Below are 144179 nucleotides of genomic sequence, written 5' to 3'. Positions count from 1 at the left end.
GAACATTTTATTTGGAGCTGGGAATTTCTTCACAAATTAAGCCTGTCTGGCATTTGTTTGCTTGTTCTTTTTGTCCCACTGCTTTCCTCTAGATCATGCACTGGACTGCAGTCAGACTCACTTGGTGCATGTATGCAAGATAACCAGCAAAGCCTCAGTGAAATGGGATTCCAACCCCAAGTAGAAAAGAAGAGAGATGAGGTTTCAACTGTTTCAGGCAGCAACATGGTAAAAAGCACCCCAGGGGAGTCTGAAAGGAGTGGCGCTGTCCTTTAAAACAAAGCAGCAGCACCAAGTATGGCCAGTTCAGGAAGAGCAACTGAGCTGAGTGACTGAAGAAGCTGCAAGCTTTTAGGGGGTGGGGTGAGGGTAGCAGAACTCCAGGGCAGCAAGAACAGACCCAATTGGTAAGGAGAGCTTGCCTAAGCCGACCTTGGTATTAAGTTTGCACATAGACCTTCCCTTTTCAAAGCCTAGAAAGAAGACAGAAGTCTCAGTAGTCAGCATCCAGCATGCATTAGCTCAGGGTTAGGAGACCTGTAGCCCTCCAAATTTGATGGGGCACAGGTGGCTGTGACTCATGGGAACTGGAGTCAGTACCACATCAGTACCATGTCTAGTGTATTGGTAGGGTTGCTGAATACAGGATCAGACTGTGACACAAAGAAAAAGGAGGGAAGGGGATAGCAATGTGAACTGTAATACCTATTTGTTCAAGTAGAATCTTCCTGACCCAGATTTAAGCTTCCCATAGATGCTTCACAGTCTCTGTTCTGACTCCTAGAGGTATGTGCTGTAGAGAACAGGCCACTTGCTTCAGCCTTCTGGGTATGTGTTAATCCACATGATCAATGTCCTATTAACTTCTGCTGATGAATGGTATTCTTGGTAATGAAGAGCTGGTGGAAAGCATGCTAGAAGTTTGTGCATGTATGGATGGGAGCCTTCCATTCTCCTGATTGTGGTAGGCAGGAAAAAACATTAGGCATGTGTGCCAGGTTTTCTTCTCATGCAAACTCTGCCCGTTCTCCTGATAGATCTGTGCACTGTACCTTTCAGTAACTGGATGCAATGAATTGATGGACCCCCTCCCCAAAGGCAGAATGCCCTAAATGGCAGCTAGGATCCTTCCGATTCTGTTTCATTTTCTGCATAAAGCACCTGAAGTCATGCCTGCATGACTGTTAAATTAGGCAGCAAAGTTAAGGGCTTTGGAACTGCACTGGTAACAATCTTTTGTTAGTAATTACTGTTTTGGATTGGAAGTATGAATCTTAGCTGCTTTTCCCCTGCATTTTTCCTTTCTAACTAGGTGGCTAAGAAAACAGAAACTGTCTAACCATTTCAGGAAAAAACTTTCTAAGCACTTTGGCAGTTTATACCATGTCAACTTAAATAGATTATGTTCTGGCTTTGCACCTGGAGGATTGAACTACCTGCCTCCAGTGTTCCAGCTGCAGACCAGGTTTTTCCAGATGGAGCAAAATCTCTGAATGCTCGTTAAGAAAAATAACTCAAGATTGTATTGCTAATTAAGGTTTCAACATCCTGTTTTTTAAATAGATGCACACCTGTGTAAGTCCCAGCCCTGTATGAAAAGTACTACTTAAGTTGTTGTGCAATACTTGTACTTGTTGGAACACTAGCTTATATATATTTCTATGCCACCCCTTGCTTTAACCACGGGGCGGCATAGAAATATAATAAATATATATATATATATATATATATATATATATATATATATATATAATTAAAAGTTTTAAACTAACACTAATAAAAACATCAAATATCACATACATCGGATTCACTGGGTCAACCCCCTACTACATATATATATGTGTGTGTGTGTGTGTGTGTGTATATAGAGAGAGAGAGAGAGAAAGAGAGAGAGAGAGAGAGAGAGAGAGAGAGAGAGAGAGAGAGACATTTTTTAAACATTCTAAAATCAAATTCAAATTATGCCAAATCCCATTTCTCCAGCCGATTATAGAAAGAGTCCCAGGTTCGATAGAAGCCAGTATCCTCTTTCTCCTTCAATGATAAAGTCAATCTATCCATTTCTGCGCAGTCCAAGATCTTTCTTACAAGATCGGTGGGTAGCTCCTCATTTTTCCAATATTGAGCAAATGCAATCCTCACCGCTGTGATTAAGTGCAACATCAAGTACATTTCCTGTCTGTTGACGTCTTCCAGTATAATGCCTAACAAGAAAACTTCAGGTTTAAAAGCACAGGGTTTCTGTAATATTTCCTTCATCCATCTTTAATTGGCAATGACCAATGATTGCAGCTTAATTGGCAATGACCAATGATTTATATGTTGCAAAGTCCCACCATCCCTAAATGACTTCTAAACCTTCCTTCCTCTTTAATAGAACTGGCAAAAGTCATAATTGGAATCTGCCCCTCGTCCCCACCACCATGGAATTGATCAGTCAGCTTGTGAAATATGCCATCTTTTCTTATGTACATAGCTTGGATGATTTAGAAGGCTGCTGACAACTTAGAGTTGCTGGCTTAGCAGCATAAATGCTTGCTTTGTGTATTCATGGCGAAGAGCCTAATCAGAGGGGCTTGAATGCCTCTTAGCCTGCACTGCCCTTTTGCAAGCATTTTTGGATGGGGAAAATAAGGAATGGTTTTGTGCTTGGATGGTGGATTCCCATGTGTGGGCACAGATTTCTGCCTCTCTGCGCATCTCCTTTGCATTTGAACAATGCAGGATCTTATTCGTGCTGTATAGTGAATATTGGAATTTGACTAGGAGGGCTCGAAAATACTTGGGAGATAATATAGTTGCTGTAAGCAATTTTGTGCAAAACACAAAGTGTGGGAGAAAGATAAAGGACCACCCACCACATCTCTGATGTCCCCCTAGGCTTAAATATTCTAACATGGTCTGCACATTTAATTGCACAGGGTAGTGTGTATGGGTGTGATTCTTGCAGAAGGACTCTTCATCAGAGGTTGGAGCAAAATCACAAAACATGGGTGGGTTTCATCCTTTTTCTCTGAACTGATCTGTGGACTTCCACCCTGAAGGTAGCTGCCATACAAATCTTTTGCTGTCTGTATGCAAGCAGGGTTTGATATAAGGTGCACTTCCCAACAATGAAAAGTATGGCCCAGATCTTATTAGTGCAGAATTTCATGTCTTGCATTGGAACTCTACAAAATTTTAAATCCTGTTCATTGCCTGCCAACCCAAATTCATTTAAATTGGGCAAGTTCCATTGACCTCAGAGGGTCTGCTGAGATTGCAGCATCAAAGGGCCTCCTTTTTTCTTAACCTTTTAAATTTCCTTACAGTTTTGCACAAGGATCCAAGACAAGTGTACCTTTGCCTACTGGAAATTGGACGCATTGTATCAAGGTGTGTATTCATTGCAGCATTCTCTCTAAAAGTTTTAAATGCATACTGAGCATTTAGAAGGCTCCTTGAGATTTTCTTCAGAGATTCAGGCTGCAAGCCTATGGGCCCTGGGAAGGCATGCCATGTTGAGGACTTCCCTCTGCATGGGCAAACCTCCGTCTCTACAGGTGGAGGTCCATTACTTGAAGCTCTCTCCCAGTGTTGCTGCTGCATAGCAGCCCCATGCTAGTGGGGCCTGGCATGGGGTGGGATGGGAGAAGCAGAGGCCAAGGATTCATAGGATTCTAAGCTGCCCCATTCCCTCAGTGTGCCCCTGAGACAGCACAGAAACAATGTCAGACTTGGAAATGGACAGTTATTCTCCCTACATTGTTGTCAACGGTGAAAATGTGAAAAAATTTCCCAGCATCTGCCTGTGGCCATTTATAAGCCAGCAGAGATAGGAATCCATGGCACCAACACCATGGGTGCTTCTCTCTGTCTGCCACAGGATTCCTCTGACAGGCCCCTTGTGCCTTCTCAACACTCAAGGAGGGAAAAACCACCAGAATTTCATGTAGAATGGTCAAGCCAACAAGCCAAGACTGTAAGGGACAATGTTGCCTTACTGAATTGGGTACCATCAACTAAAATGGCAGAATTAGTCTTGCCATTAGACTTGTTTAGACCATGGAAGGGCAGCAGAGCTTCTGTTTTTGAAAAACTGGCACCTGACACAGGAGACATCACAAATGTCTTTGACATCTGACATCCCATAGAAACATAGGGGATGCCAGATCTTGTACATATCTAGATTCCTCTTCTCTCCTCAGTTACAAAAGTTTTTTATTTTATGTATTTATTTAAATTTCTACACCACCCATCAGCTCAAAGTCTTCCTGGGCGGTGTACAGAATCAATAATTCATATCAAGCACACATAATAAAATCACAAATCACAACAATAGCATTTATAAATGAAGTAATACAATGCAACAATAATACAATAATCCACCTTCTACTGCCACAGCTAAATCTGTAAAAGCTACAGTACAAGATTAAGATAAAAATCTAACTATTAAAATATTGGGAAAATAGAAAGCTTTTGACCTGGCACGCTGAGGGACTGTTGCATAACTTCCACTTGTGCCCTAGGTCATGAGTGCATAAGAGTAGGATTCCTCCCAAAAGCTAAAATGGTTGTGCAGGTTACAGGACTGACCATCAGTGAGCACCCCCTGCACATTTTCAGACTTTGTCTGCAAAGCTGAGGTTCTTAGGTGGTCAGTTGTTGTTCTAGATATGCCCCAGCCTGCTATATATACATAGAGTAGCTATACTCACACTGTTTTGCCTTCCTTATTTCAGAATTTTATTTAACCCAAATATAATGTCTTCTTCCCTTCACCCCTTTTACTTTTCTAGATATGGGGTTGAACCACCTGTGTTAGTAAAACTGGAAAAGGAAATTGAATTAGAAGAGACCTTGTTGATGTCTTCCGATGCTGTAGCCCCTGTCATCACCTCCAAACCGTGCTGTCAACATGGGGAATTACATGAAGCAGTAAGTAGGGGCTATATTTTCCTTATGAAGATTCAATATGATTAGGAACATCAGAAGAGCTGTGCTGGAAGCCCACCTAGTCCAGCATTCTGTTCACAGAGTGGCCAGCCAGATGCCCATAAGTAGGACATGAGTATAATCTCCTCCTGCTGCTCTTGTTTCCCAGCAAGTGTTGTTCTGATACTGAAATCAGCATGTCGCATGACTAGTAGCCACTGATAGCCTTTTCTTCCATGAATGTCTTTAATCCTCTTTTCAAAACATCCAGATTGGTGGCCATCATGATAGTCTTGTCACAGAGAATCCCATGACTTAAAAATGTGATCATTATCTGCGTACTAACTAGACGTCTGCTGGTTTACCCATGTTTTCTATATTCTCTTGAGCATGTTCGTCATCTGTGTGATCTCACTGATGCCAGTCAGGTGTTCCAGATTTGCTTTAGTTCAGTTTGTGCTAAGACACAGACACATGTTAAATGTTACCACAGTTCTCCCTGTGGAAATAATTATGACTGATGCTCAGCATGACAGTTTCTGCCTGTGTTGTACTGACATGTGATGGCTGTAACAGTCTTTGGCACACTAGGTGTCTTGGCCTAATTTTGAATTCCAGACTCCCTCTCAGAATGCATAGGTGCCTGGCTATAAAAACTGTTGCTATGTTTTATCCACTTCAATTTCTGCCATAATAGCCAGAGGTATTAGCATAGTTTGGGCAAGCTTTGCAGACTTCGCAAATCACGAGTAAATGAGTAATGGAGACCAGTGCTCCTTCTATACCTTTCCTTTCCCCCCATTGCACTCTAGCTTCAGTGCAAAGATTTTGAGTTGTGTTAAGCCAGAGTTTCCCTCTGCATCTGAACTGGGTTAATGTTTGGTAATAAACCAAAAAAATAGACCAGTATCTGTGGAATCGGACTTGACAATTCCAATTGTAAGCCACAACTCAAGCCCAGGGAAATTAGATCACAGTGCAGAATTAAGAAATGCAGGCTGTTACAAATATAACCATATTGGAAACCACTGAAACACTCTCTGTTTCCTCTGCAAATGTAACAGCTCATTATCTTGAGAGTTTTGAGAAAAAGGGAAGAGATCTTCATACCAAAATTGGTATTTCTTTGGCTTTCTGTGATGCAATTTGGGAAGTTCACATTCAGACTTATTTTTAGGAAATGAAATGATGAAATTAACATAAACTCTTTATACAACATAGGTTAAGCACATTGCTGAAGATCCTCCTTGCAGCTGCTCACATAGGTTTTCAATTGAGTACTTATCTGAAGGACGGTATCGATTGGGTGATAAAATACTCTTCATACGAGTAAGTGCAATTTTGCAAAATGTTCTTTTATTCTATCACTTAGAATAAATTAGGCTTGGCTAATAGCTACAGATCTTGATGCTAGTTATATATTTCCATCATCCTGGTGATGTCATCTTCCAGGTTCATTCCTTGATTGGAAAGCTGTCCTTGTATCTTTGATGTCAGAGAATCTTAGTAATAATTCTCTTGATCAGCAGCTGTAGTAGTTGGCAGCTTGCATTTCTGTCCCTTTCTTGGTCTACATTTATAAGTATTTTTTTTAGAATAGCCAGTGTCTTCAGGGATAGCGGAAAATATTTTGGTAGCTTCTGAGGAGAGTTTAAAAATGGCAACTATCAAAAGGTCTCAAGAGCTTTGAATTGATGGAAGAGCCTTCGAATACTTCCTGTGGTTTATTGTTTAAGTCTGTTTAGTTAAAAACTGATAACTACTATTTTTCTCCCCTTTTCTACTAGATGTTACATGGCAAGCATGTGATGGTACGTGTTGGTGGAGGCTGGGATACCCTCCAAGGTTTCCTGCTAAAGTATGATCCTTGCCGAGTGCTGCAGTTTGCAACATTAGAACAAAAGATTTTGGCATTTCAAAAAGGTACATCCAATGAGACAGTTCCCAGTTCATCTGTTAAAGCACCACCGCCTCCACTCATGAACCCCATGTCTGCTGTTGATACATATCCAAAACAAAATTCAAAGCCATCTACTCCTGCTTTGGCTCCAAAGACTTCTCATGCAGCTAAAACAAAGCAGGCAGTGGCTAAGTTTCCACAATCACCTGCACTTTCTTCTGTAAAAGCAAGAACACACACACCACCTAGAAGCCAATTTGCTTCAGGACATCCCAAATCAAAAGACCCTTCAGTAAGTAACAGCCACTCAACTGCTAAATCTGTAGTAGCTGCTTCAAAAAAAATATCTCCTCAGAAAACAACACCTACTTCAAAATGTGTACAACCTGTAAATAAAGTTTCTTCATCAGTCCGTGTTAGAACTGCTGTAACATCTTCAGAATCTCTTCAGAAACGTATCTTGTCACCAGTCAAAGTTGAACGTTCCCGTAATTCTCCACTCATGCCACATCCTTCCATTTTTACTTCAACAAGTGACCTTTCTGAGCTACCTGGAACAAGTAAAAGAGTGGCTTTGGAAAATGAAAAATGTCATGCTAACAGCAGAGCTGTCAATGCCACAGCCAAATCTAAGCCTCTTTCAAAAACTTCAGTAAAATCTACAAGGCCAACCAACAGAAATTTACATGGTTCTAAACAAACAAACTCCCAACAGTCTTCTATAATACCAACAAAAACAGTTCCGAAAACTACAACCCAAACTTTACCAAAACTTTCCCATTCATGTAGAGGCATGCCAGAAACCAGCCAGGCCAAAAATAGCAAAACTGCTAGTACAAAGCAGCTGGGTTCTACATCTTCTCATACAACAGGTAAATCATCCCAGCTGGCATCTACCTTAGGATCAAGAAGTAAAAATGCTTCTTCATCTGTTAATAAGCATTCTCCTGCCAAGAGCACACTTGTCCAAAGTAGCAAGGTACGAATTCAGGTACATCCTGAGCGTACTCCACTGTCTGTTGTTCGTCTTCCCCAAACATCAACTGCAGCTGAACCCCCTCAAAAAGCAATGCAAGCTGCTACAAAAAGTCAATCACTGGTTAAGGCATCCCGGAAGAATGATAAAATCCTCAATCCAACTGTTAAGAATCCTCTTTTAAAAGGAAAGGTTGCAACTGTAACTGCTAAGGGGACATCTGGTGGGCTAAAGGATGCCACACTGAAGAGTAAACAGGATGACAATTATTTTGTTATGACTGGAAATAAGAAACACAAAAAGTAAAATCACCAGAAATGCTAAATATCACCTGCTGTTTGCAGTAGCTGCTTCCTTTGAAAGAACACTAAACATTAAATAGCAACATGGAGAGTGAAATGCTAACCTGCAAAGGTTTTTGTCGTTTTGTTATTTTTAAAGAATGTATATCGGTCTTCCTTAATGATCAGCATTAGGCACTTTAACCTGCATTATGTGTGGGGTCTCGGGTCAATTTCCCATATTCATGTTTGATGTGACAAAAGGCTGTTCTTTCCTCAGTTTCACGTGTCACTTAATATTCTTGTGTGCCAGATGGGATTTACCACATCAAGGGAACACTTGAGAACAGCAGATTGCTCTATTAGTAGGTCCTGTGTCTTACCCCTTGGGAGCTGCAGCCATCAGAAATGTTCTCGCTTCTCATGATGAGTTTAGTCTTCATACAAAATGTGCATGTGCTAATTCAGCACTGAAGCATTTTGTGTGAAGAGGGCTTTTGTCAAAAATGAATGTAGGAATCGGGCCTTACTAGTGTATCTGAATAATATTTTCAATAAGAATAAAATGCAAGTGTTTTCTTTATTGCCAGGTCAGAAAGAACGTCCAGTCAGGATGAGTAATTTATATGGGGGAATGATCAGACTGCCTAATTTTCAGAACTCCTAAGATTGTTAGCATTTAATCTTTTAGTACAAATCTTGGCCTCAGACATCATCACTTTAAGTGCCTTAGCCCATGATATGTTCCATAAATTGTATCATAAGGTGTTGTAAGTATCAGTCCAGTCCTGTGTTTTGGTTTACTTATATAATATGTGAACACTAATCTTGGTGGAGCTTAAGTAAACAATACTATGGGTGTGCTTGCACAGGGACAATTTAACAAATGGTGGTGCTGTTTTGGCCTTTCTGAAATAAGCTGAAGTCATGCAGTCCCAGTGCTCAGAGAACTGCATGCTTGAAAAGCACTAGCTATGCCTCTCCATGGGGGAAGAACATCCGGTAAAATTTTAGGAAATATGCTTGTGTCTGTGGAGTGGGAGCACAGCCTTCGCATAATATGAATCCATTTCTATGCACAACTAAAATGCCTTTCAAATAAGCTGCCTGTGTAATTTTTATATTTGTATTTCACACTGCTAGATGTATAATACATTCCTTATTGCATTAATATTTTTAGTAATAGTTACAACACAAATTCTCATGCATAAGGTTGCAGGGAAAGGAGTTGGATCTAAATTTCTTTGCATACAAAGCTCAAGCAAGAGAGTGATTAAATGAATGGGTGCATACTACTGTTTGTATACACAGTATTTAAAAGCAATATTTTATTTAAAAACAATTGTAATTCCTGCATAATAAATTTTTATGTAAGGGTCAGAAGTATTGGCTATGGAATTCCATTATTTTGCAAAATATCAGCATGCTAGTCCATTTAGTATCAAATTATGGCAATACTGAACATACATTGCAAACACAGAGGAATTTTATCCTCATTATGTGAATGAAAGTGTAGTTTGTGTTTCTGGCAGACAATGGGTAATCAATTGTTGACTGAAGCTAAAATAACCAGCTATGTGCACATCCTGAATTTTTTCTAGTTGCTCTGTATAAAGATATTTACAGCTGACAATAGAGGTTGTGTGTGAATGTGTTTTCCAGTGCCTATTTCACAGTGATCAGTGCAGAATGGATAAACCATCCACCATCAAGACGTATGTTCTAATGCACAGTTGGGTCTGTGATTCAGCCTGTGATACTTGCTTATGTACACAGATTTGCTCAGCTTGGTTAGATGAACTTGTTTTAGAAGGTCACAGCTCAGCCTTCCCAACCCTCCATCATCCCCTGGTCAGCAGAGTGAATGACATAAATGTTGATTTCTGCATTTCTGGTCTCATATATTATTTTTAAATCAAACTATTGCTGCAGCCTGTGAAAAATGGAAGACAGGGTAACATAAAAGATTTTTAAAGCATCTTAGTCATCCCCCCCACAATAATCTTTTGGTCTCTGTCTATCTGCCTGTCTGTCTGCAAACTGCTCTGGTTGTGCCACAAGCATTTGGAAGTTAATAGCCACAGAGCAAAGCCTCAGATTCGGACCTGGTTTGCACAATCAAAGCAGCTCACCACCAGTAGTTTAAACTACAATGAATCATGATGCATATTGGTGTATGCCTGTGACAATCCTCCAGCAACGTGCTGCAGCTCCTTCTGGTGGTCTGCTAGAGAAGTCAGTCTCACAAAGACTTGCCAGATTTATCAGGGACCATGTGATGCATGCAAGGCTCTCATGCCAGGAGCCATGGAAGTTTCCGTAAAGGGCTTTCCATTTCTGCTGAGCTTTTCTGCAACAACAGCAGTGATGCCTACATTGTGTTCCTGACTCCGACCCTGTCTCTCTTCCTGTAGCCACTTCACCTGTGCCTTGACACTTCCCTGTTCCTAAATATGCTTTCACTCCTGGTCCTGCAATGCCTTTGCAAGTGGCTGTCCTTCACTTGCTCCTGACTCTGCTTTTGCCTCTTGTTCTCCCACATCTTAGTAATTTTACCCTTGCCTGAGTAAGTCTAGGTTATATATTTATTTACTTTATGTCTTCCAATAGCCAAAGTTGTCTGAGCAGTTCTCCAAAGTTAATAAATAGAATAAAATAAAACCTAAAATAAAACAATATAAACATAAGAAAATTGCAATAAGGAAATAAAGCTACCTTTAAAGAACCTGTCCACACTGCTTGGCCTGCAAGAAAAGAAGCTAGCAATGCCCCGCCCCACCCTTTAAGCCATTTAGAGCTGGTAATTCCTTCAGCAAAGGGACCCACCTTAACATGGTGCAAAAAGGATACTACAGTTGGTTCTAGGCAGGCCTTAGCAGGGAGAGCATTCCACAGTCTGGGTGCTACCACAGAGCTGGCCATGTCCTCCTCGTTGCCACCAGCAAAGCCTCCCTCCCTCGAAAGCAGCATTCAGAAGGAGGCCTCATGCTGAGCGTAGTACCTGGGGTGCACTGTGGTCAAATGAGGTGTAAAGTCAGGTACTGTGGTGCCAAACTGTAGGGTTTCATTGGTAAAAATATAGCACCTGGAATTAGGTTCAGAAGCATGTAGGCAGTCAATGCAAGCAGACCAGAAATGGGCTTATATGTTCAGACCTTCTGGTTCTGGTTTTTAGTTTGGCTGCAGCATTTTGTAACTATCTTCAAGGGCAGCCCCACATAAAGTGCATTGCAGTAATCAGTTGTAGATATTACCAGAGTGTAGATTACTGAAGCCGTCCAGATACGGGTGTAGCTGGTTATCATGCCATGCCACTCAAGCTCCCTGGGTCTCAAGTGACAACAATAGCTCAAGGAGCACCCCTGAGCTTGAAATCTGCTTCTTCAAGGGGAGTGCAAACCCATCCAGGAAAGACTGAGCATCCTCCATCTGGTCAGAGGAGCCATCCATCAGCAGCATCTCAGTCTTGTCTGGATTGTGCCTCTGTTTGCTAGCCCTTATTCAGTGCAGTGTCTTACTAGTCACCACTGTACCAGGCAACCTCTCCTGTTGAAAGTGACAATGGGAAATAGGACTGTGTGTCATCAGCATACTGGTAACACACTCCAAAACATGGGACTAGCCCACTCAGTGGTTTCATGCAGAAATTAAATAGCATGGGGAACAAGGCTGGCCCCTGAGGAAGTGCATGCTGGAGAGTGCAAGGGCTGAGCAATATTCCCCAAGTGCACCTTCTGGCCCTCCAACTAGGCCTTCCACTCCCAACTCAGTCAGTTGCCCCAGAAGGATACCACAATCCATGGTACTGAAAGTGGCAGAGAGATCCAGGAGCATCAACACTATCCTGCCTCCCTCCCAGCAGAGGTCATCATACAAGGTGAAAGCCATTTCTGTGCCGAAACATGGGCTGCCCCACCTGAAATGGATCCAGATAATCAGTCTCATTCAAGAGTCCCTGCACAGTGCATACAAAAAGCTTGATTTCAAAGCACTAATAAGTTACAAAAATGTGTTTTACCTTACAAAAATGCAGATACTGTGGGCCACTGGGGTGCAGCTGGAAAGCATGATTACCCCTAAGTGTCATTCTGATGAATTGTGTATCTAATAGTAGCTTTGTTCTGCTGAGTCCAGCTTTCTGTAAGAACCTTTGAAACAGGGCCATAATAAATAATGTGTATACAGAACTAAGCCTTTGCAGTACCTTGAAAGTATTTATTACTGCAGTCAAAACTGAGTAATGAGCACAGCAAATTTTTAGAAATTATGATAAGCAATTTTGGCTATTGGTCTCCTGATATCAATTGTGGATGCATTCATACAAGCAATGGGAATGTTGTGCTTTTCTTTGGCGGGATTTAGGCTTCAGCCTCGGTGCTTAAGGTACAGCTTGGTTGGAAGCAATGGCACCTGGTATTGGGCATAACTCTTTGAAGCATCACAGCTTTACCTCTAGTGGCAACACACCAATTATTTTCAAAATGCACAAGAGGATCAAAAGATCTTGGCAGAGACTGGCCCAATCTGACTTTATATGCAGGGTAATGTGGAGGCCACCAGCTGGGCAGGGTGGCTGCATGGTTTATGAAGCAGTCCAGAGCTGCCAGTTTTATAGGACCAGGTGGGATCTCTTGACACCCTTGTCTCTTGCTAAGCTGGCAATTGCAATAGCACCCTGGAGCTATTTGCATGTCCCTGCAGCACAGAAGAGAGCAAGCCGTCAGCCTCTTCTGCCCACGAGCTGCCACAGAAAAGAAGGTCCTGCTAGGCTGGCTCAGGGCATTTTATTGCCTGAGGGGAAGTAGTTGTTGGCTTCCCCTTCCCATTCCATGTATACAGTTTGACTGAACTGGTAGCTGAATCTGTTTTCAGCATCAGCAGTCAGATAGTATCCTTTACCTCCACTGAAACCAGAGGCTAGCTTGGGGCCACTTTTACTGAAGACTTTGCTGCCTGAGGCAACTGCCTCACTCTGTGTAGCATTGTAGGACTGGGCCTACTGTCCTAGGCCTGCAGGCATAATGTGGCCCATGAAGGTTTCACTTTTGACCTTCTGAGCCTCATTAGGTTCCCCCAGTGGCTTCCAAGCCCTGCCACCTGAAGGAATCCCACTGGAGGAATCCATGCTATTTCTAATCTGAGACTGGACTGGGATATTGATGAGAAGACTACCAGGATGGAGGATGGCTAAGTGGGTGGAGGCAGGCTAATGAGCTCACAGCTGTTGTCTGGCCTTCAGAGTGGCATTTTGGCTCCCACCATCTTTTGGCACTTGGGCAATGCAGCAACCATGATCACACGTTTTGACAGGAAACCATTCCAGGTCAGCTTTCTGTGCCTGACTGTAGCTAACGGGGAATTTTATTTCTTATATTTGTATCTCACCATTTTCCCTTTCAAGAAACGCAGGCAGCTCACACTATTCTCTTCCTCCTCTCAGTCTAATCCTCACACCATCAACGCTAGGCTGAGCATCTGTGACTGGCCCAAAGTTACCCAGTGAGCTGCATGTCTGAGTGGGGCTAGAAGCCAGATCCCCAAGTCCCAGTCCTGCATTCTTAAGCACTTCACCACACAGCAAAAATTTTAGTGCGTATAGATAATTATATTCTACCTATGTTGTATACTCTGGAGTCTCTAAAAACCCTGTGTTTAGTATTTCCCTACTCTGGTTTTAGATGAGTTTCATATTACTCAAACTTACTTTTCTCCCAGTATGATTTATTTAGGCACACTGGATGTGACCAGACACATATTTCTACTAGTCTGTGCTTGAGGTCCTTTTCAACATCATTATTTATATTGCTTAGGATTAGATATTCTTTCATGTGAACTCCAGATCCAGACCAATTCCTTTGAATTGTTCTTAAGCTAAAAGAGCGGTACAAGTCCTTACAGAAAGGGAAGTTGGTTAAGAATAATTAGATAAAAACAATACATTTTAAAATGGGACCTAATTAACACTGAAATAAGACAGGCACTTGCAACCTTCTATCACCAGCTCTTCCGAAGAACCTCCAAGGAGAGTTCTTAATTAGGAGAAAATCAACTTCTCCCTTCAGCCTCTATACAGATTCCAGTACAGGACTGACAGATTCTATGGCACTCTTCATAGAGACGCTGATGTTTGCTCATTGGCGTCTTATTAATTTTACACTTACAAGTGCAGAAGGCAGCACATTGAACAGAAGTGCTGCCCTGCATTTGGAAGCTGGCAATGTATGCAGTTACAGTTTTGAACAAATAAATTATATTTTTATTCCACCATTCCTACAAGGAGCTGTAGGCAATGATTTCCTCCCACTTTTTTAAAATCCTTGCAACAGCCCTATGAGTTAAGACAGGCTGAGAGAGAGAGACTGGACAAAAGTAACTCTGAGAGTCTCATGGCCGTGCAGGAATTTGAGCCTGGATCTCCTTGCTCTAAATGGAGATTAACCACTCTGCTGTACTGCTGTCTGTGCCACTGCTCTAATTCAGCACAAGCAGCTCTTCTGCAGATTTTATCTAATGGGGTGCAATTGGTTCAAATTTGGGATGGGACATCATCCAGCAATCTGCCTGCACAGCCACAAGCATATTGCAGACTGTGGCAGTGTTCAGTAGGACAGAGGCAGTATTCCTGATTTTCTTTATGAAAATTAGATTGTTGGACCATCTCTTTGCTTAAATGCACTCAAAATGTTTTGAAGGATAATGTGTTTAGATGCATAAAACTGCACAGTATGTTGTAGGCAAATGTTCCAGAAGTCTTTTGTTATATTCCTATTTTATTACCAAGTGTTTATTCATCCAAAGGAGCTAAGATGCCTTCCAGAACTTAGGTAATTCATAATATAATGCAACTGCAGGTGTATGGATTAAGAATGTACACTATAAACTACAGAAAAATAAGATATATAATGTGAAAATTAATCTCACTGCCTTGCTGGGGGGAAAATCTCTCAGAGTCTAATTAATGTTTTCTATTCAGGTCACTTAACAGCTGCTTCTTAGTCAATTTAAAAAATAAAACCTTTTCATCCATTTTTAAATGCAAGCAAATTATGTAAGAGGTGAATGTATAGTAAATCCTAACAAAATCTTATTTTGAAATTTATGCAGTAGATTTGAGTTTAGATATGCAATGGAAGAGAAGTTTAAAGGAAAACAAAATAGAATCATATTTAATTTAAATTGTTGAATGTTTGAATCACACCAATCTTTTCAGCACTTGAATGGCTGATTCACAGATATGTGTATATTACTTGACATCTCACAAGTTGGCTATAAAAATTTCCTCTATATTCAAACTGAGCCTGCCTTCAGTTAAAGAGATACTCAAAACAAGCTGGTGCCAAAGGCAAAATACCTCAAACATCAGCATATTTTAGCTTAAAGCTCCCACTGCTAATAATTAAATGTTAAGAGCAGCATTTCGGCCTTTTAGAACAGCGGGGAGAAGAGAAAGGCTGGTGGCACCAGTGTCAGTGATGCCCTTCTAGGACCCTATCCATGGTGCTGAAACACCTCACTTTTAAGTTCAGCAACAAGAATAGGTCCTTTGAAGATTTGGCTGGCTTCTGGAGTGGATACACTGCCCCATTGGAGCCACGTGCCACAGCTGGAAGGCAGCATGAGTGTCTGGGGAATCTTGGAGGGCTGGATTTGGCCATGGCACTGAAGTTCTGTATCACTGCTCTGTAGAAAAGTGCTTTGGGAGCAAGGCATTTACAGCACGAGGACTGTTTCCAATGCACCAAGAGGGGCTTGTAGGAAATCTCATTTTTAAAAAATACAAGACAGAAATCTACCCCCTCTTCCATGCCTGTGCAGTCAACATAGAAAGAACCTGCCAGCCGCCTGACCTTGGAGGAGAAGGAAAGGGGGTGTTTTGGTGAGCAGGGAGAGGCAAAGACCAAAGAGGCCAGAGAGGATGTCTGAGAAATCTGGAGCCTCCTCTGGTCCCTCTCCTCTCCTCACCCTCAAACTGCCCTGGCTGAACAGTCTCAGAAGCCCATTTAGCAAAAATTGTCAAAGGTAGAGCAGGGGAAGACAAAGATTTCCTCCACTGCTCCTGTCACTCTGTCTGCTTCTGTCCAATGGCACACAGGAATCCTGGAAGCCTCAAGATGGGAGGCTTCCAGTCACCAAGGGTGTGATCATTAGGGTCGCATGCACAACCTGAGCTTGCCTAGGTGTGCACAGTCTTGCGTTTGTTTAAAGTGCTGGATTCTAAGGGACACAGTTGCACTGAGGAAATTGAGCAAAGTTGCTTGCAGGTTAGGACTATTCTCAGATTTCTTCTCCTGGGTGTATATTAGCCCATTTTTCACATGGTTGCAGACCTGAATACCCTGTGCAGAACTCTCTTAAAAACAAAAGGAAAGAACCCCTTCTTCAGGGTAGCAACAGCAGTCACATGCATCACGTGGAAGGAAAGGAGGCCACATATTAACTTGCTTGCTGAAATGAAATAACTCCAGGTGTTCTGAGAGAAAGCAAGAACCTTCCAGCTGAGGCTCTCTGCTTAGTATGTGGCCACTGTGCACCTTGCCAGTTTCAGAAGGGGTCTGGAGCTCACCAAGGCAACTTTGGCCAGAGAGACATCCAGGGGAGTCGAAGTCCTGCAACATGGGAGCTATCCAAAAGGAAGGAAGGGGAGACAATCTGCAGAAAATGCAGAAAGACCTGGCTAGCTCTGCAAACAACCCCAACAGAACAGCTTCCCTGGATGATAATGGTAAACTATTATTAATCTGCTCTGCTCACTTTGGCTGCTTTGACTTGGAGAAGCAAACTGAACCCCTATTATTTTACTACTGATAAAACAGTCCGGTGGGGATATGCAATTGCTGGGTCTTATTCTGGCAGGGGAGTAAGTGCTAGATAAGCTGTTTTCCATACTTCAGTAGGAAGAAAAATCATTGCCTCTCTCCCTGCTTGGTGCCTTTGAAACCTCTGAACAGCTCGGCTGGACTCACTTCAGTTGACTTAGCAGGGAAGGCTGAAGGCTCACCAGGGTGAGATCCTTGTGTGTGGATTTCAAACAGAACCAGTGAAATGCTAGAGGCAACGGTGGTCAGTCCATAATGAGAGCATGCATGTTAGGCTGCCATCCTAGCAATATTTATGTGAGACTGAGGCCCATTAGATGCAATGTTATTCACTGCTGAAAACACGTGCTTAGGAGTGTTTTGCATTAGTTGGCTTGCAGGTTTACCTTGTTCTCCTCAACTCTCTGCTAATGAGGTTACAAGTTAATCTTTAAATATGAAACAGGTTTAATATGCACTGAGTTTTATTTGCTTTGGTGTTTGCAGGATATTTGTTCTGTTGTTGTGTAAAGCAGGCATAAATTTCTAATAAAAGATGGTTCTGCACAGCCTTATGCAAGTTTAGAGAATTAGCATGGCTGACTGGGAGCTGGAGGCTTTTCTCCTGTCTAAATTTGCATAGTATTTTACTTTTATAAATGTATATATTTAAAAATATACATTCATAACCACAAAGACTGCTGATGTGCTTCTAACTGAATAGCCTGTACAACAATCTTAAATCATTGTTCTGCAAACTGAAAATTATAGCAAAAATGCAAAAAATCAGTTTTAAAAGCCAGTCAATTTTGTAAAATGGGGAATGCTTCATAACTAATTTAAAATGAAGCAGTTATTTCAGACAACAGCTTTTCTAATGCCATTCGATAATTGATAGGTTGTCAGTCAGCATCCTGAAGCACACAAAACGCATTTCAGCCTACACTCTGCAATCCTTTTTGCTTATCAGAGTTAGATGATGTCTTGCCCTTTTTACCAACACAGAAGCGTGCGCTGTGTTCAAGAATGTTGTATGAACATATTTCTGGGCTGTAAGATAAGCTAAGGCTGCTGCCACTACCCTGTATATTGCTAAAACAATTATATATGATAATAGTTACTGATTACAGTCAAGACTGGTTATGATTTTTAAGTTTAAAATAATATTTTTAATCTAGGAATTCTCTGAACAAAAGAAACCATTTGTAGGTATCACTGCCATGCATTGGTGATCTTTCCTTCCACTGCTAATTGCAACCCAGTGCTTCGGAAATTTGATTGGTATTGCAGCAGGACACCAAATGTTATGGTCCCTCTCCCACTTGCCCCCCAGCAGGATCCCCAAATAATCATGTGCTAGCCAATTGTGTGAATGGGGTTGCATAGCTTGACCTTTCCCCCACATCTAAATTATGCATTCCTCTTGTACTTTGGGGGCAGAAAATAAGCCAGTGTTTTCTGAAATAATTACTTGGAGTCTGTGTTGAAGAGGGCAAGACCTCAAAGGTGATGACAGGTTGGAGGTGGCATGGAGCAAATGCAGAAAGCATGCCTGAACCCTTTCCTAGCAATATTAGATCATCTAGAATATTTAGATTCAGCTGAGGCTGGAAAGTACATGCCTGGAGTGATCCTGATCATATTTACAGAAAGAATTTACGGGTATGAAAATACTTCTACCAAGAGGAAGGATGAATGTAGAGCCAGTACATTTGTGGAGCGTTCAGGGCAGGTGTGTGTCCTTCTTCCTTGAAGATACCCCTGTTTCAGCCTTACCCAGCTCAGTTTGATTTCTGTCAGTCTTAACTAGCACAGTCAAGCATCAGAATTGCTGAAAGTTCTCTAAAACATCTGGGCTGCTGTGGGTTGGGGCAGGATGCTCTATTGGAAGGGATGCCCAGACCAAGCCAGATTTAAAAATAGAACTATAAGAAGGGCCTTGAAATTGCCCATCCACAATTAGCACCCAGACAACAGACTGAACAGGCATGCTGGTCATCCAGTCACAGTCTTCCCTGCTATAATCAGATGTATCACATTTCTGACTTTGCATCTGTCTGCATAAATTAGCACATGCCAATTTTATGCATATGTGTTTAACATTTTGGTGATGCATTTTCTCTTTTCTGACAATATGTAAGAAGTAACTGGATGAAGGAAGAACGTGGCAAAAATGCCAGGAGCTGTGGGGCCAAAATACACATATAGTTCAATGCAAGCAAGCATTTAAAATGTGCTTCCCCTATTAAATAAGGCTGAGGTCAGTGAGAGCAAGAGCAGGGCCACGGCAAGGGGGAGGAATCTGGCTCTTTCTCCATGTGCTGCAGCCCACCCCAAAATTGATCCCCATAGTTAATATTAGCCCTGGAAGAGAAACTTCAATTGGCAGCTATTAAAATAGGTATGGGAGATGGGGGCATGGAAAAAACTATGTTTTAGAACAGTTTCTGAATAAAGGTTTCCAATAATGGTCACCTTTATTTACACTTTTTATTTTTATTCTTCTTTTGTATGCTTGATATTTAGATTATGAAACTTCTCATGGCAGTCTTTCTACTGAAACGAGCTACCACAGTTGCATCAGCCAAATTACACTTGGTAAGAAAATGTATGCACCTATTTGTCACACTTATACAATGTGACCCTATAGCCCTTCAGCAGAGGTAGATCTCAGTTCCTGAATCCAGAGATACGTAAAACTCCAGAACTCAAGGAGGAGATCCAGTCGTGACTGTTCCCTGCCACTCTCACTACTGCTGGACAAACCTCCATGGGGAAAATGAGGAGGAAAGTGAGCATAGTAATGAATAGGGGGTGGGGAGTGGATAGGGGAGGGGAGAGGCTAGCTGGATTCACAGCCCTCTTGGCCTCAGCCCAGCTCTTGTCAGTGCAACACAGCTAAATGGGCTTAAAGTTCTGTCTAGCAAAAATTGCTTCACAGGAGGATAGAGTGGCCGAAAAGCCTCTCTTGTTCCTTCCATCCTGCTGGCAGAAGAAATCAGCTGTTCCCGTCAAGCATGCAGCATTCCCCACAGGATTACACATTCAGTTTATACCTAAATATTGTACCTAATGCTATTCTTTGTTGTTTATTTGCAATTAAACATTTTTTAAAATGTTAGTCTTCATATATAATGTTTTTCTTAGCCTAACTTGACCAAATTATTATGCTATGAAATTATTGTATGTTTTCAGTTCTTCTCCTATTATAGTATTGTGAGTGTGGTTTTTTTTTAAAAACTGATATATATTAGTGCCTATGCATTAATATAAAAATACTATGTAAAGACATGCCTTCTATTTTGATAGTCAGTGCCTTATTATACTGTTATTAGTAAGTTTTGCTTGCTAAGAGTCATCAAACTAAATGATTAGCTTAATTTGCCTCAGAAAGTTAGATCCCTTTTAGTGGATACAATTCTAGTGCTTGGTGGTAGAAGTAATCTGGTTTCAGTAATCCGTGTTCTGGTAATCTCTAAATTAGACGACTGCAATGTACTCTAGATGGCTGCCCTTGAGGATAATCCAGAAGCTGCAGCTGGTGCAAGATGTGGCAACCAGGCTAATAACTGGAACTCACAGGTCCAAACATATAAAACCAGTTCTAGGCCACAAGTACTGGCTGCCTGCATGCTTCCCATCCAAATTCTAGGTGCTGACTTTAACCTATAAAGCCTCATGTGGCTTAGGACTGCAATACATGTTGGAGCACCTCTCCCAGCCACAATCTATTTGGATACTATGCTCAACCTCTGGGGCTTTCCTCCACGTGCCAAGTCCAAGGGAAGTGCAGAGGATGGCAACAAGGCAGATGACTTCTTGGTGGTGCCCCCTGCCCCTGATCTATGAAATAACTTCCCCATTGCAGCCTGGCTGGGGCTGAATCTGCCATCCTTTCAGTGCTAGAAGACGATCTTCTCTCTGAGTCCTTTAAAGACTTACTTGGCTACCCAGGGACTTGAAGGGTATTACTAGGTGTTTCACAGAGTCATTCTTTGTTGTTCTTTGCTATTGACTGTTTTTAGCAGTTTTAAACCTTTTTTTATCATAATCTTATTGAATTTTTATTTTCTGTTTTTATAGACTGTTATAAACTGCCTAGAGAGCTTCAGCTGTGGGGTGGTATAGAAATGAAAGACTGATTGCTGCTAGTCAGAGCAAAACAGATGTCATTTTAATAGGACAGATATCACAATTTTGAAATGGTTGTTTTGTTTCACCATCCAGAGAACATTTATTTTGTTCAGGCTTTCCCTGCCTGCTTCCTCATAATGCTCAGAATCCTGTTTATCATTCACCATGCTGATCCAAATGATCTTGAGGGCACCAGGTTGGGAAGGCTGGTTCAGTGCAATTGATTGCAACAATTCCCGCTTTTCATCTGTTTTGAATGCTACAGGATATAAGTGCCGGCTGCAGTATTTTTCCTCTTTGGGAGAGATTGCAACCTCCAGTAATAGTCTGCAAGCAGTAATGACTATCCTAAATGAAATATGCTTAGCTTAGCACACTGAGTAGGTAATGGGTATATGTTAACAGAAGTTTCCTGCGGTGTGCCTTTCCATTCAGATCAAGTTGTTTGATGCTTAAACCCTGCTGAGTAGATAGCGTCTTCATGTCAGAAACAGGGCACCTCTAAATAACACATGCTTGGATAAGCTTCACTGGGTTGCAGTTGCCTTCATGTGCTTCTTTCCAGATGCCATTGCTGGCAAGAGAATGCACATTTAGTTGAACTTCTGGTTTGATCTTCTTATATCCTTTGGTTGATTAGAAATATACACAGTGTTTGCTTTCAGGTTGCGATACTTCTGGTCAGTTCGTGATTGGACTTTCAAACTTGAAGAATCCCTACTCTCGATTCAGTCACCATCTCCCTTTCTGCTTTGATGAAGAGGCTGGCACATGTCGATATTTTGTGCCACAGATTGAGTTAACTGCTCCATTATCCTGTCCAGCTTCACTGTCTATCACCCCAATGCCTTCTTGCAGCAGCATTCAGGATACTTTCCATCAAGACTCCACAGGTAAAAATTTTGGGGGGCACACCCATAATTTTGTAAATAACTTGGGATTCCAAATGGTTTGGAATATGTAGTGGACCAGAGCCACTTCATAAATTATGTACCACAGCTGTAAATTTCTGTTTAAGCTTGCATTGGCCAGGTACCCTGAGTCTTCCCAGCTCCAGCAAATGGTAAAAACCAGGTGTATTAATCCATCTTATCAATAGTGGACTCCTGAGCTGTAGGGCTGGGTCTGTGTCTGTCCAGGTGTAGCCAGGAGGTTTAGCTTCCTATTGACCTGACCCTGCCCATTTCTTAGCTCTTTCTCACAGCACCCAGCTCTAAAACCAGGCTAGAAGCCATCATGAAATAGGTCAGGAAAAGGAGCCCTGGAACTGGGCTTGAGCATCTATTGTTTAAAATGAAAGTGGCTGATAAATGAGCAACTGCCTAGATTCTTGGGATAATTTCTTCAAGAGGAGACTCACCTGACAACTGCCTCATTCAAGAATGCTCCAAAATCGCCTTCTCCTGGACCCAGCCAATTGCATCCTTTTGGCTAGATGTTATTGTGGTGCAAAGAGAGCAAGGTTTGAGCACACAGGTGATAAGCTGCATATATCCAATGCACATGTCCATCCTCAGCAACAGTAAACAAAACTTACTCATGCACCTGTGATTGCAGTGTTTCTAAGGTGAAGTAGTGCAAAACACTTTTATCCAGAAAGACTACTTAGGCCAGTGCTGGCAAACCTATGGCATGTGTGCCACAGCAGACACACAGAGTCCTATCTGTCAGCACGTGAGCCAAGTCGCTCCAGCATCGCCCCAGCAGCCGAGCATCGGATAACAGTGCACATAGGGGCCATGCACATGCTTGGAAAGGAGTAGTGGTGCTAGGCGATGAAGTCACAAGTCACGACTCATTAGCTGCGACTCGTCCGAGCTTTTGCATGGCTGGTCAGTGTGCTGCCAAGGAGAGAGAGAGAGAGATTTGCTTGGACTGGCTGTGAGGTGTTTTTTTTAAACTAAAACCTCCATTTTAGGATTTTATTGTAGTGTTGGCACTTTGTGATAAATAAGTGGGTTTTGGGTTGCAGTTTGGGCTCTTGGTCTCTAAAAGGGTCACCATCACTAACCTAGGCTATTAAGTCCCCAACTGAATTATCTGAGGTCCAAGATGGAGAAGGTGTCTTGCTACTTAGAAAAGCTCCACTAGGTGGCACTGTGCAGTCATGCTTGCAGCAGAGAAGTAAGTCTTTACCAACATTGCCATGACTAAATTGGTCTTCAGGTGAGTATATTGAAACTGTTCAGTCAGAAACATTCCAGGTGTTTGGTTTTTTTTAATAGTGAGCCATTTAGTATATATAGTGTGATTCAAGCAACCCCCCCACCATCGTATTTCTTCACAGGAAACAGTGATTGTGCATTGATATCTATCTTTGAGGCCCCTTTATTCAAGAATGGCTACATTAAGATCTTTGACATAATACCTGGTTTGCATAACATGACATCCTACCATGTGTCATGAGCTCACCCCCTTCTTGCCCTTAGGCTCCAAAACACCAAACCGGCTCTTTGCAAAGCAGACCTTTATTGGCAAAATAACTCTTAAAGTCCTCTAGGAAGCTCAAAGATAAGTCTCTGCCCATATCAGTAATTATAGTTAAACCCAAACTAGGGTCTTCTCCCGCAAACCCTTCCCTTTCAGTGATTCTGTGGGCTCCACCTTCGGGGTGGCTTCCCTGGGAACAGAGCCAGCTGGTGAGACCTATACAAGCCCTTTGATTGGGAGAGATGAGATGCCCAATGCCTTGCCACAGGGTGAGGGACTGGGCAAAGCAGCAGCTCTCCCTCCTTCCCTTCTTCAACTCCTCCTGTCTCTTCCAAAACATTCCTCCTGTCCTGTTGGCCTGGGAACTTGTGACTACCTTCAGTGTGCTTCAAAGGCTTGTGCTTCTCCCTGGGTTTCCAAACTCCCATCTCTGTTTCCTCTAGAACTTTTTCTTCTTCAGAATCCCAGTCCTGACGGAACTGGGATGCTCACCAAGAGTTCCAGTCAGCCTCACTCACTACACCATGGGTAACCAGCCATGGTAAATTTTCATGTCACCAGAATCCAGTGTGGTTTCTGCAGAGTGGCTTATTTCTCACAAACAAGCCACTCTGAGAAACCATAACTTGTTCAAGGGTATGTTCAACACTTGATGAGATGTGTGTCATCAAAAACTAGCAGGGAAATTTTATTGCGGGTTGTTGGGAATCTCAAGGATTTCCAGTCTTTCTCAGTTTTCCAGAGGAAAGTCATTTTCCCAGGTGGATCTAAATTTCTGCTTCTGTTCAGGCAAGTTGAAGCCTATCAAAACAATGGGAATATCCCTTTTGGAAGGTCATAAGTGCTCTTCCTTGCATCTGCCTGACCCTCCAGGCCAGGAGAAATGGCAGTCCATGCATTGCAAGACCAAGCCAGGAATAACAGATTGAATAAATAATGAGATAGGAAGTAAATTTAATACTTCAAGATATGAGATCTCAAAATAGAAATATCAAAAGGGTAAAACAATGATGATTAGGACATCTGTGTTGCTTTAGAAAAATACAAGCATACCAATCCAACCATCTGGTTTTGGTGTGAACATTCTGAAGAGCATATGGAGCTTTCCTGTTAATAATAGCTTCCTTTTCTGGTATTTCTTTATTTCATTTCTACTGTGCCTTTAAGATGTATCCACCTGTTCCTTTGACTTTTCCACATTTTGTGGACAGACTGTCCTCAGGCAGTATCACCACTGCAAAAGACCCAGCCGTAGGATAATCTAGCATTCCAGCTCCACTACTGAGAAAGACAGTGTCTTTCTAGAGCATTTTTTTAAAAAAGGTTTTTCTTAGTAATAAAGCCCTCCTCTTTCACCCATTTTTCTAATGGATAAGTAATACAGAAGTCAATCTATTGTTAGTGCAGACAGTATGTATGTAACATAAAGGAAATATGGATGTTTCTGAAATTGTCTCTTTGTTCAAATGATTTGCTTACAATATTTGCAACTGATGATGTTCTTGACAAGAAAAATGCATCAGTTTCTGGGAGTTGTAGACCTTTTCTTTGCCTAACCTTATATATGACTGCACCATTGATGGATTCTAAATGTTTCTTGTTCAGAGAAAAGAAAAGATCTATCATCACCTGTGATGGAACCAAGTGGAGAAACATAATCCACAGGGGGGAATACTATGGAAAAGATTAAAAAAACCATAGGCAGGAGGTCTTTTCCTTGATTCTTTAAGGGCTAGAATATAATCAGGTTAGAACAGGGGTCAAAGTGAAATACCGTACGAGTCTGAGAATCACTGGCTTATATTGATGTAAAAAGCCAAGAGTGAAGAGCAGAGAGTGGGATGAATGGTTCAAAACAATGGTTCAAACCTTTGCAGTTCAAAACATTGTCAACACCATTGCATGAAGTGACTGAAATATCTTCAGCATTAGTTTAACTGAAATCAGAGCACGAGGGCATATCACCTAACAAAGTTGGCATTTCTCAACTGTGGAGGCCCTCATTTGTCACTCAGAGGCTGACAAATTTTCTACTGAGTAAAGATACTGACATTCACTTTTAATTAATATTTGATGCAACCCATAATGAACACACTGAGTTTTCAAAGAAACAGGATCCATTTTATAAAGCCTTTTACTGGAAATGCTGACTGTCTTTGCTCAGTCAGGGCTTTTGCATTTGCTTCAGCTGTTGTGTTGAAACAGAAACAGCTTTCCTTTGCAATCGCTTAGTCTTGGCTCAGTTAGTATTTTGGCATGTGTTCTCTCTACTTATAAACAGTCAGCCTTGGCTACTCACAGAGATTCATTGATGTGAATACTACTATTATTGGATTTTTTTACCTTACTTTAATACTGTTTAATGCTGGTTTAGCAGGTAAGAAGCTCATGGAAGGTGCCTGTACCTGATTGGTGGGATTTCCCCCTAGTTTTCTGTGTCATCCCATTCAGGAGGGTCTCTCACAGGAAAAGCTTGGGGGTCTGCAAGTAAAAGAGGGCTGGAAAAGTCCTCTTACACCAGGTCCCGTCCTTGGGACCTTCCCAAGACCTTCCCAAGCATTGCATTGTGAATAACAGTACAAAATGAAGACATAACTATTTCATTTGAATGTATCTTCTCCAACCCATTCCACACAATCTATCTCTGCAAGTAGCAGGCAGAACTGGTAAACTTCACTCCATCTCCTATCTCTGGTGAACACTATGATATTCCCAGGGTGGCTCAGAGGCATCCTGAAGAAGAGTCCAGTAGGCTTCTGTTCGCCAGACTTGAAGGAGAAGCGTTCTACCTGCCTCCACCACCCACACCTTTAAAGCTTGAAGTCTTGCACAGATCATTTTGTCCCTCAGCCAGCCAGGGGCCTTCCTCTGAGTGCCAACTCCAAGGGAAATGTGGATGATGGGAACAGGGAGGAGGGCTTGCTGAATGGTGGCTCCTCATCTATGGAACAACTTCCCCAGTGTGGCCCACACCAGATTTGTCATCTTTTCAGCATCAAATTAAGACAGCTCTCTTTACCAATCCTTCAAATATTTACTTGTCCACTTAAGTAAGGGCTTGAAGGGGTGTTTTGCAGAGTCTTTCCCCTCCTATTTCTGTTAGGCAAAACAGGATAGTTTTATTGTATTTTTATCATCTTTTTTTATCAACTATTGTGAACTGCCCAAAGAGCGGTGGAGTGGTATAGAAATGAAATAAATAATAACAATTTAAAAAGAGGCCACGAGATCCAATCCAACAGTATGCAGTTTGGCCTTAAGGCTTAGATAAAATAGATATTTAAGAGAAAGTGGTCCCATCCCTGAGTGCCAAACCTAAGCTTGAGTTCAGACTCAAATTATGCATGGGAAACAGCTTATCAAAACAAGTACAGCATTTTAGGGCTGGCTGACTCATAATATTAACCTGACAGCAGGTCTTCCCAATGGTTAGCTTCTTGCTTTCTGCATTACTATCATTTTTTTTTTCTTTTTTCATGTTATACATTTAAAAACAATGAAAAATGAGGTCTGATGGATCCTTACCAAAGCAGATTAGTTTAAGACTTTCAGGATTGTTTCAGGTCACACTAGTTCTAAAATCTATGATCAACGCTGATACGGAGAGTAACAAAACAAAATGTGACAGATATTTCTTGGGACAGAAAAAAATCTTGTTTTGTTTCTGCAAGTACAAATTTCCAAACTGTTTATATGTATGGACGGTTTGTGGGAATTTGCAGCTGACACATTATGTGGAAAGTGGTTGACAGCCACATTTATGGCTAGTTTGTAACAGATATATGAAAATTTTCTTGTCATTGTAACAATAGCTGAGTGGATTTTTGACACTTACTGTCTCTTTGATGGTATAATGCAGACCTTCAATTGTCATGCCTAGTAAACTGTTTTTCTAGAAAGGTTGGGGGTTAGCTTTTCTTTCAACAAGAATCTATGCGCTCTTGTTCATTCTGAACAGTTCACTATGTGCATGATTCCAACCAGAAAGCCTTGACTGGCATGTGGACCAGAGAAGACTCATCAATAAACAGATTAAAGGTGCGATCCTATGCACGTTTAGGCATTAAAAAAAATAAAAAATAAAAATCTCACAGCTCTCATCATGTCCCAACAGGCATAGTTGACTGGGGCATGTTGTGAGTCATAGGATTTTTTCTGATTTAAAAGTGTTATTTTTAAAATGGCATTCTAAAGGAGGCCCTACCGGCTAAGGACAGTGTAAGAAGTATATGCATTAGCACCTTCAAAACAATGGGCTTTAGTATATGTATGATGCACAGTCGTGGATCACTGGGGTATCATATTCCATAGTCCTAAAGGAAATTTACTTTTAGAAAGTTCTTGTAAACACAGTGCTGGGGTCTGAGCATAGTATCTTTATTGGTGGTAAATATATCTCCCAAGATGTCCCAGCAGAGCCTTAGGGAAATGTGTCAATAGTATCACTCATCTCAAGCAATACAATTCCACTAGAGGTCACCCTCAAGCATTTTAGTGCTTCTGTGTTAAAGCAATGACCCATTCTAATAACATAAAATTCTGAGAGAAATGGTTTCTAAAATTGCCAATTAATAGGTCATTCTGAAAAGGAGTAGAAAAGAATACGGATGATGTGTCCTTAATATGAATGGCACCCCATGCTCACTTAGGAATGTCCTCTCTTATGGAATTCCATCCATGGTGAACTCACATCAAAAGAAGTTTTAAACATGTATGAGGATTTCCTATAAAGCAGAGAGAGTGAGAGAGCTGTTTTAAAATTCAGATTATTGGGTTAGTCAATGACAGGAAAGCTGTGGGTGTGATTTACCTTGATTCAGCAAAGAATTTGACAATATTCCCCTTGCTATTTTGATTAGCAAACTAGCTAAATATTGCCTAGGTGATAATATTATCATGTTGATTTATTGCTGGCTGGAAAATGGCCTTCAAAGAATGCTTTCCTCATCGGCTTGTGCAAAGTTTTAAATAAGCTTTGCTGGGTCTCTGTTCTGGGGGCTTCAATGTTTTTAACTGTGACTGTTTAGTTCTGGATGCCACACATTTAAAAAGATGTAAACCAAATGGAACATGTTACATGGAAGACAACGAAGATAGCCAGAAGATATGCACATAGAAATTCTGGAGCAGATAATTTGGTCCCCCAGGACAGATTCCTCCCCACTGTTGGTGCAGCTCCTTCCTGCAAGTAGGGGAGGATCTCCATTACATCCTAACCTTTCCTGTATTGTTATCATGGGGATCAAAATTGCTTTGTTTGGAAAGGTAAATTATGATACTAACTAGAAAGCTGAAACTGCGTATAAGTCACTGAGCTGCTTAGAAATGGCTTTACCACTTAACAGAGACCAACTGTCCAATATAGAACAACGAAGTTAATTTCCAGTAACACCCAGGAATATTGATCTCTGCTTGCAGAACACAAACCAAATTTATCGGAATGTGTATATGCAACTATTGTGTGTTATTCATGTTCACTTTTTTTCCCTCTTTTTCTAGTGTCCATTCATTTAGAGAGAGGTATTGTGATCACATTTGAATCTAACAGTGGTTTCAGCTTTTTTTTACTCACACACAGACGTATATTCATGAATTATGGAGCACTGGTTGCAAATTCATCATGAGCTGCCATTTTAAGAATTGCACCTGCAGCAATAGGCTTCATGTGATAAAATACTCTCTATTTTAATCTTATGCCTCATCTATTTTTGTCAGGGTTTATTTTTAAGACTGTGACTTTAAAATAGATATAAAAGGTAGCCCAATACTACATTACAAAAGGTCATTGTAGCATCTGAGATTCTCATCTTTCACCCAAAGTTAAGAAGCAAGAGTTCAGACATTGTTGTAAAGAGAAGTTCAACAATGGATAGTGCAAGAAATGCTAGAGGATCAACACACACAAACCCCTCCTCCATCTATTTAGTATTCCTTCATGAGCCAGAAGGAGAATACTTGCACTTTTCTTACTCTTCCATGTAGACCAATTCCATTTCTTTTCCCCCATGCAAGCGTGTCATCCATACACTAATTTTAATTCCCATCTTAGTTTTGTTTTGTATGAAATAAAGTTTAAACTAAATCCTGAGTTTCTAAAGGTGCAGTCCTATGGCCCTTAGACATTGTCTGAGGAACCATGAGTCACTGGGTATTTGCATCCCCAAGGCCATAGATAAAGCTATGATGTTGGCAATGAAGATCTCTGCTCAGAGTTTCAGCCTTGCTCCCCTCAGTGTCATGACCTCAGATGGAACTGGAGAGGAAAAATGCAGGATGATGGTGATCAGGGAAATGTGGGAGGAGAGATGTCAGAATACAGTTTCTCCACAGCCAGGTCCAGCATGTGTCTCCGCTAGACAGAAGCCTGCCTAGTGTGAGAAATTAAAAACAAAAAATGGAGAGGTGAAATTACCTTTGTGAGTCCTCCCACCCTCTTGGTATCCCTCTTTTCCTTCTTCCTGTCTAAGGTATCAAGAGTACAGGGTGAAGACTGAGGCAAGGATTTTCATCACCAAGGTTGTACTGCTGCCTATGGCCTTGGAGGTGAAAATCTTCAACATCTGATGGTTCAAACCATCATCAATTGCTGTAGGATTACACTCCTAGAAAAGGCATAGGAATGTTGGAAACTTCTGAGATCAGAGGCTTCCATCTAGCAGGTGGCAGTCTGATAGGGCTGGGCCCTTAACGGATTATTTGGAAACTCATTACTATATTGGTTTGTATTAGTGTTGAGGGATAAATGGTGTATTTCAGTGATAGATTTTTAGGATGGGTGTGATAGACTGCAGAACTCTGAATTTCCATTACAGAAATGGAGCCTCCTTCATATTGCCAAAACTGGATTTATTTCCTGTTTAGTAACTAGCCTTCTCCATGACTTAAAAAATACCACCCCTTGATGATTTTAATTAGGAATAATAGATCCAATGATAACCGTGCCTAAACTGTAGGATAACATCAAGTTTCAGTGAATGCAGGAAGACACTGTTATGGTTAGCCCATATACCGGGTCATGTCTTGCCACAACTGCAGAGGTGAAGAAACTGTGGCTCTCTGTAACAAAACCTTAGGATCTCATTTGGAGGCATTTGTCTGAAAGCTCCATCCCTTGGGCAGCAGCTGCAGGGCATGCAGACGGCTCGTTTGTCTGCAGGGGACATGAAAGCCCCCAGGATCAAGGCGAACAGATCGCCCTAGGAGTGCTCTTTTCCAGGTGGGAGGCAAATGCGCCTCTTGCCTTGGCGGTGCGCTGTCAGGGCCGTGGTTAGCTGTCAGGCTGGCACCGCTGAGGCACCGCCTGATTGGCTGCTTCGGGATGCTGCTGCTGGCTCTCTGCTTTCCATCAGTTCTTTTCGCGTCCCCCAACTCCGCCCTCCCGCTGCTCCGCGCACATCGCCTCTCCACACGGCAAGTACTTGTGCGCCCAGAAGGCAGCCGGGCAGGAGGAATCCACGCCGCGGAGCTGAGCGAGGGAGCGCGCGGGGGAGAGAGATCGGGGGAAACAAGGGGCTCGCCTCGCCGCAGGCTTCGGGGGAGTCCGACTTCTTCCCGTCCCGGGGTTCTTGCCGGCGCAAAATGCTCACGGGTTTGGGAGCCTGCGAAAGGACTTGCCTGTTGGCGTGCGCGCGCGCGCGCAGCTGAGCATCAGGCGCCTCACGCTTTGCCCTGCCTTTCCCTGGATGGTGATTTTTCAGAGCTTCCTCTGGATCTCTCACTGCTGAAGAGCAGACTTCAAAAGGACCTCCTCAGCTGGTTCCCTTCTGCTCTTTCTGTTTTTATGGTAAGTACTGGCACAGGCGGCGTTTGCTGCAGTGCTCTGTAGCTCGCTTGCTTCCTTGCCTCCTTTCTCCCTCATTCCCCTCTGGATCTCAGCAAAACATCATGACCTTCATTTACCGTCTTATTTTCCATCTACCCTACCCGTGTACTGACAGGTCTTTCAGCGAACTAAATGCAAGTTTCTCCTTTATTTTGTTTTTTCCCCACTGAAAAGCCCCTAGCTTGAAATCCCCTTTGTCCTTGAAAGCGGAGGCATGGAAGCGTGCTGGCCAAGTGGAGATTGCCAGGCTACAGCAACACACAGCAATTCTGCAGAAGTGGACAGGTGTATTTAGAAAGCAGTGGTTGTCCCTGCTTCACAAAAATAGCCACATGCCTCACAGAAGAAGTGTGTGTGTGTGTGGGGGGGCACCTGTGCCCTTCCCTTCCTTTGAGAGGAGGAACACACGTATGGTTACACCAGCATTTTGTCCCTGCAGTTCACGACGGTCTCATGTGGCATCTGAATTTTAAGTGCAACATCTGAGAGGATAAATTGGGCAGTGAATGACTCCACTTGGGGCCAGCCTGTACTGCTTAGAGGAAAAGGGAAAAGGACAGCATTACCTAGCAGGTCTTGTATACCTCTCATCTTCTTTGAAAATCCTAAAACTTAAGTGTTTTACAACTCTTTGGGAATAGGGGAAAGTATACACATTTCCTAATAGCAAATATAATTGCTTTGGTCGTACTTCAGCCTGAGTTAGCATGACTCTGATTTGGACATGTAGGATGCTATTTGATGTACAGTAGAATATAATAGATACATAACTATATAGTAGAATGTAGAAATCCCCAAGTTAATATGGCCTTCTATCTCCTCTCCTGATCACACATTTAAAGGAAAAAATACTTTTTTATAGTGAACATTCATTATTATGAGCTCATATTGAATGAAATGTTTTTAGTAAAATTATTCTATAAAGCTACATAATCCAGGTCAGTTTACATGTTTCCATTAAATTGTTACTTAGATTTTTAAAGCATGAACAATGCATTCTCATAAATATACAAAATAAGACTTGGGTCTGACTGTCAAATATTATGCAATATTATTTCTATTGAACCACATGGGTTCCTGTCCATGTATAGAATACAGCAATCTGTACATGGACAGGAACCCATGGGGTTCAATAGAAAGACAGTTATTGAGAACATGTGGATCAGTGTTGCCAAGGGAGGCCGGGGAGGTAGTCAATCCAGGTTCTTCTTGGGTAATGAAATACCTCATAGGTGATCAGATTTACCTGTTCTGGCAGCGGTGCTCACCTCTTGGGAAGAGGAAGCATCCACAAGCACAGCAGTAGGTGCATGACCTTCTACCCTTCCTTGGTGCTCACCGGCTTATCCTTGGAGCAAGGCCAGAGGGTCTTTTATCACCTTGCTCAGCTTTCTGTTCACACAGTGACCAGGCAGGAAAATTCACAAGCAGGACTCAGCATCTGGCATGCCCAGGCATGTACCCATGATAGAGCCATTGATAGTCTTATCCTCCCTGAATTTGCCTCATCCCCTTTGTAAAGCCATCCAAATATCCAAATTGCTGGCCATTACCACATCTTGTGGTACTCAGTTCCTTATTGTAATTATATACTGCTTCCTTCTTTTTCCCAGTGCTTGTAGGTCGGAAATATACTGTCATTGAAATTCTATTTTTTAATCATCTAGCAGAGTGTGACTTGGGAACCCTGTCCTCATACTGAAGTGATTTAGGCTGCAATCTTGTACACACTTGCTTGGGAGTAAGTTCCTTGAATTTAATGGGACTGAATAGGCATACCTAGGATTATGCTGTTCATCCCTTGGAAATCAATGGGACAAATGAGATTTCAGCTTGGACTCCCATGTTCAATTGGTGTGCAGATTACTAATAAGAAAATCTTGAATTATGAGTTTGACCTAATGCATGGGTAATAAAGTTTATACAATGCTGATATTTTTCCAGAAATTATAGGCATGTCTGCTTTTATTAGAAAGGTTTTAAACCCATTAAGTGACATGTGCTTGTTTTCTTCATAGCAAAGTAATAATTAAAGACATCTCTTCTAACAGGACTTTTCAGATTAGTTCTCTGATTAGCTTTATTTAATATGCTTGTTTTTAGTCTAAAATTGAATTGTTGCTTTTAATTGTTGCAAGAATGTAAACTTCCCAGAGCCTATGGGAATGAGGAGGGTATATAAAAATATCAATAAAATAAATACTAAATAGACTAGAAATTCTAGTCTAGACTAGAAATTCCAAGTTTCTCATAGTTACCAATGACAATAAACCCCCTGGCTAGACCTTCTGTAACTGAAATCTATGAACACATATTCATAATTGTAATAGTCTGTTGTTTGTAAGTGCTTCAGTACCTGAGCTGCAATAGTAATGGTAGCATTACTATCTGACTAGGCAGAAAATACAGTTAGTTAAGATGGATGAAACTTCTTGAAAACAAAACTTTTCAAGAAACTTCTTGAAAACAAAACTTCTTCATACCAATGCAGTGTTGATCCAGGTGTGTTGTCTGGTTAGTTGAGCAGTCCACTTCCTGTTCCTAGCACAAGTGTTGCAGTGATACAGCATCATAAAGCTAGAGGAGACAAAAAGCCATCAGTTCCATCCATCCTATATAGCAACACACACACACACACAGAGAAAACAGATGCACTGCAGAAAGATAACTGCAAATTGTTCCCAACAGTGGAATGAGCGAACCAGTTTACATGCCTTAGGAGAAACAGCTGAGTTCCAAATCTAAGCTTTAAGGATCAAAACCTCTCTAGTCTGCAGATATAAGACCAGTTGGAATTTGCTGCATAGGGCTGGTAGAATCTTTGCTAGCTCCCTCCAACCCTGCTGATCTATTTTCCAGGCATAGTGTGAGGATGCTATGCATGACATCATTCTTTGTTAAGGTACTTGCACAGTGAAGAGTTCTATTGGCACTGTGTTTTGCAGAAATCCTTATTCATCAGCACTATTGAAGTAAATATGCAATGCTTCTAAAATGTATATTTGTCTCTGATTTAATATTTGCTCATAGTATTGTTGCAACTGAATGTATCACTAAACTTTACCGGTGTGTTACCGACATGCAAAAGGATTGCAATGCAGGCAACCAAAATGACTTCTCAAAATCTAGCAGGAGATAATGATGCTTTTCCAGGCCCAATTCACACCTCTGCTCATGTGCAGCACATGTCAAATGAAATCTGCTGGCAGCTCAGTATATTAAAATTACATCTGTAGATCCTATTTCTCCTGTAATCTTGTTTAAAATGCTGATAATTAGTCAGCATAAACCAAACTTCCAGGCACATGGGACAAAAATAGTCTGACATTTAATCACTTGACAGAACTGCTCCATTTAAAAGACTTTGATTGGCATTCATTAATAGATCAGTATAGCCCCCCCCCCCTTGTTTGTTTTTTGTTTGGTCATATCAGCAAGAGATGCGCATAGCACACACAGTGATCGTGTTACGTTCCCAATTTCTTTAGATTAGTCTAAACATACTTACCAGGGCAAGCCCAACTGATCTTAATAGAACTTGTGTATCTCCACTCATGTATCTTCTCAGTCTATCAATCGGGTGCTTCACATGGGTGGGTCACTTCAAGGTCCCTGCCCTGCTCCCCCTTTTAGTGCATCTTCATCATTAAACCAGATGTAGCCTGAACAGCCCTCCAAAGACAGGACTGTACTCTGGCAGAGCTTCAAATGGGGGCCTGTCCTATGCAATGTAGGATCCATGCCCCCCCCCCCCAATCTCTGCTTCACTTAGTATATTCAGTAATAGCACAAAGATGTGGACTGCATTTGGCTGTTTTCCTAATATGTGCTTGTGTGGCAAAGGGCCTGCTCCTAAGCAGATGTTTTAGCTCTGCTGTGGTGCAGACAGACACAATGTGGCAGAGCCATTAATCTCGTTTGCACTTCCTACTAAGAAGCCAAGCATGATTCACAAGCAGCTCCTTTGGATCAAGTGGCAAGCACAACAAGCTAGCTCGCTTCTTGCCCCCTTGTAGCTCTGTTCCCAAAGAAGCCCCCTTCATGGCACCACAGTGCCTTGCTAACACGGCTGGCCTAAGGCATCTAGCTGACTGAGGCAGATGCTGACTGGATTAGTGCTGAAATCTTTCTTCAGTGCAGTAAATAGGGCAGCATCTTCCTCCACAGCTGAAGCAGCAGGCTAGCCTAGGAGTGCAGGATGGGCCACTTGGCCCACAGATCTTTCTTCCTATTCCTTGCTTCCAGCTCCCAGCATCTGTGACCTGAGGCTGCTGCCTCACTTTTCTTAATGGTAGGGCAGACCATGCTTGCAGTAGAAAGACAAGGGGGTGCTTCATCAATGCTGGAACTAGGATTGCATCAAAGTCTGCTCAAAGGTATTTGGTTGCCTTTTGTATCGCTGCAGGGACCATGATGCTCAGTGCTAGGCCATACACCAGAAACTCATGAGACCTGTCTGTTCCTGAGTTAAGTATGCTGGCATCCAAGTAACTTAGATATTCATACTGCAAGACCTTGGGTGCATGTAGTGTTAATGTTTAAAAATATGATCATGTGGAAGAATAAGAGTATTCATCCACATAAAATTTCCCCAGATGTATTTCCCTCTGTAATCTGAAGTTTTATATTTTGCTCTTTCTCACTTTTTCCTGATTATGCCTTATTAGCACCACCCTATTTAACATATCCTCCTGCCAACCTTGCAGTTCGAAAGCATGCAAATGCAAGTAGAGAAAAATGCAAGTTTCTTCACATTTCATTATATTGTATGAATCAATAACTAAATAGCATGGATTGTATCTGCTGGCTTTCAGAAGTTGGCTGGCAGATTATCTAGAATTTACTTGCAATTCCCAGGGTGCACGACCCTCTTTTGGATCATTCCAAGCAGAGAAATCACCTTTCATGCCCAATCATTTTTGCATTTTAATAGTGACAGCAGTCTGGATTCTTTTCCAAACCAAACTGGGTTTTGGATGAAGGTGGAACTACACATAAGAAGATTTCAGTTTCTTAGAGTATGCCAATTGAGGGCCAACTGAAAACTATTCTAGTTTTCTCAGGCAAAAACAATGCACACTATTATGTTGCTGTTATACCTTTTCTGGAAATATCTTTAAAGGATGACCTAGAACTCTCTGAGTCTTGGAAGAGCAGCCTACTTTGAAGGACCTTGTAAAAGGCTTTTGGCCCCTAGGAAGAAATAGCATCAAAACTGTCCCTCCAGATGTGGAAAGTCCCTTATCTGATTTGGAAGCAGAAACCAGGGAAACACCTAATTCAAAGGAATACAGATGCCTAAAGGTGCCAGTTCAGTCAGCTGTCAGGGAAAAATGCCCACCTGAGAATAAACACTCCTCATGATTCATGGATCACTCATGATTAACAGTCCCTTTGTAATCAGATCTCCCACCAGGTGACTCAGATGATCTGCAATTGTGCCCTGGGTGGGTTCTCAGGCTTAAAATCCTTCAGCTGTAGGCAGAGAATGACTGGACCAATGTCTGTTCTCAGACGCCTCAAATTCCCAGACTACCCTGCTGTCTGGAGGGCTGTGTATGTTTAGTCTTTTGGAGAGAAAGAAAAATGAACTCCTCTTTTTTTGTATTGATTTCCACCAAACTAATCAAGCTTCTGTGCTAAAGTCCACATTTTTAAACTGATATCATACATTACCAACTCTGTGTGTCAGATAATTTCTCTGTCAAAGAAAAAGAAGTGCATTCATGCAAACATCTATTCTGTAGAAAAAACACAACACTGAGCATGTCCATAAGTAAGAACAGCTAGATAGTAATAGCAACATATCTGCAAAGATGCATTCATTCATGGAACACTAGCTTCTTAAATATTACACATATGAATAGGTACCTTAAATACGTATCTTGGCAAACACAATAAAACAGAATATGTATGTCACTTGCGGCCACATAAACTCTGCTGATTAATGGAAATTAATTAAAGTAAGTAGACTTGCTACTTCTGTCCTCCCAACCCCTTTCCTCTCTATTTTTCTGCTTTCTCCATTCCCACCCATCTTCTTTTTCTCCTTCCCTAGTAATTAAATCATATATATATATATATATATATATATATATATATATATATATATATAATTCATTCAATATTTTTCTGTACTATCATTATATTTCAAAGAAACTAAAAATGGTTTCCCTCCTGTCCATTCTTTTGACTAGTCAGGCCTGTGGAAGCCATTATACGAATAGCCACAACTTCCATGGCAACCATTTTCTGCTGGTGCCTACAGTAGATCTCAAATACCCAAAAGTGCCCACAGGATTGGAGACCCCTGGCCTAGGAGTGGTGTAAAGTGGACTGGTGGGAGACCTTTTCATGAGTGTACTGCAGAATGAATCTGCAGTAACATATTTGTGGATAGTTTGGGTAGCTAGATTTGGCAAATTCAACTATGATATTTTAAATGTTTTTAAAATCAGTATATAAATCTGCAGCACAAATATAGATAAAAAGCAATGATCTACTAACAGGAAAAAAAATCAAGTAGGAGAAATTCCTTCCAAATCTGTAAGCATATTTCACCAGCAGGCTTGTCAGTGATGTACATATGCACTTTAGAAAAGGATTCTCATATGTTTCTCCTTGAGAGATTGAAACTATAATATAAATGCAAATTAAAGCTATTGCAAGCTACCATAGTGAGAATACCAGAAAATAATTCCAAGATCAAGACATTTCAATGGATTTAAAGTATATCTTGAAAACTAAAGCAGAACAAGCAGACTTTTTCTTCAAGCACATTTCCTTTCAAATGTTTTTGATAAGGTTAATTTGCAAAATTCTCTAGATATATTTTCTGTATAAAGTGCTACATCTGGACACTTATATAATTAATGTTATTTGTGATAGTGCCTGTTGAAAGTTATACTTTCTGGTATACAGCATACATTTCAATTGATTAGGTTTTGTAATGCATCTGGACAAGAGCTGTACCCCCACAAGAACACTTTGTCTGTGAAAATCTTTATTCTTCTATTTTAAGAATACAGGCAAAGTTAAATGATTACTGATCCTGTGAACTATCAGTTGCATTTAAAAGAAAACTGGAAAAATCAGGTAAAACCCCAGATACATACATCTCTCTTTCCTGTATATGATCAAAATTTGGAAATAGCTGTCATTTATATGGTGACTGTGGTATTTTAATGCAGGTGTGGTACTTTTAGCTTGCAATCTGCATTAAAATCATTCTGTCAGAGCTCAACCCACGAGGAAGAGAGTTCCCAATCTGTGTGAGAATTCCACATAAACAATGAACAGACTGGGATTCCCACTCTCTGTGCTGACACAAAATGTGTGTGCTGCTGCCAAGGACTGAGAGGAGATGGTAAAGAAGGAAGCAGAGAGGAGCGTAACAACTACATACAGTCCTTGCCCTTCCATATAATCATCTTGCTCTTCTAACGGAATAGCATCTGAAGGGTCTAGAACTACATATCTATCCCTATTCCATCTGGCAATGGATCAGAAGAGTCTCAAAACTGTTAGTCTAGCATATCAGGGTGCCAAACCTAAAGCTGAATTTTGGACCATTCACATACCTACAGAAGTCTGCATGTGCTGATTCCAATCTGTAGTAATCCAGTTGTGTGCAGCTGTCCTCATGGTCTCATGGGTAGATCTGCTCAGCTTGTGTAAACTCAAGGCTGTGGCTTTCCCTTCTTCTTTTGCCTTGGACTTTCCCTAGTATAACTGGGAATACTAATGCTCTCCAATGAGTCTTGCCTTTTCCTGATGGGCAAAAGTCCAATAGATAGCTATGTTCTTATGTGCACATTAGGCCAGGAAATATGGATTGGGTCAGTTCATAGGAAACAGGAATTTTTCCCACGGCTACAAAGAATCAATTGTAGACTCTCTGTCTCTATAGGGGGAGCTGGCTGGAACCTCCACGAGCACAGCTTCCTGGGGTCACCTATCTCAGGTGCCTTGACTAGCTTTGCTTTCCATTTCTGCTATGTTAGGATAAAGAGTTCCATCCGATACTCAGTTTGGTGCATACTGTCCACTCATTCAATGGCAAAATGCTCAGGCAGCTCACTTTTGGAGTGGAGTCATATAACTTTGATGTGTACAACAAGAACCACTGTCATATTAATGATGCTAGTGCTGTTGCCTGGTAAAATGCTAACCGTAAGGTAAAGAGTTAATCGCCCCCTTGCTTCTATTTGTTCAAGATGGTATCCTTCTGAGGCTACTTTGCATAAGAACAAAACATTTTCAAGCTCCATTTTGGCCTGGAATCTCAAGTCAGCTGTAGAGTTTGCAAAACCATGGACAGCTCCCTCCGGAGCATTCAGTGGGATCGTTCTATTAAAGGCCAAGACGTAGTGATGTGGAGATTGGAGAGCAAACGAAGACTTAAGGAGGGGACTCATTGGTACAGAGCATTGGCTTCCATGCTGCATTTTTGTTTTGAAGCAGATCTGTAGAAAATTCAGGCAAGGGTTTTTGGGAGGCTGTAGAGTCTTGGTGGGTGAATTCTCTGGAGGACCCAAGCTCCTCACTGGGGTGGTTGGTATCCCTGAGTCCAGAGACTTGTTCCAGTAGTTAAGAGAAAAGGGAAGCATGGTGTGATCATTTTCCAAATGCAGCCACCATCTGTTTCCCTTTTCCTTTTCAGGGTGAGTGCCCAAGTCATTACGCAAGCAAAAAGACATTACAAAACAAAATGGTAAAATTTGGCCAATTTCCCTTTTGAGGAAATGTCTCATAAGCGGATTGTGGACAGTTTGGAGGCAAATCCCACCACTGTTGAGCAGCCTCACCCATGCTGGGACCTTCCAGATGTTTTGAACTACAACCTGCATCATTCTTGACCATTGGCTACACCAGCTGGGGCTGATGGCACTTGAAGTCCAATTATCCAGGTTCGGGAAGTTTGCCCTACAACTTGAGTTATAATTTTTAGATTGAGGGGAAAAACACTACTCTTCTCTGAAGTGCAACCTTCCTTCTACTGAGATAATATTTAGGGCACTAATTAAGAGTTTCCTCTGAGAAAAACAGAAAAAGCTGCTTTTTTTAAGGCTCCAATTTGGGTTGATCATGTTTTGGCATGTGTGAGGTTTCATAATGCCACAGGCATTACCCAGAACTCCTAGGCAGACAAAAACCTGGTGCTTGATTGGCTGCCGGAGTGTGCAGCAGGTGGGGAACACCTTAGAGCTGACACCTGTTTCCAAACTGCACCTCCTGCAGACTCCCCTGCCCTCCTCCCCACCCACCTTCTCCTCTGCCCTAGAGGTGGGTTCCCATGAAAATTAGCCATAGTATAGGTTCCCAGTAGGAGCAGGCATTGCAGATGTAGCCAAAGGAATTTAGGGACTGGGAAGCTGCCAGCACCCTCTGCTTTGAGACTGGTCCTCAACAGTTATGCATCTGTTGAACATGTGAGAAATGAGCAAAGCTGCACCAGTCTGCCACTCCCTTGACCTTCATCCTCTTGTCTCTCCTTGCCCCAAACACCCAGGCTTCCAGCAGAATGCATGAAAGGGACCTCTACATGCAGTCTGCCTACAGGGGCACATGGAGGCTGGCGTCTTTGCCAGTCATTGTGGCCCCACTCATGAGCTCAGTGACTGTCTGAAGAGGACTTGTGTTGGAGTTCAAGCAGCCAAATACTGAGTGTGTGCCAGCACCCTGGTCTGATGGATTCTTATTGCACAGACATGAAAGCAGACATCAACCCACAACACGTCTCACTATGAATTCCAAATAGTGTCTGACTTGTAATAACAAGTATTCCTCCCAGTGAAAATGCGTATTTTTCCACTGTCTGTTATATGTGAATGTCATAAGTATTGGTGCTATTTCATTATCTACCTGCTAAGCTGTCTGTCGCCCACTTATCTGAATATACTGCCTTAGGCAGGTTCTGTGAGAGTGACTTTCAAAGCGGAATTCTTTTCTGCTACCTCTGGTTGTCAATGGCTCTTGAAAGCTTTCCATGCTGAGACTTGAAACAGTTAAAGCCATTTCTGCAGATGAGCAGGCTTATCAGTAATCCCCTCAGTCCACTAAATTGACCATGTGTTTTGCATCAGTGCAATGGAATTGCTGATAACTGCAGCATCTTTGCTACTGACACATCAGTGCACAGTTGAAAAACAACCAGGACCAGTCTTCAGGATTGCACCTTGGGCAAAGACTGGGTTCACACAACATGGCAAGCAATGCTGCATGGTAATCACCGTTTGCCATTTTTTACCATCATCTACCTGACAGATGATCAAGTGTTTTCTATGTTATCATGGTTTCCACACTCTCTGCTGAGTCCTCCCACTTTTAGCATGTATCCCATCAGCCACCATGCCTGAAATTCAATCCCAAGGTACATAGTTGCCTGCCCACATTGCCTGCCTTTTCCTCATTGTTCTGTACATAGAGAAAGGATGGCTGGAGTGGCTCCAGCAGTCACTATTCTTTCCAGGGGACTCTGTGGTGATTGTATACCAGGATCATGGAAACCATGCTCCTAAGTTTGAAAGATAAGGCAGACCAACAATTACAAAAACCCATCATGACTTGCCATGTTGCATGAATTGAGTCAAAGGCTGGGTTCACACAGCACAACCTGCATAGTTTCTGTGGTGTACTTTTTTGCCTGTCAGATGATTAAGTGGTTTTTATGCTAACATGGTTTCCACTCTCCTTCTGCTGTTGGCATGTATTCCATCAGCCACCACACATGAAAACTAATCGCATGTTGGAAGGCTAGAGCAGCTCCTGTGGTAGCTGCTGCTCTTTCCAGGGCAGCAGCTGTGAACTGACCCCTTCCTTCTTTCCTTCTGGTTATCAAGCTCTCTACAGGTGATTCCATGGAAACCATGATGCCAGATTTAGACAATCAGAGATCCCATGCTGAACCATGGAAACCAAAGAACAGAGTGTTGATTCTTGTCTAAAAACCACATGCTCCGTGCTAAAATGCCACAACAGGGTTCAAGTGACACAACAGACCACCTTGCACAAGAAACCCCCATGGTGTAGAGCAGGGGTCTTAAACTCGCAGCCCGCGGGCCAATTGCCAGGACGGGCAGGGCACGGGGGAGAGGCCCTGCGGCCTTCACCACCGCGGTGGTGGAATACTTGATGCGGCCCAGCCTCACCCAGACTCTACTTCCAGCGGCCCCCGGTAAGTTGAGTTTGAGACCCCTGGGGTAGAGAGTGGGCCCATCTCTCATTCATTACAGACTGTTCATCAGATAGATTCATCTGATTCTGAGGAGGAGATGGAGAGGTGTGAGGATTTTGAAGTTTCAAGGTTACCTAGTGAAGTTTCTCAGGCAGAGAGTGAGAACTGCCCTGCTTTGAAGGGGTTGGGAAAGTTTTCAGGATGCAAGACCCAGTCCTTGAGCCAGTGAGGCAATGTGAGAAATTAGCTGCCCAGGTAGAGGCTCTCCAGTGTTCCCACCATCTTGCCCTAAAGCAGCAAGAGCCACGCGGAGGGAAGAGTCAGAAGCTTTACTGAAAGGGAGGGAAGAAGGGGAAGTTTCCTGTTTGATTAACCTCCCTCAGCTTTGGTAGAAGGCTACTTAGAGTCCATACTGTTCTGATATCGGTTAACTTTCAATAAAAGAATTGCAAGGATTGTTCTGAATTTGATAACCAGAAGGAAAGAGGGAAGGGACCAGTGCATGGCATGACATGGCATGGCATGCAAACACATCCAAAGTGTTAAACTAATGATTGCCTTATTGCTTCTTGCATTTTTAAAATGCAGTTACCTCTTTTCAGAAGAAAAGGAGCTGTATACATCCTCTCTCTGGTTGGTGGGTCAAAGTGTTCTGGACTGGAGACCAGTTAGTTTATTTTAGATGAGGAATTTCAAGACAAGTTAACATCAATAGCCTATAATCAAAAGATATGTCCAAGCACTGGTTATCCACAATCTAGATTTTTGTGCAAATGCCTTCATGTCACCAAAATAATGAGATTTTCAAGAATTGTGCTCAGGTGTTGTTCACTAATTTTAATCTTAGCGACCAGAATGCACACACTCGTAGGATGCTAAATTGGCAGTACAACTTTAAGGAGTGAGTGTCAAGGAAATGTCCCCGCAATAAAGTGTAAATATGTGAGTATTTTGCACAAAAAATGAAGAACTACATTGATTGCATAAAAACTGTGCCACCTAATGCACATGGCAGTAACTCCCACAGAGTATAATGGGGGTAGCATCTCATTTAGCAGCAATGGGGATACAGACTTAGATTTTGGGCAAGATCAAAACACTAATACCAGTACCTGCATATGTTGTAATTTTCTAATTCAGCCTACTTTGCATTCTAATTTTCCTAAAGGAATCTAATTCTTCACTTTTTGCTTCAGGCAAAATTGCCAGAATTATAGTCTTGCTTCTGTTACAAATTATCCTTTTGCAGAAGGGTGAGGAGTTCGTGGCTCCCCTTATGCTGTTGGAATTCAACATGCCCCATCCCTAACCATGGGCTATGCTGACTGGGGCTGATGAGAGCTGAGAGACCACACCTGCTTTAGCCTATACAAATCCCACTCCTGCCTTAGCCCAAACCAAATCCAAAAGCAATTAGGGCTGCAATCCTATTCGCACTTACCTGGGCGTAAGTCTAACTGCACACCTCAGTGGGAGTTGCTTCTGAGTTATGTGTCATATTTTCGTGTAAATCCTGATAGTAATCCCTCTCATTATTTTAGATTTTGTACAATGCAAGCTTTCAGAATTGCCTTTTGGTATGTGGCACATATATATTGAACTTTACATTAAATAGAAAACACTGAAATGCCACAGGAAGGACTTTTGGTGCACTTCCCTACATCCCTAGACTTACCAGCATAATTCTCCATAGATTAGCCTTGCATGATGGTGGGAGGAAAGCATGACATCAGCATTCTAATCCCTTTTATCCAAAAAGCAGAGCACGGGACTTCCGTGGGAAAGGCTCCGATTTACTGGGGGCCATTGTGATATTGAGTTGTGCTCTAAATCTAGCTCGTTTTGCTACTCCTTGAACCAAGACCAAAAAAAGCTTGTGGAGCTAGTATAATGCTGGCTTCTCTCTCTCTGTCCTTAAAGAGGAGTGGAGAGAGTGCTATAAAACATGCTACAAGTTGACATCTTTTCCAAGACAGAGTAAAGCTGTTTTTGATTTAGAAAGTGTTCAGGGCAGGCTTGGTTTAGATAAGGAATGACATGCTTTGGCTATATTAACATGATCTTGAAATCACTAATCTTTGTTTAGTCACTAGTGGATCTGAACATATTTTATTGTGCTGTTAAGAAATGTTCTCCAGACTGCTAAGTTATTTGCAGCACAATTCTATTATTCCCATTTTGTTCTATGTGACTTTTTTCCAAGGAACCAATGCATATTTACCTGGGTATAAAGTTAATGAACATAAGGGAGCTACTTCTATGTACGCTAGATACTTGTACAACTTTATCAGGCCAAAGCTGTTATTTTCTAATGGGAGAATTTCATCCTAAACTTACTTGCTGTCCAGTGGTCCAATTGAAATCAATCTTTGGAAGTCTTATATTGCTTATAAGTGAAATTCATAATATCTAATCAAGTAAGCTTTAGGACTATTACCTAAGGAGACAAATAATTGACTCCTGCTTTGGAATTCTTCCATTACCATATACAAAAACAGTTCCGCAGATGGCTTCCATTTCTGCATCCTTCCACAGTTTTATAGAACCAAGGCTCTTATACTTAATTGACTGGACTTGATCCAAAAGCTGTTTACTTTGGAGGACACTTAAACAAGATGAAATGCTGTAGTCTTTTACTGGGGCATTGCTTTATGAGGTTATAATGTTAATTGGATAGCTTTTAGTATACCATAATGTAAAATATTGTTTTAGGGCCCACGGTAAGATATTTTGCCACTGAAGTAAAGGTTTGGGTACCTGGAGCATAATCTCTGGGTCAAATTTACTCCAGGACTTATAGTTACTGCTTATGGAAATGCTCCAACATGTCCCCTGATGGCGCACTGCATGGGACAGCTATGCTAATACAACTATATTAATACTATACTAATACTTACCCATGGAATGACATCACAATGTGGCACATTATCTGGGGGAGGGAAACAGGTAATATTTCCTAAGGCATATCTATTACACGTGATGAAGGAGGCAGAGATTAATCAGCATGCCCAGCCTTAGGGCTGTAGTGTCTCTCCTAACATGCAGTTGGTCTTAGGGTAATTTCTGGTAAGTTTATATGTGGCAGTTGTAGGCTAGTTTTGCATCCATGTGCAAAAAGTGCAGAGAAAAGTGCACTGTACTGCACTGATCCTGGGGGATTCATAGCTCAGCATGGGGTAATGGCTTCTGTGGTTGGTTTTTGATCTAAAATCCTGAGTGTATTTTTTCTTCTCATCAGATCCCTCTAGTCAAGCAAAGGCATTCCTTTATATGCAGCCTCAAGTATGCCAAAGATGATTGCATGGGCAGTGATGTGTAGATTCATTTGCATCCTTCATCATATATGTAGCACCAAACAGATAGTTGAGCTTGTCTGTTGTTATAACATTAATCAGACAGTTAGGTTAAGGAGTTATTCTGGGCATTCTCCTTTCTCCAGCTGGGAATCTTTACCACCAAGTTGTGTGTGCCAACCATCTGTTCATCAGAGAAGATTTTTACATACTGAGAATGCATACAGCAAGTGAAGAACTTGGGTATGGGGTGAGGCAGAGCCAGTTTCCAGTAGCTTGTTGGCCAGAAGCTTCCATTGAACAGTTTAGGTAGGGAATTTTTTTCCTATTTGCAGTGCTGTTTTCTTCTCATTTAGGGTTCTCTTATTCCAGTTCCTGCCAGTGTCTCATAGAACATCTGTCAAACTCCAATCTACAGAGATGTGTTTTGAACTTAAAGAATAAAAACCTCATAATATTTATTGTCAGGGATTGCAAGCGTCACATGAAAAAACAAAATAAAAAATAGGCAGATTGATTTGGCCACTAGAAATTCTTTCCTTCACTTCTGATTTGTAAGAGGGGTACACTTGCTATTTCGACAACATTCCGTGTTTGTTTCCTTAAAATGTCTCCACTTTCAAAGATGTTTAAATGTGTTCTCTAAACTGCATTGGGAATTATATGATGCAATGTTGGCTTTAAAAATCTTCCCAAGTTTTCATCACAGAGTGGGTTGGAATTTGCTTACCATATGCAAGCTAATAATTCATTCTGCATGGATATAATTTTAGATTCTCATATTTTTACAGCTTATTATGCCACATTGATAAAAGCACCCAGTTAGCCACAAAAGTAAGGTATGTGGGAGAGAGCCTATTTTATGAAAAATCATTTTTGAAGCTCTTCGTATTTGTCCGAACCCTAGTAATTGTTCAGGTATTTCAAGCCTTCTACCAAGAGGCTGAATCTCTGGCAACTTATTCTCTGCAATGGTCCAGGTTCTCAGTCTGCTAAAATGTCTGATCACCTGTTGAGTGACAGGGTTTCTTTTGCTCAACCCATTTGCAATGCTCTCCGACAGCTAAGCTTAGGGCAGGTGCTTTATGTTCAGCTGCCAGTGACTTCAGCAATGGCCCCCAGGCTTCTCTTTTTAACTGTGCAAAGCTATCTTCTGACCACTTCGAGGGAACTCAATAGCTTTGGTCTAGTCATTTATTTTCTTAATTACAGAACTGGTTGAACAAATCCTTTCTTTTTAAATTAATGCCGAATGGTCACACTGAATGGCTCAGACCATCAAGGCATCTGTCAAAGATATCCCAGTTTAATAGCAGCTTTATTTTAAATTTCAAGCATCTGGATTATCTGTTTCTGCAAGGAGTGAGTTGTACTATCTTGGCTTGATATTTGTGACTTGAAAATACTTGTAATCAAGTTCAAATGTACAGGTGGGAAATGGCAGAGCCATTGCAGAGTTGTAGATTGTATATTTGGTTAGATCCCTTATCCAAACTCTACTACTTCTTGTTGAAGGTTCTCAGGTAGCAGAGTTCAAACACCTCTGCCAGCTCTTGCTGGCCAGAATACACCATACTTGACTTAGTAAACTGATAGTCTGGTTCAGCCCCTGTGTCCAATTTGTACTAGATCTAGCACCTCAGTAGGAATACATATAGAAATGTCTTTGTTCCTACACACATACAACATAACTAGCTCCAAATATCATTGGAAAAAGACCATTTTTAGTGTACATTAGAATTTTCTAATGCCTAACTTGTAATCCTCACCAGTAAGGTGAGCTTCCTGCCGTCATGTATGAACTCCCCTTGAAAGAAACAAAGACCCAAGCAAGCTATTCTTTAATATATTAATTATGCATAAAAGTGTATCTATCACTGCAGTTATTATTTGATTGCTTAAAATATTTTTAACCCATCCTTCAGCTGAGAAGGCTCCCAGAGTAGTTTACAGATCACCCTGTCTGCAAGCTTAGAATCTAAAAGTGACAAAAAGAATAAAACAGTTGAGGAGTGAGGAGGAAACCAAACAAATTCAGTGAGTAGTTCTTAAAATTATGGAGCTCATATAACTAGCTGCTCGGATGAAGACTGTGCAAAGAAAGGTGAAAGACTGATGGAGTGGCCCTGTTTCCCATCTTTTCCTCTGCGTTGCAGCTTGGTGAGATTTTGCAATTTTCTTCTAAAACAGTGTTCAATGAATTATAAAGGGGCAATTTGGCTGTTCCCTTCTAAACCAAGTGGTCAGTGAGAAACAGAAAGGGTTCAGAGTGTACACTGTGGAAAATTGGAAACCACACATTTTATGGCTACAGCATTAAAATACTTAATGGAAAAGATTAATCTGGAGTATCTGAGTCAATCCAACACTGACTGAAGAAATTTAGGTCAAATCCTAGATTAGTCTGTCGAATGTCACCACTGATAACCTTCATGATTCTGTTCTTATCCAGTGCAATTTCTCTTAGTCATTTAAGCTCCATGTATCTCTTGTTAAATAATAAAGTTGTTTCTAGCAGCATTCCTATGAGGTTGATGACTTCATTTTTAAATTTTATTTATTAATTAAAATATTTTATGCTACTTCTTGACCAAAAAGCTTCCTAGGTGGTTTACATGTAATCAGTTTTACTGTAATATAATTGTTTTATTATTCTAATTTTTTCATGGACAGAATATGTTGTTTATTCAGAATTTTTACAGTGTATATCCTTCAAAAAGTAATGGATCAGATCCTACCTTCATATGTAATGTCTATCTGATACTAACACTCAGTGAATTAAGTCTTCCATTAAATACTTTGAAAAACAGATTTTGAAACTCTTCTCTTTAAAGGCTTTCTGTGGTTTATGCCTTTCATGTATGCAAAACAATTCAGATGTTTTTATATAATTATGAATCAGGCTGAGATAAAATCATAAATCTATATTTATTTACAAGAATGAATAAAACTGTAGCCATGGTGCCATGTGATTGACTACAGTACTATACTTCGATGTTGGTTAAATCTGCCAAGAAAGATGAAGAGAAATAAGGAATGATCTCTCAGAATGCTTTCCAATTAAATGTTTCTTCCATCTCAGTTGACAACTGTGAAAAAGTTATCAAGGCTGACATTGTGCAGTCTTCTCTTCTGAGTTTTAGCTAGCTGGCTATCCAGTCAGTTGGTGACACCATCTTCCTTCCGTGCTCCTTGCTAACTGTCAGCCAGCCAGCTTAGCCACTGGGTGTGCTCTACCCTCATTGTGATGTTTGGATTTCTTGCCTTCCCTTTGGGATTTGTTTTTCTTAAATGTTTTTTCTTCTGCTAATGTACTGATATGCACATAGAAAGCTCCATTTTCATTCATTCATGCAATACACTTTTATACTTCTCCAATAGTCAAAGGTCTCTGGGTGATGAATAAAGATTAACACCTTAAAACTACGGTACATTAATATAGGTTAGCACTTGGAGAAATGAGTTTGCTATTAATTCATGTGATGTGTTTTTCTTAGAATTAATGGAAACAGAAATGTCCTAATTGATATTTCTATGAATATCATAGAGACAGTTGTACTTAAACTCTAGAACATTAATCAGCCCTTTACACAGAATATGCAGGAGATAAAAGTAACCTTGAATAAGGTTTTTTCCTTTGTGGTTAAATCATTTACCCTGGAGATTTTTTGAAAACAAAATGGTGAACTACAACTCCCAGTATTCTTGACCACTGGCCTTGCTAGCAGGGGTGATGGGAGTTGAATTCCAAAACATCCAGAGAACCCAGCTGAGGAAATCAGCTCTTGCATGCAATCTACACAGTGCAGACAGAAAAAAATCCTTCAATGCCCAGAGCATGCTGAGCATTATAGGCCTTTTTCTGTCTAAACTTCATAGAATATCTTTAATCAGTTTGAAGTCTAGGAAATTTGCAGACTTAAAGCAGAATCCTACACATGACTATTCAGAAATAAGGCCCGTTGAATTTAATGGGGCTCACTCCCAGGTAAGTATGTATAGAATTTAAGCCTTAAATCATGAATCCAGATTAGTAGAAAATGCATGCATGTATTGGCTTCTTTCAAATGATTCATTTCAGTCCCCTTTCAAGCTATGTCAGTATTTGTAATATAGTTATGCAAAATGCCTCCTACAAACCATTACTTTTTTCTTTCTGGTAGGTAGAAGCTTATCTATTCATGGGGCTGAAAAGTGTGTGCAGATCTACCAAAGGAAAAGTGCACCAAATCATTGTTTATCACAGCGTCCATCTGTGGTTAGGCATTCTTCATTTCCACAAGGCAGGCAGTCGATAAAAATGGAAGCCTCATCTTCTGGACCTGCCATATTGCCAGCTCCAGTTGGGAAACGAGTTACTCATCAGCCAGGTAACTTATCTAATTCCATCATTTTCCTGGTTGCTTTACACACATGTTCATAGCATCTGCTCAAGCTTGCATGGGAATCAATCTATAGATCGATGTCAATAGATTGATAGTCACCTTGGCCTTTATTGGTATGCCTGTTCATAACTGCTGTGGCTATCAGTCTAGTACAGGAACCAAGAGCACTTGCTGATTCTAGACACATGGAGATATTTCATAGCTTCTGAGATCCCCATTTGAAAAATCACCATCCAGTGTACTTACTTTGCCTAGCACTCACTATTTGTAAGCTTTCATGCAAGTGTTAACTACTAGGGATTTCACTGTAATGCCAGTTCTTTCCTCTACTCTTCTCAGTACAAACAAAATAACTTCTTTCATATATATCAAAAAAGCTCATGTTTATAGAAATTACAAACAACATCTATTATCTCTGTGCTTAAAGCAGTTCTGGCTCAGCATTGGAGCTGTTTCCGAATGGCTTATTTTCATTTGTTTGTAGTGGACGGCACAAAGCAGCTGCTTGGTAGGATTCTGGTACCCCTTGTTGTTGTTGTTTAAATGTCATTGAGCCTGGCCATTGATCAGTAAGGGGTATCTCTGAGTCCTTTTCTTAGAGTCTAATGTGTCCAGGGCCAGGACATGGGCAACCAGAGATAAGAGGGAGGCACTGGGACCAGGGCAAGAGAACTGGAGGGGAGACAGAGTCCATAGTCCAAAACCCAAGTTTAGTGGCAGATCTAAGTCATAGTCACAGAGCAGCCAATGTCAGGAACAAGGAATTTGTATCAGGGCAGACACATGGTCTGAACAAGCCAAGAGTCAAGAACAGGAAGACAAACAATGGTGCAGGTCCCTTGCTGCATCGCACTGCTGGCTCATATTTAGCTTGTTGTCTACAACAACTTCAAGGTCCCTTTCTCTCTCAGTACTGTTGAACCAAGTATTTCCCATCTTGTATTGAGGCAGCTGATTTATTTTATTTATTTTTGTTTAGGTGGAGAAATTGGCATTTGTCCCTGTTTTCTGTCCAGCATTCAAGGTTGTCTAAGTTCCCCTGAATCTTCTTTTTGTTAGCTATTCCACCCAGTTTAGTATCAGCCACAGATTTAAATATTGTTCTTCCCTGGATTTCTTCATCAAGATCATTAGGAAGATGTTGATGAGTAGTGGTCCCAAGACTGAGCCCCATGGTACCCCACTTATAACTTTTCTCCAGTTGAGAAGCTACTGTTGATCATCACTCTTTGTGACCTATTTTGAAGCCAGTCCTTTTGACCATCTCTCTCTCTTTCATATATATTCCAACATTTTGCTTTGGTAACTCTCAAAAACTGTGTTGTTGTTGTTTCCTTTTCCTTTCTTAGAAATGTAGGAAGATGACTGACCTCTGGGATGCCTTTTTGATGCTTCTTATTTAAATACTGTTTTTGCTTCATACATATGTATAGCAAGATTTTAAATTTGTATTAGGTTTAAAACAAGACATAATTGCAGGGAGCTCCAAAAGGATTTCTTCAGACTTGGAGAATGGCCATCAAAATGGCCAATGCAGTTTATTGTAAGCCTGTGAATAGCATCAGGGCAACCCACCCCCTCTCCAAGGTGAACTCCATGTTAGCCACAATTAAGGGGAATAAAATGTGAAGCTCATACTTACCTTATACAAATCATTAAATCGTATGGCAAAAAGCAATCATTTTGACCCCCATGAATAATTTTCATTCTTTTCAGTGGTAATTGCTTACAGGTAAGCTTATCTGTGCTCTGCTTGGAGCTGATATTTTTAAAATAGGAATACAAAAATTGACATAAACCAATTCATCCAACAGTTGCACATATCTATAGTCCTTCCTTTTTTCACGTCAATATGTCAGTTTGTTTCCTTCATGCTATTGTGTAGATTTCAAAGAAAATGATAACGTGGGTTAATTGTGTGGTTTTAATTATTCTGTAGGGAATTTTGCCCTCTTTGGGTGCCACCAATCTAGAAATAATGAAGGCTCTCTTTTTAAAATGTTAGTTGATTTTGTCAGGCCCTGCAGCTCACAACATGATATATTAGATAATAGGAAGAAAACTGGTAATATCTCACATTCATTATTCATTCAGAAACTGAAATAAACAAGAAGGAAATCTTGACAGTATTATATTTTCCACACCAGCCATTATTTTCTACACATTACTTAGAAAAATGAAAATTGTGTTTCCATAGCTTTCTAAAGCATGAAATCTTGTGGATGTATAGAGAAAGGTCTATGTTGTTGTCCATTGTCTGTCATCTTTGAACATAAGGCATGGCCTGCCAGATTAGGCCCAATGGGCCATGTAATCTAGCAACCTGTTCACCATAGCGTCCAAGTCATTTGTTTCAGGGGAAACTTGCATGCAGAATACAAAAGCAGCAGCTGCTTACCAATGCTTGACCTGGCGTCTAGCATTCATGGGTGTAAGTTTCATTTAGTGAATAGCCCTTGTTCAACTACTTTCACCACATCCAAAATCTTTAACCCTCTCATGTCATTCCACACACCCTGGTAAACTCATCACCATCATCGTTATTATATTTATACCCCACTTATTCCCAGATACTGGAATGCCAAGAAGGCCCCCTCCCGTGTTCCCACCAAGCATGCATTAAAAGGCATTGGCCTTTCCTCATAGAGAAGATGCCCAAACATCTTTAGGATTTTATTGCCTTTTCTGTACTTTACCCTGTGTTATAACAGTCTTTTGGAGAAGGGGTGACCAGAACTGAAGACATTATTCAGAACTGTGCATTTACTTTCAGGCCCTTTCCTAGGGGTCAGACAAGACAAAGCTTGTCTTTCCCAATTGCACCAGAGCCTGGCTACCACCATTTGCCCAGACAAGAAAAAAAACCCATTTGTAATCATATATTTTGTGCAATTGTAACAAGGAGAAATAAATTTTAATAAATACATTACTCAATTAAATGTAAGTATTTATTTAATGTAGCAGTACATTATTTTGATAAATAATAAGTTCAGGTGCAGCAACAGGGATGCTTAAGTCAGTTCTCAAGTCCGCACTTCTCCAAAGCAGCTGAGAGCCTCCCCAGCAGCCCTGGAGGATCTTTGTCTCTCAGCTTCTCTGACTCAGCCATTTCAGTGCAACTCATTTGTTCCCTGAGTGACTCTCAGATACTGCTCAGCAGGCAATCATATCTGATAAGGATTCCCTGCAAGATTTCTTAAAGAAATCTTTATGTTTACCCAGTGCTAAATTAGGGTTCAGCGTGATTAAGCAAAGGATCTTGTGTTTGCTGCTGTATAGGCTGGTGTGAGTGTTGCAGCCTAGCACTGATCTAGCACATCCATAGCCTCACTTGCTGAAAAAGAAAATGAGAAATAGAGAAAACTCCAGATGACCACACCCAACATTTTTATGTAGAAAAGTGTGGGAGACAAAATTGACCCCTGTGGAATTCCATATTGGAGAAGCCACTGAGCCAAGCAACATTCCTTGAACATCACCTTCTAGAGCCGACCATCTAAGTGGGAGAGAAACCACTGCAATGAAGTACTTCCTGCTACCAACTCAGACAATTGTCCCAGAAGGATATCATGGTTAATGGTATCAGAAACTATTGATGCTCTCAATAATCAGTAAGATCACACTCTCCTAATTTCTTTCTTGAAAAGGGTCTTCATATAGGGCAGCCAACACTGATGCCATGCCAAAATTTGACCTGAACCCCAACTGAAATGGATCTAGATAATCAGTCTAATCCAAGAGCATCTGAAGTTTACTGTTAGCTAGCTACTTGAGGATCTTGCCCAAGAAAGAAACATTTGCCACCAGCCTAAAATTAAGATTTTACAGGGCCAGAGGTAGTTTCACCACTGCTTCTTTCAGGTGGCCTGGAACCACTCCCTTTCACAAGGAAGAACTAATCATCTCCCTTGCCAAGCTGGATGTTCTCCCCTGACAGTTTGCATAAGCCAAGAAGGGCAGGGAGCCGATACAGAAGTGGTTGCACAAACCTGTCCAAGCTGCTTGTCAACATCCTTGTGTTGTCCCAGCTGAAACTCATCCAAGAAAACTGAAAAGGCTGTGCTGAAGATACCTCATCTGATTCATTGTCTTGAAGTTTCAACTCTCCCTAGGGAAGAGTTAGTTTTTCTCAGCTCTGTCCATGAGGTAGTTGGTACAGCATCAGGGCAACCTTGATTGCTAAGAGAGATTTACTTCTCCCAGCTCGCACACTCATTCAGGACTCACTTATGAATGCTAGATGGGCTGCCTCATGGATAAAGGAAGACTTATTTTGAACTAACATGGCATTTAAAAGCAGCATCTGGAGATCAGAGGGTAGGTTGGTAGGGCTACTACAAAACCTGCAGATGAAGAGAGGTCCAGAACATGTCACATCCATGTCCGATTTGTGTTTCCTAACCTGGCTAGTTCTCCTCCCAATACCGTATCACCTTTAATACATAACCACACCAATGGAGGTCCCCTCAATCTCCTGGATGCATGATCAGGCTTTAAGAAAAAAAACCTAGCCCCACACATAAGAACCACAGAACCAATCAACCTGATGTTCAGGGAATGGCCCTTGGGCAACCTCATCTGCATCAGGGCTACAAGGGCAAAGATTCTGCCTGGGCAACTTGTACAGCTGGCTCAAATTGGCAAGTAATTGGACTGGCTTCTTCCTTCCTACCTCCTGTCCTCACCTTCATCTAGTGGGTACTTTTTCTCAGACAGCTAAACTGAGTTCCAGTCAGGACCAGTAAGATGGTCAGTCAACCTATCTACTTCTGTAAGATATCCTGGCTATTTCCCCCTTTTGGTCTGGGGCTTGAATTTGAGCTGAGCACTTGAGCAGTACTATTCATCCTTCCTTAAGTCATCTTTCCTTCTCTGAGTCACCTCTGTCAGTTGCCAGTAATTATCAGACCCCACTCAGCAGCTGATCATTGCATTTTCAGAAGTGCAGAATCAGTCATTTGCAAATTAAATCATTACAGTGACAATTCAAGTGTGAATTATTTCTTAATGAAGGTGGCAAATTTCCACTCTGTTCTGATCCAAGATATTCCATTTTATTTATTTAACTTAAATTCTGCTAAATTGGTTCAAAGACCCTTTTAGCCAGAGTCTTCATCTATACATGGAGCAGAACACTGAAATGTTTGAACATTCTAGACTATGTTGGTCTGCTGTGGGGGTGTGCTATTTTAAAAAATAATGTATGTAGTAAATTAGTACATATTCTAGGTCATCCTTTCTCTGATAAATTGCTGCTGGAAATTTTGCCACTGAAGGAACATTCAAGAAAGGAATTCCCTACTTTAAGGCTGAAGTCCATTCTACCATTTCAGGCCTCTAATGCCTCACTCTGCAGCATATTTAGGCTTAAGGCTCAGTTTTTACAGTAAGAAGTTGTGATTGTACTTCTTGTTCTTTGTCTCCCTCTCCTCCATATTGCTGCTTCTGTACTGATGTCAATTCTTATTTGACAAATTGAACATCTGGTAACATCTTGTGTCCTGTGTATCAAAGCCAACATATGGAGTCCATTCTCCATGAGAATTCTCCTTCTTAGCTATAATGTCTAAAACTAAAGACTGGATATTTGCCATGATATTGCAAAACCATGGGTTGTTTGAGTGTGCATGGGAGTTAAACAACCAGAAATAACTTGTGATGAGTGTCAGTTAACTTTCTAGATTCAGGCATAACAATACTGTTTTGTTTTTAATGTGTTATTTTTAATTATGTTTAATGAATTTGTTTTGTTTCATTTATTCAGTTTTATTAGTGATTTTAAGATGCCTTGAATGCCTTTTTTGCTAGAAAGATGGGGTACAAATCAAACAACTCTGATATGGAGCATTCCTAGGCTGTTTAGAAAGTAGAAGTGGGAGAAGTCGAAGCATGGGGGAGACAAATATGGGAGACAGTTATGTGTGAACTAAGTCCGTGAGTCTCCACACTGCCTCTAGCAATTGTCTGAAACAGGGGTCACTTGGCAAGGAGATTAACAGAACTCCAAAAACTAAAACAATTCTACTTGTTTTGGTCAATGCAGGGGTCACTCAGAAGAAAGCCATTTTCTACAGCATTCCAGTGATCTGTGCTATCTGATCTCCAACCTTCACTCTATAATATTGCTGGATAGTCTATTTAGGTTCAAATTTAAATCTCAGTGCATTTATTTCCTATTAACATGATGTCTTAAATTATATTTGCCCTGTTTCAGACATAGGGAATGAAGAACAGTTTAAAATTAATTTATTTAATTTGCACATGGAAAAGGCAATTTAGCACTAACATTTTTGTTGAGATTCCAATTAGATTTTGAAAATGGGATGGGTTTGCTGTTTGGTCACTTTTTGTACAACAGTACTATTCGCAAACTGAGTACTAAATAGCTCCACTGAGATTACCTCTTCCATGTACCTTGCAGTACTGCAGCATTTCACTGATGTATTCAGTTGGCATGCTGAGGCTTCATTCAATATTAGCTGGTTGAAGTGCTGCGTGTTGGCTTTCTGCTTTCATCTTCATACTGTGTCACAGACTGTGTTTGCTCTTATCGGTTTGTTTGTTTTGTTTTAGCATTTCAATTTGTTATAGATGAAATCCAGATTTGTTTTTATGCTTGCAAGTTTGCAGTATTCTTTCTATTACTGAAATGAGTTTGAGATTTGCATGGTAAAAGGGGACCATCTTATCCAGAGAGGTTTTAAGAGTGATTGAGAAGCCACTTAAAGCAGTCTGCTTTGAGGAAGCTACATTTCAGTCCAACTTGGTCCAATGAGCAAATTTAGCTGATGAGGCTGAGATCATATTCTACCACCAGGTATTCTTGATGAAACCTCAGGAGAGTGCTATTTAACCTTCCCATCATTGCCCACTGACATGGGTGGTGGGAAGAAGGTATGGGGCACTCCTGCATTCACACATGCATGTAAGCCTCTCCATCACCTGGCACTCCATGTAGCCTTCAAGATGGAAAATATTGGTGACCCCTGTGCTAAAACACCATCTTTTCCAGATTAGGTGACTTAACTCTGAGCAAAAGATGAATTAAGAACATAAGAAGAAGTCCTACAAACTATCAGCATGTTCTAGCCAGGAGTGTTTTTTCTGTCTAATTATGCATAGCATCACACCCTAAGCATATTATCATACTAAAAGGTGAAATTATTTAAGTAAAATGTTTAAATATATATTCTAAAGAATAGTTCAAATGTAGTACTGAACAACTCTCTGATCACAGAACTATTTTGTCTTTTTTCCATGTCAAATCTAAATCCAAATATCCATCCTTTGAGAGACAAGCATCCAATGTGACAATGTGTACAACATAATACATCACATGTGTCCTGGTTTTATTAAATATAGAGGAATGCTTTGTTTGGGCTTTTAAATATTCATTCTCTTCTTAGGCTGCTATCCCAAACAGACCTGCTAAAGAGTAAGCCCAGGTGAACATAGTACAATCTAAGAGCAGTGCTGAGTAAACATGCAGAGGTTTGCTGCGCGTTATCTACTTATAGCACATGCCTCATGATTGGTTCTGCTCTTAATCTCCAGTCCTTTCCTACTATTTCACATGATGCCAGCAGAAGACTTAGGACTTTCTTATTATTACAGACTTATTGCAAGAAGTCTGAAATTATGCAGAAATTTGTTCATGTACCTTATTAATGTACATATTAATCAGTGAAAGTGCCTGATAAAATGCAGCATTGCCAAATGGAACATGGCAGTTCACAGGGATCTGCACTCCACAGGAGCTAGTATCAATTATTCCCTGAATAATTGGTTTGGAAGAAACCATACAGAAACTTTGAGCAGATTTATAAGAAAGTGATTTAGTATTGCAAACCTTATATAATGTTTTGCATTCTCACAGAGGATTCTCATAACCATTTAACCCACAATAGTTAATAGACATGTAACAAATAAAAGCCTCCTAAACTTATTTTGATTTAAGAGTTCTATTTCCATTGAGGACCAAAATGGACATGGTTTAATTGGGTGAAGGCCATTTACACATCTGTTTTCTGATATGTAAATAGCACCTGTGGAAAAGCTGCAGGACTGAAATAGAAGATGATGGAAGGAAAAGTTCAACTCTTTCTCTCCCAACCTAACATGGCCCCTCTAAAACTGTTATTTGCATTTCAAGGGAAAGAAATCAGGGATGCGAGTAGCAAGCTAAAAATGTTGTTTTGTTTTGTTTGTGTGTTGTGGAAAAAGAAGGGGCATGCTGGGAAGGCTGCAGCTTGATGAATATATTCCTGTACAGTAAAGAAAACAAACAATTCCAGGAAGCTTAAGTGGTTGTATCCATTGTTACTTTCCCATTTTTTGCTGGAGTTGCTAGAAAGCTATTGCAAATTCCACCAATCTCTTCAATTTCTTCAGAACAAGGAGAACATTGTCCAAGTCATCAGCTGGAAGCACAAATACCAGTAAGGCTTGATTCTCAGAAGAGAGATGTGGACTTTTCAGAAATTCTTAATGCAATACAAGAAAGTAAGTTACTTTGGAGGTCTCAGTTCTTGAATACTGCAAAAATATTAATAAAGGTATCAGCACCTGTATAATTGAAAAGATGGGGGAAAGAACTGTGTGTGCAACTGTGAACCAGATTAGGGAATTTAGTGTATATCACATTAAGCAATAGATTGCATAACTGAGTCAATAAAGCAGAAAAAAGCTTTCTGTGAGAGACCTTGTGGAGAAATCATTTGAACATTTTAGTTTTGGTTAATTTTAGTAAAATTCCAGCTTAGTTTAGTCTAGTCTTTCTTCTCCCAGTGATATCTGCATGTAAAGTAGGTATAAATATTAGTAGTGTGGACTAGCTATAAAGATTAATTCCTGAAGTCCAATACATTTGTTAGGTTACCTTTTGTATGATTGGATCATATAACTAGGCTAGCAGAAGGGGGCTTTCCTGTCCCTACCTCCCACAATTGCATCTCAAACCCCTAAGATTTCTACCCAAAGCATCAAGGGATCCTTTTGAATGGAACACTCTGTGGTTCAGAGAGTTGGGAAGAACCCTGAAACTTGGACAGAGGTACCTGCTAGGAATGGAAAATCTTAAATCCAACCCATAGTCCATCTTGACTGAAAATGTGGAATGGAAAAAGTTAATTTTAAATGTGACCAGTAGAGAATGTTAAACCATTCAGACCCTTGGATGCAATTTGCTGGGGAAAATGGAGGAGGGAAATTTGAAGAACAAATGAACAAACGAACAAATGAAGGAAAATGTTTAAACAATTTTTGTTAACATAGGATATTGCTGAGGTAAAATAACACAAATGTATTCTTTAAAAAGAAAAAAAATGTGTTCTAATAAAAAGAATATTTCAATGTTCAGGACTACATTTCTGTCTTGCTGTACCCTAGCTTTTTACAAATACAGGAAGATTTTTTGTGGGGATGCGTATGAACCTCCTCACATTTCTATGAGGGGATCACTCAGTTTTATCAGCCTAACTGTCGGGAGCTGCCAGGAACTTGCAAACTTCAAGCGGGTTTAGATGCATCCTCTTGCATGCAAGTGGTTTGCAGATACCTTTGTCTCTCTTCCGAAGTGGCTGGATCTTATCATCCAATGTGCAAGAACTGTAACCATAAATAAGACAGTATTTATGAGGAGAGGACAAAAAAGTAAACAAATTTTGAAGGTGGGTCCATTGGTTGCTGAAACATGCTACCTTTTTTGTTCTTACCATGTTAACTTTGGAAAGTCTGATGTTGTATAAATATAAGCACAAAGTCTGTATCAACTTTTCCTCTGATGTATCTTTCCACAAAGTGGAATGATAGCCATGGAACTTTCAGCTCTGGGACTGCAGACTCGGATGCACTGGCTGAGGGGATGGTGACAACTGCTTTGGTCTGCAGTCTTAGAAAGAAAACTTCTTTCTGAGCTCACTGCATGGAAATAACATGGGAAGTGTGTGTGTGTTAGAAAACCTCGCTCTTATTTAAAAAAAGCCTGTAAAAAGGAAGGTCATTTGCTTTGCTTTTTACTGTGATCATTTGTAGACAGAGCTGTGTCTGTAGCCAAAACTAGTTTCTCCACTCCAATTCTAATTAGCTGCACTAATTCCATGCACCAAAAATGAAAAATTCTGTTTCCATTCAGGGTACCATTGAAATTTCAAGAGATAATAGTTAAAGTTTATAGATACTGTGGTATAAGTGATTCAGGCGGGAGAAGAGGAAAGCATAGCAATCCAAGAGCATATCATCTTATATGCAAGAATAACATTAGCATGAACTATCTGCGGAAGCTCCTTGCCTCCTGCAGGTACCCAGGGAAGATCCTGGTGGGAGGACAATGGTGGATGGCGTTTTGGCACAGTCCCCTTGATAAAGATCATTTTGAAGAGACATATGGCAGCCAATGTAGTGCAGCGGACAGAATGTTAGATTGGAACTTGGGAGATCTGGGGTCTAGTCCCCATTCAGTCATGAGGCTTACTGGATGAGTTTGAGCCAGCCGCAGAGTCTGTTACTGTGAGTATAAGATGGAGAGGAGGAGAAACTTATAAGCTGCATCAGGGGTATGTATGATGATGAGGAAGATGAGGATGAAGAATATGTGCTCTGTTTGTGGCCCAAGTATTGTCCTGACAAGGGTAAAGTGGGAAGGGGAAAGGAACTGTAACTGGTCTTTTGTAGAGTAACAATTCTGCAGGACTGGAATAAAGGTAAGGACGAGGAGAAAAAAGAAAAAAGCGGAAACCTGTTCATCCTTTGGCCAGAGGTACTGGCAGCTGGCTGGGAAGAAAATGGGGCTAGAATCCTCTGTTGTGCATGCAGGCATTTTGTTAGTCACACCTACTGAAGTATTTTTCTGTCTGTTCTTGGTCTTGCTTTAGGACAGAGGCACGTGGTTCTCTTCTCATGCAGAGGTCCCTGAGGTCTTTGATGGAAGGCTGGCTTTGGGTTAGGGGGAGAGATTTCTACCCCACCTTCCAGCTGTAACCCATCATCTAGGCAAGCCAAGGCTGAAAGAAGGGGGTTCATTCACTGCTTAATTAATGGAAGTGTGGGCTATAAGAGAATGCTTCCGTTGATCTCACTCCCTTACCCCCTATATGCATGACATGACCAAAGGCCCATGCAGTTGACCATTATAGACCCATGGGCCAGGGACCATACAGACTCAGGAAGCAGCAAGGTCCCGTGTCATAGCACTGTTTTTAATTTTTAACCAACAAGATCACAGGAGCTACTGTATTTCTATACAGCCCAAGTAGGTGGTTCTTATCATTTGACATGGTTTGTGCTTGCCCTGTTCTCCAAGACTGAATTGTAAAGCAGATTTATGTAAACTGCACTTAAATGGAAGTGTGCCATGCCTCGTTTCACTGCAGAGTACAAATACACCATCACATGAGTTCAGAAGGGCACAGTACTAATAAGAAATATTTGAAATTGCTTCTGTTATCTTTATATGACATATTGTTGCTTAGTTAGCATGCTAAGGAGGCTGGAAGCAGAATGATCAACAGAATGAGATGAATAACAAGTTTTGGGGAGTTTTTTTTTTAACTACTGTTAGAAAAAAATGGCAAATGCTGCTGGACTGCCAGGATTTTTATTGTTTGGCAGCTAGAGACAGATGCTGCAGCTAAAATTGTTAGATAAGACTGCTCTATTACAGGGAATGGAGGTGGAGACTAAGTTTAAAATAAAAGGGAGCAGGAAAACTGTAGTTACAAAAATTAACAGTAGTGGCAAGATCCACGGTTTGCATTCTTTGTCCTGCTCCCCACTCCCACACACGTAAATGGTATAATCCTGTTCACACATAAGAGAGAATGGGACCCACTGCACCCCACTCAGCCAGTGTGTCAGATCAGCATCCCCAAAAGTTGAAGTATCTAGTTCTGCATACATATTTAGCTATGGTTTGTTGAAATGACACATCAGGGCAAAAGTTGGTAGCGGTTTTATGCTACTGCAGAATAGTGCTATTATCAGATATTCTCAGAAGACTAATGGAGGGAATCAGAGATGGCTTTCTAGTGTCTTTCTGTATTAAGTTGTTGCATAGCAATGGTTGCCACTAGCTGTCAGATGAAACATTAGGTTTAAATGCACCCAGGTGCACAGAGGGCATCGGTGCAGGCACTCATGCCAAGGATGGAGGGAGCACATCCTGTGGGAATAGTGCCCCTTGGGAGCACGTGTGAGCATCTCAGGCTGGCAACAAGGAACAGCTTCTTGTGTGGCTGTTTTGTTTTGGGGGCAGGGAGTGGCCATCAGGGCTTGTTGAGGGTACCTAGGAATGCAAGGCACAAGATAGGAGTGGCAGGGCAGGTGGGAAGAAGGGCAGAGGCCTGGGCTTTTCAGGGCAGTGACTTGATGGCTATGGCCCCACACAGCCAGCATGCTCCACTGCGCAAAGCCGCCTTGAGGCGAGGCGAGGCAAAGCTGGCTTCCCAAGTCAAATACAACCATTCCAGAGTTCTGCTCCAGCAAAGTGCAGCAACCAGACAGGAGTGCCAAGCGGGCTTGTCTGCAAGGTCACTACTGCTCAGAATGGTGCTGCTGCTGATACTCCAGACCTGCGGCTGGGTGTTGGGAAGGAGGCAGAGGGAAAAAGCAGCAAAAGGCAGCCAATCAGAGTGCCTCCATGGTAGCTAGACAGGGCAGGGCAGCAACAAATGGGGGCTGAAGTGTCTGTCACTGCCATGGCCACTCTTGCCACCAAACTCTATGGCAGAAATGGGAACATTATGGAAAAACCTTGTAACAGTTCACAAGGGATGCTGAAATGTGGAAACCCTCGAACAGCCCATAATTCTCCATGGGCATTCAAGGTAACCAAACATGCCATGCTTCACCATGCTTACTGAATTCACACATAATGGCAAGCCATTCCTGCCAGCGATAGAATGAGAGAAAGAGTGCTCATGATTATGGTATATTTATTCCCAGACTACAAAATAAAAACTGAGGAGCCACAATGCAGCTGGAGATTTGTGACCACAGAGTTTTTTCTTGGTCGCTGAGCACTATACTATAGTGCAATGGCATAACTGAATCATTAAGCACCTTAAATTGTTTTGTGTGAATCATCTCTTGGCAGATCCAGGACATTGGCCTGTATGCCTTTTATCTATACTGTATTGTGCTTGTGCTTGTGCAGTAAAACTTCTGGCATGGGCAGACTGAGTTGATCTAAGGGTATGAGATCCTTTTCAGGATCCCACCTACTGCAAAACAAAGAATGAGGGAAAAGAGTATCCAGCACAGACAGTTTAACTGGGATTACAATGTTGATCTTAGACTCTAAACACCTTAGAGACAAGGGCAGCTATGGGGGGAAGGTTCAGGGCTGGGAAGGGTTCCCACACAGTACAGAGGCCAAGAGACAAGGAGCCCAGAGACAAAATTGCTGAACAAATTAGGTAGGTAATGGACTGATACCAGGAAGAACCTGAAGAAAGCGGAGGTGAAGAAGTATGTTTGAGCAGAAAGGGCAGAGGAGACAAAATGCACTTGGAGAGGAACAATAATCCTCACAGTGCTTAAGGTTAGACACAGGACTATACCATCCCCAGTGAGTAGAAAGAGGCATCTGCCTCCACAAGCTGATCTTGTGTGTTGCAGAAGGGTAGGGAATTGTTAGTGCTTAATTATTATTTATTTTTTTGCTGCCAGAGTGAGGTACTTGAAAATTTCCTGCCCAGATGCCAAAATAAGTTGGCCAGCCTTGGATCCTATGCAATTGAGCTTGCAGTGAGGGGCATCATTTGCTTTTCTGGTCCTGGCAACACAATGTCATAGGCTGGCCTTGGTGGCCTGCAAGCTATTATGGGAGTGGGTGAAGGAGGAGACAACGTAGGACAACTGCCTGCTGAACAAATGCAGTAGATGATGTAGGCTGCAAAGCCAAAACCCGAGGAACCTGGGTCACTGAATTATTGCAAACTGTTTTGGTTGTTTCCAGAAGGGAGGTATAGAAATAAAGTTTAACAAGCAAGTGAAACTTTGTTTTGGATATAGGGATAGGAAAGAAGTACAAAATCAGGAAGCTTCGAAGTTGGGATGAGAGCTGAGCAGCTAAGCAAGCAAAGAACTATTGATCTACAGGAAGTTTAACTTTTGGCTGTCACTACACCGTTGTAAACTGACACACTTAAAACAATTAACAGTGGCCAAGAACTGTGGGATAAATGCTTTGAAATCATATATTAATTTGAAGCAGTGAACCAAATTCTTTAGTATAGGCTTCTATTTCTCAGATTATATCAAAATAAAATATGAATGTGTTCTGTTGGCATTTTCAAACACTGGAATTTACTCTAAATTACTTCATGATTTTCAGCAAACAGAGGTAAATATTTTACACAAAAATGAGATAACAATGTTACTAAACTGCCCTGTAAGTAAATAAAAATATTCATTTTACATAGTATGTTGCTTATAATTTATTGTGCTTTAACCACTGATATATTTGTTTTATATTTGGATAGAAATTTAATATCTGATTTTTTTTCTCAGCATCTCCATTTTGAGACAAGCGTCACATGTTGAATGTGTTTCTGCCATGCTCTGTAAACTTCATTAGGGTCTTTAAAAAATGGGACACATCACTTACTATATTTCTGTACTGCCCAAAAGCTGGAGCTCTCTGGGCAATAATATGAATTATATTAAAATTTCTACAACTGGCCTGAAGATTTGAAGAGTTAACAGTTCAGCCTGATTTTGAGTTGAGGAGTTTGAATGAAGCAGTGGTTAAAACTCCTTCCTCTTCAGCCTTTTGGAAATGAAGGCAAATTTTGCACCCGTGCCTCCTTCCCCTCTCCCCTGTTATGGCTGGCTTCCATTTCTACTTCCCAGGAGAGTTCTGGGATGACACTTTGTTTTGACTGAATAGATTCTGGAAAATATGTACTTCACCCATTACTAAATCCTTTTGGATCTTTCTTCTTTTTTCCAAAGAAAAGTATAAAAGTTTTGAGATGTGACTGTTATATCTTTTGAACAAAGTCAATTAGAACTGAGGTTTTTTCCATTTTTAAAAAATAGGCTTATGTCTCATAAAACTGTAAAAAATGTTTTATAAGCCATTCTGAATTACATAGGACAGTCATAAAGATGAATAAGCAAGAGTAGGATACCTGCTGAAGGTTAAGAAGCTACAAGGCTCTCCTAATTTACAGAGGCCTAAAAGACTGGAGGTTAAAGCAAGGGAAGACGTGCACAACAATTGCCACTCACCTGGAGCTGCAGTGTTTGTGCACACATGGATGCCTGAGCGTGCGCGCGCGCACACACACACACACATATCCTGCGATTGTTGTGAAGGCCACAGAGCTTTGGTTCTCAGGTGCTATAGAAATGAAATTAGGTATCACTCTCATATGGATGAATCTGTCATTTTTAGATAATATCAATTGATTTTTGGAGTTGACTAATAAGTTTTCCAAATAAATAAATAAATAAACAAAACTTTGTTGAGATAACCTTAATTCAAAGACTTAATTTTGTATTTTTGGGCAATGCCAAGGTTATTGTTTAAACTGTCAATTTGTTAACCTTTCCCTTTGCTTTTTAGTCTCCAAAGATGTCAATATTTTCTTTGATGAATTAGAAGGTGTAACCAGCCCTTCCAAAGATGATGATTCTTTGCTCCATCATGGTAACTTAACCAGTACTTCAGAAGATACTAGCAGATTGGAGGCAGTGGGAGAGGTAAGACTTTCTTTGTGGGCCTCTGTTAATGGAATTTAAGCCAACTCTACTTTTACAATAGGGTACCATTCACATAATTTAAAATGTTTTCTCAGACACAGTTGGAAAATTAATGCGCTGTGAAAGCAAAGCGCCTTCACCATTTCTTCATTAATCTACAAATAGCAGGAAAGAAGTTCCAGGCCTTTGTCATGCTATTTTGAAATATGACCTTAGATTTCTAGCACAGCAAAAAATAGACTTTCAAATGTCTTTTGCCAGTAACTTTTTGTGTATTCCTTAGTAAAGCCCCATAATGAAAAGTTTGTAGTTGTCTGTCAGTGTGGTTATTTGTCTTTGGGGAAACAACAGTCAATGAAAATAATGGATGAATTAAGATGGGGGTGAGATACTGTATATTATTTTGGAAATAAATTAATTATTTCACGAAAGTCTGCAGCAATTTCACACTCTGTACTCACCTGGATTTTGTCAGCCTCCATACATTTAAATTAGATTTTTGAAAAAAAAAACTTTCCAAAGACAAAGGCCTATTTCTGGATTTCCCTCAATGGATCCTTACTTCTAACCACTAGCTGTTCAGGGACAAGTATGTGTATACAGACACACAGATATGCATACATGTGCAAATTTTGTCTTTCACCTTGTGCTGAAGGAAGGCTCTTTAATGGAAAGTAGTTCCATCCACTCTTTTGGGTAATGTGATTAAATGTATTCCAATCACTTTCTCAGTTCCATGAATATGGAAAGACATGTAAGATAGGGACATAATTTTTATGTGTACTATAGTGAAAACATTGGTGTAGTCAAGCCAGAATTCTCAGGGACACAGCATGGGGCTTATTCATTTGCAACTTCCCACCTCCCTCAGAATTCCCTCACAGCTTAGCTGCAATTCTCACAGTCCCTGACAGAAGTATGTTTTGCCAGCAATAATATATTGTCTCTTGTTGTAAGGCAAAGCATTTTGGGTTGAAATGACCATGCATGGACACTTAAGATCTATTAGCCTTAGAGAAGACCATTTCCTGATGAAGATGAAAAGTCTTAGAACTGGTTTGCCAATCTGGATCAACAGAGAGACCTGGAATTTCTTCTATGGGGGCCATCTTGATGAGCACCTAAACCTTACCACTGCATCATCAAGTCAACATATTGTTCACTGTTCATTCAAGAGGACTACCTGAAAGAACAAAGAGCTTGACAGAAAGGTGGAGGGCTTGCTGATGCTGCCACATTGGCATTTTCTGGTCCAGTTCATGAACCACAATGCAGTTATACTTTGATACTTGCACGTAACCAAATTCCATAATTCAGTTCCCCAGTAAAAACAAAATACATACAAAAATGTCTATGTAAAGGAAAATACCATACATGGGCATATTATGTTAGGGAAAGTTGTCTGGAAAGTGTTTGTTAGACAAATTATGCATATGTTAGGAGAACTGCATACAAAAATGTCCATGTTTCTGTATGGAAATTTATGTAGACTTTTAAAAGCTGCTGCAGAAATGGGAAGAAACAAATATAAGTTTGAGAAACTGAGTGGAAGCAAGATTGACAGAAAGCAAGATTATCAGTCCCTAGCTGTACCTTCCAGAATAATGATATCATGATGAAATTAACACTGTTGGAGGAAAAGTCAGCCTTATTTTCAGTTTTTCAATCCTTTGCCTATTTCTACTGGTGAAAGGTGCTGAGTTATGGTTAGCCACTAAAAAATCTCAGTGATGGAGAATGCACTGGGAAAGAGATTAAAAAATAGTTCTTTTGGGAAAATCTATGGTTACAGGTTTGTTTGTGCTCTTAATGAACCAGTCTGGGGGAGGGACCTCCTTCCATATCAACGGGCAAGTACAGAAATAGAAAATAGATGGCAATATTGAGAAAACCTTCATAAGTAAGGAAGTATTGCCAGCTATGTTAGCAACTTTACCTTTTCATCAGGGAGTGACACGTTTGGGATCATGTTCCTTGTGATATATACTCTGTTACAAGCAATACAGCTTCCAGTGACGGACTTTAGTCAAACAGTCCTGCTGCAGCAGCACAAGCCAAAATCCATTTAAATTTCAACTGGGGGATGGAAGGATCACCAAGCTTCATTTTGTAGCTTTTTATACTGAGGTATTATTATTAATACCCTCTCCCACTAACTGGCAGATACAATTAGTAGAAATGCAGCTTGCATGAAGGAGAATGCAACTAAACAATTAAGAGAAAGGAAACCCATAAACTTTTCCATGTGGTGCTCCTTCATTGCTAAGCATGTACTTGTTATTCAGAACTGTAAATATCTCTTGAAGTCAGAGAGTTCAAAAATTATGAGTTTTGTCTCATAGAAACAACAAAAGAAATAAAAACTGTAAAGCAAACTCACTCTGTATCATTGGGTAGAACTGAGTCACTAAGTATTTAGATCAAGAACTAATCAAAGTAACATCAGTAACATTCACTGAGGTTCACCTGAGTCTATCACAGTAGACATGAAAGTATCTGTGTCCAATAGCGAAATCTGAAAAGGCCTCTGTTGAAAAGTCCAGCAAGGAGATTAGCTCAGATGGGAGAGGCTGATGTGCCATGATCCACCTTAGTAAAATAAACCTTCAGGTTTGGGGATTCTCATGCATGCTTTTAATACATTTATATATAATACTTTCTACACTAAAATCCTGGGGGTTTGAACAGTATTGAAGCAAATGCCAATATAACAAATGTTTTGGCTTTTTCTCAACAGGGAATACCAGAAAAAAATAAATCCAGGGGGTTGTATTTTAGGGATGGAAAATGTCGGATTGATTACATCTTGGTTTATAGAAAATCTAACTCACAAGCTGAGAAAAGAGAAGTGTTCGAAAGAAATATCAGAGCAGAAGGTCTTCAAATGGAGAAAGAGGTAGGAGGGCTTTCCTGACTGGAATTTTGAAAATATCGATCTGTTTGCAAACTTTTTGCAAATAGGGATATTCCCTGGCTATAACATAAAACAACTGATTTAAAGAGAGAGGCATTTGTGCAAAGGACCACATGGGAAAGGTTTTCACTAGGCTACTATTCCATTTTTTGTAGCATTGTTAAGCAGCTTGATATGTTAGTTTTAAACATTTCAGTTGCTATTTGTGCCTGTCATCCCATTGTATTTCCCTGCTCCACTGCTGATATATTTTGTGAATTTACACTGTGAATAACCTCAATAAGCTTCAAATGAAGCCCCTTGCTTATGTTTGCCTGGGAAGGTTCTTGCCAAGTTTCTTACTGCTCTCCCCCATTACTTGTCACCATTCCATGTGAACCATGCAATATCTACAGGATCTGTACCTTCCCTGCATTTAGCAGAATCCTTATGTGATATGTACCTCTGCATTACTATAGTGTCCTGGTACACTCCCAGTTCTGTATGTTGATTCCACACACCTTTATTGTCTGATAAGGCAGAAGTTGTAGTCAGTATGCAGAAGAGGAGATAATATGCTTTTACTTTCCAATTTGATTCTCTCTGATGTCCCTTTGTACGTTTCCCCCACTGTTTATAGCTGCAGTAACAGCTCCTTTGTCCATAGCATTCTGATGCTGGGTTGTATGTGCCTCAATGTTAAAAGTGTTCAGCAGGAATCTTAGAACAGGAATTTTAAAAGGAATAACCTAAGCAAGAGACATAGCTATGGCTCAGTTGGAAAGTCTTGAATTTGCTAGTCCCTGTGTGTTACGTAGCATAGTACATAGAAGTTTATATGAACTGTTACACAGATTCTGAGTTAGGGTTTTGAGACATTAATCTTTCAGTTACAAGTTGAGTCTGTTTTTGTTGCAACTTTGTAATGGTTTGTTTTCAAGCTTATCTTGTTTTACTACAAAGTGCATACATCTTTATCAAGCATCTTGCTATTCCATCATTTCTTTGCTTTCCACTTCTTGTCTGCCTGATATCTGACTTTATTTCTCATTAATAGCATTTGACGTGGTGCAAGACTTGTTAGTAACTGGACATTTCTCAGTATGATCCAGCTGACATTATGATGTTTCAGTAAGTGAATTTTAAGGATAAATGGGGATCAACTCAGCCTGGCCTTGAGGTCCCAGCCCACTGGCAGACGGTGTCTTCAGCTTGCTGCTCCCTCTCCTTCTCTGTGACGTCCACAGGCCCAGTAACTGTGGGTGCAGTTGTGCCCCAAAGCTGATCCCCAGTCAGCTAGACCTCTCTCTTTGCCCCCTGCCTCAGTAATGCTCGTACACTTCAAGGCACCCCCTGCATACAAATGGCTCTGCAGAGGACAAAGCAGCTGCCTGAGAATCTCTGCTCCATTTGTAGCTGTACTGAAATAATAAAATAGGAAGTGGTTTTTCATGGATCCCTTTTCATAATGCTATGGTTTATAAATAAAAAGGTGATTTGCAAAATGTAGTTTTGTGGGGAGGAAAATCAATACAAGGAATGACTTTGTCAAACTGGGAACAATCCAAAGACATAAGTGTATGTGAAAGCCTTTGTTCTACACTTAAGGGCTGACTTTTCAAAAGGGATCATGTGAAAAGGGATCATGTGAAAAGACTGCTAATTCATTTCAGCCTCTCTAGAGTTGATTTCATAAATGGAACCGAGAGAAACAGAAGACCCTGGGTGGCATTTAACCATGCAAAAGCCTTCTTGGAGCTTACCACAATGCTGGGATGGACAGAAGAATCTGAGCAGGTCTCTCTGTGTCCCTCCGAGGTTACAGTCCTCCCTGCAGTCTTGGAGGGGGTCCCCTGAACAACATGTGGACCCACAGATATCATATAGGGGCGATAGGACTTCTCTCTTAAATAGTTTTGGATTCCACACATTATGTAAGCTGTCTTGTTTACAATAAATTGTAGCACAGTGGTTAATACTTCTGTGGATTGAGGAACAGGCGGAGCTGCCTTCTACTGAATCAGACCATTGGTCCATTTAGCTCAGTTCTGGCTTACACTGCCTGGGAGGCTCTCTCCAGGATTTCAGGCAGGGGTCTTTCCTGGCCCTTCCTAGAGATACCTCTGATGGAACCTGGGCCCTTCTGCACTCCAGGCATGTGCTTCTCTGCTGAGTCCTGGGCCTTCCTCATAAGCAGGAATCAGAAGTGCTGCAGCGTTCACCTGAGATGCTTTGCCAGCTTTTCCTTGCAGGACTTTGCTAGCTTCACTTCAAGCCATTTCATTGGCCTTTTCTGAGTATACATTACAGGGCTGTCTTTGAAATGGAGCAAAGGTTCTCTGTTAGAAAGCCTACAAGTGGGACCTGTAACAATGTGTAGTGTAGAGCATTCCTGTTTAGGGGTACGGCCAGTCATGCCTCATTCAGCATACTGTTCCCTTTCCCCTCTTGTTTCAGTTTTTCCATTATCTAGCATTCCATGATCACTGACTTAGTCCTCCCCTGAAAGGTTTTCTTCCAAAGATTTCTTTCTTCCCTGGTCCCAGCATCTCTCTTGGTAATTTGGAAACCTGGGGTTCTCCCATGTTTTCAGTTAATTGCCTCTTGTGTTATGGATGAATCTCTTTTGGCAACTAAGGACAGGCACTTGGACACCTGGTTCCCTGTTCACATATAGGATTCAGATTATGCAGGCCAACTGCTTAGAAGGGGGAATTTGATGCTGTCTGAAGAAACCCTTAGATTCATATATTTATCCAAGTATTTATCTATTCAGCAGAAAATCAGAAACACAAAAGGAGAATAAATGATAGAGAGAAATGTTTCAGCTGAATGTTTTAAAGCTGAAAAATAAATAGTTGTGCCAGGAGGGATTTAGAATGCATGTATGACATTCAAGTGAAGAGATAGTAAGCAACATCTTCTATACTAATTCATGTCTGACTTTGAAGTGTTGTGCCTGAAGTCTCTTTTCTAACTTAAAGTTTGTGGATTTTGCCCTAGTTCAGACCCCATCCATGCACTATTTGTTTTGTCTCATTTATTTTTTTTCTCCACATTGGGTTGAATCCAGGTATCAATAGAAGTTTCCATTCATAAAAGAAGAGCTATGCTCATGAAAGGGTCAGGTTTTCAAGTCCATTGCGGCTTATTTTCCGTTGCCCGCATATGCAGTCGCTACTCACCTAATTACCCTTGCCAACCATGGGTTGTCATGATATGAAGGCCTAGTGGGGTGGTTTTCAAATCATCCTAAAACCCATGGCTCATTTTCAGGCTGTTTTGTAAACCATCCCGGTCTTCACCCTCACCTAGTTCAGATGTCACAACAACCTGTATGTGATGAAGGGAATTATGCGAATTAGTTGTTTCTGACTGGCAAGTGCAGAGAGAGACAATGAGCCACATGGCTGACTTTCCCTCCATGATAGTGAGAACTCGTCCAACATGGGATACAGCCATTAATTATTAGGTGACAAATTGCACCAAATCAAAAATGGAAAATCTAAGTGGATAATTACCCACTGACTGCACATAAGATTGTGTTGTGCTGTGCACATCGCTAATAGTAAAGGGAGCAATGAGATAATCACAGCTTGTTGTTTAAAATGACTTATGCTAGTTGAGGGCTCCCCTTGGAAGTTGGCAACCTGGTCTCCTCATGATGTGTTGGACTATAACCCCTGTCAGCCCTGGCCAAAATGGCCACTACAAAACTGTCCATAGATGACTTTAGAGAAATGTAATAGCAGGCTATTGCTTGTTTTTAATTAGGGGTTCGAGCACTTTGTAGGTCTTTCCTTAGAATGTCAGTGTACTGATCGATTAAAAGGATAACAGTGAGCCCATCATAAATCAAAATCACAACTCCCTGCACTTAAATTAAGGAAGGTGTATTTAGAGCAAGAGCACTGTGGTTCCAGTGAGTAGAAAATCGATCTAGATGCTCTTCACCCTTGCTTCCAACCTCATGCAAAGCCAGCTGCTTGATTGCCTCTGCGGTGAAGCAAAATTCGCTCTGGCTACTTATGTTTCCTTGGCCTTCCACATATTTCAATGCTAGGCAAGAGTATCAGTGATTGCCATTTCTCTAGTCAGAATTGATTATTTTATCCTTTTCTGCTACATGTCTGAGCAGACATGTAAACATTGTCACTGTGTGCTTCAAAATGTCAGCAGGGGACCTATCACTGTTCTCTTCCTTTCCTGCCTTAAGCAATAAATGACATTTCCGGGGCAGTATGTAGAAGCAGGCATGCAATAGGCACTTGTTGGGCTAAGTGCCTTACCTTTGCAAATATTAGTCTGATGTCATATCTGCCACTAGGCACAGTCTGAGTGTGAATAGCAAAAAGGCAGTGCTGGGCCCTGGTTTTAACAGTACTGAGAAAACTGTTATTTGGTTTCACTGATCTGCACTTCCCTAGATCAAACAAGTAGGCAAAACCATATCTCTTTGCTACTGGAAGTAATAACAAATACTCGGCTGGATCTGTCTATAGCCATAATTAGTATAGGTCCATTGGAGTCAGTAGGATTTTAGTTGTCAGAACTAATTTAAGTCCTTTTGATTTCAGTGAGTCTATTGTAAGTATAGCTAAATCTGGATCCAGCTGAAAAGGTATGCAAATTACTATTGCAAATTCAGGACATTTCACTAAGTTGTTTATATAAATTTTACTGAAGTAATTATTAATGAACAATTGCCACTTTACATAAACTTTATTGCATTTTACTTTCTTCCTTTTATATCTAGGTAAGACATTAAACTCCATATTTACGTAATATAAATATTTTTCCAATCTGCAGGGCAGCATAGTTTTGTTTCCTCCTTGTTTACAATAGACAAATCAGCTGTTATCAAGAAAGATAAAAGGGAAGTCAATGCAGACAGTTAGTTCCCTTTGAAATTAATTAACCCCACAGGTACCGCTCCGCCAGGAAAAGTTGTCTTTAGCAAATATAAAGGCTTTTCCTGACTTAGCAAAAGATGCTTTCTTTAAAAAAAAGAGAGCTGAAATCCAGCTTTGTTTTAGTGCAAGCCATTGTGCAATCACTCTTGCACAAAGTCTTGCACAACATTTTCTAGCACAAAATGATTTTACACAGCTCATCAAGATTGCACTGTCCACGTGGCACAAAGACTTCCACTAGTTCTTCCACAACACTTTGCAAAGCAGCATCACCACCAGATTTGCTTCTGCTTTTGTAGCTCATTGTGACTCAGTCATGGCTAGCTTGATTTCAATGGGCCAAATGTGTAGCTAGTTTAATCTAGATCTAGCCATCAATCCTGTGCATGTGTGTTTCATCGACATAGATGATTTCACTTTGCATTCTGTGAGTAAAGAAATTTTACATCCTTTCCTCAATAACTTGGCTTTTGCCCATGTTAATGTGATGAATGAAGAGAGATATTACAAATGCAAGAAATAAAAACTGTAGTGCCATAGTTATTCATGACGAGTCCCTAAGACAATCCAGCAAAGACTACATATAAATAACAGAGCCAAGAACAGAAAAGTCTCCTCTAAATGCTGAAATTTTATGTAATGATCAAATACAAAATAAATTGTGAAAAAAATCTCTCAGTATAATTTGGGATTAAATTTCCTTCCAAGCTTTTCTAACAAAAATACTATTTACTGCTTTTGCTTAACACTGCAGGAGCTCTGTTCGGGGGAAGAGTGCTTTTCCAGTGCAACTCACACTTCCATGGCAGCTGTATTGATGTTCTAGTCGTAGCATCATTGTTGCAGTGTTGAAATTATATTTTGGTAACTTCCAGAATCCAAATGTTGTTTGCAAAGCTGGCAGATAGAAAAGATAACTTGTAAGCTCAGCAAATGTGAAATGGGTCACTGGGAAGAAATAAACACTGAGTCACCAATGCCAATGTGAGCATTTTTGTGTGGCTTTACTTATATAAATCACATATCACTGACTTTGGTTCTAGCTAGTAGTGTCTTGCTCATATTAAACACAATTAACAATGCACAACTTGAGAGAAATGAGACCACAATTGAGAAACATTCTGAGTATTAATATTTATGTTTTACATACTTCTTCAGATTTGTTTGAAGAAATATGTAAAACATACTTTGATTCCTTCACTTGGGAAACGAAGGTAGTTAGAAATAAAAATATAAAATAAAAACAAATCAGTTACTAAATTAGCATTTATTAAACACTCAAAAGACAAATGGCAGTTATAAAATAAATCATCCACTAAAAGGTGAGACAAATCTCTAAATCTAACTTACATTAAATTTTACCTGTTTGGCATCAGGTGAAAACAGTTTGAGTAGACCCATTGAAATAAATGCTGATTAGTAATGAAAAGGGGCACCAGGTGGTTGTCTCTGTTTATACAACTTGTAAGCTCCATTACCACCAAGACGATCCTGTCATAGAATCATAGAATTGCAGGGTCAGAAGGGGCTATGAAGGCGATCAGGTGCACAACCTTTCTTGGCAACTGGTTCCACCGTCATATTGCTCTGACATTTGCCAATTGCCCCACTGTGAAGGCAGCAGCAGGAGTGGTTGGACCAGAGCTTCTTATGTGCCATTTAAGAACAGGCAGGTTAATATGGGAGCAATTGCTCCTTCAGAATTGTAGCATGCATTATGTCAGCAACCGGTAGTCTAACTTTCTTTGTAGAAGGCTTAGGCTAGCCTAGTTGTAAGCACAGCAGCCTGAGGCTGTGCAGTGGAAAAAGATGTCTTCTATTGTCTCTTTTCCTTAGCTTGCCAAGCAATATTCTGGCAGATAAGTCTCAGATTTCTGATGAATGGATATGAGTAGTTCAGCATTTAGTATGGCATAATATTTCTATTATGACCCAGAGTAGATTCTCAGATGAAGAATAGTCAGTCCAGGAAGGCACAGGTAGAAGAAGGGAGATTCTTTTAGTAGCCAGGTCTCAACCTGCTTAGGACTTAATAACACTCAGAATAACAGCTGGAAATGACCAGCAGCCACTGCAGCTGTTTGCAGACTAGCAGGATGTGTCCCTTATAGCTAGGTCCAGTAGCCTAACAGCTATGTCTTTTTCCTATCTGAGCTTTCTGGGAACTTTCTGTGGCCCCATGTAAAGCTCATCACCAGACTGATCTACAAAACTGAAGATTTGTTTTTGCCTGATCAATACAAATCCAAATCACTGTGCCTGTCTTGTTTGAAGTCAAGATTCTTCTCTATCCAAATCATATACATTTTGCTTCCAAAATCTCTGGTATGTAAAGAGGAGTGAGAATGGCAAAGTTACAAAACCAGGCATGTGCAAGGGGTAAAATCCCTTCCAGAACTGTATTGTTCCAGGCAATCCATGAGGGTTTAGTTTCCAGAAGTCATTTAAAGATCAATCACCCTTAAGTCATCTAGCCTGAAATGCCAATTAGTTAACTTAGTAAGTAAAAAATTCCCCTTATGGGAGTAAATGAAATCATTATGAGATCTGCGGGAGAGGCCCTTCTCCGGTAAGTACTCGGAGGAGGGCCTTCTCTGCGGTGGCGCCCAATCTATGGAATGCGCTCCCCAGAGAGGTCTGCCTGGCGCCGTCGTTATTTGTTTTTTGGCGCCAGGCGAAGACCTTTTTATTTAAGCGTCATTTTAATTGTTAACAATATTTGCTTACTTATCTGGCCAGGGTGACTTCTTTTATATTGTTATTTATTTTATATTGTTAATTTTATATTGTTATTTTTGTATTTTATTGTATTTTATTTTGTGTTGTGAGCCGCCCCGAGGCTTTGGCAAGGGGCGGCATAGAAATGTTTTAATACATAAATAAATAAATAAATAAATAAATTATTTTGATAGTGATAGACATAAAGAGTTCAGTGACAGATGTCGTTTTCATAGACTACATTGTTCTACAATGGCTTTGGCAATAGACCGGAGAGGCGTCATCAATTACAGTGACATTAAGAGAAACACATACTGATTTTCCAAATAGTGCTTGTTTTATTGTCATGAGGATCAAAGACTGAGCATACAGGCACCAAAGGCAAATACACTTTGGATCTGAATCCTCAATGTCTCATTGGCCACTTCTGAAACATGGAGCCAGTGTGGCATAGTGGTTTCAGTGTTGGACTGGACACCTGGGAGATGTAGTCCCCACCCAGCCATGGAGCTCACTTGGGTGACTCTGGGCCAGTTAATCACACTCAGCCTAACCCGCCTCACAGGATTGTTGCTGTGGGGATAAAATAGGGCAGAGGAGGACCATGCAAGCTGCCCTGGCTCCCTTGTAAGAAGAAGAAAGACAGACTATGCTTATAATAATAATAATAATGATCCAGCCTTTTGACCTTATGTTCTGTTACACATTTTCCCCATGTGCACTGTTTGGCACAACCCAGCAAAGATATGCATGTTTAAGTCCTGATACTAAATTATGTCTGGCTGATGTGCACTAATATCCACAATGTATCAGTGATGGAGCATAGAGCAAGGATGGAGAACGTCCAAGGCATGGTCCAAATCTGACCTTCCGGGCCACCCCATCCAACTAGCTGGGCTGCCTATCGAATTTGAGATCCTTTTTTAAATTCTATGCTGTGGCTGCCTTGAAAAAAAATACTGAGAATAATACTTTGCTTACTATTTGAACTCTACTATTTTCCTGCACCCCACTGATTTTTTCAGTGAGCATTGGTTAACACCTAATCATATTACTTTAATGTTATGCTACATGTGTCATTAAAAAGGAGTCTTTGCATTGAATATGCTGGGTTTTTAATGCAAATGGCAACACCCAGGAAGAGGCTGATAAGTGGATCAAACCAAGCACAGAGTAGGAATAACGCCCTTCCTTCCCCTGCTGTTACCTTCTGAAGTTAGCATCTGCTTTGGCATGGGGGAAACCCCCTATCAGGGCCAAAAGAAGAAGAAGCTGCATCAGCTTCTGAGGAGGGACTTTCTCCAGGGCCACTGTAAACATGTTACGGAAATATCCAAGACCCATTGGAATAATCCTTTAAAATACCACGTCAATAAAATCACTTTCAGTACTTTGCCTTTTCTGTAGAGTATTTTGCAACATAGTGCAGATTAAGGAAATTAGACAGCAGCTATAATCTTTATTAATTTAACATGGCTGTTTCTATTTATAAAGAACATTCTGTTTGTGTCTGAGGTCACCATCCTAATAGCTTGTACTACCTTTTCTATGAATCCACAGCTTTTTCAGAGAAGTTCAGCATCAGAATTAATAGATGCAATGGATGGATATAACAAACTGCTACTATGAGTAGATTACATTAATTAGAGTGTTATCCAACAAAATTATCCTGTGGCTTCTCAAAGAAAAATTTCCTTTAGATCAGGGGTCTCAAACTCAACTTCCCTGGGGGCCGCTGGAAGTAGAGTCTGGGTGAGGCTGGGCCGCATCAAGTATTCCACCACTGCAGTGGTGGGCCGCTCATCCCACGGCTGGCCCGGGTGCCGCCAGCGCTTTGAAGGCCGCAGGGCCTCTCCCCCATGCCCTGCCCATCCCGGCAATTGGCCCATGGGCCGCAAGTTTGAGACCCCTGCTTTAGATCCAGGACATGTATAAACTGCCTTATTTGGCTACCTTCTCTGGGGCAGTAAAGAAGCAAGTTCTGTCATGGCTGGTCAAACATTATAGAAAGTAAGAGGCCAATGCAAGAGGCAGAGTGAATCACAAATAGGCTATCTCCTGCCTTCCTCACCATCACCTCACCCAGTCCAAAACAGGCGCATTGCAGAAGAGTGCTCAAAATGAATCCTGCAAATATCCCCAGGCTGACTGCCAATGTGACCAGAGGAAAATATGGAGGTCACTCAAAGAGCACAAGCAAGGCCAAGTTGCTGTGAGGTAAATTTAATTGAGCTTGCCTTCTTGCCATCCACGTCCCCATTCCCAATTGTATTAGTCCTGATGCTCTGAAAAGATCACTTATGGAGAATAATTTCAGCACAACAGTAGGTTATTTTAACAAAGACCCTGACCTTTAAAAAAAAACTAAGACATTTATTATGGCAGACTGCAGCAGTAGGGTATTTGGTCTCCATAGGCATTCATAACTCATGGGCATCTTTCCAGGTGTCCACCAAAGGGCCTTCTCCCTCACCTTTTTAAAACAGAGAGGGTTTTAAAGCAAAGTAAGGGCATCTGTCTTCTCCCACCTCCTTTTCCCATGAAAGCCTCTGGGCAAGTGTTGGTCTGAAAGACATTTTTAGGAAATAAATATGGCAGGCAGCTGCTCCCTTCATCTGTAGTACACCCATTTGGATCAGTGCCTTAAATTGTCAGGTGTTCACACAAGCACTATAAAGTTGCCAATCTTGTCATGAAACTTTTGTTGGCCTAGGCTGGGTGAAACTTTACCTCTCTTTCATAGTCTGCTGACCACAGAAATATAGAATAGTAGAGTTGGAAGGGGCCAAGAAGGCCATCGGGTCCAACCCCTGCTGTTGCATGTCACCAATTTACACTATCCCACTTGGGTTTTATGAGGTTTTTTATGATGATGAGGTTTTATATTGAGTTTGTAATTTTAATTAATGTAAACCACAGTGAGTGATGCATAGGCTGGAGAAATTCTTACAATTAAAGTGAATATAAATTCCACATTTATTCACAAGTTTGTGCAGAATGATTGTAGTGAGGTTAGAGAGAAATAAAATACAAAAAGTGCAGACTGTGTTAAAGAACAAATATGTTGTTCTTTAACTCACAGAATAAATATGTGTAAAATAAGCATTGCATGTTTGCTATACAAGCACTAATAAATTGCAATAAATAAATAAAGCAACAAATTATCCCCGTGCTCATGTTTACTGTTCATATGTTTGTCTATTTTTTCCTCCAAAATTCCAGATCTTCCAACAAGGAAAATTAGATGCAGATGGCCATTTTTTTCATATAATCAGAGACCAATTTTTTCTTTTCACAGATGTGAGAACCTTCATGTTTTCCTTCCTCCACACTTTGTGTATCCTAACAGTGAGCACTCATGTACACGTTCCTTAAAAAAATGAGTCATTTGCACTGTAACATTTCAGGGGGAGGGCTTGTGGGACAATTTTATATTACTTAAATTAACCCAGTTTTTTCCCAAGGCTGGGGCACAACATACAAGGCCACATATCTTTGTATGCACAGTGAGTCTTATTTGATTTTTTTTAAAAATCCTAACAGAATTTTCCTTTCCCACTTGGGAAACTGCTTTTGAAATATTGCAATGCAAAATTGCTATGTGGTAGGTGGGTAAAACAGAAATCACATTGTACATGTGCAAAAACATCTCTGTGTCTTGAGGATATGAGTCTAAAATTTCTCTGTCTCTGGAAACCATTCCAATACCAGCCATTGCTTTAGTAGTTCAACATGCCCCTGGTGGGAACATGTTTTGCCTAATTGCATCAGCATCTGCAGTTCCCTAAAGCACAAGAAACAATTTAACATCCATTTCCAGAGGCATGAATCTGTTACAGTAATTATATTCCTGTATATTTTAAGCCCCTCTAAATTATATTGTTTCTTCATGTCATTGAAAACAAAGATGCAACTACAAGACATCATAATATGGTTGCTTCCAAGAACCTTTGTCCCAGAAACATAGAAGATCCATTTTTCTTTGGTTAAATTATGAGAAGAAACTGTGAAAATGTTGGGAAGGTTTCATTCCCAACCCTGTAAAGGGAGTTGATGCACTTAGGTTTGCAAAGGGATTATGAATAAAGCAATGCCTCCTACCCTCTTCCAGAAAAGCAGACATGGTGATACACTAGGATCTGCTCCATCATGGATGTTGACATTCCATGAATGGTCGGCATGTCCAACCCCAACTTCCTCACCATCAGGGATGTAGCACAGATGCATCCCCTTCAGTCACTGCTGGTGGAACTGGTGGCAAGTGCTACTGAAACTGACTGTATATATCTCTTTGCTGATGTGAGCACACCTATTTTTCACCCATGTGGCATGCTCATTTCTGTGGATTGGATCTTTATACTACCTTTTTTCCTGGAAGGAGCCCAAGATGACTTACACAATCCTCTCTAGATTTATCCTTGCAAGAATCCTGCATGTTAGGTTAGGTCAAGAGTCAGTAAGTGAGCTTTGTGGTCAAGTGGGAAACTAGACCCTGAAACTCCCAAGTTCCAGGCCAACATGTCAACTGCCACACCACACTGGTTTCTCCTTGTTTTACTATAACATGAGACCTTTGTGTAGGGCTGCTAGCCCATTGGCACACTTTTACTTGATGAGCTGCTTGACCTGTAATCAAAAAATATGCCACCAAATTAATCATCTATGGAAGCTGAGCCCTGAGCACTGGTGCCATCAATCACTTCCTGTTGTCATCACCACCCTTTGGGGTTGTCATTACTTCAGTGAAGGACAGAAGCCTAATTTTAAAAGAGAAACTGGTGAATGCCTTGGAAATCTAGGTGCTATTCTGTAGTCTAGATGGTTTACAGTTTTCTATGTATATGGAACAGCAGTGGATGGATGGCTTTGACTATTGTTCCATTTGACTCAGCTTAAAAATATGCATTTCCCTCCCTGCCTTCTCCATATGTGTGGATGTGGGTGTGTGGGAGTGTCAACTATAGGGATTGTCCATGCATTGCAGAGTATAGTCCATTGTTTTACTTCCAGATAGGTTTTTAAAAAATGAAAAATTAATGGACTACATACCATTTGGGGAAAGAAAATAGATATGTATAATCAAGATATAGTTTAGATGTATAATTTAGAATATGCTTTTCTATTAAATGAATACTAAAAGGGGCTTAAAATGAAGTTAAAATATAACAAAATATTTGCATGGCATGGGTATGCATACAGGGAGGACCCGCTACCTAAGTTTGAAGGTGATCCACAGGTATTCAGTGCACACTTTGGCGAGATCGATCTGTCCCCCACCAACCCCTGGCAGCAGATGTGAGAAGGGAGAAAGGGGATAGAGAGAAAAAGTGTGGCAGAAAGAGGAAAGGGGTGAGTCCCACGCTGCCCTGCCCCTGTCCCCATCCCCGTCCCCATCTGCCCCTGACAGGAACAAATGAGCCCTTCTCTGCTCTAGATTGTGTCACGTGGCAGGAACCCAAAAAATGTCACTCCTGCTACAGGAAGGTTTCTTCTCAAAGTAGATGGTTTCAAGGCCAAATAAAATGATGATATATGTACACTGGAGTTAGGACAATCTGTCCTATGTAGGCAACATCCACAAGAATAGACTCGTTTTGTCAGCTTGCTAAAACAAGTCATGAAAGATTTGTTTGCAGTAATTGTACCAAAATATATCTTAATACCCTTTTTTGCTTTGTTATTTCATGCGCTTTTCTTTTTCCAGCAGAACAATGTATTTGTCTCTAAGTTGAACACGTTTTGAAATGCTGGCTAAATGTTGTCTGCTTGGATCCTCATATCTTTAAAGGAAGTATCTGCACCAGTAAGACACTGATCAAAGCCCAAATGATGTTAATTTCATGAAAAAACAGAAAGAAGTTTACATATGTTTACACTGGGGTTTTTCTCTTTATTTGATCTGCCAATTGGCTGGTAGCTGCAGGGAGCAGGATTGTAGAATTTAGATAGCAATATTTCATTTTTATGAAGTTCCAACATGGCACTTCATTTTTATGACATTCCAACATGAAGTTCCCCAAAATGCACTGCTGGCCTAGACTGCCAGCAGTAACAGAAATGGGTACCAGATGTGATGCTTCTAGACTTCAGTCACATGACCCATTCAGGAGAGGTTCCATTGTACTAAGTTGAATGGAAATGATAAGTCTTAGACTCTGCCCCATTGTGCCAGTTTGTCACCTCTAACACAGCCTTCTCCATCCTTCAGATGTTTTCACTACAGTTCCCACCATCCCTGATCATTGGCCAGGCTTGGAGTTATTACTAAAATTAATTGGACAGACAGAGTTTGTAGACAGATGTTCTAAAAGGAAGGCTGGGGAGACACAGGACAGACCAGGGGTCTGCACTGTGACCAGGTTTGCACAATCACTACACCATTGCAAAATAGTGCAGTGGTGTAGTAATGAAATGTTGCAGTGGTACAACTATGCTATTGAAATCTACAGGGAGATCATAGCAACCTACTGCCAAAGACCCTCTTGTCTCCAAAGTCTTCACCAATGAGTTGCTTTCCCAAGACCAACCTTTACCCCCACCTTCACCAGGCCTGCATGATACTTGCAGTGCAACCTGAATATTCCAAGAGTGGCACTCTTGCTTACATAATGCATGATAGGTTGTGGCAATGATCTGAAGTGGCTTTCTTGTGTACAAGGCTCAGGGAGACAGGGTGCCACTGGGGATTCTCAAGCATCTCAGCTTTTTCAGATTGGAAATAAGAGTGTAAGAGGGCATTAGGCCCATGGGCATTAGAGGTATGGAGACTGGCCAATATTGGAATAGTTATCCAGCTGTGATGTACACTAAATGGTTTTTTGAAGTCCCATATAGATACTCTTTAATATGTATTGTAAATATATTATCAGGTTTTTCTCTATAATTCTATTGACCAAGAATTTGCTTGTCTGAAAACAGCAATACCTACTAGATTGCACCAATTTTTAACAGTGGACTCTAGGCAGATTTACTCTGAAGTGTCCAACTGCATGTCATGGGGCTTACTCCCCAGTAAATGTACTTAGGATCACAAGCTATAGCTTTGGATAAAAGTGAAAATACGGCAGTTTCATTTGCAAACAACTTGACAGCAGGTTCCCTGTAATAGAAATTAATGGATAATTCCAAATATTAATTTGAAATATATATATTTAAAAGTAAGTCATATAACTTTTTAAGCCATTGTTACCACTCCCCCACTATCAACAACAACTGCTGCTTTCCAAGACTGAATATTTCCAGATTTTACAAGCTAGCCAAGAATATTTATTTCTTTAAAGTAGATAATCCAACTGCTGCTTAAGTAGGAGTTCCATGTAAGTTTGACAAAACATTTTCTTTTTGTAGTTACACAAGGAGGAAGGATGATAAAATAGACCTGATAAAATCTCTCCCAGTACACTTGGTTTTAGTCTTATAAGGAGCTGAAATGTCCTTATCTGAAGTTCATAAATCTGTTGTGAGCACTGTAGTCTTACGTAATGTAGAACGAGGTTTCTTCTAGTGAAAACTAGACTTTTGAGTTGGTTTTTAAAAATGCCTTGAATAATCTAGCCTATTGGTATTTTGCTCTTTTATGCACCTGTATGCAGCTTGGATATGTAACTGTTTTATAGCTTTTTGCTTTGCTTTTCTTTTTTCTTTTTACAGTGCATTTATATTCCCTCTTTTTTATCTTGTGAAAAAGCCATCTTACATAGCTCCATGTTATCCAGCAACAACCCTGTGAGATAGGTTGGGCTGAGAGCGACTGGCTGGCCCAAAATGACGAAGTGAGCTTCATGGCTGAGAACCCAGACACTCTTAACCGCTACACTACACTGGCTCTCAGTCAGTCCGTGATCATGTAGGAAACATGATGTCACAGTGCAGTACAGGAAATGAGGCTTTTTATATGTCACTGTGAGTAAACCAAGTCTTTCCATCGAACTCACTAGTTACCAACCAACTGGACCAATGTACCTTGTCTTGTGCTGTGCTGGCAGTTTCACCACCAACCTCCTATTCAGAAGTGGTGTATATCAGAAATACAGCACTTCAAAAGCCAGGAAATCTGGTTGAGGTGGATGCCAGAAACAGCCCAATTATACATGCTTGGCTGGGAAAGAATGTGGATTAAGAGGAGGGTGACATCCATGTTCCTTTGAATGGGACATGCCTCCCCATCCAAGACGTGGCACAACTCATCCAGTTTGGGTGCCTGGATCAGAGGAAGGAAGGTTAACTTTATCATATCAGCAGTGGGAAGGCATCTTCCTCCAGACACCCAGGCTCTGAACAGTTTTTGCAATCTTTCACAAAGGCATCTAAAAACTGCCAAAAAATGGAGCCTGCTTTGCAGCTGAACATAGCAGCTCCATGGTAGCCTAAAAGCAAAGAAATCCACTTCTCTCTTGCCCCTTTTTATTGCCATTTGTACTATATAAATAGTTTGTAGTGTACCTGTTTTTAAAAATGAAATCTTTTGACTGATGGCTCATTTTTCCAGCTTTTTGTAGTTCATAAAATTGTTTCTGTGTGCTTCATGGGAGCATTGAGCAGTGTGTCTAGCTAGATGTGTGGTGGGGGAGGCAGCTTGGGCTTGAAATCAAAGAAGCAAATGATTTTTCCATGCCATGTGATCTTATGTAATTTAAAACCATGTTGATTTTGTCCTTCCACCTCATTTCTATTGTATTTTGATGTTATAATTGCTCTTCTTTATTGGAAACAAAACAAAAGATAGAGGGTGGCACCTGAGAAACTAGTTAATTTCCAGCGCTATCCTACCTACTCAGAAGTAAGGGGAATAGTTTCAGGGAAGTGTTCATAGGATTGTAGGCTTAAGAGTTCACATGCTTTTAAAGACAGGAGTCTTGCTTCATTGGTGCAGAATGTGTTGAAAAAAGTGAATATTTATATATCCAAGAAACTGTTGCTTTTGAAGTCGCATGCCACAATAACCATTTAGCTTCAGTTTGCTCTGATCTACAGAGCTCTTTTAGTTATTCTGAATGGCTTTCCATGTACCTAGTAGTACCCATCTTTCCCTGTCTTTTTAAAGATAGCAGTTCTTCATTTAGCCTTGCATAATCCCACTCTCCACTGAATCTTGTGATATAGAAGTCTGTTGTCTGAGAAAGCAGTCAGTCAGGCTTGGAGTACTAGGATTTCCTTCTTCAAGCATTGCCAACATAAAATAAGTTGGAAGCAGTGAGATTTTTTTTCATCTTTGTTTACAGTTTTAAAAAATGTTATGAAAGTACAAGCATATAAAAAGCATTACAAATTTCAAGCACCCACCCATGCTTTATTCCAAAAAGGGTAAATAACTTCATAAGGTTCATATGTTAGGTTTTGGATAGTTGTCATTATTGGACATTGTTGCCGATTTTTTCTTAAGAAGTTATATCTGAAACAGCCAAAAGCTGCTGGTGGTTTTATTTTTCTGCTGCCTTGCCTAATGTACAGAATAAATATGGGCCAACTTTCTTTAGAATTGTCTTTGGTTCTAATGCCTTTCAGAGCTTTAAACTGCTTTGATAAGTTTTCCATAAGAGAAATGTTCCATGCCCTTCCCAACCAAGTTTCCAGTTTCAAAGTAACAGCAGTTTTCCAATGTTCTGCTAGAACTTGCCTGTCTGTAGTCATAAAAAGGATTAGTACATCTTTAAACAATAGGTCCTTTAACTCATCAACAACCTACTTTAGCAATGCTACTTTGGGATTGCAGGGCACTGCTTGACCTGCAATAACAGATGCTTCATTCATAGTTAATTTCCAAAAGGACTGAACATTTTTGCAGCTCCACCACATTTGCCAACATCCTTTCTGACACAATGGAATAGACTGAGGATTTATTCCATGGCATTTTATAAGTGCAGAGTGCCATCTATGTACTACTTTCATGCTGTTTTCTTGTGTTTTTGCCAATATCAATTCAAATGATTGTTTTCACCATAATTGCTGATTTTAAAATGTCCAGGTCACCAGTCATTGCATCACATAAAATCTTATAAATGCTTGATAATAGTTTCTTGGAGGAATACGTTGTATTTAAAATTAATTGTGCTATGGGATTTAGGGATCTGGTGGCATCCAATTCCAAAACTGTGGAACTGGAAGTACAATGGATCATTTCATGCATAGTCAGCCAGTCAGCTGCAGTATCTCCCAGTTTCTCTTTTAGTTGTATTCCTGTAAGAGGTTTCACTTCTTTATACCATCTCTAAGCATGTAGAGGCTTTTCTGTTTAATCTTTAAATAGTTGTTCCTAGTTTTATTGCAAAACAGAGGGTGACAGCAAAAAGGAATAAGAGCTGAGATGTATTTAAGCCACAGTGGTCAATTTAAATGTTCAGCATGTGATCAATTTGAATATGCAATGCCTGGATGCTGCTTGTTTATTTATCATGTGAACCTAGTGAACATATATTATGCAAAGGTTAAATAACAGGCCATGGGTTATATGCCCATTGTTTAACCAATGCATACTCCATGGCCCCCTGGTTTCTTATAACAAGCTGACCTAGGCATTGAATATGCAAAGCATTTTCCCATAGGAGCCTGCTTGGGGTGCAAGATCCTTAGGAGGACCGCTTCTCTCTGTACACATTTGATGGCTGCTCCCAGACTCCAAGATACACTTTAATTAATACATTAGTCTAGGGTTAGGACAGATAAGTCAGATAACCTTGAGTCTTAGAAGATACGGACTGATCAAGACCTGTTCTGCAGCTGATCTTCTTTCACAGCAATTCTCTGATACTGTTTAGATTAGGAAAAGGCCTGGGATTAGTTCTTCAGATTTCTGCAAGAATAATTAATGACTGTAAAACACTGTATTATAACAATTTTTGTTAGACTCAAGGTTTTGTAGGATGCTGTCATAGTCAAACCTTCTCTGACTATCATGTTGCTATTTTCTTTATGATGTGGTTTCTCAATGATTTCACTCAAATGTTGCTTAGGCATGTACAGCACACAATGTGTTTTCCTGGCTTTCTGATGCCATTGCTATCATTCCCACTGTTCCAGTGTTCACGCTTTGTTGGGTATTGCAGCCAAAAGAGCATCATCCATATTCAAGAGGAAGGTATCTGCATGCTTGAGGGAGCCCACAATGTGCAGCACTACAAAAAGTTATTTAGAAAAATTCCTAATGAGTCAGAAACCTACAAAACATGAGGTCTGATTCAGTGAACATAGAATGCATGATGATTGGGCAGAACATGAAGGGGGGAATAAAAAAGTACAATAATGCTGGGAGTGGGGTACCATGGGCCTTTTCCATAACCATCAAATTAGCCATCTCAAAATAGGATTGTAATGCTGGAAAAGTGCAGAAAACAGGAAATAAAATGATCAAGGGGCTGGAATAACTCTCCTATGGGAACTGTAATATTTAGGGCTTAGTAATGAGGAAGACACAATAGAGGTGAATAAAATTATGCATGATGTAGAGAAAGTCGATAGTTTTTCTTAAAATGTTAGAACCTGGGGTACTGTCGGCTTTGAGCCCTGCTTGTGCAGATTGCCATAGGCATCTGGCTAGCCACTGTGGGAACAGAATGCTGCACTACATTGGCCTTTGGTCTGATCTAACAGGGCTCGAAGATTATTATTTGTCATTGTAGTTGCAGTAGTTAAACATTGCATTTTTATGCAGGTTTATTCTTCCTGCAAAAAATCCCAGGGTGGCCTCTCCCCTTCATTTTATCCCAACAACCCTGTGAGATAGGCTGAGCTGAGAGTCAGGGACTGGCCCAAATCCAACCAGTGAGCTTCATGTCTGAGTAGCAAGTGGGATCTGCATCTCCCCAGTCCCAGGGCAACACTCAAACCATTACCCCCATATTGTTCCTGCCTTCCCTGCACATGCAGTGCTCCCCAATCACCTTGTTTGGTTTTGTTTCTGTTGTAGGGATAAGAATTGCGAGCATCTTGCACTGGGCAAGGCTGCTTTTCCATGGGCACAGATCATCATCCTGCTTCTAATTATTGCTCACACAGTAACTGCAAAGTCTGCAGTTTTCCCACTCCATTTCCATGGCATTGTTGTTTTGATAGAGATGTCTCTTTGGGCTGTTCTGCTCCTAATTGCAATTCAGATAGGTTTTATTTGTTGTATGATGCCTCTAAATACTGAGCAGTGTGCATACTTGCATGAAAAAGTTCTTTGCCCTATCTATTTTTAATTTAGGAACTGCCAAATTGATCTTGACATTTGGTCTTGATTATTGTGACAATGGCTTGTTGAGGACAACCTCTTCATTTAACCCATTTTCTGTTGCAGTCATCTTTATCAAATAGTGATATCATCTTTGTGAAGTTGCATGCCCCATGGGAAGTGCTGGGCAAATATGCAGAACTTATGAATGTAAGAATGCCTTTCAGGTAGGTATAGTTACATCTTACCCTCCTGCTTTTTAAAATATAAAAAATGACATAATATAAAAAGGTGCAATATCTATGCTTGTTATGTTAGTGGGCTACAATTCTGAACTAGTTTCAGTTTTAAATAAAGGTGCCTTATAGCAGTGCTGCTTTTTTCATGGGGTGTTCTGTCCATAGGCCCTTTAACCCCTTCACTGCTGGAGCCCCCTGCATATTCGTGCCTTGCTGTTTTTTAAATGGACATTTCTTTGAAAACAGTGGAAGGTCAAGAAGATCCAGGTACGTACAGCAGCACAGAAGGTGCATGCCTGTTGGACGTATCTGGCATATTCGACACCTGTAACCTGCCCATATGTATGCTGCATTGTTACAGACAAAGATCACCCAAATATCTATGAATCTGCTAGAAAGTAAAAGTTTCAGACTGAATAAGTTAAATATGTTTCTTGCATTTCAAGAAGAATGGTTAAAATATTGTATAATATACTAATAGCCAAATTAATTCCAAACTGTCATTAAGACACTTTGGGTATATTTGACTATATATAAATTTGCTAAAGTCAAATATGAGTTGCATGAATGTATTTTTGTACATTAAAACTGATGCGGACTGTTTAGAAAATAGCTTTAAGTTAATTGAACCGGCTGAGATCTAGCAAAACTAACCTATTCAAACAGCCTAGTTTATCTTTCACCTCAATACATTTATATTAGTGTTAGTCCTTTAAATGAAATGTCACTATTCCTAATTGGTAGATTAAATAAACAAAAAGAAAATAAAATTTGGAATTTGCTAAGCAGTTACAATCTGTGACCAACTTCCACAGTTTCTGAATACCTCTTAATGTTTCATCAGGAGCTGCTGAGAATTTCTGCCCTTTATGACATAATACTATGCAAGTTTAGACAGAAAAAAATCGCACAGTTTGTAGCACTCCTGAGCCCATGCTGAGTGAAGAATGCTAGTAGCTGTAGGATTTTTCTTGTCTAAATATGCATACAATTGCACCCTTAAGCTATTAACTTCCTTGCCAAGGCATAACCAGCTGGAAAGTTCTATTTCAGTATTATTTCATGTTATCTCATTTTATCAGTAGATGTGTAGATTATGTGTACATTAAATGAAAAACTCAATGTTAGCATGTTCATGAATTAATACTAAATACTTTCCAAACATAGCATTAAATAAACATAGTGCTTCTCCTCCAAGTTAGTGTAGTTTACCACATTGTCTTTGCAGGCTGCACACAAAAGATGCACTTTTTCCAGTTCTCCCAAATTAATCCCTGCTGTGAAATTATGTCCACTGTGGCCAGAGAATTCTGCAAATATTTCTCTGAGCAAAGATGCCTAGCTGCTCTGTTTGCAGGGAGAATGTGGATGAGGCACCAAGGACAATAGCACAGAGAGATTTAGGATACCAGATAAATAGGGATAAGCCTAGGAATACCACATCTATAAAGCAGGCAATTTTAACAGTTGTCATTATTCAAAGTATAAAAGGAAGGCATTCGGTTTTGGCTAATAAATATTGCAACACGTTCATACAAGGGAATCTTTGAACAGTCATTATGACGTAATTTTCCTGCCAATACTTTCCAGTCACATACTTCTGTGAAGTTAACTCAAACGGCATGTAGGTAATAAGATTGTCCCAAGGCACAGTTCTGCCAGAGGCGAAGGACAAAATGTTACACACCTCTGCCACATACAAAAGCTGGCCAGCTGGCATGGAATAGTGGCCAGCACTACAGCCAAGGGCAACAGGCTAGTTAAAGGGCCTTGGAAGACCATTGGATGGTATAAAGTATGCAGACGAGCCAGCTGAGACTGTGGAGATTGGGACAGGCTAATGGGCATAATACTGTTCTCCCCTATTCACTAACCTAATGTGATTATCTCCATATTTGGTAATCTGTGCAGGGCTTAAGAAAGACCATTATTTCAGTTTATGGTAGTAAATTCCATAATTATACATTCAGTGAATAAGTACTTCCTTTGGCAATTCCAATATTATCAAAACTTCTGAATCTCTATAAATCAGAGCTCTTTTCTTTGAATTAACCTAGTTTTCATGTTTCTATAGAAAGCAAGAACAGTCTTATTGTGGACATTTCGTAAAAACTCTGACTGTTTCAGGGTTCTGAATAAGGTTTCTTTCCACAGTGTTTAAAATGTATTATTTTAAGCTGTTTTTTTCATAGCACAAGCTAAGCTACTTGGAAAGTGTAGTACTGTATAGAACATGTTATTTTATAGTTGTGTATTTTTAAAAAAGTTAGTGGTTAAGTAGACTACAAATTAATTTTCTTAGAAATTAAAATACATAATTATATAAATTAATTTAAACAATAAATCTTAACACAAACTGCAAATATGTGTTGCATTGTTACAAAGATGGAAAAGTGTACATTTTCTTAACATGGAGATATGTAAGCCATAATTCCTTTAACTATATCACCTTGGGGTTATTGCAGTATTTTGGAGTTTATTCTGCTATTGAACAATGAGAAATGCTGTGTGAACCTTTCCTATCTAAAAACTGATATAAATCAATATAACAGTGTTACCTAGAAACCATGTCAATTTAACATAGCCAAACACAGAAACAGTTGAGTTTTGTTACCACTGGTCTAGAGGTGGTTGGCCTTTTCTTATGGAATGCTGTACCCACAAATAAGCATTTAGAACAGGAACCAAGGAGTGTTGTGCCAACATATTGAGTAAGTTCACAAGTCATGCTAAACCAGCCTGAAGATAACCATGGTTGGCTGTTTGCTTGATAATCCACGTTACTCCTGGCGGGCCATCAGGCCCGCTGCAGCTGATCACAGAATGATTTCCATTCTCCTGGCAGATATCTTAGGCACCTTGGCAGCAGAAGTCTTTGCTTCCTTATTCCCTACATCAGCACCCTTCCTGCCATTGGTCTGGTGGAGTTGCCTGTTCACGTGGAGAATGTTGTCCTCCCCCACCCTAGCATCTAATAAAAAATAGATCTATCACACCCCAGTTCTTGCCCCAGCCATTGTTCTTTTAAAAATAATTCTGTGACCTGTGCAAGATACTGTCTAACACATGGACACACACACGAACACACATATAGCACTAAATTAAATAATAAAAGCCATTAACTGAAAGATAGGAAAACAACTGTTTAGGTCAAGATTGTCAGTATTTTTCATTCAAGTGGCATTCTGGTTTTTCAGGAAAGCAGGTAGGAGAACAAAACACCAAAATTCACCCTGGCTGAGATACTCTATCATTTAAACAACAGGTTAAATAAAACACATGAAGAAAGGGAGAAGAGTCTGTGAGTTACATGATAATTCTGGCTACCTCGTCTCTCCTTGGAGTTCACTCAGACATGTCCTTCCAACACCATCAACTGGTTAGGTGATAGGCTTCTGTCTAGGTGCAAGAGGCAGAATTGGTTTTTCCTTTCCAGGAGAAAAATAAGAAATTAACATGAACTAGGAACTGCTGCATAGCTTGGGATGAGGGGCAACATCCCATCATTTGTGCAGGTTCTCAGGTGTTTTTGTTCCATTGTCTGCTCCTTGACAGCATAGATTTTGTGCAAATGCATTTGTATACATACACACAAATATGTGGCTGCATAAATTCACACGCCTGAAAAAGACAGAGCCCCCACAAAATGCAAGTTTTCACACTTTAGCCAATGGGGGAAATGAGGATTTTAAAAATCCAAAAAACCTCTATTCTCTAAATAGCGTAAAATGATAGATTTTTTTTTCTATCCTGGAGGACAGTCTGCTGCAGAATGCATGGGTCTTAGAATTTTGAACTCTTTTGAGTCCATTGCAGCTTTCTCCAACATCCCTAGTGGAGACACAGGCCACATGAGAGGCTGCACTCTCAAGAAAGGCAGAAGCAGCATCGAACACCCAGCCTGCAGATTCATCTTTTTTGAAATACCAAGTCCAGTGGTGGTGAACCTATGGCACGTGTGCCACAGTGTGCACACAGAGCCCTCTCTGTCAGCATGCAAGCCAAGTCACCCCAGCATCGCCCCAGCAACCGAGCATCAGATAACAGCACACATAGGGGCCATGTGCATGCTCAGAAAGGAGTCGTGGTGCCAGGCGATGACATCACAAGCCGCGACTCATTAGCCGCAAATCGTCCAAGCTTTCGCATGGCCAGTCAGTGAGCTGCCAAGGATATATATATTTGCTTGGAATGGCTGTGGGTTGTTTTTTCTAAACTAAAACCTCAGTTTTTAAGTTTTGTTGTACTGTTGGCACTTTGCAATAAATAAGTGGGTTTGGGGTTGCAGTTTGGGCACTCGGTCTCTGAAAGGTTCACCATCACTGCCCTAGACTGTGTTTGAACTGAAGTTTAGCAAGGCAATGTAGGTGCCTTTTTTGGTTTTAATCCCTCTTACCCTGCCCCTTGATCAGGGAGGGCTCTGCCTTTCAGTCCATCTGCTAGAGCCACCACTGGTAGGATTAGGCTTGAGTAAGTAAGCCACAGGTTGGACCCTTGAGCAGCTTTACATATTACCAAATTGGGAAGGGGACTGGAAATACAAGTGACACATGCTTCATCTTCGCAATTGGATCTCCAGTATCTCTCATCATGCTAAAAAGTACAAATGCATTTGTATCTTGCATTTCACCACAATAAAGGCCAGTGTTTTCCTGAGAATTTTTATATGCCCAGGTTCACACCCTCTTCTTACTTCCTTAACACAAAAATATGCAGGGATTACTAGTTAGCACCTGTGACCTGGGGCTACATGAGACCTTTAACCAGCTACTTTACCAGGGCTTCTCCTTCTGGATTCTTTGCAGGAGCACAATTGGTTCCTTTGCACATGCTATTTTTCTGGGGCTGGGGTGTTTCTTCAGCCTTTTGGTATAATCAGCTACACAGTCACAAGGTGGCACTGTAGTACAGTGGAACTACAAAAGTGCAGAAGTTTCTCTTAGCATGATTCTTCTTAGTATAAAAAGATTTGTGGAAATTATTGCAAAGCACAGAAATGGCCCTGGAGAGTGACAATATTAGTAAAGCACGTGCAAGCAATAATGAGTGAGAAAATATGAGCACACAATAATTGCCTTATGTAGAAGACCCCTTGTCCCAGGAGCCCTTGTCCCAGGTAAAAAACAGAAATAAACTATTTTAAAATGGAATATATATGTAAGCTCATAAAATTTTACATTCACATTATAGACTGAAGAAATGCAGAAAAGCTAGACTCCATTTCATTTATCTAATATACTAGTACACTACTAATATAAGTAGGGGGAAAGCACATATAAAATGCATAATTTTGCTTGTGTACTGCATGAATATCGTCTCTTACAGAAGAGCCGCATCACTAACACCAGCACCACCTGACTTGCATGTATTCCGGGGGCAATCACCAGTGCCAAGCATTGTCTAACACCAGTTTAATGTTTCCATGTTTGAAGCACATGTTGTGAATCCAAGGCTATATTTAATAACCAAATTCCTTATGTTAAAAACACAACACTTGTTTATGTATCTGCATTTGCCTTGAAAAAACTTCCAGTAGCCTTTGAAAGAAAAATGCTTCCCAGTCCCTGTTTCCATGCATGACATAAATGGAAGAAACAAAAGCAATAAGAGCAAATATCTGTTTCCACAATTTCCCTGAACCTAACACTACTGTGTGTTGGTTCTGTCTGTTAATCTCTCTTTTTAGTTTCTTCCTCCACCTCTTACAGGCTTCTGTCTTCAATCTCCTTTCCTTCCTTGCTAGTTCATACTGTAACTGACGATGGGTTTTCTTCTCGACTGGCTTCATTTTTGCTGTTCTTCCAGGAGAAAAATCTATTACCTGCACCGCCGGTACAAGTTCCTGAACAGGTTAGTGATGTTGATAAAAGGAAAAGTTCAACCAGGGAAGAAAAACTAAACTATTAAGTGTTGTTTCTATAAATATTAGCAATTACACTGAGATCATTTTACTCCTCATAGGACTGCTATTGGCTTTTTTTGCTTAGGTATTTGGATGTTCTAATATTTACATTCCATTTCACTATTCTAAAAGGCAAAGTAGCCATTCCATCAAAGCCAAACTTGATATGACATCATTCATGCCCTTAACAATCGAATGCTTTTTGACTAAATGGCAAGAGTGGGGTCCTAATTCAGACCCAAACTCTGGGGGATAGGGGCTTTAACCCTTTGGGCCCAGCTGTGGTCCCAAACCAGTTTGGGGAGCCCACTCCTGCTCCTTGACTTCAAAAGAAAGCTTCCACAGGCATGATTTTGAGTGCATCTTGCATGTGGCAGTTGTCCCCTGCAGTCATGATGGGAGGCACTGACAGATAAAAGTGGGAACAACCTCTAAAAGCAACTGAAGTCAGACTGAATACCTCTAGAAAATGAAACTAAATCCAGGAGAGCCTTGATAATGAGGAGCACTTGAAAGATCCAAGTAGAACAAATATTTCCCAGAATGCTGTAAGATATTTTACAATGGTAGAATAAGCGTTTCGAAAATAAAGTTGCAATTTTGTTTCATTTTGTTCCCAATGCAATCATCTAAATTTTTTAGATATTCTAAAATTATCTGTAATTTTGCTGGGTACAGATCATAATTTAATTGGTGATGGCAACAATTTTATATTTATCAGTTTTTGAGATGATATATATCTGATATACACACACAGATATATATATTCTGTTTTTGAATTACCATTAAAGATGAAGGTTTAGATAATGCCTTAGCTAAGAAGAGAGAGTTTACAGTATTTTAACACGGTGTGAGGGCACAACCTAGACAAGTTCAGGTTACTATAGGATCAGTCAGAGACTCATTCCTGACCTCAGAAAAACACTTCAAGGTTGGAGGGTCTTTGTGTGCTAGCTGTACTCCAAAGATGGGAAAATATAATCAGGGTCAAAGTGTGTATATGTGTGGTGTGTTCTGGGGAGGTAGGAAGGAATAAGGAACAGCCACCCTACAAGGAATCCCACTGGAGTCAACCTCTCTTCCTTGCAAGAAGGAAAAACAGCACTTAGATACCCATCTAAAGATTTCGGAAAGCAACAGAGGCACAGCAGCAATCCTAGCCCCTCCATTTGATGCCCATAATTCTCTGAGTGGTCATATTAGACAGTGCATTAAGCTGGCTGTATGTTAACAGAGGACAGGAAATCTTTGTCCCACAGATTTAAAAAGTAACTTCGCTTATTGCATGGAAACTGGTATTTTAAAAATGCAAACCCAAATTGTATGTAATTATATAATGCTTTGGATTCCAGACTTTATTAGAGGGAGGGAGGGAGGGAGTTCAATGCTCAACTGCTTGATATAGGAGAAATGAAATGTGAACTGATTCCAAAGACATAATAATCCCAAACTACATCCCATTCATAAATCCAGGTAATAGTATTCTGAGAAATTTTTGTTAATGTCAAAAATTTATGAGCCAAACATTTGCAACTGTAGCATTCACATCTGGAAGTGTGAACATTCCAGAGGGAAAAACCTTCTTTTCAAGAGATGCTCTTCATGATCCCAGGGCTGGAGGCTGGCTTTAGAAGTTTTGCATCAGGATGAAGTGGGGTGCTTCAGGAAGCACCATGAGCTGGGCCACAGGGAGGATCCCATATAATTTTCCCTACACTGGGGATGGGAAGTGCAACTCTCATCATCCCACATCACTGATTGTCCTGGCAGGGAATGATGGAGCTTGCAGTCCAGCAACATCAGGAAGGCCACATGTTCTCACTACTTCCCTACAGGAAGGAAGGAAAGCAGTTTCCTAGAAGTGGACAGAAAATCAGTCTAGCAGCCTTCAACAGCTGCTTTTTTTTTTTAAAGAGAGACTAATTACTTGTCTTCTCTGTAGTCTGGGCTGCAGCACAGGGTGAAGACACAACTAGCTATGTAGCAGAATGCCTGAAGATACCTCCATGTGGATTCAATGTCTTTGTGTCTGCATTGCCATGCCTCTGGCAGTCTTTTATTTGTTTTCACCTGTTGAATAGCGATGATTAAATCTAAGAACTGGCATGGCGTTTAGCTCTCAGGCTGTATGATTTGTCTTCTGAGAGTTCATAAATTTTGTAGCGTATGAAGGCAAACGGACAGAACAGGCTTTTAAAGCAGCACCTTCTGTGATAGATGAGTGGGTAGCAAACAAAAGGAAAATTATTTAGAGCTTTCAGAGCTTTCCATCATGATTTCTGAAGTCCTTGTGTTTAAATGTCCTTGGAACATTGCATCAATTAAGGTGCAAATGTAAAGTAAACTGGCTAAATGCTCAGGAAATAAAATTGCCAAGAGCTTATTTGGACTAGGCAGACATAGTGCTTCTGTTCTGCTACAAAAGAAATGAAAGCAAGTAAGATTTCAGTATTGTTCTTCAGAATACATTCCTACATTGTAAGCCATCCTGAGATGCTGAGGCATGTGGTGACAGCATATAAAAGTTTTAAATCAATCAATCAATCAATCAATCAATCACTGCCTGGTATTTTGGGTGCAATCCACAAGCCATTTTAGGTAATATAGCTGCAGTTAAGTCACTGAAGACCCAAGGGTCAACTTTCTCACTTCCTTGCCACCATCTCCAAAACCTTGAACTTTTGGTTGGGTTGAGACGAGAGCCTGATGCAAAGGTCCCTGCCTTGTCAGTCCAGCAGACAAAAGGGGCCCCTAATTTATTTTTCCTCCCTTTTCAAAGTAAACAAAAGCTTGTGCTGCCTTGAGTGATGAGTCCAAGGAACACTCTCCTGCTATCTCTAGAAATCCAACTACACTGTTCTTGACAGCAAGTATTTCAATGTTATAGATCACAAAATCAAAGTAAATCCATGCTAGTAATCCCAAGTGAAGTAGTGTCATGACAACTATAATTTCTGTTCCTTTTTGGATGGATTGGCCTCTAGTATTTCTGGAAAGTTCTTGTATTTAACTTTGCCAGTAACTTGCACTGTCCACAAAAGCAAGCTTGGATGTATATGGCAAATGCATGCCTCCATGTAAAGCTACTGCTAATTTCCTGCATCATTTGGTCTTGCCTTCCATGCGCTGCAGGATCGAGAAACAATTAAGCAGGTTTCGAGGATGGTTGCCTAGAAAGCCAATGAGGCTGGACAAGGAAAGGCTGCCAGACCTGGAGGAGAATGACTGCTACACTGCTCCATTCAGTCAGCAAAGGATTCATCAGTGAGTGTTTTTAGAAGGGAGATGAACTAATTCTACTTCCAGTTTATATACTGGATAGAGAAGAGCCGAGCCTCCACACCATTAGGGGTAGCCCATTGCAGTGTTTGAAATTTTGTTGAAATATGGCCCTTTTAGTCCTCTGTCTCTTATCATGAAGACATTACATACATACTGCCAGATAAAAAAGGGTCTTTACGTCTTCTCTGAATGCTCCTTGGTCTATTCAGTAAATAGAACATAAATATTTCTTTCCTCATTGACTCACTGCTTTTCAAAGCCATATCCAAACATAGCTGTACAAAATCAATTATAAAACCAAATAACCAATCAAACAGAGCCCTGCTATGATCCCTAATCCAGCACATTGAAGAGGCACATGCACCTGCTTATGTATTTGGTTTTTGGGAACTGGACTGGAGTTTGTGTCGTGTCCTATTTAATGTACAGTATTGAGACGTGTGGCTGCTCTAGAAATAATACAACACTTAAAAATCAAATAAAATAGATTTTAAAAGTAGGATGAATTGCAGTGAATAATTCTTGGATTTCAGATTCTAGGTTCCATCTGCAAGGCAGGTAATAAAAATGACCTTATTCTTTTTCTTTTCTTTTTTACAGGGGCACATATAATATAAACATTATTCAAAGAGCTCTTACAGAGCATTTTTACAGCAGACATTTTAAGGAATAAATAACCAGAAAATCAAAAGAGGAAATCAGTAATGAATATTTGAACTAATCAAGGCAAACAAATAGATCATAGCATATTCATGACACGATGAAAACAAAAGTCACTCTAATGCACCATTAAGTTTTGAATTACCTTAACCTTGAAAGTTTCTATTGTGAATGTTACATTAAGAGTAGTCATCACTGAAACAGAAGAGTAAACAGCAGTCTAAGCAATTATCATCTCATAGGTCCATTTATTAGCATGGTAATGCATTGATCCCCTGATGGAATTGTAGTAGATTATTACACAACATATATTGATGTTCCATGAGAATGATGAGGAACAAGATTTCCACAAACATATGTGATGCAATAAATCTACTTTCATGTATCTACTGCCCTTCTATTAAATCAAAGACCTCTTACATAAACATTTATTAAAAGATAGAAATAGATTCCAGCTAAAGCTGAAGTTTGCAATGTGGAAAGTTTCCAACTGAAATAATAAAAAATAAATTAATTGGCTGGTTTGTTCCCAGCTCCAGTCATGCTAATTTGAAACTATTCTTTAGATGCCCATTTGGAGCATTGCCTTTATGCTACCTTGTTAAGGTATTACAAGAGCATCTTGATATTCCAAGTTTACAGTTTTACTTGTGTCTCAGGATAGCACATTGAATAAATAAAAGTGTCATGTTTTTACTGCATGGTATGGTCAGAAGCTGAATAGCCCTACATAATTGACTGTATTGCACCAGAAATTTGAGCTACAAGTATGTCCATGGTGCTCATAGCTTTGTACTCTAACCCTAAGACTTCCCTTAGGACACTAGAGCCATTATGTTCCTCTTGATTGCCATCATGTCTGTGTCACTAATCATGTGTGCAGCCATCTGCTATCTTTACTTCAAAGTAGATCCCACTAGATTAAATGGGGCTTACCCGCAAGTAAATATGCCTCCAACTTGCACATGGGAATGAGCAGAATTCATTGATATAGAAGGTTCCTGTTTCAATCCCTGTCATATCTAGTTAAAACTAAACTTGGTAAGAGACGATAGAACAGCTCTCTCAGCTGGCAGTTGGAATAGTTGATGTTAGACTAGATGAATGAGTAGTCACACTTAGTTTATGCCTGCAGTTTCAGACAGAGAAAAATCATCTGTTCAGTTCCCCAACTTGCAGAGGCCAGCTGAAGTTTTTTTTAGTTCCACTAAGGTTCTCTGTCCCTTGAGCACTCCTTCCATCCTAAAAAATGCTTTCATATACAGTGTCTTCCAAACAAGTCCAAGCAGAAATTTCACATTATGATTCAATTATTTGCCTTCTCTTTTATTCAACTGCTACTCTACTGCAGATTTGTCAGATGTCACTGCCACTTTTTATTGTTACAAACATTCAACTATCTTCCTTGTTTGTGGTATTTTCCAAATAGCTTCATCATTCACAACAAAGACACATTCTTCAACAACGCTACTAGAAGTAGAATTGTTCATCATATTTTACAGAGAGTGAAATATGAAGAAGGAAAAAATAAAATTGGTAAGTATGGGCTACCCTGTCCTAACATATGGAACAGCAGAGATGCCACGGCACTTTTATGTATGCAGTTACTATTTCCTGTCAAGTACCAGGTTTTGGTACCTTTAAATTCAGTACCAAATTCCAGTATGATTCCAGTACAGACCAGTTTACAAGGAAGTATGAGAAATATGAATATGCAGTAGTTTCTAGACCTTAATGTTTCTCTTTGTGTGTGCTATTTGGCAACAATATCACCCTTGAAAAACTGTTTTATAGTTTTCTGTTTCCTTTCCAACATGTAGCCATATTACACTATAGTCATTCCAGAGTTGCTTGTAGTGAATTGATTTTTTGTTTGTTTCTAGGTCTGAATCGATTGCTTACTAATGGCTCCTATGAAGCTGCGTTTCCTCTTCATGAGGTATTTATATATATATATATATAAAAATTATTTTTCTTAAGAGGCCAAATTTCTTCCCAAACTACTTTTCCCACCATTGTCAACAGTACATTAGTCTGATTTTCATTGATGTAAGGGGATAATCAAGCTCATTCTTTCTAGAAACAAATGGGACTCATGAGACAAATTCTAGCTCCTTTTCTAGAAATACTTGCCTTTAAAATGCAGGGCTTTTCTGCATCATCATTCTATTGTACAGCAAATGCAGACAAAATCTCAAGGGTTTACTTAGAGACTTTAAAGAACAACTCATATGTATGAAAGTATTTCAGAAGATGATACTCACTACACAGGACATTTGTGAGTTTAGAAATCCAGAACAGTGTCTAGTAGTAGTATCTCTATGATACTTGTACGCTGGTACAAATTCAAGAGCACTAGTGTTAGCATGTGCTCTTTCTTGCCTGCTTCCATAAGAGAGCAAACTCTTGAATTCCATATCAGATGAAGTTTCAACACATTTTCTGAGCAGCTGAGCACATTTTCTGAAAGCAAAGATGCTTGCTCTTCCAGACTGGCCTGAAAGTATGGATGTGTTCTCTATGAACGTATTGTGAAGGCTTTCCTTTGTAATGCTTGCACTAATATGAACACTGAGATCTTATGAAGAAACTCAAGTAGGAGGGGACTTTATTCTCACACACAGAAGAAACTGCAAACATTATGTTTGCCTCTATTAACATTATTAAAGTCTTCCAATGGTTTCTGAGGGGTTGTAATAAAAAGTTTGTTGAAAAAAATAATTCTAGATCTGTCTACTTTTTCCTACCTTGATTGTATGTTATCAAAATTACCAGTTCTGGTGATGTATATTTTAACTCATTTCTTAATTGCATGTATTTTAGGGTAGTTACAGAAGTAAAAAATCCATACGAATTCATGGGGCAGAAAATCACAGGCATCTGCTTTATGAATGCTGGGCTTCGTGGGGAGCTTGGTATAAATACCAGCCATTGGATCTTGTACGGTAAAACTTTTTTTAAAAAGCAGTTTTTAAATGCATGGTAACTGGTGTGTATGCATAAGTAAACATAGCTCATGATCTATTTTACTTCAAAACCCAGAGGACAGCTATATGGAGTAGACTGTGTTTTTTTTTTTATCCAGAGGTGATCATTGCACAGCATTTTATGGCACAAAACTGCATGAATCTCGGTTCTGTCTCTTCAGGTCACAGGGTAATCTGAGTCCAGAAGGCTTGAGGGCTTCCAAATATGTGGAGCCCTGCAATTTTACTGCATCCTGTGCTATTCACAATAGGTGGATGTCTCAGAACATGTGGTGTCCCTCACAATGTTCTTGTATTAATTTTTAAATTCCTTCTACAATTAGAACAAGCTCAGATGGCATTGTGGCCACAAGTCTGTACACAATATCTTTAGTTAAAATGTAGTGGTTTACATCCTACTCCAGAGAATTGATATGCCATTGGTTATGTGCTGAAAATGAAACACATCAGTATCCCATCTAGCCCTTCATCAAATGAAACAGTAAATGTATGTAAATATTATTATTAAATATCAGTCAGACTGGGACTGCATATATGAGTCTCCAGATAATCCCATTATCAGAGTTAAAGTGTTAGGGAGCAAGTGAGGTACTGAACAAATGCATCTATAAAGACCTTTCTCCATTTGCTATATACTTGCAGTATATGAAATCACTCTCCACCCCCCCACCCCACCATCTCCCCATATCTGGAAATTCTGGGGAAAGTCTATGCTGGATACTTTGGCCCAGCACTAAGACTGTGATTGCTCAGAACATTATAATTCAGAATGTATGTGTGACTAATGGAACTAAGTTACAGAATACCAGATTCTGTCTAGATATCAGGAAAAATTTCCTCATTGTTCAATAACAGAACTAATCACTTAGGAAGGTTGCAGGCTCCCCTACACTAGAGGCATTCAAGATGCAACTTGGACAGACATCTGAGTGGGATGGTGTAACTGGGTGTCCTGCACTAGCAGGAATTGGACTTGATGGCCTTCTAGACCCATTCCAACTCTATTGTTCTGTGCTTCTGTGAAGAGTTTCTGTATGAAACCCATTACTCAGTCCATAACCCCCTCAGCACTCCAGAGTTATCAAAGAGGGATGAGCCAAAGAGGCTAAATTTCCCTGACAACTCCATGCTAGTGAGGTTTACTAGATCATATTAATGCCACATTGCTAAAACAATGTACTGAAAGTAAAGTACTGAAAAAGCACATGCCACTGTTGTCTTCTATCGAACCAAATCTTAAATCTGCAGTGCTATCAGTCAGGTGTCAACAGTCATTAATTTCCATTTTATTGTGCCAGCTAGCCACTAAAGTTGTCAAAAGGAAAAAAGTGTGTGAATATAATTGCACGGTTCAGTATGTACAGCTAATGGTCAGAGTTTTTAACATGTGCTAGGATCCCATCCTATCAACTGATAGGAGAGATGCAGAATTGCCAAAGCAGGCCTTACGGGAAGTGGAAATGATCTGAGGAGGTTCATTCATCCTTTATTGATCATGCTTTTGGCTCTGGGTGACTAAAGTCACTACCAATGGTAACAGCCAACAAGAACTCTGACAGTGTTGAGAGAGTGAAAAACCTGAACTATTGATCTGATCAAGCAAGATACTGTCCAAATTCTTGTCTGAATAAGTACTCTGTCAGTGCTGTCATCCATTTTTTAAATAAATGATAACATGATAGGAATGATGCCATTTAGCTGCACTGATGTCTGTCAGGTTGTGCTCTTTTAACAATAGTGGTGAAAAGACATTGTAGAGGCCATTCATAGATGGAGAGTAATTTGATACACCCACTCCTGGACTTTTTAATGAATAAATTAAAGCTGGCATTTTGGCTCATGGAAACAGTCTTCACTGAATTGTGGCTGTGTGTGCTATTTCTTGCAGCTGGGCAGGGTTCGCAAGTAAAGGAGGGAGAACAGGCTTCTCTGAAGCAACTTTTAGTCAGAGAGCAGCATCCATGCTTGAGAGTGGGCAAAAGAAACGTGAAGAAAGCTTAGCTGCATGTTTTGCTCCAGCTTTGCTTCACAGTTTTGAATTACAGTCTTGGATTCAAGTAGGCAATGCAAATACTTGCTGTAAATTTCCTGGGCTTTGAATTTTCCTTCTTACTGGAGCAGACCCAGATTGCTCTTCAGTATGTTGGCCAAACCATCAGCCAGAAGGTTCTCCTGTGCAGCGAAGACTGAGATGCCTGGGTGTCTTTATGCTGCCAGCCCTGCTGCCCTGCTCACAAAGGGCCACATAATGGCTACATATTTGTCTGTCCAGTCACTTCTGTGACTCTATTGGTCTAGCAAAATAAACTTATGGAAAAGATAATTGACATCTTTCCAAGACAATGGGTAAAAGCCAGTCTTCTCCACACAGTTGACCAAAGGTATGGTATATGAAGTCAGTGCAGGTAGATTGTTTGGTTCAGCTGCAATGTAACTTAAGACTGATGATTCACTCCCCAAAAGCCCAGCATTGCCTGTTATCTAAATATTAGTAAAATATCCTTCATGAAGATAAAAAGAGGAGTGTTGAGAGGACCTGTATGTTGCAGAGATTTATGACACATGTTCATGGAGCTGTCATCAAATGTAGGCAACTGTCAAGAGCCCACGGCCCACAATAGACCCACTGGCAAAAGACCCCAGAGATGCTCCTTTTTTCATCAATTACTATCTTTTTGTTCAGCTGCCCCTCATTGTCACCCAGACAACAGAGGTGGTAGAAGGAAAGCCTTCTTGTTGTACTGGCTCCCTGCCTGTCACGCAAACAAGTGCTAACAGTGAGAAAGAAAATGAGGAGCAAGACAATGACATTGAAAAGATAAACTCACTGAAGTGGGTGGCTTGCCTGAGGCCCCTCAAAAACATTGTTGGCATAGTCTGTGTGTGTATGAAAGGGAGAGAGAGAATGATTGTAGGTTATGTATCTTTTAGCCCTCAAATAACTCCTGCAGGCCAGGTTCATATGACACAACAAGTAACAACAAACCCCATTTCACATTCATAATAGTGGCCCAGCATGCACTACAACTCCTCAAGAGTAAATTCATCCTTGACGGGCTGTAAAGTTATACCAACCAGACCAGAGCACTACACTGTGTTTCTGTAGATTGTGGACATGAAGCAACATTTTATATGCATCATTTATGCATATATATGCAGCATTTATCAGTAGAGGCCAAGTTCTCAATCTTCAGGGATGGTGTGCAAATTTTATTCCCACTGTAAATGTTTATCAAGTGAAGGGGTGCAATTTCTCCCACATGAGAGAATGATAAGTGCTATATATGGAAGAAAATAAAAGAGGGATGCCATTGTAGCATGAGCTGACACCAAACCTGGGATAAGAACTAGATTTTCTCTTGTCACATTTGTGTCCTGGATCATAATCTGTTTACTTGCTCCTTTAGAACTGACTGGGAGACACTGACCAATGGCCTCAGTCCCATGCCTTTCTTTGCTTGCATGCTCTGCCTCTGGCTTTTCTCTTAAAATGTGGCACATCCTGATATACTGATAACCTCTAACACTGACAGAAACACTGATGTTTTCCATTCAGACAGCTACAATGAGAGTTCTCATGCAGTATGAAAGTAACTGCATAAATTGATTTGGCGCAAGACTTCAGCACATCTGAAGTGTCAATATTGGCATTACAGTGTGTTTATCTTTGAAAGTAGGTAAAATTAGGTTTACAGGCACCTCTGCTGCCCTAACCCAGACAATCAATGCACAATGACAGCTGCATCACCCTCATTAATGTTCTGTGAAGGAGAACTTCTAGACAATGTCATAAGAGATATTTAAGAGAGAAAAGATTTTTAAAGTTTTGTGATAGATTAATGACTCAATGTTGTAGAATTAGTTACCATAATACAAAGCCCTTGCTATTTCTTTATATAGATAGAACTTAGCTTCTGGATTCCTAAGTAAATGAAATAAATGAAAAGTGTGAGAGGTTCTATGTAAAGGTAAAAGTAGCATCAATACCCAACAGCTTTTTAAGGATTCACATCCTTAAAAAGGGAATAGAAAAACAGAACGAAGCTGTATATCTGTGGATTTTAAAACCTAACAGCCAACTTGAACCTCCAAATGGTCTAAAAACAACCCTTTGTGTTAAGAACTAATATTAAATACTACTTAAAATGTTTATAATCTTCTGTGTCGTGTTTTTAACAGGAGATATTTTGGTGAGAAAATTGGCTTGTACTTTGCCTGGTTAGGCTGGTACACAGGAATGCTCTTCCCAGCTGCCTTCATTGGACTGTTCGTCTTTTTGTATGGAGTAGCCACAATGAACCACTGCCAAGTCAGGTGATGTGAAAACAAAGCCTTGCTACTAATAAAGCTATCTTCCTCATTAACAGATGGGAACATTGCATATAGTTTTGTTTTTGTTGCCTAAGCTAGCATGTGGAATAATGGTTTCTTATTCTGAGTGCACTTCTTCCTTTCTTTCGCATGTTTAAGTAGCAAAAAGTCCTAGAACACCCAGCTTCCCCACAGCCGGCCATGGGGAATTGTGTTTAGAGAAAACTGCACAAACCTACAAATGCTTAGGCAGAAAAGAATCCTACAGTTGTCAGCTTTCCTCAGCCAGTCAAGATCTACATGTTGGTTGGGGAATGCTGGGAGTCATAGGACTTTTTCTACCTAAACTTGAGTAGGATTGTGCACTTAATTACATTCTGGTCCAGGTCATGTCTAGTTTAGGTTCACAAGACACTAGGAAGTAGGTTTTTCAAATAGGAGGGGTGGAGGCACAGCTAGAGGTTCTGCTATTAAAGGGAACAGGCAAATTATTGCTTCCCTCTTTTGGCCCTCTTACACAATTCTTTTTCTGTCTTCTTCTGCCCTGCCAGTACAAAGCAGTATAGGAAACATAAACAATTTTCCATACATCCCCGGAGAAATCTGCCAAAGATCGTAACAACATTAAGCTCAAGATTATATCTTAGCACTGATTCTCACATGCAGGTTCGCCTCCTCCTCAGGGCAACATGAACTACTGATCTGAATGTGTGAAAGAGTCATTGCAAAAAAAAAAAAAAAAAGCTAGATAGAATCTTCATATGATCTCAGATGAAATGTTTGATCACATCTGTCTAAATGCCTATACAGGTTACTCACATGTGCAGAAATGCTCCTAAAAAGAATGTATTCACACCGGGGTTTATATGCCTGTGTGTAGCTGTTCCTTGAAGAAATTTCTGTTTTGTTCATATGTAGGTCTGTACACATGACAGTGAAACTGTGCAATTTCCTGTGTGTGAATTATCCTTTTTAAAGATCTCCAGTGGTATTAGAGAAGCTGAAAGAGAAGTGAACCCTGCAGTTAGAGGAAAGGACAGGGGGTGGGACCTCAGTGGAGGGCAGGGGGAATCCCAAGCCAGTACTACTGATTCTTCAAAGCATAATCCTATGCATGTTTCCCAGGAATAAGTTCCATTATATTTAGTAAAGTTTGCATAGGATTGCAGGACAAGGCTCAGGATGCTCCCACACTTTCTGATAAAAAAGACTAGCTGTCCTCTGAAATGTACCAGCTAGCTGGGAGGGAAGGAAGTGCAGAGAATAGGCAGGTAGGGAGAGAAAACCAGCAAAAAACGAAAATGAGAAGCACAAGAGAAGTAGGATGCCACATTCTAGAAGAAATAGTGGCCCTTCACACCACCATTCTCCCTTCCCCACAGATCACTGCTGACTGACAGACCTCTCAGAGGTTGCGCCGCCCTGGAGAATTCTGCTGTTTGCTTACTATAGATGTCTTCCCACTCCTAGTGCCAACAATTTAAACAATTTGTTAATACCTTAACCATAGGCTGAGTGTGTGTGTTGTTTTTGTTTTGTGATGCTGCATGAGACACTTGGTATGAATGTGCCTTTATTAGTTCCTGCTTTCTTCCTTGTGGCCAGCCTGTAGTGTGGCTTCACGTGAATCTGCCAGCCTCTGTGGTACAAGGGGTCCATTGAGTTCTGCCCTGCATGCATTCAAGTGTTGCCCTCATTTTTATCTGGAGGATATCTTCCAAGGGGACCAAGTACTGACATGAGCATGAGCTAAGCTGAACTACAGAGATTTGTGCTAGAGTGTTTTGCAGCACAAATGCTTGTCTGAACCCAACATTTCTTTCACAAACACACCTCATGACAGAGTGCTGTGTGTCACCTGTGTGTTTGGCATGGCAGTGGGAGGTCAATCAGAACAGTGTCAGAGGACTAAATTTTATTATAAATAGGGAATTAACTGATCTATTGGTGCTTGGCAACTAGAGAACATTCCTTTAGAGCAGATGTGTGATCCCACACATCACTGAAAGGAGCACCTGAAGAGGATGACTGTTCTTTCCCCTTCTGTATTAGCAACAGGAATGCCGGGAAACATTTGATGAAAACAATCCATTTATACTCAGCCCTCTGCATGTAGCACAATTATTATTCTAATTACAGAAAATAGAATCTCATACCTGTCCTGACTTCACCTAGTGGGAAACCAGAACATTCTGCAATAGCACTCTGGAAACATACTTTCAGGAAAATTAGTGAATGATGATGTACTATGATCATGTGCTCTCTTAGCAAAGTGAGGCTGGGATATCACTACAAACCTGTAACAATGTGTAAATACTCCATTATGTGTGTGAAGATCAACTGACTGTGTACACATGTATACAGATTGCACTCATGAAGAATGTTACATGTTGTACTGTCAGCTGACGCACATAAATGTGTGAATCAGTTCTGAGCCTGAAGCAAAACTTTGCAGGTTGTAGGCTTTACAATTCTGATAGCACGAAAACGGCTAGATTTGATATGGCACATCACCCTACTGTGATGAAAACACTTTGAACTATATTAGTTATAAACTAAGCTACTCATCGTTATCTCTTCTTTTTTCCAGTAAAGAAGTCTGCCAAGCTACAGATATTATAATGTGTCCTATATGTGATAAATACTGCCCTTTCATGAGGTTGTCAGACAGCTGTGTTTATGCCAAGGTAAATATATATATTTTTTCTTTCCAGCAACAGGGTTTTTTTTTTAACTTGGTATTGCGAAAAAATATGCCTTTTACAAACCTGCAATTTAATGAATGCACCTTTTTCTACTTAAGGAATTTATGGTGTGAATCTGCAGTTCCCAAGAGAGCATCCCAGAGATCTTAAAATATGATTGTTTCTCCTCCCAAGTTGGTAGACACAAGTACAGATTGGAGCTCTTTTTCTGTGTAGTGTCAATTCCTAAGGATTGTGCCCTTAAGTATTAATAAATATAGGACCAAGTACACTAAGGTGAAAGCTAGCGTGTGAAGAAAGCTGACAGGAAGAAAAATGATGCAATTGAAACTTGGTGCTGAGCTTTGCAAATACCCTGGACCAACAGAAAGATGAACAAGCTGGTCCTAGATCAAATCAAATCATTTTCCCTGGGAGCAAAAGTTACAACACTGATGCTGTCACACTTTGGATATATCATGAGAAGGCAAGACTCCCTGGAGAACCTAGAGAAAGTCAAAGGGAGAAGAGGAGGAAGATGAATAAAAGATGGGTTGAATCTATAAAGGAAGCAACAGCTTAAACTTAGAAGAGCTGTCAAGGATAGGACATTTCGGAGGGCTTCCTTTCATAGGGTCGCCATTAAGTTGGAGTCAAATTGATGGCATATGATGACCACAATCATTATAGTAGTAAATGGTATTTTCTTATGCATGTGGTTGTTGATAGATAAGTACATAGAATGAGATGGGATTTTACAGGAGAAGCTCAATGATATTATGTGAATAAGACACTTTAGAATCATGAATATACCTTATTGATTGATTTCTCACAATAAACCCAGCATTCATTCACTATCAAATCTCAGTCATTTATGTCTGATGCAGTTCTATACTTAGAGATCTTGATTCTGCAAGAAATCATTGAAGCAGAATTTCTTTCAAACAATTTGTAAGATGGCAGGAAAAATAGCCCGTGTGTGTAAGGACTTTGTACAACTGGCACTTAGAACTCTGAGGTTTTATTCTGTAGCTTTTCTCTGCATAATGAATTGCTTACCAATATATTGGGATCAATGATTTTCCCCCAGGAGCAAAATTCAAGTACATGTAGTATCCCACTTATTTCAGAAAGGCTTTTCCGTGCCTGGATTTCCAACCAGATGACTTGCTGAAATGGTAGTCTGGAAGTAAAAAAGAACCAAATGATTTGCTTGTTACTGATATTCCAATGAAACCCTAAAACAAGCTTGTTCATAATACTAATCCTAAGTACCTCTTGCAGTTTAAGCAGATTTTCTGAATAGACTGTATATCTTATTTTCACAAAACAGCTGAATTTGTGGGTATTTTTCCAAAATGAAAAGCTAAACTAATTATCTTCCCCCAGGTTACACACCTTTTTGACAATGGAGCTACTGTATTTTTTGCTGTTTTCATGGCCGTGTGGGGTAAGTCTTGTTCCAAGGACAAATATGGGCTCTGTTGTGGCATTATGCAGTAACACCCATAGGAGCCCCGGGGCTGTATATCTCATCCCTCACATCCTTGCGTGTGCCCAGTCCATCCTTGAGTGGAGAGGTCTACAGAAAGCTTAGAATCCTGAGTGTGATCAAGAACCCTGATAAAGCACAGTTCTTGGTCAAGTGGACATAAGTAGAAGACCTCTGCAGGCCTTCCCACTCAACTAGGACCCAACTGTGTCCCCATGCTTCTTATGCATGCTACAGTACTCTATATGGGCACAGCGCTTGAATGGGGGTAATACTGATACATTTTTGGAAATCTGCTCTGCAAAGAACCTTTTCAATTCCAGATCTTCAAGTTTCAGCCTCATCGCTATCCCAGTGAATGATTTCACCCTTCCTCATGAAGAAGCATGTCATCAAAAGTAACACATATGGCCATGTTTAACATATGTGACATGAATTCCATAAATTTTCTGGTTTAGGTAACCCCATTTTGAATTGTGCCTTGAAATTAATTGTATACGGAGCACAGGTGCTTTGGAAGAATACTTTACCATGTCAGCCATAGCAAAGATTGTCATATTTATTTATTTTACCTTTAGGGAGCCCTTTGTTTTTGGACATGTTGACCAACTAACCCATATAACTTCTAAGTTAAACATTCGTGGCTAAACTACACCATATATGAAGAAAAATATTTTAAAGCATGTGTAAAATTGGGCAGGTTCTTTTCTCCAAAAAAATAGCCATGCTGGTCCATAGTCCAGATTGAGACCTTCTCTCTCTTTCCTGCCAAATATTACCTCCACAGCTGATATCCCCACCACCACCACCACCACTACACACACACACACTCTTAAAAGGTGTATTTGCAGAAAAGACAACATTCAGGGAGAGGTAACAATGGGAGGAGAGCAGGATTTATGGCTTGGGAAGGAAAGGGTTAACCTACACACACCATGGCCCTGATTCAGAAAAAGGCTCTGCCAAGCTGCATTGTCTGAAAAAGGAACTGAATAGCTCTAAGCATGCTTTTTAAAACTTGTGCTTAACCTAATGTCCTGTACAACCCTCAGTCCACATAGATCAGGCCTTTGGGCACCACCATTATTCTGTGTAAAATGAGAATGCTTTCCAGAACACACCTTCATGGGTCCACAGGTCATATGTGAACATCACTGCCCACAAATTCATTTTTAAAAGTGTTAGGAAAAAACATCAGTGCTTATCACCCACTAAAATGCTGATCTTATTTGTGCTCTGTGGTCACTATGGACACCATTAAAAGTGGAATGGGGCGGGACATGTAAAACCCATGGCATTTTGTCTAGGTGAGGCAAAAATGATCCCCGGATCTTCCAACATTGCCTATCCTTAGGATATATAATTAAAGTTCACTGATTTCTTGAACTCAATATTCAAATTAATTTTAGCTTTCCAACACACGTTTCAGTGGGGTCTTTGGTATTCAGTCAGTTGTCTGTCAATGCAGTCCATAAATATGCTGATGGTATTAGAAGTATATCTTGGAAAAAGTCACAATCATTCATTTCTTAGGAAAGAATAAAAATAACACTTTTTCTGTGAGGCTTCCAGCTGAGATGAAAGGCTCTCTTGAGTTTGTGCAAACTTGCCTCTGTGGCCAAACACTATCTAATCCTTCCTTAAACCAAAACTTACACAAGCAGTGTTTATTTCAGAAACAATCTGATATCAGTAACATTTAGATGTAACTCATTTGTTTGTAGTGGAAGGCCATAGCTCAGTGACTGAGTGTATGCTTTGCCTATAAAAAGGCCCAGGTAGGGCTGGAAAAGTCTCCCATCAGGAGCCCCAGAGAACCATTGCAAGCAGCCACTGATATTGGCCTAGATGAACCAATGAACCAACTTGGTGCAAAGAGGCTTTCTGTGTTCTATGTTTCCTCCCAAAAGGAGGCTAAAATACTACTGCAGAGAAGTCAAGACTGCTGCAGAGAAGTCAGAATTGAAGTACTAGATTTTATTGATAACCAGACATGCAAAGTTACCCATTTGGCTTGAAATGTGGTAGACTTTCCTCACTTTGAGTCTTTAAAACAGAGGCTGGCTGTTTTAAACAGAGTCACTCATCAGGGATGCTAGAACACGGGATTTCCTGAACCCACAGGGGCTTGACCTAGATGACATTTGATGTCCCTTCCAACACCATGAGTCTATGACAGCAAACTTTCTTTCCACAATGTGATCTTGTATAGAGTTTTTCTTTCATTTCTTTATGGTAGCAACTGTTTTCCTGGAATTTTGGAAAAGAAGACGAGCTGTAATTGCTTATGACTGGGATTTGATAGACTGGGAAGAAGAGGAGGTTTGTATGAATATTTGCAGCTTTAGTAGCTATCACAAGAAGAAGGTTTAGAAATGATGGCTGTAAAATAGAACTTCAACCTTACAGGGAACAGGAATTTCCCAGCGAAGAGTTTGCTTCCCTGTCTATTCTTTCTGAAGCTTTCTAGGCCATGAAATTTACATCAGAACCACAGGTGAACAAATCAGTCAAACAACAACTTCTAAAATAAAAATATTGACCATTGTGCAAGCAAAATGAGGCAAGTTTATGATGTTACCTTTATGTCAATTTCTCACTGAGATGGCAAACTTGGCTGCTGGTTCAGGTGAAAAGATCCCAGCTTGCTAAATCACAGTTTTTTGCAAGCCAAGAATGAACTTGAGGACCACGAACTTGCCCGTTCCCTTATCTGGTTGGTTTATCATTTGGGCACTTCACCCCAATCTATTCAAATCAGAGTTCCCTGTTGAATCCAAAATGGTGGGTTCTATTTAATGTCAGTTTTGAAACCAAGGTCTTAAACTGGGAACAAACTGCAGTTTCAGACCAGAGTTCATACGCTGACATTAAACTAGAGCTCCCCATTGCAGATATAAGAGGGAAGTCTGGTTTAAGCTTTAACAGATCAGGATCAAAACAGATGGTGTGCACAGGAGAGAGGAAAGAATGCACACCCAATGCTCATTCTCAGCTTGCTAAACCATGATTTTGCAAGCTGAAATCCTATTTGGGCTGTGCCATTTCAAAATGTAGGTGGGGATACACATGACTGAGCCTTCCTTCATATAAGGATTTTAAAAAATAAATTGGTACACAGAAAACTGGCATGTTCATGAGAAATCTAGAACCAGACATTTATGAAACAGTGGGTTACAGGCAGCTCTTTGAGAGGTTGTAAGATTGTCAGTAGGTTGATTTTGGACAACATGGCCCAAAGGGGGTAAGGAGGTTCTCCTCTGGCCAGAAATACTTCACTTGGGGAATCTGAGTTCCATTACAAGAGGCAAAGCAGAAAATTAATCTTTACTAACCTGTTTTCTACTAGAAGATAAAGGGATTAAGCATAAATTTATTCAAGCTCTTTTCCATTGATAACAACTGCTATTAACCTTCTAGCCTTACTTGGCTTAGCATATTAAAGACTCTGTTCGTGTCTTTTGAAACTTCTTGTTTACACATCAGTAAATAGCCTTGTTTGTGTACAGTAAATTTATTTGCTGCCAAATTTAATTTTCAGTTGCAAATGCTGGCTTGTGATACTGCTCTTTCTCTCATTGGCAGCAGCCCAATCCAGAATTTCCCCAGGATCACATACCAAAGTAAGGGCCTCACTACACATTACAATAATTGCATGGGCAGCAGGCACATCAGGGTTGGTTGGTTTGTTTTTAATTAAGCCTTGGGCAGTGGATCCTTTCCTTTGGGGCCTCAAGCCACAGGGAAGAAAGGTTTTGCTCTTCCTCCTCAGTCACAATCCTAAAGAAATTCCCCCAACGGCAATTAGCAATTAGTCTGAGGGAGCATTTTCCTCAAGATCATGGCTGGGGTAATAAGGGCAAACATTCCTTCCTTACATGCTGCAGTCTCAAGTGCCTAGGATTCCCTTTTTTAAAATCGGCTGATGGCACCAGAATTTAATGGGACATCCTCACGGTGCCACTGAAAGTGTCCTCCCAACCTTGGGCTGCTGCCACTGCCCTTGCTGCCGCCAGTGCCTCTGCATGGTGCAGCTGCTTGCTGCCATGGCTGCCAGGCTTCTCCTCCATCGCTCCTCCCAGCAGATGTGTTTTCTCTCACCATGGTGGGCAGCAGAGCTGCTTACTGGAGGCAGACTGGTGTTCTGCTCAGTTCCCATGGCAGTCAGATACCATGTTGATTTTCCCAACAGGCAATGCTGCACATAAGTGGTGAGCATTGCACACTATCGTGCCTAACATGGTGGCCACCAACCACAGAACTCAATGGAGCATCTGTTCAGCGTCACCTACCATAAGTGCTGCTGTTGGATAAAATGTCACAGGTGTCTGCATGGAGAACTGGTGACTGCAAGCAGCACTGTCATTCCTTGGCTCTGTTAACAGTGCCACCTGCAGAGAGAGCACCCAGCAGGGTTGGTGATGGGTCCTTCTGAACCACCAGAACCCTCCAAAGATGTCCAACAATGTTGATCCCTGAACATGACTATAAACCACACAATGAACATTCTGTGTAGTTAGGCCCTTACTCTGTCATATTTATTTTCCACACCAGTGAATATCCACCATATGTCAGAGAATGGGAGGAACCAGAAATGCTTTGTCTTCCAAAGGCTTTTCTGCTGCTGCCAGAAGCTATGAAAATCCTACAGTTCCATAGCTTCACTTGTAAGGACCATTATCTTTTTGCTAAGGAGAGGATTGCAAAGCTGTAGACAGATCTTACCTTCTGTTGGGCTCATGAAACTTCTTAAGAGAAACTTTTACATTCTTTAGGGAAACTCAATCAGTCTATCAATATCAGCAGATAAGTTTTTGTGCTTAATATTTTGCAATGTTTTGGCCTGCTTCACTGGTTAAATTAAATCATGTAGTGATAAAAAGAACTACCAAAATTGTTGTCAATACATTGTTGTCTAATTCTATTTAAAAATTGTTTGTGTGTTCTTTAGGAAGAAATACGCCCCCAGTTTGAAGCCAAGTACTCCAAGAAAGAGAGAATGAATCCTATATCTGGAAAACCGGAGCCTTATCAAGCCTTTGCAGATAAATGCAGCAGAATTATTGTTTCTGCATCTGGAATATTTTTTATGGTTTGGAAACTTTAATTCTTCAAGTTGCCTGAAAGCTAGTCTTTCTTATCTCTGTTGCCAAATGTGGAGTTTCTAGATTGGTTTTGTAGTAGATGTAAGCTGTTCCTGCTATTTAAAATATTTTTGCCAGAGTCCGACATTTAACGTCTAGACATAGTTATCATATAATGACATCTAACATGTTATTTCTGAATCTTAGGGACTTGATAGTAAATTCTACAAATGTAAATATTACATATTTAGAAAAGCAAGTGATGCAGTCCTTCTGGTCTTGTGCCATTTCAACATAGAGAGAAGGGATTTCACATTTAAATGACTCTACCATGCAGGTAAGGCACCTGCATCAGGCAGCAGAGTGGGAGGAGCAGCAAACTGAATCACTCTGCAGGGGTATCCACCATTGTTCCCGTTGCCTCCAGCAGGGGCTCTTTGGAGCAGCTGTCTGCCCTTTGTTTCCCCACTGAAGAGCTGCATGATGAGAGGCAGCAGCAGCTGTGTGGCTCCTGGAAGACTTAGACTACCTCTTGCAAGAGCCCTGTCTGATGCCACTTCTTCTGATGTAGATGCCAGGCATACCTCTTTGGAGAACTCGTTCCATAACTGGGGTGCCCTCCTCCTGGTAGCCCCCCACTTCACCTCCTTTGGAAGGGGCTCCCAGGGAAGGACCCTCAAAGATGACCTCATAGTCCAAGTAGGTACACTTTGGAGCAGATAATCCTTCAGGTAACCCAGCCTCAAACCATTTCAGGCTTTGAATGTTAGGGTTGCATAGCACTGCAGTAATCCAAACAAGAGGCTACTAGAGCATATAGGCACGCTCTTTCTGGCCAGATAAGAACACGGTTGGTATATCACAGTTGGTTTAAGCTGATAAAAGGTGCTCCATGCCACAGAGTCCACTTAACATTTGCACAGGCTATTCAAAGAATATGGGCAGGCAGGTTTCCCATCCTTGCTTGTGCTCCTCTGTGTGTACATCACATGCTTATGTTTACATAGTTTTCTTCAAGACTGTCAGTAAGACAAGCTTAATCTGAATTGTGCTCTGTTGATGACATGAGGATGATCATCATTTTGTTAAAGCACATGTTAAATATGAGTTTTAAAGAATTAAAGGTTTAAATAATTGAAATCTATTTTGCATGCACATTTAACTTAAAACAGAGCATTTCCTTTGTAGGGAAGTAGCTGTAATCATAATTATAGCAATTTTCTTAAGTTCATAAGTGAAGTACTGCAGTATAGGCCAGAGGACTTCCTTGCTTTGCTTTGTCTTTCTTCCTCCATGTCCTAGGAAATGACACTTAATGAGCAACTCTGTCCTTGTTTTTTTGATTCTTCTCCATACAGACAGTAATAACACTTTCTATTTAAGAAAGTGCTTCCTCATATGAAGACCCCAAAGCACTCTGCACATATAATACACCTGAATCTTCCAAATGTTCTCTATGCCCGTATTTATGAAAGTGAGAGTCACTTAGTTGTCTAAGATCTCATTAGAGACATGTATTCTTTTAGTCTCATTGCACATCAGCATTAATTGACTTCTCATGGAACCAGGGGTCATTATTATGTCATTATGAGAGATTTCGTATGTCATCATACGGCCTCACTTCAGGAACAGTTAAACATATGTCTAAATTTGCCTCAATCAGAAAAGCAATTAAGGCATGCTGGGGATTGTGGACCATTTTCTCCGGCCCAATCTTGCATAGGATTGTGTGTTATGAGTGCACTCCTATGATATTTAGATGGGGGAATGGGAATCCTAATACCTTTCAACATACTCCAGCCAGAAGCCTTAAGCAATTGTGAGCTGTATTGTTCTGTTGAGCCAAAGCCTGCCTGAACCCTTCAGACAAAAAGTGTGGAAACCCTCAACACTCCAGTACAATTTCATGAAGTATTGGCTGTGGGGACAACATTAAATTAGAAGTTTTTTTCGGGTCTTAAAAAAAGCTGTGCATTTCTAGAGAAATGCATAAATGTTCATTACCTATATAATGAGACATGTCTTTACCATTGTGTTTTTACGTGGAATTCCCATGGCTTCCTATTAGGGTGACATCTGATTAACTTAAGCAACTCAGTAACATCAAATACTCCCCAATTGTTCACCATGCTCCAAAATGTTACAGTGGTTTTTCAATCAGGCAGAACCATCTAATTATGCAGGTTTGTGAATCCAAATATCAAACTTGTCTTCACACTCATTTGAACAGTTTCCAAGAGAAAACAAATCTGTATAGGAAAACAATCTGAAAGCCAATAATAAATCTGGGCAAAATTCAATATGGTTAGAGCACTTTCTCAGATAAAGAAACCTTTGGGTGTATTCCTAAATGGGGTGGAGAGTGCTGTGTTGTCCACCACTTCTTAAGCTTTGCTGGATTTTGCTGGACAAGGCAGAAGATGCAGGCAGGGAAGAAGGTAGGGTTGAGAGGCAGACAATCCGATTTTTGTCCAGCATGATTCTTTGGAGTTTTAATTTCCTCCACCCATTGGTTTCAAACTTCACACTGGCATTGGCAGAACATTTTTGCAACATCTCCAGCAGATGAAGTGGGTATTGTTCAATAGGAACATTCCCAACACTACAGTTCCACCTACAGAGCTTTTTGTGAGTATAATTGTACCCCATCCCTTTCAATGGAGCTCCTCTGTCAGTTAGGTTTGTTCTGTCGATCAATTAATTGTATGAATTTAATGACTGACTGAGTAATCTATTAAATCTGCATATACTTGCATATTTATAAAATGATACTACTGGAGAAAAAACCAGCTTTGGTTTTGATGATGCATGCATGTATCATGGCAGACACAATCTTTGGAGCAGCATTTCATCCTGTATGCAAGAAAAATAGGAATGTTACTTTATAGATGGTGTTCCCACTGAGTTTTTGTACATTTTGTACATTTTTCTCCAAAAACATTGTTTTAAAAATCTGCATATGGCTAGTCGGGATATTCTTTTCAGTGGATCAAAAGGGTTTTAATCAAGTAATATAACTAATTATGTTAATAGTGCAGCTGTAATTATGATAGCTTTGGTATTATTCCTTCAAAGGCAAAGGTTTGAAAGAAGCTTTCTGAAACTATGCTTTCAAAAGTGGAGCACTATATTATTTTAAGTGGACTAAAGACAAGTTTTAAAATAATACTAAATACACTGCATACGTAAAAACAGCTACAATAACTATGAATCAGGATTGTTGTGAGGATAAAATGTAAGCTGCCTTGGATTCCTCAATAGAGGAAAGCAGGCAGGATGTAAATGCAATGTGATGCTGATCATGGTGAAAGAATAGCATTCAGCAAAGCTCTAAAAGCTCTGGCCCAAAAGGAAAGCTTTCCCTGGCAACCCAGAGAAAGTCTTCTAAGCAACTGCAAGAAGTGGAAATGAAATTTCCACTGAAATGAATACATTTCATTGATTTTTGTAGGCATGACATTTTAGTACATAAGCATTTTGTAGTTATGACACTGGCAAATAAAAGATATCCCATTAAGATGTGGAGTGATTCAGAATTATCACACAAGCTCCAGAAGTGCAATGCCATCAGTGTGCCATGCCTCTTAAGAGAATCCGTTTATTTGTGGGTTCCACTAGAGTGATCTCTGTTTTTGAGGAATTATGACTGTATTGTTTTTCTGTTGTCTTTATCTGATCTTTCTCTACCTCAGATCTGTGTGGTGATTGCTGCTGTTTTTGGCATTGTTATTTACCGTGTTGTGACTGTCAGCACTTTTGCTACCTTTAAATGGGCTTTAATCAGGAATAACTCTCAGGTTGCAACTACGGGGACTGCCGTATGCATCAACTTTTGCATCATCATGTTACTGAATGTCGTAAGTAGAGATCAAAATATATGGGTATACTGATGATTTGATTGGTTCTCATTGGTACTCAGGCTGCTGTAATAAGAACTATATAGACTTGTCAGTTATTAGACCAAAACATAACTATAACAGGATTATCTAGCTGTAGTCAATAAAACTAGGGACATGATTTTTTAAATGTTTAATGAAATAGAAGTGTGCCCATGAAAAGTTTATGTATTTACATAGAAATATAATGGCTTAGATCTTGAGAGCTACAAGTGGAAGGCACTTTATTAAGAATAAAGTTCTTTCTTGCCTCTTCATCTTCTTAGAAAGCTTCCCGGGAGAGTTGGGGGATGTATTGAGCAGACTGGTATTTGTGCCATATATTTTTGTTTGCACATTCTAAAGACTGAGAAACACACCCCACTTAGCTCTGTGATTTCAGCTGAATTCATTTAAGGCAATATATTTTGTACATTTTTAATGAATAGCTCCGCTGAGTGTTTTTTCATGGTCAAACTCAGCTCTGACTCATATAAAAACCTTCAAACAGAAATGGCTTTTTTGTTAAATAATAAATAACTCCTGTGAGAGGCAGGAGTCCAGGGGCAAGGAAGATATTAATGTGCAAGAGAATACAATCAGCACTGAGGTATTCTTGTGTGCATTTGTCTGGACGAGATTAAATGACATGATTAGATACGATTAGATGATATTCAGGCAAACATCTCCAACACAACCACAGGGCTCTGCTGAAGTTGTGTCTGTCTTTGGGACCCATCTGGGCAATCCTACATACATTTCCCATTGGACATAATAGGGTTTACTTTAGAGTAAACATGCATATGATTGTATTGCTCATAACTATATTGCTTTCTCAATATATTCCTGGTATACTGGAGACCCAGACTGAAAATGTTAGAATGAGCAGTGGCAAATTCAGCATTAGATCAACAGCTACAAGACTTTTAGATGCTCAGAAGCATTTCAGCGTTCTAGGAGGAACTGCTCAAAAATAATGAACGGCCATAATGCCCCAATTCTCCCCAGCAAATATCCATATTAGCAGGGGCAAGCCAAGGGGCAGGTGCGGGAAGAATAAAAAGTCACCTTCACCCTCATGGCACAAAAAGGATCAACCAACTGGGCATGCCCCCTTTAGCAGCACCCCTGCCAGGGTGGCCCACCGCCCAGCTCCAGGCCACTTGTATGTCCCAGGAGGCTGCTGCATTGCCAAGGCTGGGCAACTCCACTCTGCATTGACATACTCAGTCAGGAGGGCGAAGCTTGATGGGAAGGTGTCGGGTGGGTTAGCTCCCAGAGCTTTCTTACACATCTTAGGGGTGCAGAATGCCCAGACCAAGACACTTTAATGGTTAAAAATAGAAAATCACAGCATGTCATTCCATTCAAACTGAAGTGGTGTTAAGTGGACAACCTGCTAGGGCTGGAGCCCCAAATCTCTGGGAGATCATCTGCCACAAAACGCTGGGCACTGGCTGAAAAAAGGTGCAAGTCCCTGCTGACCTCTGTTGCCCCCAAGTCCCTGGATGAGCCAGCTTTTTGCCCAAATGGGGGTCACCTCCTATCCCTGGCTTCCTTGACTCTTTCTACCTGAGGCTTCTTTCCTGAAACCAAATGCCCGCCTTTCCTCTGTCTATACATTGCTTTTTACAAATAGGGAGATCCTTAGAGACAGTACCCTATAAAAACACACAGACACACACACACACATTTAGAGTATATGCAAAGCAGTTTATGCAATTTTTTTTCTTGACCTATAGGCATGCCTACCACTGCCTCGCTTTCATACTGGAGCTATTAGGAAAAATACTGTTTACTTTTGGATTTCTTAAAAGTAATATTGTCTTGCAACCTGCCCCAAACAGCCTTTATTCAAAAGCAGATTTGAACGTTTGAAAAGCAATTCCAGTTTTTTGGTCTTTTGTTCAGAATAAAAGGAAATAGAATTTATTACCATTGCAATACTGAATATATCTATTAGAAATAAGCTCTATTGAATTTAAAGAGATTTTATTCCCAAATAAACATGAGGAAAAACAAGCTTCAAGATGGAATTCAGAAGCTCTGGTTCTTGGTGAGCTCTGGCCATGCTAAATCACACACCTCTAATTAAAAAGGCCTTTTCACAAAACATTTATCCATGAACGAGAGACTAACTTTACTTATGATGGAATAATTTTTTTGGGCTGGGGGGAATCTCTCTCTCTCTCCATTTGTTTTGATAAAATAATTGTGTCTCTGCAGCCCAAGACTACAAACCTGTATTCAGTTCTTCCTGCCTCCCATTTCCCCACTAAGCAACTGTTTGGTGGAATTGTAGTATTTAAAAAAAAACTAGTTATAAGAAACAATTTAATATTTAATACGTAACTATAACCCTTGCCTTTCAGACACACACACACACACACACACACACAGAGAGAGAGAGAGAGAGAGAGAGAGAGAGAGAGAGAGAGAGAGCGAGCGAGCACCTATATATTAGCGCTGTAAGTTCAGAAATGTAGACTTGTGTCAGTGCAATCTAGTATTTATCTTGCAGGTTTAATGAAACATTTAAAATAATTCTATCCTGCCCCTAAGGTCATTTTTAATAAGAAAAATAAGTTTCTATCTCTAACATGCTAGTAATGACAGCTGTGGCGGGGGAGTAAGGAATGACAGCTGTTGGTAGGTATCATGTTCTCTTCAGAAGTCTTGTATATATCATTAAATAAATTGTGGTTTAAATTGTTCATATTTTAGAAGTTGTTTTTCATTTGTTGCAGTTGTATGAAAAGGTTGCTCTTTTTCTGACAAATTTAGGTAAGTATTAATAAGTATGAAACAATATCTTTAATGACATTCTTTACTTCCTCTTTTAACACTTCAGGTGTCGAGGGTTTAATTAATCCATGCATTACCTTCATTTACTGCATGAGTAAAACTAGTGTTTAAAATGTGCTGCAGTGTGTGTGTGTATGTAGTGTAAGTACAGTGCACTCCATTTAAAAGGGTCTCACGTATGCGAGTCAGTAATCCTAACCTTACCTGGGACCCTCCCCTGGTTCTGCCATTCAGTGCTGATGACTCAAAGCAGACAGACCAATATTTTGACTCCGTGTAAAGTGTCTTCATATGTTCCAGTTTTATTTTTCACATGCCTGCCTTGCCCACATGATCAGTGTGTGCACATTGAATACAAAATGAGGAGATGCAGGAACAGGCTTCAGTCTGAATGCAGAACAGGTTCTTACATACATGTAAGCTGTTCAAAAGCCATCACCCTGGAGCAACACTTGGTAGAAAGCTGCTTGGGTTTGTCGCTTTATCAAACATTTCCCTGCCAGTACCTTATAAGGCACACTGTGCATTTCTCAGGACTTGTTTATTTCCAAGGTCTCTGTGGCATGTATATTATATGTATGAGCTGCTACTTGAGTTGACTAACTAGCATCTTTGTGTCCTAATGGGGATATCGTGCTCTCAGGCACTACTAATAAGCAATGAGAAGCAAACTGAAGTCAGTTTGGTAGATTTTATCCCGTGTCTTAGAGCATGGTGTGTCAATTTAACTACAGTAAATAATAGAAGCAAGCCAAAAGTAAGAGACTCTAATTATGAAGAAGCCAAGCTTTCTTTCTACAAGAGACATTTCCTCTAGCAAACTGCATTCCAGTCCTTTTTATATCCTGTAGATTTACAAAATCAGTTTGAGTCATCAGAATAGAATTCTAAGCATTTCTAGGTTTCCATGCTGTTTACTTGCAGATAAAATGCTCATTGTCTTTTCCAAATGAAATCCTATTTGTCCACAGATGGTCCTACTAAAAGGACCATCCAGCAGAGCATCCTATTTCCCCAGCCATTTGTCTTAAGAAGGCCCACAAGCAGGGCCTAAAGGGAATAGCCCTCTCCTGCTGTTACTGTCCAGCACATGGTATTTGGTGACTGGGTTTCAACAATGCAACAATCCATCATAAGTATTTAGGCATGGCATATTGTCATGCTGGGCACACCTGGACCATTCCATGCAGGGAGGCTTGCTGTTGGCAATATGCCATCCTTCAACCCAAGGAATTGTTGTACCTATGAAGGGTTGCTGTGATGCTCAAACCTGGGTGGCCAGCCCCCATCATGGGTACAGGGAAGTAGCAAGTGGGCTGCTCAGTAAAAGAGGCAAGAACCCATTGCCACACTTGCTGAGCTTGCCTGTCACTGGCTATTGGTGAACCAGTCGCAGCCACTCCTATGTGCCCATTGGCTATCACATTGACATTGTGAAAAGTGACAGTAATCTGTGAAAAAATGGGGGGAAGCTGCAGTGAGCACAAAAGGGCTTGCAGTCATCAAATGAAGAGGAGACAAAAGGGGCCCTGCTGTGGAAACCCCTAGGATATCCATGGAAGACTAAAGTAGAAGGATGGGAGACAACCCACCTTGAGTACAATCAATTGTTGGGCACACTGTTAACAACCTATTAACTCATGAGTTACTGAGTATGGGTTCACTATCACTATCACTATCACTATCACCATGGGTTCTCATGTCTGAACCCAGCTTAGATACCAAAGCATGTGAACAACCCACTGTTAGCAGCCTAGTAAAAACCCATATGCTCCTTTTATGGGTTATTTGTGGTCATCAAGCCATGGCTTATATGTGCAGCTGGATTCACACAACACAACCTGTGGTTCAGCAACAACCTGTTGTTCAACAGTAACACTTTTAACCCATACTCAACTCTGGAGCATGGGTTGTACTGTAATCTGAATCAACCACTGCCCCTGAATGTGGATTGGGCTACAGGATCAGCAGTCAGGTTTATGCATACATTTCCATCTCTTTAAAGTTTCTGCAGCTTCTTCTTATCCAACATTTAAAACTGATTAAATGGCTTGAAATCTATTCTTTCATCCACAGAGCAGCCTCGTACTGAGTCTGAGTGGGAGAACAGTTTCACTCTGAAAATGTTTCTTTTTCAATTTGTCAACCTGAACAGCTCTACCTTTTATATAGCATTCTTTCTTGGAAGGTAAGATTAATAACTACGTATTCTGCTTCCCTGAAAAAGTATAGAAAGCGCTTGGGGGAAGAGGAGTGATAAGAGGAGTCACACTAAGCCTACCAAAGGCAACATATATGCTATCCGAAATAAGCAAGAAGCAGCTCAAAGGAACATTTTACTTTTAACCAGTTACCAACCAGTTCAAATGGCTGTATAATGCAATTCAGAGGAGCACACTTAACAGAACTCCTGGCTCCCTTTTCCAAGAAGAGCCCCCAACACCCCCCCCCAAAAAACTACTTAACAAATTAAAAAATAAGCTTCTGGCATGATGGAACTGGGATCCAAGAGAAGTGGTGGTTAGGTTGTAAGAAACCTCACAGCACATTTTTTTCTGATTTGCCTCTTTGCATAGCCTGAAATACCAAGAATTTCACAGTTAGATTAACACCTGCTATCTATCATTACACCAATTAAACCTGATAATCAAATTAACAAAGAAAGGCACACTCCTATGCAAATTTAGGCAGAAAAATGGCCTATGATTCTCAGTATGCTCTGGCTGAGCTACTGTTTTTCTGTCTAAACCTACATAGCCTCACACCCTAAATGGTTTGGGGGTAAAATTTTGGAAAACATAAAATTTAGGGGGACATCTGCAATATCTGAAAATAATCAGATTTAGCATTTGCTCAAATAAAGCTGGGTACTAAAATTGCACCTGTATGAAAGCCTGTATCTTTAAAAAGGTTCTGCTGAAATGGCATCCATGGAAATAAATCAGATTGTAGGCGAACACAGGAAGTAGGTACCTCATGCTTGGGTCATCTGGGTAAGAAAACCAACTTACAGCTCATCTCCCTAGTTTTTAATGTGCGAGAAGACCTTCTGTTCAGTAGAGCACTTCACACATTCTGTGAAAGTGTAAGGAGAGAAGGGCTGCATTGACTTAGTCCATCCACACAGTGATTATGCCCGGTCCCCCTGCAGTCCATGCACACAGCAGAACTGTCTGCTGAGCAGGGGGCCTTGTGGGTAGAGCTCTACATTTTTCCCTGCACTCTTGCGTGGCCCTGCAGTAGCTTCAAAGGGTGCACTCAGGCTGCAATCAGTGAGACTCCCATCAGCTCAGACAAAGAGTGAAGCCTGCTGGTCTTAATAAGAAGTCTGAGCAGAGGGCTTTTCCAGCTGTGTTAACCTTCAAATTACATGGGGCCTAGCACAACTTACAGGTAGTACTACTGACCTCTTCACACATTTCTCATCAAAAGCTAGTTCTAGTATAGCAGTCAATTATAAATCATGTGATTGGCAAGGTTATGCTAGAGTTGATGGGAGACAAGGAAGCTTGACTCCCATCTAACATGGCACATGCCTGGAATGCAAACTTGTAAGCAAGCCTGCTTATCGTTTCTCATGTTGTTATGGGTCCATCCTTTTGTCTATCTTCCCTGCTGAGATGGCCTAAAACCAGGCCAGGCAAGATGGAAGATACTGATGGCCTACAGCTGTGCATGTGGATATCTGGAGGTAGAGCTAGCTTGTGTGTGCTGTGATGGGAGCAAGTTGGCATGATAAAACATGTCAGGGGTTCTTCTGAATTCAGGTGGAGAGACAAGGTACTGAAAATAGTCTATTGTGGCATACTTTTTGGTGGATGTCAGTGTGCCATAAAACTGTTTCACTTGAAAAAACTAGCATAACTACCATCTAGCAGTTGCATTTTATATAGATACTGTATTCCAGCTGGGAAATTATTTTCTTTTTCTGTTTTAACTGTATATATATTTTAATGTTATAAGTTGCTTTGAGTCCCAGTACTGGGAACAGGTGGAAGATCTGTTGCTGCTGCTATTATTTGGCATTTAATGTTGTCAAAACACAGGGCAAGCAGGAATATCTAGCATTTTAAAGTAAAAATCCTGAAGGGTAACTTACAGGTAAGAACTTGTTTGGAGTGACAACTTTTCCATGCTGAATATGAGTGAGTTTATTATATATTCAAATGTTACCCTACAAGTGATGTCTGTCCTTAGAAAAATGTAGCTGGAATGATCATATTTCACCTTTTCGTATTATACTTCTACTATTGCCATCAGAAATCTGAAATAAAATGGATGATTCTCTTTATTTTGTAGATTTACAGGTCACCCTGGTGCCTACTTGAGGCTGATAAACAGGTGGAGACTAGAGGAGGTAATTAGTATTTTAATATTGAGACACTAATTGCAATGGGAACCAAAGTCAAATGTTTACAAATTAGGGGCAAGGGAAGTTCTATGGAAGCTATTGGGTACAATTTGGAAATTAGTAGTGCTTAGAGTATATGCGATATATCGAAATAATATGTGAAGTAATCAAGACATTTATCCCCATCCTGCTCGTAGCCAAAACTCTATGGACAGTTTACAACAATAAACATAGAAACATGCACTCAAGCCACCCATCCAGATTCTAACTAGGCCTGATCCTGCTTGGCTTCCAATATTAGGCAGGATCAGGTACTTCAGGCAAAATGGAAACTATTTTAAGTAATTTACAGCCGTTAGTTATCAAAGATAAAATCCTTGTTTATTTTAAGCCAAAATTAACTTTTACTATTTTGAGAATTTTAAAATAGTTGTCTTAACAACACAAATGTAAAAGGTGACACCCCAGCTCCTTCTAGAATAATATGGAGCAGAATAATCCATATTACAAATGGGTATTACATCTGGGCAAATTTCACATTTTCACTTGCTTTAGAACCAATTGTAATGTGTAGTTCTAGAATGTGTATTTTCTGACATATGCCTCAAAAAGCTTACTGTATAACAAATAAAAATAGACTTCAAAGGGTACTTTGAAACAGCACCATTTGAACAAAACATCTAAAAATGAAAAAGCGTAAAGTCCTGATGAGCAATAACCAGCATAGCAGATCAAAATCTTCTCTTTTGCTATTGAAAGCTTGCTGAAATAAAAATGTCTTTATGGTTTTGCTAAAAGCTGGAACAGAGGTGGCTCTATGCACTATCTGGGGAGGCAGTTGTATAGCATGGGTGCTACTACTGACAATACCCTGCCTGCTTTTTGTTTCCATCAAATAACCAGGTCAGAATGTGAAACCCTGTTTCTGGTTATTCAATGCCCTTTTCGCTTGAGGTGACGACAGTTGTAGCCCAACTGGAGTGCACCACGTTAGGGAAGGCACCTTAATTTAACCACTGTGTAATTTCCTCTGGTACAATCAGGTTTCTTTCCCCTGCAGTGCCACCCCAGTGGATGCCTTATAGATCTCTGTATGCAAATGGGCATTATAATGGTGCTAAAGCAGACTTTGAACAACTTCATGGAATTAGGCTATCCGTAAGTAAATATAGAATCATGTGCTTGTATCATGTGCTGCTTGTGTGTATGGGATACTGAAGCCTCGCTGTCCAGATCTCTTGGGAGCCTTGATTACTCTTTTGTCTGAGGGTGATTATCGTAAGGATGGTGCCATTGTGTAGCAGGGCTACAGTGTTGAAGGTATGGCTTTAGAAAAGAATATTAGAAAGAAAATCTTCCCATTCATACCTTGGCTAAATTAGTCTGGTTCATGTAATTCATTTTTGGTGACCTGTCAGACATGAGGGAATTATTTGGTTAGCATTATTGTGAATACTCTAGTTTGGTTCATTCATCCTCTTCAAAGAATGGGATAGCCTGAGTCCTTTGGTTGAAGAATCCTCTAAGAAGAGCAGGGAGTTCCAAACCATCGGGACATAATTTCATCAGCTGAAAGAAATGTTAATAAATTAACTATCTTATGCATGTCTATTCAGACACAAGTCCCGCTGAAGAAATGGGGCTTACTCTCAGGTAAGTATGCATCAGATTGCAGCTTAAAAATATACATAGTGAAGCATGTAAAATAACTAATACCAAATTTCAAAGTGAGAATTAATTTAAGAATAGCTCACAATTCTTTGTGTAGGAAATGATTGGGATAAAACTTTGTTAAAAGACTGTCTCAGACTAAATCAGGATAATTTATAAGCACTGTATTGAATCTTGAAGTGTTTCACTTTGGTTGTCCAGGATCAATGGCTGGTGATTCAGATCTGAATGGCAATGATTATCAGCATCCAAAGGAGGGCGGAATGACTGTGGAGGCAAGGAGTACAGGCAACCCTCTCACCCTCCAAAAGACTTGGAGCCCAGATTGCAACTGCTTAAGTGTTTTGCCACTGCTTGCAGGCAGGAGCAGCTGAGGTGTTGCTGCAGCTGGTACAGAGGGAACTGAAGTGGCTGCAAGGTTGGGGGAAGGACACTCTGAGGTCAGAGGTCTATCTCCAACCTTGGAGGGGGTTTCTTAGGTCAGAGCTGAAATTCTGATTTTTCCCATGGCTATCTAGGCAGGGTCTAGTGGCCATAGGATTGTGCCCTTAGACATATGCTCTTGACTGAGAGAGTGGCAGCTCACTCCTAACTATGTAAATGTGGAAGGATATCCTGTTAATTTCAGCTAGGCCTATTTTGAATTAAGGGCAGCCATGCATTTTGCACATAGTAATACAGCTGCGCAATTATGGGCTGGAGAAGTCCCAATTTCTTGTTCTTCAAATGTTAATAGATTTGGATCTGCAATATTTGAGAATTTCTGATAGTAAAACTTGTTCCTCACTATTTCATCTTAATTATTGCTATAAATATAGATTTTCTCCAGCCCCATATCTGTACACAATAACTACCCCAAATTACAGAAGCGCATTTACTCTTGCCTATTTTAATATTCTTCCATCAGCACTATTAAAAACAGGATTTAATAAGACCCCAGTTAATGAATGGGTATGTTCCTGTGGTGCTGGAGCAGTAGAAACAATAGAACATGTTCTCTAACATTGCAGTTTTTATAAGGAATGCCAAGAGAACTTGATTAAACCATTAATAAAAGATTTTTATTGGAATGATTCTTCCACTCTGGTATTGATGTATCCCCTTATGTTACTGGAAATGTTGCCAAATTATTAATGTCCGTCATGCAGATTAGGAAAAAATGTGGCCACCTGTTTAAGTGAAAATATTGTATAAATTGTACTTGTTTTAATTGAGCTTTAATTTTTCTACTGCTTTTTGTTTTTTAATCTTACTGTTCTGTCACCATAAAATAAAAACTAAGAGTAGCATGTACATTTTTCATTCAGGCTTCCTGTTATCTGGAGCTGTTTCACTTGCTTTAGCTCTTTATCAACTTCTGAGCCCTTGAATATGTGTTAGCTTTCCTACATATCCTTGATTTCTTTTTCCTTAGCTCCCACACAGGGGAAAGAGATTAGGGAAGGGGGAATGGTTGGGTGGGAAATTTCACCCTCCCACTCAGATGTGGTGCTCCTGATACAAATTGGGGCCCCACACACCTAGACTAAAGCTTATTAAGTCAGAATTAGCTTCACATTATGGTGTGTAACTTTACTGTTTTAGTCTCAGAAAATGCACACTCATTCAAGGAAACTTATGCATCCAAATGCCCTTATTCTTCTGATTGATTCAAATAATTAAGGCACAACATTATGCAAGTCTTTATTTTAGGCAGCATAACAACCTAGAACTCCCCTTATGCCCCACCCAGCATAATTATCTGTCTTTCTTTCTACACTTGCACAAAATTGCACTTTTAGCCATTCTATGCAGCAAGCTATACAACCAACCCAATAGCCTGAATTAGTATGTACTCCATTTACCTTCTCCTATTATCTGTGGGTCAGAAGACACTATGGCAAGATTTGTTTGTCTGTAAATTTAACTACGTTTGTTCATCTACTGCATCAGCAAAACATCACTATTTCTTAACTACCCCTTGCCTTGTTTGATATATTCATTTGTAATGTTCATACTATAAAACTACTAAAGGCATAATTGTACTCATGTTTAGAGAGAAAAGAGACCTACAACTCCTCCTATGCCCCTGCGGGAGTATGTTGAGAGTTGTAGACTTTTTCTGTCTACATGTGCATAGGATTGTGCTTAGTATCTTACAGATGAATCAGGCTTCTAAGTAGGTCTGCTGTTCAGTCTGTTCTGATTCAATAAACAGGAAAAATGCCAGCAATGGGCAAAACTGTGCCTTGCCCTAATGTTGTTGATTTTAGTTCTTTTCTTTATTAATTTTATGGCTGACTTTCTGGTACCTGCATGCTTTTGCAGAATACACTCTGTGTTCAGTATGTACAGTATTAACCCTCTTGGTTTTAGCATCTGCATGCCTAGAGATCTTCAATATGTGTCAACTACAGTTCATAGTACAACTTTATCTAAACAGTGCATAGCTATCGAAAACAGCGGGCTAGCCTGATGTATAAATTTACTAAAGTTGTGTGCATGGATGCCAAACTGTGCTACCCTGTGAACACAAGTATGGTATAACAGATGATAGAGGAATGAAAATGTTAAAAGCATCTGGTTTGAAAAATGAGAATATAAACGTAATGTTAACATATGCAGGTTAATTCAGAACTGGTGGACAAGGCGAAAATTGCAGCAAGAGCATGGTTTGCAACAAAAAGCAAGCTTCCCACAATGGGAGAAGGACTACAACCTTCAGCCTATGAATGCCTATGGACTCTTTGATGAATACCTAGAAATGAGTATGCAAATTTATGTTTCTATTCCTTAATCACATTCACATTTATATAGCATATTTTGTTTTCCACTTCTAAACAAAAGATATGTTCTAACAAAATACTCTGGGACATGATGGCATTCAGAGCTGTCCACACATGGCTATTAATCTACTAAATTTACTTTCAGTTTTGTAGCTGAATCAAATTCTGAGTTCTATACAAAAATCTTTTCCTTTCATAGAGCCTCTAAGTAGACCTGTGCCATAGTGGAATAGTGCAATGACTAAAGTAGGAAAATACATTTTCTTCTGCTTTTGCAAATAATATTCCATTTTCCCAACTCTAAAAGAAAAAAAGGAACAATGGGAAAATAGTTCTTTAATAAACAGAAGTTAACCTGGAAAGTCATGGTCTCTTAAGATTCTCTGAAATGGTTATTTTCTCAGTCTATGACAAAGCCTGCCAGGACAATCACTCAAATCCAGTGATGACAATCCATAGGGTCCCATACATGCAAAGAAGTCTGTGCAGGGTTAAATCATATTGCCTCTGGAAGCTAGGGCTCTCTGTATTGTATTGTATTTGTTTGGGTGCTACCAGCCTGGCCACTGAGAGCCATGGTTCCAGATTTACTCTGTCTTCTAACAAGTGAGCAATGCACTGTCCAATTCGTTCAGCATGGTGATCCTCGTGTGTAGCAGTTGGTATATGAGGTTTCTAGTATACTGCAATCCTATGCATCTTCACTTTGAAATAAACCCCAGCTCTGTTTGGTCAGGCTCTTTCCTACACAAGTGCAAAAAGGATTGTAGCACCATTTGTGTGAATATATGTACTCATGAAATATGGACTTTTTTTTTTTTGCGCTTTCCTTGTTCCTCATATAAGAGCATTGCATATTATGAATTCCTGGCTTCTCTTTCTCAACCACCACCCACCTCTTCAATTTTCTCATTCTTCTGATAGCTTCATTATAATTCCTTGTCAAGGAAACTTCCTTGAACAGTTATTAAAGCGCTCAAGGCATATGCATGAAGTATTTCTTAATGACTAGCATTCCTGGGTATATTTACACTCACACTTACAAAGGAAAATGTACAAAATAAATTGCATATGAGAAATGTCACTCTCACCCTAGAGGTAAAACTATACAAAATTTAAGGTTTTTCCTTTTTGCATTGAAGCACTCCAAAGGACTTTTCTGCTGCACAGAGCTATTAAAACTAATGAAACAGGCAGTTTATCATCTCTTTAGAAAGCTGGACTTCTAACGAATATTTGCTACTTTGCTGTGGTCTCATAGCCTCCATTGTTCTGACCTTATCACTGCATGGTTCATAATGAAAATCAAGGCAGGAAAACCAGGACAGACATTCAAATAATATATTTAAATGCTCGCTAAAAATATTAATAACAAGATTCTTTGTAATGCCATATGTTGATGCTAAAAATAGGTGTACCCTTGCTATCTCTGTTTTATTTGTAATCCTCAAGTATTTGTTTTGATTATACAATTTTTATTTTATATACACATGACATTTATTGTTTGCTTGGACACATGCCTTAACATAGTGAGGGGGTTTAAGATTATCAGCGAAGTGGAAACCAATGCCACCAGGAAGCCAGAACTTATCACTAGGCTGGCCTCTTAGCATGGTCACCCACCCGAATGGTCAAAGTGGAGGCACCAGACTAAGATGCATCCACCCTCTTCGTGAGTAATGGTCATAGCCATTCTCTTCTGCTATCTCTAATGGTGATGGGGTGGAGAAATTTCTGAAAAACAGCAACAGAGCAGCAGTGATAGTTGAAGGCAACACTGGCAGGGGATCTTTCACAGACATTGGCAGTGATGCTCAAGCTAACACTCATTAGTACTGTGCAGAAGAAGGCAATGGTAAACCATTTCTGAATCTTCTAACATTGAAAGCCCTGTGATGAAACAATCAAAAGTGAAGCAAGAGATAATGCCAGGAGATGTGACCCCCATATTGGAAGGCACTGAAAAAGTGACCGAGGGAAGAGCAAAGGACAAGTACAAATGGCACTATCACTAATGATGCAAAGCTGAAAGGAGTCCAGTGGCTGACATTCACAGAGATGTCTGATGCTGCACAATACAATTGGAGCATGGAATGTCAGAAAAGCTGGATTAGAATTGGAGGAAGGCGTGAAAATTGGAAGAAGGCATATCGATGATTCAAAATATGCAGACAATAGCATACTACTGGAAGAAAGCAACCATGAACTGAAATGACTCCTAACGAACATGGGAGAAGAAAATGTAAAAGCAGAACTGCAGCTTAATATTAAGAAAACAAAAGGCATGACTACTGAATTACAAAATTTTACTGTTAACAATGAAGAAATTGAAATAGTGAAAGATTTTACAAGGGCTTGGCTCAGTCATCAATACAACCAAGAAATTTGAAGACTGAGACTTGAAGGGCAGTAATAAAGGAACTGCATTCCCAATCACTATGTATGGGTCCAAAAGCTGGACACTGAAGAAAGCTGAGAGGAATTGATGTTTCAAAGCATGGCTCTGGAGGAGAATTTTAGTAATACCTTGGACCAACAAAAAGACAAACAAATGGTTCAAATCAAGTCAAAAGTTTGCCTAGGAAAAATGACAAAACTGAGGCTGTTGTATTTAACAGGCACATCACAAGATGGTAAGTCTCCCTAGAAAACACAATCATGCTCAGAAAGTCAAGGACAGAAGAAGACAAAGAAGACCAAATATGAAATGGCTTAACTCTGTAGAGGAAACCACAGCCTAGATTTTACATGAGTTGAGAGGGTGTGTCCTGATTAGAATGTTTTGGAGGGCTCTTATACATAGAGCCACCATTAGTAGATGGCACATAACAACAACAGTTCAACACCTATAGGTTAATATTACTATAAGCAATTTAAAATAATAACATGATAAATGTTTAAGATATAACTAGCACATGCTAAATTTATTCTAATATATGCCTCACATTTTTTCCAGGGAAACATTTTTACTAAAAATTAAAACTCATTTTAATTATCTTGCAATATGTTTTGGTTTCTTGCAATTTAAGTGACCATCTGGTCCACAAGCCTGTAGGCATATTGGATTACAATTAGACCGATTATCCTGCTGCTTGAAAGACCAAGTTGAAGAGCCTACCTGGGGAAAAAATCTACTTACCTGTACGTTCCACATCTTACAATTGAAATCATGGACTGGAAGGCAAGTTTTTTAGACTTTTGATTAGGAAATCAGACTTCCATTTGCTCTACCTCATCTATTTTATCATTTTAGCTGTGCTGATCTTTGGTCATGTGCAGCACAGGAACAAAATGCCCCAAAAATACACATGAAGGGACAATTGAAGATGAAACAAAATGTAATGAGCAGTGGCAGAGGTATACCGTAACTCAGCTGTCTGGTTCCCCCACCTGCTCCAGGTTGTGAATGAATATGTCATTTTCCCCATCTCTTTCCACAGTTCTTCAGTTTGGCTTCATAACTATCTTTGTGGCAGCTTTTCCACTTGCTCCACTTCTGGCCTTACTTAACAATATTATTGAAATCCGGCTTGATGCGTATAAATTTGTCACACAGTGGAGACGACCATTAGCTTCAAGAGCCAAAGATATAGGTGAGCTGTTTCTCATTATGCACATGAAGTGCTTGCTCAATCTCAGTCTCCTTATACATTAGAATTATGAAGGTACTTCCTCAACTGATAGAAAGCTGCACCCAAGACATTTAGATTGCTAAGAAAAGTCCATGAACAGAATTAGAATTAGAACTTAGGTATTATTTTCAGATAGGTAAATCCTGGGTCTTGAAGACTCCTAGCTACCATGGCTAGGAGATGGAGAACTATAGTGGCAGCTGCAAATACACGCAGCTGTACAAGTCAACAATACTCATCTAGGTCTCAATCTTTTGCTGGGAGTTGTAAGACTTCTGTCTAAACAGAAGATCAACTCCCTTAAATATTTTTTAAAGTGACTTAAATTGGAGGTGGGTGGTCAGAGTGGGGAGGTACTAATATAATTCAAAATGTCAAAATTGGTAGTATTTTCATTTTCCATCTCTTAATAAAATCTGAAAATGATTGGTAACTGTCCAATCTACTCACCATTATCTAAGCTTATTCAGGAAATGCACACATACTTGTTCACAGAGTCTTGGTTGGCTATTCCTTCCCTTGTATTGCACATACAAATTAATTTCATATCACCAAGGGGTTTTGTTGCTTTTAGAATCTCCTCCTTTAAAGTAGTAAGACTCAACCACTATGTTATGAGTAGTAATTGAGTGCTTTGTTGACTTAACAGTTGATGGAGGAGGAAAAGAACTTAAACAGTAGGACAATATGTCTACTCTTTGAGGTACTCTGGAACAGGAAGTACCGGTATTATAAAACATTTTTGCAGACTAATGAAGGGAAAGCATGACATACTAAGTGCAATCCTGTGCATGTCTACTCAGAAGTAACTACTGAGATACTGGGACATATTCTGGGTTAGAATGCATATATTTTCAGGAAATAAGTTCCACTGAGTGGGTCTTACTTCTGAATGTACATGTACAGGATTGCACTAGGTTGACTGAAGTAGTAAATATTTGATCCTTCCAATTATATTTGCATTTGGATAACTTCTGTTCTTATTTCTGGAATTCATACAGCATTTTCTTCATTGCACAGGAATCTGGTATGGAATTTTGGAAGGCATTGGAATTCTTTCTGTTATTACAAATGCATTTGTTATTGCTGTAACTTCAGATTTCATCCCCCGGCTTGTTTATGCTTACAAATATGGACCATGTGCAGGTCAAGGGGAGGCTGGACAAAAGTAAGTTCTCCTTTTGGAAATATGCTTCATCATCCGGAGGAAAATTTTCCAGAGCAGAATTTAGTCATTGTGCCTTGAAGCAGAAATTCTAAGGGTTTATCCAGCTTGTAGCACTCCTTTTTGGCTCATAAGCATATAAGAATCAGGTAAGGCTGATATCCTTTCCCCAGTATAGCAATAGAGAAGAGCTTTTACACTGTTATGTAGTCCTACAAATTACACATTATTACACTATGGTATGTCCTGCTTCCAATTTGATTTTTCTGTATTATTAGTGGAATTGCAAACTTATTCAGGAATTTGTGGGCGGGGGGTGGGGGCGGAAGTGGTGAAAAGAAGCCAACAATATTAGGAGACAAAGTCCCCAGAACAACACTGATACTGTTTTGAAATACTGGATAAGAAAGTGATGAGGATGTACAGAAAAGTATCACTTTTCTTTGCAGGGAAAAGCATGATGATTGCCAAAAATAATAAATAAAACTGGGGAGGAAAACCAAGGAACAGGAAAATATGATATAGTATGACCACGTTAAATGGTGAAAACACAAGGCAGGAGATTAGTATTTAATGAATGGTTTTAAGTCACACTGGGGGAGAAATTGTTACATTTTTGAACTATAAATACCATGAAGAAAATATTTGGACACAAATATTCTCTGTGGACAGAAAGGCTTGATAGAGTCAAAGCTTTTTGTACATTTGTTGCTGTTATTCTGCCTTATGTCTTACAGATTATCAAACATCATAATGACGTAAAATCACAAAATGAAATAATAAAATATAGCTATGGATTCTCATAGGTTTATATAAACTATGCATGTCCTTTTTGTTTTTATGGTTCTTCTATAAACTCTTATTAAATAAAATAGAAGTTTATTGAGGTTATCCTGACACGACACTGAGTTTCTTGGTTAGCCTCATAGCAGAGCATACAATTGATCAGTTTGAACTGCAGGAATCAAAAGCATTAAAGGAATAGTTTGCCTTATTTATTTACAATATTTTTATCCTGCTCCTTAATCAAAAAGTCTCCCAGAGCACATGTAATCATTAAATAATGATAGTGGCCTAGTTCAGACATAATGCTTACCCATGGTTGATTAAACCCAAGGCTTTTCACCATCTCCAGAGACTGTTTAGAAAATCATGTTTTTTCTCATTCCCTGAGTTGTTTCCCTCTTCCTTGGTTTATTCCCTCCCTCTATCTTTGCAGATTGTATCTGTAATAATCATATGTAGAGAGGCTGAAGATGGAGGTGGGGGTACATTTACTGCTCTGGTCCACTGCATCTGTAGCCTGGTGAAACAACTCATAAATGAGCCACAGTTCTCACTTCTCACATAATGACCCATTTCATATGTAATGAGAAGTCACCATGGGTGAATTTTCCACCAAAGAAATTCTTGTTGTGGCATCTACTGTCTTGAGTAACTATAACTCGCAAACCTAGTGAGGATGGGTTGTGGGCCACTCACTACCTAAAATAGCCCAGAAGTTCTGGGCGTCTTTTCAACCAGCACAAGAATCCACCCTTGCTGGACTCACATTTAAAGACAAGCTATAGTACATCCCCAACAGAGCTCAAATATTCAAAAAATTGGCTGCCATTGCAACAGAGAAATTAACCCATGGTGGTTTCTCATTATATGCAGACCAGGTCAATGACAAACCATGGTTTACGCCAGTGGTGGTGAACCTATGGCACGCATGCCACAGCGGGCACGCAGAACCCTTTCTGTCGGCACATGGGGCAAGTTGTCCCAGCATCGCCTCAGCAGCCGAGCATCAGATAACAGCATACATAGGGGCCATGCGCATGCTCAGAAAGGAGTAGTGGTGCCAGGTGATGATGTTACAAACCGTGATTCATTAGCCACGACTTCTCCAACCTTTCACATGGCAAGTCAGTGCACTGCCAAGGATCTATATTTGCTTGGACTGGCTGTGAAGTGTTTTTTTCTAAACTGAAACCTCAGTGTTCAGGTTTTATTGCAATGTTGGCACTTTGCAATAAATAAGTGGGGTTTGGGTTGCAGTTTGGGCACTCGGTCTCTAAAAGGTTCACCATCACTGGGTTAGGGTTAGAAAAGCAAGGTGTCCTGGCAAGATTTTGATGGTTGGAATGTGTTTAGAATAAGCAGAAATGTTGAACTGTGCAGAAAAAGCTACTCAAGGAAGACTTTTTCAAAATTGCCCTCTTTTCAATGGAAGTTTTGCCTTATATTAGAGTTAGGGGTACGTGCCAAGGTATGGTTAGGATTAGAAAAACGTGTTGCCCTGGTATGATTTTGATGGTTGGAATGGGTTTAGAATTGGCAGAAATAATGAGTTGTGCAGAAAAAGCCAGTGGTTGCGAACGTATGGCGCACGTGCCACAGCGGGCATGCAGAGCCATCTCTGTCGGCATGTGAGCCAAGTTGGCCCAGCATTGCCCCAGCAGCCGAGCATCAGTTAACAGTGTACATAGGGGCCATGCCCATGCTTGGAAAGGAGTAGCGGCACCAGGCAATGATGTCACAGGCCACGACTCATTACCCGCGACTCATCTGACCTTTAACATGGCTGGTCAGTGCGCTGCCAAGGATATAACTACATTTGCTTGCACTTCCTGTGAGGTGTTTTTTCTAAACTAAAACCTTAGTTTTCAGTTTTATTGCAGTGTTGGCACTTTGTGACAAATAAGTGGGTTTTGGGTTGCAGTTGGGCACTTGGTTTCTAAAAGCCACACCGGTTTAGAAAATACAGAATTCATAACAAATCCATCAGCCACAGAATTCGTGGCTAATGATCCATACTTGTTAGTGCAGCTGCATTCGTACATCTCAACAGCCCAGATTTCAACAATTTGATTTTTTTATATTTATATGTATTTATTTGATTTATACTGCCTGATTAGCCAAAGGCTCTCTACAGAAGATGTAAACAACAATTCAATAAAACAACCTAATTAACAACCAAAATAAAAAAACAATCAGTAACATGTTTTAGGTAATGTGTAAACTAGAGCCATGAGTTTAAAATCCAAAAAGTCTGATTTAGTATAATCTGTGGTATGCTCTGAAGTGTGGGCAGAGTAGTAAATTAAGTATGTGTGCTGTGTTCCATTGTTTTAGCTCTTCACAGAGTGTTAAGTATTAGCTGACCATCCAGGTAATCTGAATATATATTGTTACCATTTTTTGTCAAGACATCTAAAATACACAGGAAGCAAAAGAATGGGCATTCTGACTGGAGAAATTCTTGTTTCCTAGGTGTATGGTTGGCTACGTTAATGCAAGTTTATCAGTGTTTCTAGTGTCAAACTTTGAACATCATACAAATGGAAGTGAGTTCTCTGGCTCACCATTAAAATATTGCAGGTAAAAATATATATGATGCAAATAATAACTTTTGTGATTTAAATGCCTGAATGGCCTAAACATTTATCATTATCATTATTCCAGAGCTACCAGCAAGTTAGCATTTAGTTGTGTTTCTATGATTCAGGGCTGTTGAAATACTGGATTTATTATTATGATGGCTTCAAATCTTCAAGGCAGTGAAGCAAAACTTATAACCACTGTAATTATTTGCTGTAAAAATGCAACCTAGCACTAATACCAACTGACTGCTCCAGCTTCAGTCCAAAAGATAAAATAGAAGATGAAGAAACAGAATTGGGGTAGGGATAGAGAGGTTGAAGTAGGGCATATAATGGGTACCGCAAAACGTAGTTGTTTGTGATTATAAGCAAATTTGAAAGATTCTGCATTATGTTGCACCAAAGTGGTTGCCAAGAAGTTCAGTGGATCTTGTAGATGCAGGATTTGCTGTGGTTATGCAACCATTTCTGTCAACAATCATTGCACCATCTGCTCCTCATTGTCAGCAGCCATCACTGGCACCCAGAGGTAGCTCATCTCCTCGGTAAGTCCTTGGCTTTCCTGAAAGCCCTTGTATCGCTTTTCAGAGGTTCTAATGTAGTGCTGGCTGCTGCTTCATCTCCTCAGCGACCAGTGCAAAATCAGCTTCCCTAACATGGTGTCCCTCAGATGTGTTGACCAAATGGCCATGCTGACCTGGGAAGATGAAAGTTGCAGACTGGAGGGCATTAGGTTGAGGAACCACAGCTACATGCTAGTGCAGGAGCTCAATATAACCATGCACAGCTTTTATGTGAGTCTGCTAGCAAATGGAGAATGTTGATTATACTTGAGCCCTGTTGCTAGGTCTTCCTACTCTTTTGAACAAGTATCCATTATCAAAGTACAAGCAGTTGTTAAGAGTGGGGAAGGGCATGCTTTTAATGGAAACATGAATGGTGAGTGCAGATACACTGCAACACCAGGACAAGAAACTGTGGGATGCAGCTCTGTATCCAACCCCCATTGTTCATCTACTGTCCCTCTATCTCTCCTGTGATATTAACCCAGAGTGCTGTGCACTGAAGAACTCAAGTGAGGTATGAGTGAGTAATAGCAAATGTACCACTAGAAGTGAGAGACTTGAGCAGAATTTTCCAGTGGAGCCAAGCTCAAGGAACCAAGGTTCAACTTGGATGCCAGAAAGTTAGGACCCCAAGGGTATGGAATGGGCTTCCATGGGAGGCGGTTGAGGCCCCATTGGTGAGGGTGTTCAAGGATAGGCTAGACACGCATATGGTAGGCATGTCATCAACGGAGCTGGCTAGAGCCAGGGGTCAGACTAGATGGCCGGGAGGCCCCTTCTGACTCTCTATGTTTCATGCAAACTAAGATGAAGCCCTTCAGAATCCAGAGAATGCTAGATACTTTTACTGAACTTCCCTTATTTGTATTATTTACACATAATGGATGCAAATACTCTCAGGAAACATCTCCATGCTCTGAGCTTGTCCAGCTATATCAGATGTTTCTCGTGATTTTGCCAGTTGCTAATGGACAGATACGGTGTAATATAGGTACTTATTCTTTTCATCCTGTTGTAATCCTGTTGGTGATACATAATTCAACAGCTGCATAGCATTGGGACAGACAAGCCTAATTTCCTGTTTTATTGTTTTAGATACAGAGACTATCGTGACCCACCTCATTCTCCAGTGCCCTATGGCTACACTCTGCAGTTCTGGCATGTCTTAGCTGCACGGTTGGCTTTTATTATAGTTTTTGAGGTATGTTTCCAAACCCAAGTGAAGTTACGCAGAATTTCAAATATGGAATTTCATACTATTACATTGGGTTTGCATGAAATTTGATTGCATAGTATTAGAACAAAAGGATCTCCTGACTGACTCTGTGCAACAGTCACAGAATGGCATGAGCTCTGTTGTACATAGCATGTTGGTCACCAATAGCAACGTTAATATTACCACATATGCCGGCATATAAAATGACCCTTGAAACTAGAAATATTGAGGCAAAAATTGGGGTGTTGTCTTATGTGCCAGGTGAAAATTTTTCATCATATTATACTCATTGGTTTTTTTTAATAGATAGATAATAAAAGACAATTGATTATTAATAATCATTTTTAAAATTCTTACTGGTACCAGGGAAACTCATCCTGCATTGTGTTGCATCATGAGTTTTGCACAAGGTCACAGGCCTGGACCCAAGTCTGGCACTTATCTCACTCTCACAAGGCAGCATTCTGGGCTTCTTTCTCTAGCTTGCTGGAAGAGACAAGGCACAATTTTGGTTCTTAGTGCATGATGCTAGCCTATTATGGAAGGCCTGTCATTTGTTTAGTGTCAAGAGAACACTGCCTCATCCACAATAATTCAGTATTTTTTCTTTTAGATCAGGGTTATGGTTGTATATGACATAAAAGAGTTGTTAGTAATTACTACCTTCTTGTGCTGTTGTGTTGCATATAATCAAATGCTTTATTTGCAGAGCCTTTGTTTGTGGAATTCTTCATTCCTTGGCTACTTTCTGAGAGGGCAATATGGTCCATCTCTTTAAAATGGCTTTGATAGCCAAGGTTAAGTTAGAATGGTGTGAAGCAGGGATGTTAAGTTTGCAATTCTAAGAAATTTTGTATGTTAATATTCTAGAACTATCTTGTAATGTTAAGATATAGTTTACTAGCTTGACATTTTCAACATAACAAAAATACCACTAGGCAAATTTAATATTCCTGTATCATTCCATACGATTAGTTGCAATATTCTCTGACAAATGGGAGGTGTGACTCCATTACAGAATCCATGTTCAGAATGCAGAAGGCCCAGGTTCAATTCTTGGCATCTCCAGGCAGGGCTGGAAAAACTCCTGCCCCAAATCCTGGAGAACTGCTGCTAGTCAATAAAACTGGGCTAGATAGACTCATGGACTGGTTCAGTATAAGACAGCTGCCTATGTTCTGATGACAGAATAAGGAGTCATTCCACCAAAGTTAGGCATATTAGTGATAAGGATCAATGTGAGTATAGTTAATTGTGAGAATAGTTTCTTTTGTAAGCTGCCCCGAGGCTCTTTGCGAATGGGGGGCATAGAAATGTTTTAAATAAATGGAACTTAAAAGTGATTAAATTCACCTGGACTATGACCAGGTGCCCTTAAAATATGTTTATGATTTCTTAAGTAAAATGAGTAGATACTGATTAGCAAAACTGTCCAGTGATTACCATTCATTGGAAAGTCATTCTTGGCTGGGATAGATAATGAATGTCATTCGGATTAGGGAGAGTTGCCCTTGATCTCTTAAAATGTATAGCTGTTACAAGGATGTTCAAACAAAACAGGACAAAATCAGAACGTGTGCACAGAAACAATTGCAAAGACTGTATTGTTATTTAAGTGCTGAAGTTTGATGCTTATTTCACCCATTTTAAAAACTTTTTTGCAGCACCTCGTGTTTTCCATAAAACACTTGATTTCCTATTTAATCCCAGACCTTCCCAAGGATCTGAGGGATCGTATGAGAAGAGAAAAATATCTGATCCAGGAAATGATGTATGAAGCAGAACTGGAACGTCTTCAGAAAGAACGGAAAGAGAGGAAGAAAAATGGAAAATCTTATCATAATGAGTGGCCATAGCTAAAATGGGTGAGCCTTGCTAAATGATATATCAGTTCGATAGTAATCCAAATTGCCCAAATGAGTTGGGGAATTTGCACAAGTTAATTATTTTGTGGTGGCACTGAGCACAACAGAAGTCAGTAGTTTGCATATTTTTCACATTCAGCATGTTTGCAATTTCAAAAGTCTCAGTAGTGTACTATATCCCACAAAAGTCAAGTGTTGCTTCAATTGTTGTGTGGACCTGTCCATTCCTGGTTTAGGAACCATGTTTAGCTCTCCCTTTATTCCACGTGCAAACTATTCAAACTCTGCTTTGCATCCAGGTGAGACTGGTGGATAAAGCCAAGAGGTTTGCATGGGCTTCTTATCTCAGGAAGGTTGGGACAGAAAGTAGAAACTTCTTTAAACTAGACAGCACCATGTCCAGTTGAATCTAACCCATCTGCAGTTTAGTGTGGACATATGCCCTCAGCTAAGAGAAAACACCAAGGCTAAATCTAATGGTTTCAGTCATCCACTAGGTTACAAAATTAAAAAAATGTATTTATTCACTAACATATATGCACTAGGATACAGTTGTAGTTCCTCAGCCTGGTGCCTTCCAGACTACAATTCTCATCATCCTCAGCCCTGTTTAATTGCAGAGGTCGAAGTGTGAAATAGGACAATTAAGGCTAAATGTATAGCTCATGCAATTGAGCCCTAAGAAATGTATGCAGCAGTGACAGCACTGCCATGGCATGCCTATCCTGCAATCCTTTAAGTATCACTTTGACCTGGACTTTTTCTCATTTCTAACCCTACCTTCCAAATAGACAAAGAAGTTAAGTTTTTCTTAAAATGCTTTTACAAAAATTAGGTAACAAAAGCCACAACAGTGCCTTTACCTTTATTAGGAACAATTTGATGGCTTTAAGATTTTCTCTAATGGACCAACATGGTTTCCTTTGTTGTTGTTGTTGTTGGCATTTTGGAACTTATTATATTTCAGTGTAGGAGAACAACAGTATAATATTCATTATGTTATACAATATATAATATATTATATGAATATACAATATTCATTAGCAATGCAACTGAATATTAGCAACACAACTGAAACATTGCTTACAATGCAGCTATGTATTTGAAATTGCTTTATGTATATTGTTCTGTATTTCTTTGCATAAAACAAAAGTTGCTGGTGTTAAGTTGGCTGACCATGTATTACTCATTTTCCATGACTTGGGCCCAAATTAAACATGATGCTAATTGCATGATTGGTTCTTCCTCTTATATGTGCTTTCCCTGATTGGACACTATATTTTGCCATTGTTTATATCTGCAGGTAGCAGTCCTATATTCTGTTTCCTTACTCCAGTTCCACAAGAACACTACCTTCAAGAAAATGAAAAAAGATGCAACCTTAGTGCATGCCACCATTTGACACAGCAAGCAAGGCAGAATGTTTCAAGGATTTTACTACTGTGATATCATTTACAATCTCCATTTGATTGCTATTCATACAGCATTCTAGAAAAAAACGAGCATGCAACTCCAGTTTTTAAAACTAAGAAACTTATTTATCATGAACTGCTTTTCAGCCTGTTGGCTACCTACTTACATTAGGTTCCATGTCACTTTTTCAACTGTTCAAATATACAAAAAATTCTGGGTATGTTACTAATGACTATTATAAAAGCATCTCCTACCAAGTTACAATGTACACCAGACAAACTGTTTACATATTGGGATTTTTTGTTATTTGGGGAGATGTTATATATCATACATATGTAAAATATAAAGTATATAGATTGTTTA

The 144179-nt window shown here is 40.2% G+C and overlaps 2 protein-coding genes across 2 annotated transcripts in view; both read left to right on the top strand.

Annotated features, from left to right (window-relative positions):
- The window catches only part of GAS2L3 (growth arrest specific 2 like 3), a 16708-nt gene extending 8612 nt beyond the window's left edge, over positions 1 to 8096 (top strand). Inside the window, exons 5-8 of the mRNA XM_044455556.1 lie at positions 3312 to 3375; positions 4779 to 4917; positions 6136 to 6243; positions 6702 to 8096. Coding sequence (XP_044311491.1) covers positions 3312 to 3375; positions 4779 to 4917; positions 6136 to 6243; positions 6702 to 8096 — 1706 coding nt within the window. The remainder of the gene's footprint in view (positions 1 to 3311; positions 3376 to 4778; positions 4918 to 6135; positions 6244 to 6701) is intronic.
- A 41880-nt stretch (positions 8097 to 49976) lies between these two features.
- On the top strand, positions 49977 to 142394 carry ANO4 (anoctamin 4). The gene is made up of 25 exons (XM_044455295.1): positions 49977 to 50091; positions 65675 to 65811; positions 68549 to 68707; positions 88610 to 88710; positions 94528 to 94572; positions 97757 to 97888; positions 99996 to 100102; positions 100450 to 100505; positions 101390 to 101511; positions 105733 to 105867; positions 108455 to 108551; positions 109938 to 109998; positions 112280 to 112362; positions 114992 to 115132; positions 118817 to 118981; positions 121747 to 121783; positions 123881 to 123992; positions 126104 to 126161; positions 127216 to 127313; positions 130431 to 130573; positions 134032 to 134184; positions 135244 to 135391; positions 138647 to 138754; positions 140418 to 140523; positions 142203 to 142394. Exons 1-25 carry the CDS (start codon positions 50022 to 50024, stop codon positions 142392 to 142394), a joined length of 2766 nt encoding a protein of 921 aa, XP_044311230.1. The 5' UTR covers positions 49977 to 50021.
- Positions 142395 to 144179: the final 1785 nt, after the last annotated feature.

The sequence above is a fragment of the Varanus komodoensis genome, unplaced genomic scaffold (genome assembly GCF_004798865.1).
Source record: "Varanus komodoensis strain SLA01 unplaced genomic scaffold, ASM479886v1 scaffold8, whole genome shotgun sequence".
Lineage (NCBI taxonomy): Eukaryota > Metazoa > Chordata > Lepidosauria > Squamata > Varanidae > Varanus > Varanus komodoensis.
This window is presented reverse-complemented; position numbering and strand designations above follow the sequence as displayed.

Coding starts and splice junctions, on each gene's coding strand:
- ANO4 (XM_044455295.1), top strand. CDS start 50,022: ATGGAAGCCTCATCTTCTGGACCTGCCATATTGCCAGCTCCAGTTGGG. Junction 88,711..94,527: donor AATGTAAGAATGCCTTTCAG/GTAGGTATAGTT, acceptor CTGTTCTTCCAG/GAGAAAAATCTATTACCTGC. Junction 135,392..138,646: donor CAAGGGGAGGCTGGACAAAA/GTAAGTTCTCCT, acceptor CTTGTTTCCTAG/GTGTATGGTTGGCTACGTTA.